The sequence below is a fragment of the Castor canadensis genome, chromosome 16 (genome assembly GCF_047511655.1).
Source record: "Castor canadensis chromosome 16, mCasCan1.hap1v2, whole genome shotgun sequence".
Taxonomy (NCBI): domain Eukaryota; kingdom Metazoa; phylum Chordata; class Mammalia; order Rodentia; family Castoridae; genus Castor; species Castor canadensis.
In genome coordinates, this window is record NC_133401.1 from 76,224,046 (window position 1) to 76,367,749 (window position 143,704).

The following is a 143,704-nucleotide window of genomic DNA, read 5'->3' on the forward strand; positions in this document are numbered from 1 at the left end:
GGGGTTTTTTGTTTGTTGTTATTTTTGAGTTTGACTGTGGCTTGAACTTGAACTTTGTAATTCCAAAGCAAGTGCTCTACCACTTGAGCCACACCTCCAGTCCATTTTACTCTGGTTATTTTGGAGCTGGGGTCTCACAAACTATTTGCCCAGACTGGCCTTGAACCACAGTCCCCTGATCTCAGCCTCCAAAGTCTAGCCTGTTTTTGTTTTTTTGTTTTTTTGAGAACTATTTACTTGCTGATCAATGGATCTGGAGAAAGGACTGAATGGAAGCTTGGAAATGTCTCCTTCCTCCAAGGCCTTTGGGTGACTGGGCGCCTAAGCAGTGCTGCCTCTGACTCTGGTGACAAAGTCTGGTCCCACATTGAAATCGAGAGCCTTATGCTTGGAACAAAGCAGGCTTTGAGCAAGTGAGACGTGAAGGGGGACAGCTCCCTCCAGCTCCCTCCAGCTCCCTCCAGCTCCCTCCAGCATGGAGGTCAGGCAGCTTCAAGAAGTGGGACATAGTCCCAAAGGAAAAGGAGAACTTCCAGGTGCACAGGAACCAGGAGCATGGAGTCTTGTGGCTACTTTTAACATAACTTGCAGGAAGCAGTCACTATGGAGGTAGTATAAGAAAAGGAACCCACCCACCGGGGCTCCCAGGACCTGAAGTTTGGCAGATGAGGACTACAAGACAGGAAATATTGGTTATTCAATTCACATGACCTAATTGGCCTCTCTGCCTACGGGAGCTAGAGAGTCACTTCTGCAGGAAGTGTGAACGCAGAACCTGACTCTTTAATACGAAGTGCCAGCTGTTGGTACCAAGAGCTGCTGCTGCGGTTCTCAAATTCAGTGAGTAAAAGCATCACTGCAGGCGCTCATTAAAAATATAGACTCAGGCCAGGCATGGTAGTACACACCTGTAATACCAGCTACTTAGGAGGCAGAGATCAGGACAGCGGAAGTTCAAAGCCTGCCTGGGCAAATAGTTCTTGAAACCTATCTTGAAAATACTCAACACAAAAAAGGACTGGCAGAGTGGTTCAAGTGGTACAGTGCCTGCTTTGCAAATACTAGCACCTGCTTACAAGCGTTAATACCACCAAAAAAAAAATGCAGAAGTTGGGGTTTTTTGGCAAAAAGTTATGGAGGCCCCATCCGAACAAACGGATGTGGTAGCATGCTCTGTAATTCCAGCTAATTGGGAGGTGTAGATAGGAGGAGCACAGCGTGAGGCTAGCTCCTAGACAAAAAGATAAAGGATGGTGCTGAGAGCATGGCTCAGGTGATAAAGTGCATGCCCAGCAAGAAGCAGGACCTTGAGTTAAAAACTCCAGTACCATTAAAAAATAAAAACACAGACCCAGTCACCACTCACTTCCTGCCCCTTCCAGCAGGTGGAAAGGAAGAAGAGTCAGTACTCTGCATTCTTAGGAAATGTCGCAGCCCATCATGGCTTCTCTGGTTGCCCCATCTAGATGACTTACAATGCCATCTGTCTTCAGGGACCCACTTTGCCAAGTGCTAAATTGAAAGAGCCACTCCCTCTCTGTCCCCAGGCTCAATCATGCAACTGCCTCTGTCGTAAGGCTCTGAGAGCCTCCAGTGGCTTCAGATCTCATCTGATGCCCTGTGTCCCAGTGGCAAAGAAGGCGAGGCCTCCTCGGGCCACTCTTGCCACCCAGCATCCCTCCTGCAGACACTGGGAAACAGTTCCTTAGACCCTGCAGTGTCTGCCACCACCCCTGGCCACTCCCCCTGGGCAGGTGCTTGGAGTGGGACAAGCTGGACACTGAGGCAGACAAGAGCGCCACCTGCCGTCCAGCGCGACTGCACGACACGAAGCTAAAGAAATCACTTTTGCAATACCACTTCTGATCCTCTGCAGCCCCTCCACCCTGGGCTGGCTTTGGTGTTTCAGCTGCAACCGAATATTCCGGAAAGTTTAAATTCAAGGTGCTTAACTTGGGATCTGTGTGTGCATTCAAGGAATCTGGGAACCTCCGAAAATGTGCAGGCTGTGTGTGCCATTTTCCTGAGTCTAACAACGTCACTGTCTGTGGACCACGTGCAAGACAAAGCACAAACCATTGCCGGTAAGTGCTGACCAAGCAGACATGTCACTTCTCGTGGGCCTTTACTGTGTGTGGCAGTCTGAAGAATGACCTTCCACGTATGTCCACATTCTGTTTTCTGAAACCCGTGAATGTCGCCTTATATCCCGGAGAGATGTTGGCAGATTTAGTCAACTTCAAGGTCCTGAGATGGGGAGGTTATCCTGGATTATCCCTGTGAGCCTGATATCACAAGGGTCTTTATAAGAAGGGCACACAAGGCATCAGATAGATGGCAATGTGACAATAGAAGCAGATGGACAGAGAGAGAGAGATTGATGGGAGCGAGGAGGTCATGAGCAAGGTATGGCCTCAGTGTCTGGAAGCCAGCAAGGGCAGGGAACTTTCTCCCAGGACTCTGGACAGAATGCCAGCACCTTGAGTCTGGCCCACTGAAACGGACCGCAGACTGCTGACGTCCAGAATGGCAAGAGCAGATGTGTGTTGTTTACACCTCTACATTTGCAGTGATTCGTCACAGCTTCAGGACACCCTGTACATCTTATCAGCATCAGACCCAGTGCTTTATGAGGCTTGGAGTCCCTTCAGGAGGACACTCAAGGGTACAGAAAGGCAACCAACACTAGGAAGTAGATAAGCTACACTTCCTCCCCTGAACCGCAGAGAAGTCCCTCTCCTGAGTCTCAGGACTGTTTCCACAAACCCTTCCCCGACAGTCCAAATTATAAACTCACTGTGCCCCACCTTTGGAGATATTTTGATGGTAAAATCCAAAAGTCTCCAGATTAAGAGACAGGCAAAGCCCAGGATGGTGGCTCATGCCTGTAATCCCAGCTATTTGGGAGGCAGAGGCAAGAGGATTGCAAGATAGAGGCCAGCTCAGGGAAAGTTAGTGAGACCTCATCTCCAAAGCTAAATACGAACAAAAGGGCTGGGGATGTGACTCAAGTAGAGGAAAAGAAACAGATGACATTGCACATGTGGCAGAATATGCAGTTAGACCATTTGGGGCCCCCAGGCAGGGGTGAGTCAGGAGCAATAGCTAAGGAGATGTCTATCTGCACAGGTTTAGAAAGACAGCACAGAGGGCCAGGGAGGGCATTCCAGGAGGGAGAGACACAAAAGCCCACCCTAGCTGGTTGGCGATGGTACACAAGGAAAAAGGTGTGTAGGGTGCCTGGGCTCTGAAGGCCTCTGGAAGCAAAGGAAGGGATTTTTTTTTTCTTTTTTGTGGGACTGGGGTTTGAACTCAGAGCCTTACACTTACTAGGCAGGTACTCTACCACGTGAGTCACTCCACCAGCCTTTTTTTTGTGATGGGTTTTTTGAGATAGGATCTCATGAACTCTTTGCCCTGGCTGGCTTTGAGCCTCGATCTTCCTGATCTCTGCCTCCTGAGTAGCTAGGATTACAGGTGAGAGCCACCAGCGCTCAGCTAAGAGATTTTTTTTTAACTGTTTCAATGAATGCTGGCAAAAGAGAATAAGAGGACATGGATGTCTGTGGCATCACTGTCTGTAGGAAGGACAAGTGGAATGGATGTAACTGTCCATCAAGAGAAAAATACCAGGCTGAGATATAGTTCAGTGGTGGAGTGTTTTTCTAGCATGTGGGAGGCCCCCGGTTCAATCCCCAGCACCACTAAAGAAAAGAAACAAAAAAGAGAAAAATACCTCAAATGGAGTATGTGCTATCCATGTTTTGAAAATGCTCTGCAGAGATGTCCGAGTGGCTCAAGTGGTAGAGCACCTGCCTAACAAGCATGAAGTCCTGAGTTCAAACCCCAGTACCACAAAAAAAAAGTGAAAAGAGAAAGAGGAGGTCACTCCCTGTGTACTGATGTGGGAAAATCTTTAAAATGTAGTGAATATTACCAAAAAGGCAGATTACCTAACCATAGGTAGATTTCATTCCATTTACATACTTTTGTTTTGGTGGGACTGGGGTTTGAACTCAGGGCATCATGCTTGCAAAGTAGGTGCTCAACCGCTTAAGCCACACCTCCAATTCTGGTTATTTTGGAGACTGGGTCTTCAGAACTATTTGCCCAGATTGGCCTGGGACTGAGAGGCCTCAGATCGCAGCCTCCCAAGTAGCTAGGATTGCAGACATGGGCCACAGGTGCCTGGCATTTATATTCATTTTATTTATGCATATACATTTGCATATGCGATTCCCAGCAGAAAATGGAATAAAACTGCAGGGAAGAAGACAGGAAGAGAAGATTTCTCGTTTTATGACATCTTTAAGTGTACAGTGCAGTAGTGTTAAATATATTCACCTTGTGCAAATTCCAGAACTTTTCCACCTTGCAAAACTACAACTTTTTCTTTACCTGTTAAACAACTCCCCACTCCTCCTCCCTACTGCCCCTAACAACCACCTTTCTACTTTCTGTTTCTATGAGTTTGACGGCTGCAGATCCTTAAGTGGAATCCTATGGTATTTATCTTTTTGTGACTGGCAAATGTATGTAGCATAATCTTCTCAAGGTTCATCCATTTTTTGATGTTGATTAAAATTTCTTTCCTTTTGGGATGGGACGTACCTTAGAGGTAGAACACTCTCACAACATCAGGACTCTGGCCTCGACCTTAGCACTGCAAAAAAAAAAAAAAAATGTCCTTCCTGGGCCAGGTATAGTGTCTCATGCCTGTAATCCCAACTAATCAGAAGGTAGAAATAGTACGATTGTGGTCTGAGGCTGATCCACACAAAAAGAAGGTATCTTTTGTTAAATATAGACTAACCATGTAACCCAGCAATTTCACTCCCAGCTACATATTGAAAACAGGTACTCAAACAAAAACTTGCACACAGATGTCATAGCAGCAATTGTCATAAGAGCCAAAAGGTAGAAAATCAAAGGCTCATCAGCTTGTGGGTGGATAAACAAAACGTAGGCTACCCGTGCAATGGAGCGGTATTCAGCCTTAAAACAGAAGGAAGTACCAATGCATGCATTCTACAACATTGATGATTATTGTTTTGAGATAGGGTCTTGACATGTAGCCCAGGCTGGCCTTGAACTCCTGAGCCTCCTGCCTTAGCCTCCCAAGTTTGCAAGTATGCACCACCATCCCCAGCTGATGGAGAGGAATCTTGAAGAAAAAAGCCAAACACAAAAAGCCACATATTGCAGGATTCCATTTATATAAAACATCCAGAGCAAATCAGAAGAGACTAGTGATTGCTAGAACTAGGGAGAGGGAAATGGGCAGTCACTGCTTAAAGGGTAGAAGGTTTCCTTTTGGGGTGATGAAAATATACTGTGACTTCGAATAGTGGTACTGTACACCATGAATGTACTGTGTCACTAACAGTAAGTGTGTTTAAGGGGAGGGGTTTGTATGTGGTGGGACTGGGGTTTGAACTCAGGGCCTCAGCCTTGTAAAGCTGGCATTCTACTGCTTGAGCCACACCTCCAGTCCATTTTGCTCTGTTTATTTTGGACATGAGCTGTTTGCCCAAGCTGGCCTTGAACTGAGATCCTCCTGATCTCAGGCTATCAAGTAGCTAAGATTACAGGCACCCTGCTTAATAGTGAGTTTTATGTTGTGATTGTGTGTTTTTACTATAATAAAAAAAATTTAGTCTCGGGGCATGGCTCAAGTGGTAGAGTGCTTGTCTAGCAAGCATGAAGCCCTAGTTCCCTCATCTATGCAAGAAGGAAGTTAATGGCGGGGTGCAGTGGCTCATCCCTGTAATCCCAGGTACTCAGGAGGCAGAGATCAGGAGGATGGAAGTTTGAAGCCAGCCCTGGCAAAATAGTATGTGAAACTATCTCAAAAAAATACCCTCACAATAAAAGACTGGTGGAGCGGCTCAAAGTGTAGGCCCTGAGTTCAAACCCTAGTACTGCAACAAAAAAAAAAAGAAGAAAAGAAAAAGAAAGAAGTTGACCCATTGTGCCCTTGCAGGCCTAACTTTTAAGACACCAGAACTACTCAGGTAATAAACATTGTGCTCCACCTACCTACAGGATGATCTTAAGTAGAATAACAAATGGACAGTAATAATATTCAGCCACAAATGAGAAAGCTCCTCTTTTTTTCAGTCTCTTATACTCCTTCTGGTTACATCGAGTTCAGAGTGAAAGTCTCACTTCAGTGCTTGTGGAAGCAGGTACATGGTGCACTGGTCACTTACTTGAGTCTGACAAGACAGAATACCCACAGGAAGTGGATTTATTACTTACAGGTAGGCTACAAAGGATAACCAAAGTCTAGGATTTGCAAGGAGCCAGTCCCCCAAAGCCCAGGAAACTGTCCAGGGCACATAGAGACCTTCCGTGACCAGGGACTTGGACGTGACTCCATCACAGAAGCCCTCCAAGGGAAAGGGACAGACAGGGAAGTGAATGCCCAGGCAGTCCTAGAGCCTCCCAGATCCCACCTCATCCTTCAGGGACTCTTCTAGAAACAGGCCTTCGTGACTTCTGCTCACATTGCTGGTTCCCAGGCATCCTCCCAAGAGGATGCTACTGGCAGAGTCAGATTCTGTGAGAAGCAAGTGTGGTCAAGTTGACCTAATTGTCCAGGAGGACTGACTCCTTCTAATTATATTCCAGGACCTCCCCCCACCAAAAAAAACCAGAATTACCGAGAACCCCATTAAAAGCCAAGATCTAAAGGGCTAACGACAAAAGCAACTCACTGTACTTCAGCCCTTGGCAAAACCTCCCTAAGTGAGAAAATAGAAATTTGAGGGTGTTGCTAATGCTTTTCAAACTAGTCCCTTGAAAGCCCCAAATTTTCAGTTTAGACCGTAGGTTTAGTAGCAAGCAAGTGCTCCCTGGGGTGAGGGGCTGGGGGAGGCAGAGGATCTGTGAGAGATGCTAAAACATCTCTGGCCTAAATGGGAGGAAAAGTTCCCTGGTTTCATTTCTATTAATATTCCTCTGAGAGTGGTACTGAAGCTGCAAGTTAATCTTATTCTTAAATTTCAAAAAGTGTGTCATTTTAACAAAGATGATGAGGATAAAAAGAATTTCAATGGGAAGGGATGCTAAAGCCGGGAGCCAGTGGCTCACGTCTATAATCCCAGTTATTTAAGAGGCTGAAATCAGGAGGCTCGAGGTTTAAGACCAGCCCAGGTAAATAGTTCATGAGATCCCATCTCCAAAACAACCAGAGCAAAATGGACTGAGGTGTGGCTCAAGCAGTAGAGAACCTGCTTTGTAAGCACAAAGCCCTGAGTTCAAACCCCAGTCCTGCCAAAACAAAGAGGAAGGGATGATAAAATTTGACATGGCCAATATACTTCCAGGGACCCAGTCAGCCCTGAGTCATGCCTGCTTTGTCAGCATTAGTGTCATAAGTGCTCCCCAAACCATAGTGCTAAAGGTGACATCAAAGCAAGATGGGTAGAGAAATGGCACCACCCTTTGATGTGGACATAGGCCAAATGTACCCTTGGGAACCCCATGCCATCTTCACCATTTGTAATGGTTTAGAGAAGTGCCCCCCAAAGACCTACATGCTAAAGGTTTGGTCCCAGCCTATAGCGCTATTGGCAGGTGACAGAACCTTTAATGGGTAGGGGCTAGTGGAAGGAAGTTAAGTCATTGGGGGAGTGTCCTTGAAGCAGAAGGGGATAATACTCTCTCTTTCTCTTTCTTTCCTTCTTTCTTTCTTTCTCTTTCTTCCTTCCTTCCTTCCTTCTTTCCTTCCTTCCTTTCTCTCTTTCTCTCTCTCTCTCTCTCTCTCTCTCTCTCTCTCTCTCTTTTCCATCCACCATGAGTGAGCAACTTTCCCTACAATGCACTCCTTCCGTAATGTTCTGCCTCATCATAGGCCCCAAAGCCACAGGGCCACTAATCATGGACTGAAATCTCCAAAACTGTGAGCCAAAAATACACCTTTCCTGTTTTTAAGTTGATTATTTCAGGTGTTTTGCTGCGGTAACTACAGCTGACTATCACACTGTCTGGCTGCTCTGAGGCTTATGGCTTTACACAGGCCTGAATGACCCACCCAGCTTGGATGGTAGGAGGTCCACAGAGTGACCACTGGGTTAGGGCCTTTGGGAGGTAATTAAGATTGGATGAGGTCCTCGCAGCCCCCCTCCCTCAACCTCTCCATCACTTCTCATCCCACGTTCTTCCTGTAAAGTCAGCACTGCTGGTGGAAATAATTTCTCAGGGGCTTACAAAAGTAATCTGAGGAATAAGTGAGAAGTCTTAGTCCCTGAATTTATAAAAACCTCCTTACTGCTGCATGTCTCTGGCTGTTGGCCACTAATTATTAGGTGTTTGGTCTCTGTCAGCATTTCCATAAATGGTTCCTTTCTGGGGACATGATAAGCATTTAATCAAAGCTGGACATGACGCCTGTGCACCAGAGCTAAAGCTAGGCAGGACTTGATGGGATCGTGAGTCTGTGTATGTAAAGCTGAGAGTCCACGTGGCAGAAACAGTGCTGGACTCAGAGTCACCCAGACGGTAATGACACTGTGCCTTTTACAGCACCAAGTGCTCTAGAACGTCCTCCCTCTCCTCCCATCTTCACAAGCAGATCTTGAATGGTGCTCTTGCTAAGAGGAGCCCACAGCCCAGAGAGGGTGAGCGGCCCAGCGAGGAAGAGCTCCATGCCAGGGAGGGAGTGTGGCTGCACGTGACAGAATGCAAATAACAGGGCTTTCAACAAGCCGTGTAGCTCATATTCTCTCTCCTTTCTCTCTCTCCCCCCACCTCTCTCATGTAAGAAGTGTAAAGGCAGTCAGTCCAGCATCAGCCTGGTAAGCTGTCTGGGTTTTGTTGCTATATGAAAGTTCCTGAGTCTAGGTGACTGATAAAGAATAGAGGTTTATTTAGCTCCTGGTTCTGGCAGCTGAGAAGTCCAAGTGCACAGTGCCATCATCTGGTGAGGGCTTCTTGCTGCACCATAACCTGCTGGAGGGCACCACATGGGGAAACAAAGCGAGCACGATACTTTAGGTCTTGCTTCCTCTTCATCTAAAGTCACTACTGCCTCCCAAAGGCCTCCCCTCCAAAGGCCATTGTCCCAGGATTTGAGGATTAAATTTGATGTGTGAGTCAGCTGTCCAGTGGTGTGACAATTTGAGGATTTGGTGTCCAACACAACAATTTTGGGGGGACACGTTCAAAACAAAGCAATGGCAAAAGCCATACTGCCAGGAGAGGTTCATGACCTTTCTAGTGTTTGCCTGTTCCTTCCTGAAAGTGTGGCCAGGTGTCCCTGTTGCAGGAGGAAGAGGGAAGGGCAAGAGCAGAAGGCACAAGGCTCCCTTGTACAGAGATTTCCAGAAGTCTCCCCTGTCTTCTTCCACTGTCATGTGGCCACTGTGTTCCACAAATGGAGATTGTGTCACTAATGCCGTGTAAATGTATTATTACATTTGTCTTCATTTAGCCCTGTAGGGAAGGTATTATCAACCCCTGGGGTTCTAATTTAATCCCAACCATCATATAGCTAAGGAGTCTTAGATAAATCCCATTCCCTCTCCGCCCTCTTTCTCTTCTATTTTATAAGGGATTGGAGTAGATAAGGAGTTCTTGCCTGTGTCAGTGGCTCACACCTATAATCCTAGTTATTTGGGAGGCTGAGATCGTGAAGATCAAGGTTCTAGGCCAGCTCAGGCAAATAGTTCTCAGGGCCCCACCCCAAAATAACCACAGCAAAATGAACACGGACTGGAGCTGTGACTCAAGCAGTAGAGTGCCTGCTTTGCAAGTGCGGAGTCCTGAGTTCAAACCCCAGTCCCACCAAAAAAATGTAATAAATAAATAAATAAAAAGTCACAGATCAACTGCAGTCATTTTCTCTACGATCCCTAGACACAGGGCCAATTGAACAGAGGATGTAAAGTTAAGAAAACTGGCTTATTTCTTCATCATCTGGGCCTTTGAAGTATCTGTGAATACTTATTAAAACTTTCTTCATCTAAGAAGTCTGCTGAGGGGGGCATAACTGGTGTTTTAAATATCAAAGTAGCTGGGTATATAGCTCAGTGGTAGAATGCTTGCCTAGCATGTGTAAGGGTCTGGGTTCAATCCCCAGCACTGAAAAAAAAATTAAAATTCTACAAATATCTTCTATGCTAAACTAGATTTAAGGGAAGACCTCAAATTGTGCTAGTGGTGCTCTCAGATGCTTTCACTGTCTTGTACTCAAAGACACGGGGTACTATGAAATGGCTTGATGGCTTGCTTGGACAATAAGCTGGTGTTTTGATCAGTTTCCCCAAATGAGTCATAGGCTCCGAGATGTTTGTATTGGGGTGGGGAAATATTTGGTTTCCACAATGCAAGTTGCCCTTTGTCCTGGCTTCAAGAGAATTCCAGATTTTAATGCTACAGTTTGGGTCTGAAATGTCCCCCAAAGGCCCTTGTGCTAAAGGTGGAACCTGTAAGAGGTGAGGTGAGGCCTAGTGGAAGGAAGTTAGGTCATCAGGGTGGGCCCGAATAGAGGGTGTGGGTGCCCTGGCCCCTTCTGGTCCATGTGTTTGCTTCCCAGCTGCCATGAGATAAACAGCTTTCTCCAGCACACACTCCCGTTATGCTAGCCTTCTCACTACGGTCCCCAAAGCAACAGGGCCAACCAGCCAGGGACAGGAGCCTCTAAAGCTGTGAATCAAAACAAGTCTTTCCTTTTGTAAAATTGATTACCTCAGGTACCTATAGTAGTAACAGGAAGCCAAAGTCTGAGCCATATAAATGAAAAAGTTCTTTGCCTCTAAATCAACAAATGGGCCAGGCACAGTGGCTCACGCTCGTAATCTTCACTACTTGAGAGACTGAGATTAGGAGGATCACAGTCCAAGGACAACCCAGCAAGTAACTCCCATGATCCCATCTTCAAAATCACTGGAGCAAAAGGGACTGGAGGTGTGGTTCAAGTGGAAGCGCGCCTGCTTTCCAAGTACAAAGTCATGAGTTCAAACCCCAGTCCCATCAAGAAAAATAAAAAGACATGCAAGAGATAAATAAAATAATTGAAAATAAAAATTTAAAGTGCCGTGATTCCTGTTATAGAGTGCTGTGAAAGAGACTACTGGAGTCAGGAAAGGGGTAAGTCAAGGCCCAGAAAGGGGCCATCCAAGCAAAGACCTCAGTCCCAGAGTGAGCTCCTGTGAGGAAACATGTAGATTTCTCAGCTCCCCAAATATCCACTCCCTCTGCCAGTCTCTTCTGGAGTGAAGAGGTCTCCCTCCCCTTCACAGGGAGCTGGCAGGATTCAGCGAGCGGGTGACAGGTGAACTTGGCACTGCCCTTGGCATCCAGGTGGCACTGAGCAAGTGTCCCCTTCTTCCTCTGATTCCTGTCTTTTTTGCCACCTACTGGGCCAAATTTGGTACCTGCCTGGACTTAGGATGGTTTGTACACCATGAAAACAATGCACTGTGTTTAAACAATTACTATCATAAGCAATAAAACAAAATAACATTAAATAAAATAAGGAGAAGGACGAGATATATTTCATCATTAAGAATAAATTGTTTGGTCCAGCTGATGAGTTCCAGGGGAACAAATGTGTTAGCTCAGTTTTCCCATTTGTCGGTGAGACTCTGAATTCCCTCTCTCAGCCAAATGACCATGGTTGAGAGCAAAGGGTAGCTGGGCAGGTGAGAGTGGGATGAAGGTACCTTCTGGATGAATGCCTGCAAGCATCTCAGTCCCCATCTTATGCAGAACCTTACTCCATCCATCACTTGCAATAAAAGCCTCCCCTTTAACCAAGCTGCAGCCATTTGCCTGACACTAAAAAAAATTCAGGGTTTTCCTGCCAGATATATATGTCTCTATATTTTATTAGATATAAATTACCTCCAAAGCCACTTCTTTTTGCAGCGAAGGTTACTGTATCTGTCCAGCCTCTTTGTCCGTTAGAAGAATGTGGATCTTGTGGTTAGACTTGGCTTTAAGTTCCCACTCTGTTCTGCTAGCTGTGTGACCTTAGGGAAAGCTTTTAACCTCTCTGATTTTCAGTCTTCTCATTTGTAATAATAATCCTTACCAATTGAATCCATTTTTGTTGTCAGTACTGGGGTTTGAATTCAGGGTTTTGCTCTAGCCAGACAAGTGCACTACCAAGTGAACCACATTTCCAACTCTTTCTGCTTTAGGTTTTTCCCTTCTTGGTTTTTTTTTAATTATTACTATTTTATTTTTTGCAATACTGGGGCTTGAACTCAGGGCCTACACCTTGAGCCACTCTGCCAATCCTTTTTGTGATGAATTTTTTCAAGGTAGGGTTTTACAAACTATTTGCCTGTGTTGGCTTCAAACCACAATCCTCCTGATCTCTGCCTCCTGAGTAGCTAGGATTACAGATGTGAGCCACCAGTGCCAGGCTTCCTTCTTGTTTTGGTTGTTGTTTTTAGATAGAGTCTACTGCTTTTGCCTGGAGCTGGCCTCAGACTGTGATCTTCCTACCTCTGCCTCCTGAGTAGCTGGGATTACAGGTGTGATTAACCACAGCCTGAAATTTTATCCATTTATACAACAAATATTTGAGTTTGTATTGTGTACTGCCACTGTGAAAATCTAGAAATCATGAAATTTCACAGCAAATCAAGCAGACAAGTCATCTATCCTTGTGGATCTTATAATCTAGTAAAGAAAACTGTAATAACCCAGTAAATAAACACTCAGGACTGTTCCAGATGGTGATAAATTGTATGAAGGCAAGGCGAGGGTAGGGGGGAGTGATGAAATAAAGTGAGCTCCTTATGTGGCCTTGAGCGAAGACCAAGAAAGAGAACAAAGGCTGGGGGTGTGCCTGCTTAGTAAACTCAAGGCCCTGACTACCACCACCACAAAAAGGGAGAAGGGGAGGAGAATGAGCTGTTAAATGGCTTCAGGCAAAAGGAACACAGGCACAAAGGACTGAATGAACTTGTGGAAAGTGTCCTGCCATTTTAGGAACAGAGACGAGCATAGTTTCTGTGAGGAAAGTGGTACCATGCGAGGTCAGAAAGGGAGGTGGAACACCTGGCATCATGGCTCATGCCTGTAATCCTAGCTACTTGGGAGGTTGAGATTAAGAGGATGACAGTTCAAGGCCAGCCTGGGCAAATAGCCTCTAAGACCCTATCTCCAAAATAACCAGAACAAAATGAACTGGAGGTGTGGCTCAAGTCATAGAGCACCTGCTTGAAGTCCTGAGTTCAAACTCCACTCCCACCAAAAAGGGGGGAGCGGGGAAGGTGGAGGTCACATCACACAGGACATGGCAAGGAATTTTAGGATTTACTCTTATCAGGATGGTAAGTCAGTAAAAAAATGGTTAAGAATTGTACATGGTTTATGTTTTTAAAGATCAGAGGTGAAAGAACAATAAGAAACAAGTGTAGGCCTGGGGGCTGGAGGTGAGGCTCAAGTGGTAGAGTGCCTGCCTAGCAAGCACAAGGCCCTGAGTTCAAACTCCAGTGCTATAGAAAAAGAAAAACAGAAAGAAAAAAGAAAGAAGTATAGGAGTAGGGAGGCCAAGGTCATCGCAAGGATGACCTACAATTCCCAAAGTAAGGACCATCGCCCCTGTCTTATAAGGTCTCTATGAATGCTAGTTAGCTCGTGTGGAAGAGCTAAGTCTATCCTGTCCAAGACAGCAGCCAAGAGTCACAGGTGGCTATGGAACATTTGAGACATGCCTAGAGCAACCAGGGACTTAAATTTCTCAATTTACTTAATTTTAATCTAAAAGCTAACATTTAATTCGGTTATTGGGAAGTATAGTTGAAAATTCTTGGATATAGGAGTCTATAAATTTTATAAAATATGAACACAGATTCAAATATTTTTATAAAAGTTCTATGTCCAAATTGAGATGTACTATAACAGCAAACTATACACACAACCTCAAAAACTTACTATGAAAAAGAGAAAATGACTTGCTAATGATTTTTCTGTTGATTACATGTCCATTTAAAAACTAGAACTGAAAATTTTAATATTTATTAATTCATTCAAGATGACAATACTCCCATTAATGTTAATGTAATTTGTTAAATAAATAATAAATGTATTTCCAAAAAAAACAAATACAGTAAGAAGAGTGGTATTGTTTTAAATTTTTGCAACTCTCTGGCTTAATAGCTCAGTGGTAGAGCCCTTGCCTGGTAGGGGTGGGAGTGGGGGAAGAAAGACCACAACTGGTGAAATCTCTCATCTCCTTTTGTATTCAATCTGTTGTCTTATCACATGGCACGTATTCATGAGAAAATGAGTCGAAAAAGGCAAATAACATTATTTTGAAAACTACTGATCATGCTGTGAAGGACACTTTGAAAACCACTGGAGAGAAAACTTTATTTTTGGACAAGGTTTATGTTTCCAAATCTTCTATACTCGAGCACGAGACAGGCCAGAGTGAAAAAAACGAACAGTGTTAAAGCAACAAGGACAGACTTTCTCCTTTTTTCTTTTGTGCTAAGAGTTTTGCCGTACTTCAAGATGGCTACCGTCTCTCACATTTTTGGTCCGTACAATGACGTCACGCAGCGACTTAGAGCCTTTCCTCCCTGAGGCTGCCATTACATTTCCCAGAATGACTTGCCAACATCGACGCCATTGGTCGGTGGCGACGGAAGTGCACCTGACTGAACGGAAGTAGAAGGTCTCAGAGGCTCGGAAGGAGGAGAACCGCGGAGCTGCGGGGCTGTGAGTAGTCGGGTGGGTTTGGTGGCTTGGGGGTGAGGTACGTGGTTGGGCCATGATCCACTGGAAAGCGCTGGGTGACATTTCCCTAATGCTGGGAACCCAAGCTTCTTTCTGCGTTCTTTTTCTGACCTGGGAGCGGGGAGAAATAGGACATTCCTGTGAAGGCGAGGTCTCCATATTGCTGTATGGCTGTTTTAACTTTTCTTGGAACGAGCTAGGGTGAATTCGGACTTTGTCGCGACACCAGAGTCACTGGCGTGATTTTGCAGCGACCAGAGGGGCGGGACTGCTGACGGTCTGACTCAGCTTCTAGAGTCGTCGTTGTTAATTGGCTGCACGCTAGAATGTCCTGGGACACTTAAAAACCACAGCTGCCCTGCCTGGCGCGACTCCAGACCAGTAAACCAGCATCTGGACAGGGTCTGCATGGCAGTGTATTCTAAACCATCCTAGGTGGTGTTACACGGCCGAGAGTGAGACCCAGCCTTCTGATTCTGACCCCACGAGGATCCCGATTAGGACCACTAGCCCCGTGGGCTTCATCACTTGATTTCGGCTAAGTTGACCCCGATTTTGCACAAAAGGCCGAGAAGCGGTGATGATGAGCCCGAGTGTTTTTTTGACACAGATTCCATTTTGAGCTCCACAGAAACTCACTCTTGGGCTTCCTGCGCCGGTGCTTGCAAAACCGGACTGTCCTTTTTTGTTGGCAGTTTGGCTATTCATCCTTAATAGAGGTTAGAACCGTTTCCTTTCTCTTGCCACTATTTTAGCTTCTGCCTGTCTTTTGCTACCCCTGCAAAACGCGAAAAGTGGAACGTGGAGTAGTCATACGAAAATCAAGCTCTTGTTCGGAACTAGGGGGTGTGGGGGAGTGGGGACATAGCTCAAGTGATAGAGCACTTGGAGGCCCTGGGTTCGGTCCCCAGCCTCCCACCCCCACCCGCGCAATCGGCATTATAAGGAGTTCTGGTGACAGATTTGACTGGGAAAACATATTCGTTAAAATGACGTTTGAATTCCTGTGAAAGGAAGTTGGGCTGTGTTTTGGACTTTGATGCAGAAACTGATTTAAACAGAATTTTTTTTTTCAATATTAGCACCATTGCATAACCGATGCTTTTCTCTTTCTCATATGTGTAGCCTCACCCCCCATCACTGAATTCAGCATGGGGGAGAAGTCAGAGAACTGTAAGGTTCCAGAGGATATGTTCAATGGTTTGAAGGTTACAGAGCCTCAGGAAACAGAGCATAGGAAACCTCAAGTTCCTGATCCCAGAGATCAGCATTCCCAGAGCAAGCTGCCCAAGGAGGATGAGGCCCCGCCCCAGGAGGACCAGGGAGAAGAGGAGTGTTTTCATGACTGCAGTGCCTCATTTGAGGAGGAGGAGCCAGGAGTGCATAAGGTTGAGAACAAAGCTGGTGATGATGCAAATACCTCTGAGCTAGATGAAGAATACCTAATGGAACTGGAAAAAAACATGCCCGATGAAGAGAAACAGGTAAGTATCTACTTGTTGTACACAGTCTGTCTCTCAGGCTGCTTTTAAAAATTAATAAATGTAAGCCAGGATATGGTGCTGTGCACCTACAATCCTAGCACATGGTGGGAGGCTGAAGCTGAGTTCAAGGCCTGCACAGTGAGACTCTCTCTCAAAACACAAAAATACAAGGCTGGTGGAGTGGCTCAAGTGGTAGAGCGCCTGCCTAGCAAGTGTGAGGTCCTGAGTTCAAACCCCAGTACCGACAAAAGAACCAAACAAAAAAGACTAAATGTGATTGAGTCTGTATAATAGACTCCTTCATCTGTGTAAAGAATAACCTGCCCCTTTGTGTCCTTATTACTTCAGTGGTGGTGAATCTGAGATAAATCAGTGTCATGACAGGGAAGCATAAAGCAGGTCTGCTTAGCAAAGAAATTTCCACTGTTTTCTGCGAACTTGGAGTTCTTCATTTATCTTGAGTTTCTTTTTTTATTTTTTGGTAGGACTGGTGATTGAACTCAGGGCTTCTCACTTGCAAAGTGGGCACTCTTGAGCTGCCGCTCCAATCCATTTTGCACTGGTTATTACAGTCTCACGAACTATTTGCCCAGACTGGCCTCGAACCATGATCCTCCTGATCTCAGCCTTCCGAGTAGCTAGGATTACAGGTGTAACCACTGAGCCCGGCTTCTTTATCTTATACTTCATAAATCTGTAACATGTTTTCTAATATATATAACTCTTAGCTTTTTTCCTTACCTTTTTCCAGGGTTGACTGCTGAAATTTCTGTAATGAACATTTTTTATAAGACTGTTTAGAATTATGGTATACTTCCTATTTGTTAATCCCTTGCTAGCAAAATAAGACTGCCCAAATATCTTAGTAGCATTTTGGTTACACAGGACAGTGACTGGGTCTCAACATTGCATATGATATTAGCTGTCATTTGTTGAGCACCTACTGTGCCAGCAACTAAGCTGAAACATTACTTGTTTTATTTAATCCTCACAACAGGTCTTTGAGATGTATAGTGTTACCATTCCCCAAGAGGAAGCAGAGCTTAGAGTGATAAAGTAGCTTGCCCACGATTACACACCTAATAAATGGCAGAATTGACTCTCAAACGCCTATCTGCTTGATTTTGAATCCTAACTATAGCATAGCATTTAACAACAAAAGCATCATCTTCCTTCAAAGCATATATGTATACCAGCCAAATGTATACTGTCCTGCTTCTTTGCCCCTGGGCTATATCTTTAACTAAGTAAAACTTCTCTTTTGGAAGTCTGTGTGTCTTCCATATATCCTTCTTTCTAGCACACAAGCAAGGTAGTTTAAAGGATCACCATAATATCTGAGCTTATCTGCAAAGAACTCAAGTGAGATTGTGGTTTATACCACTGAAGAGCTCACTCAGCACATAGGTTGGTATAGAATGGCAAAGGGATGAGATAATAAATGCAGGGAAACAATGGGGGTGGGATGAGGAGAAAAATCTTTATCTCTCCCTGGGCACTTTTCCTTATCAATAATTGGTTTTAATGTGAATGTGTTAGCTTTTGTACTAATGTATGCTGTTTGAAGAGAAGGACTAATGGGCAAAAATGAGCCAGTTTCATAAACTACCTCAACAAATGTGTCTCAGAACATTAAATCACTGCCACTCCACAGCATTACAGAATGATTTCACAGAAGACCAGTTTGGAGTTCCGTTTTTGTGTTACTAGCACAGAGTTTTTAGAAGCATTGACTAAATGTCTGTGTTAAAGAGTTAGCAGTGCTGTTCTCATGCCTAAATGTATGTTGCCTGATATTGTAGTGAGGCTGTAGTGATCTAGGCTTGGAAGCTGAGTGGCTTGGCTCAAAACAGCTCATGTTTTGCTCCTCGCCTTCATTTCTACCACCCAGGGAACCATTGTTCTCATTCTTATCCCAGAGGTTTTTTTTTTTTTTTTTTTTTCTTGTTCCAGATTTTCAACCCAGGGCCTTGTGTATGCTAGGCAAGTACTTTACCACTGAGTTATACCCCCAGCCCTCTATTAGCTATTTTGATGCTAGTTAGATAAATATCCTTATAAAATTATCACAATTAACCTGCAAAACAGATGAAGAAATGTTTTCACTGCATATATGGTTTGGTTTTTATGGGTCATTGGGAACAGGAGAATGTTACACTTGACTTTACATAAGTTCAATTAAAAAAAATCTTTAATGGCAAAAATATGTGAAATGACTTTCAGCCTCACAAATGATTAAAAAGTGCAAGTTAAAACATTATGTCTCATCTCTCAGAACATCAGTCTGATGTTGAAGATGACATAGAAGCTCATGCACTAATTAATATTGGGAAATTAAATTGCTACATCATTTCTATGACCTACAGGTACAATTTTTTTTCTCCAGTGCTGTGGATCAAACCCAGGGCCTTGTGCAATGCTAGGAAAGCACTCTACCACTAAGCTGTATCCCAAGCCCCTGATAAAATTTTTTCTTTAAACTAGGGATGTTAGTAATGGCAGTGTTGGCTACATCTGGCTTTTGAGCACTTGCAGTTTAGCTGTCATAGCTAAGAAACTGTTTATTTTATGTTTATATTTAAATAATGTAGCTGGTGGATACCGTATTGGAGAGCACAGCTTTAAACTGCTGGTTCTTTTCTAGACATTTATCTTCAGTCATTAGCGATATGCACAAATCATATGTAGGTACAAAGATGTGTTGCAGCATCATTTGTAATTTTGAAAGACTAGAAAATATTGAACAGAGGATATTTGTGGTATAATAAGGGTATTTGGTCTTGATCTCTAGTTCCTGTATCCACACCCCTTAAAGCCCTTGGAATTTCCTAAGCGTGGTATCTTTTGTTATTCATAATGAGACAAACACACTTTTTCTTTTTCCTATGCTAGGGCTGGAACCCAGGATTTTATGCATGCTTGGCAAATGCTGTACCTCTGAGTTACATCCCCAGCCCCCATAAGCCTTTTGTTCTGGGGCGGGGAGGGGGCACTGGGGTTTGAACTCTACACTACAAAGCAGGCATTCTCCTACTTGAGCTACACCTCCAGTTCATTTTGCTCTGGTCAGATGGGAGTCTCACAAACTACCTCCCTGGGTTGGCTTAGAACCTTGATCCTCCTGATCTCACTGATCTCAGTCTCCTAAATTGCTAGGATTACAGACTTGAGCCACTGGCACCTAGCTCCCCAGCAGCCCTTTTTTGATAACTCCTGAGTTTATGCTAATTAGGTGCTTTAGGAGTCACCAAGAGATTAGAGGGTTAGAACTTTGAGCCTTATTTACCCAACTCCAGAGGAGGGAGGCATGGAGATTAAGCACTATAAAACTCTTGAAGGAGAGGTTTGGTGAGTTTGCACACTGCTGAGCACATGAGGTACTAGGTGCTCAGGGTGAGTTTCTCCCATACCTTTCTATATGCATTTCTTTGCCTGACTGTTTAACTGGGTCCTTTGTAATATTGCCAAACACTAAGCAGGGGTGGTAGGAACTGGTCGTCAAAAGCATGGGTTACAACCTGAGACTTGAACTTGTGCGTTTGGTGTCTCGAGGGGGCTGGCCTAATGGGACTGAGTCCTTTACCCATGGGATCTGATACTGCCTTCAGGTCGATAGTGTCAGAATTGAAGTAGAGGGCGCACAGTTGGTGGCCACTAGAGAATTGCTTGATGTGGGAAAAACCTCAGGTTTGGTGTCAGAAGTGTCATGGGTATATGTAGTAGGATAAGGAACAGAGTGTTTTTGCCAGAATATTATTGTTTAAATTTTGTCATATTTTTACAGTGCAATGTAGTCATTAAAAAGAAAGATAAATCTTAAGTATTCATTTGGAAAGAGACCAGTAATGTAATGTTAAGTAAGTTAAACAGGTTATACAATCATGGTAACTTCTAAGTTAAAAATTTACATGACAGTATGTTTAAATATAAGTTTTAAAGCATATACACCAAATTATAAGCAGTAAGCTTTAAAAGGTGTGATTATTAGCATTTTCATTTATATTTCACATGACTTTGTAATACTGGCTTTTTTACACAAGCATATACTAAACGTATAACACTAACAAAGCTATACAATTTTGAGTATATGGATAAGTAAAAATGGATTCTTTACAAATAAGCATATGTTCTACCAAAACACATGAAGCTTGACCTTTGAGAATTTATAGCATCTGTGTTTTTCAAGTTGAACATCCCTAATCTGAAACTCCACAATGCTCCAAAATTCAAAACTTTTTGTTTTGTTTTTGTTTTTGAGACAAGGTCTCACTGTAGCTGGCCTTAAACTCAATGTATAGCCCAGTTGGCCTCAAACTCTCAATTTTTCTGCTTCTGCCTCCTAGTACTGGGATTATAGATATGTGCCACCATGCCTGGCAAAAAAATTTTTTTAAATAATTGTACAAAGGGTTACATTGTGATTTGTCCATACCTGAATATAATGTGCTTTGATCAAATTCACCCCTCTATTACTCTTTATTATCCTTTCCCACCACATTTATATAGTTTTTAATGAGTCTCATTGTTATTTTCATCCATGCATATAAAGTACTTCAGTCACATTCATCCCCCTCATTTGAGGACCACTTGTCATGGGGCTTACACACAGTCTTCTCCATTAAATAGCTATTGAATGACTAATAATATCTTTCCCTTGAAGACCAGTCATTGGCCTTAAAAGTAACAAGTATTTTTTTCTGCTCATTTATTCAAGAGGTTTTTTCAGCTCTTCCACATGCCAGGCCTTGTTTGAGGTCCCGAGGGATGTGTGGTACACAAGACAGAAAGGGATTCAGTTCTCTAATAGGGGTATTCTAGTTGGAATGTTAAGGTGAAGTGATGAAGTAGTGGGGATTGGGAGGATGGTGCTGTGACCTGAATGTTTGGGTCCCTCCAAAGTTGATCTTCAAGGGCTGAGGCCATACCTCAAGTACTAGAGCACTTATCTTGCATTCACAAGGTCCTGGGTTTAATCCCCAGTTCTGAAGTCAATCAAAAAAGAATTGATCTTCAGTGTAAGGATTAAGGGATAGATGGGGCCTTCCATGCATGAAATATTAAGAGGAAGTGATTAGGTCATGAGGATACCACCCTGATAAGTGGGATTGGTGTCCTTCCTTATCAAAGGGCTTGAGGGAGTCCATTGGGCCCTTCCACTCCCCTTGTTGCATGTAAAAATCAATGTGTTCATCCCTTCCTCCATGAGAGAAGGCATCTTACAAGCAGAGAACAAGCTCTTACCAGACACAGAACCTGCTAACACCTTGATCTTGGACTTCACAGTCTTTAGAACTGTGAGAAATAAACTTCTTTTATTTATAAATGACTCAGTCTATAACATTTTGTTATAGCAGCCAAATGTAGAAGACTATTTAGATTAGCTGCTCAGGAAGCCCTTTGGGAGGTGACATCACAAAAGAGACTTAGAGGAAAAAGGAGTCAAATACATGATGCTTTGAGAGACTTTTTCCAGATGAAGGGAACATTTGCTAGTATAAAGATCCTAAGATAACAGCAGGCTTGCTGTGTTCTTGACAGCCCAAGGGATGGAAGGCCAGTGGCTGGAGCATAGTGATTTAAGGGTGATGCAGGAAGCAAAAATCTGATTCTAGAACGCTTTGCAAGCCAGGGTAAGGAATTTGAAGTTTATTCCAAGTGTAGTGGGAAACAGGTGGGTAATTTTAGAGCCAAGGAAGGGACAGGTGTTTGCATTTTAATAAGAGTATTTTGTCTGATGTTGACTTTATGGGGCTGGGAGAGTCTTGCTGTGTTGCCCAGGTTGGCCTTGAACTCCTGGACTCAAGCATTCTCTTGCCTCAGTCCCCACAGTAGCTGGGACTTACAGGCATGTGCCACCATGCCTAGTTTAATAAGAGTATTCTGTTGTTTCTGCAGGAAATGAAGGGCTGAAGGAGGGGCATGGGTGAAACATTTGAAACCAGTTAGGACCTGATGCTGTAGCCTAGATAAAGAAATTATGGTTCTGAAAATATGTAAGTGATTTCAGGGTATATTTTGGAGGAAGAGTTGACATATTGGTGTATTAAATTGGAGGGATGGAGTAAAAATTTGGCCAGGCATTGATGACTGGCCCCTGTAGTCCTAGCCACTTAGGAGGCAGAGATCAAGAGGATCGCAGTTCAAAGCCAGCCCCGAGCAAATAGTTCTCAAGACCCTATCTAGAAAAAGAATAAGAGCTGGTAGAGTGGCTCAGGCAGTTAGAGTGCCTGCCTAGCAAGCATAAGGCCATGAGTTCAAAACCCAGTAGTGCCAAAAAAAAGGGGGGGGTGACAATTCCTTGGTTTCAGCAGTTGGATGGGTGGTGTAGGCCTTTACTAATATGAAAATGAGGGGCTCTGATCATTTTAATTCTTGCCTGGAAACACAAAAGTGTTTTTGCTTTTTGTCTTTTTTACCGTGCTGAGGACTGAAACAAGGACCCCATGCATGCTAGATAAATACTCTACCCCTGAGTTACCGAGTTACACCCACAGCCTCAGAGTTTTTTTGCCAGCCAAAAGGCAGATTTTGCCTTTCCAATGGTGTGCTCTGTCATCAGTTTTTGCACATATGTACACCCTTATATCCAGTTTTTTGTGGTATCCAAGTATCTGTTGCTGAGTAAATGTGTACTCAGAATACATGGTAGCTGAGATTTTTTTTTTTTTTGGAGATAGGATCATGCTGTGATCCTCCTATCTGAGCCTCCCAAGTGCTGAGATTACAGGTGTACATCACCCACAGCCCCCTGGTACTTTCATTACGCTACAAAAGCTTAAAGGACTTTCTTTCCTTTAGAGCTGTTTTCTCTTTTAACTAGGAACCATGGTATTTCAGTTCTTAATCTCTGAAGTGATTCCATATCACTTAATCATTTTTGTTGTTTTGGGGCTTTTTGGTTGGTTTTGTTTGAAGAGTGTTTTAGTTTTGTTTGGGTTTTTTTGTTATTTAAGGTTTTTGCTTTTGCTTATTTATTTGAGACACTGTCTTGCTATATGGCTCTAAGTGGCCTCAAACTCACTGTGTGGCCCAGGGTGGCCTCAAACTTGTGATTCTTCTGCCTCAACCTCCTAAGTGCTGGGATTACGAGTATGCACCACCATGCCTGGCTACTTAATTTTTTTATTTCATGTTTTTGCCACTTTCATAAACTTATCAATCTTGTGACTCTGGGCATGTCTTGATTTCTTCCAGAATGAATGTATTTGGTAACTTCTTCCACAGTGGCTTCATCTGTGTTACTCTTATGAGTGAGTCCCCACCCCCGTTTCATTGTTTCCCTTCTTTTAAATTGCTGTGGGCATCCTTTTGAACTGAGATTGCCATTAAATTAACTTCTTACTGGGTGCCAGTGGTTCACGCCTGTAATCCTAGGCGTAATCAGGAGGATCTTGGTTGAAGGCCAGCCCTGGCAAATAGTTTGATGGTCCCTACCTCGAAAATACCCAACACAAAAAAAGGGCTGACAGAGTGGCACAAGTGGTGGAACACCTGCCAAGCAAGCATGACTAGGTTGTCTAGCAACCCTGACTGCAAACCACAGTACCACCAAAAAAAAAAAAAAAACCATGAACTGATGGGTTCAATGAATGCTACCAGGCTTCCAGCAAATACTGGAATTTAAGAACTGGATTTCTGACCCAGAACTTAAGCCAAGGGAATAGGCTTGCTTGCTCTCAAACACTTGGGAGTTGGTGGAATGTGTCACATTGTTTGTTGGTAGACAAGTTAAAGTAACATTGTGCATTTCCTGTGTTTACTAAGGAAGATGACTTTGGTGAGTCGGTGGTTCTCAAGCTTTATGATACCTAAGATCACAGAAAACTTAGTAACAGCAGCCATCTGCTTTGTTAACAAGCATCTTCAGGTAATTTTGATAGTGGAAAAATTGCAACCAGAGTTGCTTGGGAGACAGAGCCACATAGGCACAGATGACTAAACTTCCCAACCAGCAGACTGATGAAATCAGCATTAGGAGAATGGTTTACTAGAGGTTTTCTTTTACCCACATCTTTGCTCACAGGCTAAAAAGAGCTACTGAACAGAATTTAAGCAGTACTGAAATGGGTTTGCTTTTGAGTTTTAGAAAATAGAATTTGCTGAGTGAAAAAACAAGGAAGCCTTTTTAAGATTAGTTACTCATATATCAGTCTTTTTCCTCAGAAGGGTAAGACCTAATGAAAGTTAGGCTCTAGCTATGTCTTAGAGTAAAAGCTCCTACTCCTGAATATTTAGGGGGCCTGTAAAAATGACTTGTGGGGAGACAAGCATGTCTATGTGTGAAGCAAGTGATCTCTGATTTCAAAGATAACAAAACTGGAAGCTTTTTCAGAATAATTTGTAGACTGGGATCCCTACCTTTTTACTACTTGTATTCCAAGTATAATTTTCACATCCCACCCAGATAGAACTAAAGCAGAAAGTGTTGTGGCACGCGCCTCTTTCTAGCACTGGAACCAGTATGTAATGTTTTGTTACTCTCCCTTTTACCAAAATGTGAATGATCCCTGGCTAGTGAGCTTTTCTGGAAGTTTATGCCGTTTTATTTTGCAGCAATTACTTCATAAAGCTGCAGGGGGAAGCAGAGGACTGTTGATAGATTGACAGTTCGGAAACTAATTTACGGACTTGAGGCTCTTGGTTTCCCCATTTGTCTGTTAAACACATGCTCACTGCAGGAAGAGATGTTTTTTTAAAATGTATTTAATGCAAGTTTTTATTTATCCATAAGGAAGGTATATAAAGTATGAGCTCTGGGTTTTCATAATGCAAGTTTATGTTGCATTCACTGACCTAAAGTGAAAGAAATATTCTTGTCAGCTACTGCATTGCGGGGGTCTCTGTGGGAGAGTGGTTGTTTCTTGATTAAGATAGGAGTAGAAGAGCTTTCTCACATTTTTGCCAGGCTACAAGCAAATTTAAAATCAGTTAAAGTTCTCCAGCATGAACGTGTGTGCGAGTGTGTATGTTTTCCATTAAATAAAATCAAGCTGTTCCTAATATTTTAACAAAGCAATTCTTAGCATAATGTCTGGCATATAGCAAGTACTCTGCATCTTAGCTGTTTTATAGACTGTACCAATGTGCCAGCATGCTTACCAGGTCTCTATTCCGGGTGATGAGTTTCACAGCCATGGAATCTAATCAAATAGGATTACCCTGTTAGGAAGTATGGATTTACAAGGTAAGATTATAGTCAAGTCATAATCTTACCTTGCTTTAATAAGTCATAATCCTATTTGCTTTACAGGAAGTCTTCACTTAGCAATATTATGTCATTTTTATCTAACCAATATTACAAGGTAATCCATCTGTATACAACTACAATGCATAATTTTTAAATCCTTGGTTCTCTAATTTTACTCTTCAGAAAGGACACTTGTAATATTCCCACTCCCTGTTCACCTTTTCAAATAAATCAGAGTTAACCCACATACACCACAGATTCAGGGTAATTCTGGAAGCTAAGTCAGTCGTTCGCTAGACAGTTATTAGTACACACAGTAAATTAAGAAAAATGATTTTCTTAAAAAATATGGTCTCCCTGTGAAGAAATTCATAGCTCAGCTATGCTTATGTCTTTATTTCCGGCAGTTTTTATCTTCCACCAGCAGACTGTACCCAGCATGTGAAGGTGTGCCCGTGTACACGTGGGCCAGTACGTGGCAAAGTGCTGCTCACTGTGTGCCACACCACACACATTGAATAACTGTTAGTATGAAGGGAGGAACTTCAAATCTTACTGGAGACATTGAAGGATGTAAATTATTCCTGAGGTGGGAGAGTTCCATTTTAACTTTATTTGCAATAATTTTAGACTTGAAAGTAGCAAAACTTGCACAGATTCCAGTTTCCCCTAATGTCGATGTCTTATAACCATGGTGCAGTTATTAAAATCAGGAAATAAACATTGCCGAATGCTACAAACTTCAGAGCTAGCTTTCTTCAGGCTTTCTTTGTTTTCTGTTGCAGGATCCACTGTGGCATCTCACATTGTGTTTCATTTTCATGCCTCCCTAGTCTCCTTCAGTTGGTGGCATTTCTCAGTCTTTCCTTGTTGTTCATTTCCTTAGAGGGGCACGTAGTTACTTTGTGGAATGTTTGTGGTTGTGTGTGTGTAAGTTATTCAAGGGGCAAGAATTCCCAGAAGTAATATGCTCTGTGCCATGCATCCTGTCAGGAGGTTGATGCTATGTCTTAAGCTGGTGCCAGTCACCTTGCCTACTTGGTTAAGGTGGCACCTGCCCTCTCTCTTAAGTAATTCATGTCCTGGGGAGATGTGTCCAGAGTCACTTAGATTAGCTCCCTAACCACCTTGCTGGTGTTGATTTGTTGCTGTTGGTGGTCTGTTTTGTGCTCCCTGGCATCCTAGTTTAATTTTTTATTTTTTGTATATGAGATATAATTGTGGTTCTCATAGGCAGTTGTACAAAAAGATAAACTCCAAGAAGCATCACTACTCCACTGTCTTCCCTCACCCTTGTTCTTTCTTCCCTTCCCACTGCCTTCTTCAAGCAACCAGTCTCTTGTTTCTCTCCTGTTCTTCCTGCTCATTTGTACAAATGAGCACATATGTAGATACTTCCTTAAATTCCTTTCTTTTTTATTTAAAATATAGCATATTTCAGATACTTTACTGTACTTCACATTTTTCACTTTAACAGTATGTCCTGGAAATAACAGCATCAGCTCTTAGAGAGGTTCTGCTTTCTTTTCCTCAGCTGTATAGTACTTTTATATGGAGGTAGCATCATTAATTCAACCACTCCTATGCATGAAAGTTCAGATTTAGCCAGTAATTTGCAATTATAAGCACTACTGCCCTGAATAACCTTGCATGTGTATTTTCATATTGTTGGAGATACAGCTTCAGGGTAGATATCTAGAGAGATGATGTTGCTGGATCAAAAGGTAAGTGCGCATGTGATTTTTCCTGGCTGTTGTCACCCCCTCCATCAGGGTCGTGACATCTTGCATCCCATTAGCAGCATATGAGGAGACCTACTTCCCCGCGGCCTCACCAAGAGTATGTGTTGTCATAGCTTTTAATTTTGCCAATCTGATAGAGAAATAGTGTCTCAGTGTCATTTTAATTTGCATTTATTTAATAGTCATGAGTTCAAACATTTTTTCAAATAATTGAGGACCATTTTTGTATCTTTTTGTATGTGGTACAGGCTGGCCTTGAACTCTGGATCTTCCTGCCTCACCTTCCCAAGTACTGGGAGTACAAGCCTCTGCCACCACTTCTGGCTTCCATTTTTATGTCATTATGAATTGTTCCCCACTTTTTGTGGACTTTGCTATTTGTCCCTCAGTTTTTTTTCTTGGCAGTACTCGTGTTTGACTCAGGGCCTGCACTTGCTAAGCAAGCTCTGTACCACTTGTCCCCCTCAATTTTTAACAGTTTTTTGCTTTGTTTTGATTTTTCAGATTTTAGGGATTTTGAAGTGTGCAACTCTGAGTCCCATTCACATCACTGTACAACTGTCACCCTTTCCACCTCCAGAACTGTCCCTTTCCAAATCAAAATTCCATGTCCATTGGACAGTTGCTCCCCATTTTTTCTTCCATGTAGCCTCAGTTTCATCATCCTGCTTGCTTTCTATCAGTTGGACTTGCAGACTCCTCCTAAGTAGAATTATCACTATGTCCATTTGTGTCTGGTTTATTTCAGTGCATAGTGAAGACATGTAAGGGTAGCATGGTTTCAAGGTTTGTCCGTGTTGTAGATCTATGAGAGTTTCGTTCCTCTTAAAGGTTGAATAATATGTCATTGTTTATGTACACCGTATTTTGTTTATCCATTCATCCCTATCCGTGGACACGTGGGTTACTTCTGCCTTCCGGCAAATGGAATTTACACTGTAATAACATGGATATACATCTGTACATCCTGTCCAGTGTCACTTATCTTTTGACTTTGTTTATAATGAAATGTTTTATAGTCTGAATAATTGTTTTTTATTTTTCTATAGTCAGATTTATTAATCATATTGCCTCTGAATTTGTGTCATAGTTAGAAAACCATTCTCTGTACTCAAAATTAAAGAGGAATCCACCTATGTTTCCTTCTAGCACCTGTATCCTTGCACTTTTTACACTTGGATACCCAGCCATTTGGACTTTATTCTCATGCTGTGACCTATGGCTCTAATTTTCTCCTTCCATGGCTACTGTGAGTCAGCACCATTTTTAAAAGTCCAGCTTTGTCTCAATGATCTAGCTAAAATGTATATATATATAATAGCAAGATGAAATTTTTATCCTTTTCAAATGCTGGCCTTCTGATTATTAGATTGTCATTTAAAACTTAATTTACAGTGACATAATTTATAAAAACAAATAACTTTATTTAGATGTAGATTGGATCACCATTCAGAGATTTGAGTGGAGATAGAATTTTTAAATAACTGAGGAGTTGCTTAGTTTAAAAAGTATAGAAGCATGCTGCTAAGTTTTTTTTTTAACCCAATTTGTAAAAGCGAGAAATAGTTTGTTTTATTTTGAGACTGGGTCTCACTGTATAGATTGGCCTCAGACTCCTGATCCTCTTCCCTCAGATCCTCTTGCCTCAGCCTTCTGAATGCTGGGATTACAGGCATGTACCAAAATACCTGGCTTAAAGAGTAATTTTATATTTTTTTATTTTGGTTGGGACTGAGGTTTGAACTCAGGACTTCATGCTTACAAAGCAGGCTCTCTACTCTCTACTGCCTGAACCACACCTCCAGTCTATTTTGTTGTGGTTATTTTGGAAATGGAGTCTCATGAGCTATTTGCCTGGGGCTGGCCTTGAACTGTGATCTCTCAGCCTCTCAAGTAGGTAAGATCGACAGGCCATGAGCCACTGGCAAGAAAAGATTTTAAACTCCTGCAAATTGAATTTGTCCATCTGCAAATATGTAGAAGGGGTATCTGTTCTGCTAATTGGTTTTGCTAATTCAGTGCCCTAATTCTTGATTGCAAGGGAATTAGAATTGCTTTTTCTTTAGGACTAAGAAGCGTGTAAGCTCTGTGCTCAGTCTCTGTGTCCTTATTTAATTTCTACTTACTACAAGCAATTCCTTATTTCCACATCTGTGATAGAAAATATGGTCTGTGGTTAAGAGGATGAACTTTAAAATGTCAGCTCTGTCGTAGCTCCTTTATTTATTTACCTTGGTGCTTCTAAGTGGATAATAATACCTGTTTCTTAAAGTTGTAAATATTAAGAAACAAGCACATAAAAACAGCTAGAAACTATGAATATAGCGATTAAGTCAAATTAAATGTGAGCACAGACCATAAACTACTTCAGGGTCCAGAGCTTCTAAATATTTTGGAAGCCATTTTTAGGTACATATTTCCCTCAGCATTACAACATCCAAAGGAAAGATTACAAGCACATGTGGATTCCACAGTGTTTCAGAAGTGTGGCGATTTCAGTCAATTGACCAGCCCCTTCAAGTTAATTTGTAAGTCAAAACTGAGGGTGTGGGGACACCTGGGAAGCTTCTGGTTGTTTTTTTTTTTTTTTTAGGGTTTGATGAACATTTTTTATTTATTTATTTTTTTTGTTCTTTTTTTTTTTTTTTTTATTCATATGTGCACATAAGGCTTGGGTCATTTCTCCCCCCTGTCCCCACCCCCTCCCTTACCACCCACTTCACCCCCTCCCTTTCCCCCCCACCCCCTCAATACCCAGCAGAAACTGTTTTGCCCTTATCTGTAATTTTGTTGAAGAGAGAGTATAAGCAATAATAGGAAGGAACAAGTGTTTTTGCTGGGTGAGATAAGGATAGCTATTAATGTGAGTTGACTCACATTAATTTCCTGTCTTAACCACCTGGTCTGTGGTTAAGAGGATGAACTTTAAAATGTCAGCTCTGTCGTAGCTCCTTTATTTATTTACCTTGGTGCTTCTAAGTGGATAATAATACCTGTTTCTTAAAGTTGTAAATATTAAGAAACAAGCACATAAAAACAGCTAGAAACTATGAATATAGCGATTAAGTCAAATTAAATGTGAGCACAGACCATGTCTGTGTGTGTTACCTTCTAGGTTAATTCTTTTTGATCTAACCTTTTCTCTAGTTCCTGGTCCCCTTTTCCTGTTGGCCTCAGTTGCTTTTAAGGTATCTGCTTTAGTTTCTCTGTGTGCTCTCGCTTTTATCACGTGCTCAAAGTCCAATCCCCTTGTGTTTGCCCTTGATCTAATGTCTACATATGAGGGAGAACATACGATTTTTGGTCTTTTGGGCCAGGCTAACCTCACTCAGAATGATGTTCTCCAGTTCCATCCATTTACCAGTGAATGATAACATTTCGTTCTTCTTCATGGCTGCATAAAATTCCATTGTGTATAAATACCACATTTTCTTGATCCATTCATCAGTGGTGGGGCATCTTGGCTGTTTCCATAACTTGGCTATTGTGAATAGTGCTGCAATAAACATGGGTGTGCAGGTGCCTCTGGAGTAACCTGTGTCACAGTCTTTTGGGTATATCCCCAAGAGTGGTATTGCTGGATCAAGTGGTAGATCAATGTTTAGCTTTTTAAGTAGCCTCCAAATTTTTTGCCAGAGTGGTTGTACAGGTTTACATTCCCACCAACAGTGTAAGAGGGTTCCTTTTTCCCCCACATCCTCGCCAACACCTGTTGTTAGTGGTGTTGCTAATGATGGCTATTCTAACAGGGGTAAGGTGGAATCTTAATTTGCATTTCCTTTATTGCTAGAGATGGTGAGCATTTTTTCATGTGTTTTTTGGCCATTTGAATTTCTTCTTTTGAGAAAGTTCTGTTTAGTTCACTTGCCTATTTCTTTATTGGTTCATTAGTTTTGGGAGAATTTAGTTTTTTAAGTTCCCTATATATTCTGGTTATCAGTCCTTTGTCTGATGTGTAGCTGGCAAATATTTTCTCCCACTCCGTGGGTGTTCCTTCAGTGTAGAGACCGTTTCTTTTGATGAACAGAAACTTTTTAGTTTTCTGAGGTCCCATTTATCTCTGCTATCTCTTAGTTGCTGTGCTGCTGGGGTTTCATTGAGAAAGCTTCTGAGGTTCTAGCAGTGATCGCTTTCACCTAGAATCTGAGAAGTAAGTGAAATATATTTTGCCACAGTATGTTGAGCTGTGCATTCGCTTCCTGTGTGTTTCTTCATATATGTGTGAAGAATATAGGATTGTTTGTTTCTCCTTCAAATGCTGTCAATTTTTCCTGTATGTATTTTATGACTCTTCTGTTTGGTACATGTATATTTATAACTGTTATATTTTCCTGATTTGTTGACCCTTTTACCATTAGAAGTATCTTTTTGTCTCCAGTAATATATTTGGTCATAAAACCTGTCTTGCTGGCTGGCAGAGTGGCTCAAGCAGTAAGAGCACCCACCTTTAGCAAGCGTGAGACCCTGAGTTCAAACCTCAGTATCACAAAAAAAAATTAAAAAATAGAAATCTGTTTTGCTTGATAATGTTTTAGCCCCTCCTCTAAGATTATTATTTGCACACTATACTCTTTTTCCCATCCTTTTACTTTCAACCTACTTGTGGTTTTGAGTCTTACAGACAGACAGCATGTGTAGTTGAATCTTACTGCTTAAATCTACTCTGAAAATATCTGCTGTTTGATTGAGGTCTTTAGTCCATTCACATTTAATGTTTTCTGGTATGGTTGGATTCACATCAGCTATTTTGTATTCTTGTTTCTCTTTTACTATCTTCTTCTGTGTTTTATTTAGTTGAAACTAAACATTTTAGTGGCAACTCTGGATTATGTCTGTCTTTTCCTCCCTTGTGCCCAGTTATTTTTATTGTTGCTATTTTTTAATATTTTACCTGGACTAAAACTATGCTGTCCATTTTCCCTCTGTTAAGTGGCCCCACTGGTGGCTTTGCTTGGTTGTGTTTTTTTATTCTTAAGCCTGGCTTTCTTGGGGTTGCTGAGCCAGTAACTGGTCAGAGTTGATGTTCACCTCAAACCAATAAGATTTCCACCACTGTCAGTGGATTTGTTATGGACCTTCTTGTTACTGCTTTATGTGTGCACAGGCTTCTGTAGGACAAGGATCAGTGTGCAGGTTTGACCCTCTCATGGAGAACATGTCAAGGCTCTTGCTGGCTCACACCAGGATGGCAACCTCAGACTACTAACACCCCTGGCCTTCCCCATCTTCTTGCCACTTGCCTTGCTTCTTAGGACTGGCAACACCACTGGGCATGGATTATTCCTCCTCCTACCCCAAATCAAGTCAGCCTTCTCTAGCAGTGCAGTTGATAGTTATTTATAGCATGCCTTGCTCTGTTAGAATTACCATGCTCAGTGATGAGGGGAGGAATGAAATGGTCCCCAGCATGTACAACACAGATCCATAGTTCTTTCCTTTGGATTACTGCTTTTTCATGAATAAGTAGTAATCCCTTTGTTGTAAGCCTTTAGTCAATTTCCAGGGTACTAAAATGGTTGGTTTTTATGATTTTGCCCAGTTTTTTTCTTTTTGGTGACACTGGAATTTGAATTCATGGCCTCATGTTTGCAAAGAAGGCACTCTACTGCTTGAGTCATACCTCCAGTCTGTTTTGGTCTGGTTTTTTTGGAGATGGGGATTATTTCAATGTTTGCCTGGCTGGTCTCGAACCTTGATCCTCCCAATCTACTCCCTAACTAGCTAGGATTATAGGTGTGAGATGCTGGCTTCTGGCTCTTTTTCTTTTTAAAGATGTAATTCCTGATTTTCTTTACTGAGAGGGCCTAAAAGCAGTGATACCCTAGTCACAGAATTTGCTTTCTTTTTTTTTCTTTTGTGGTGCTGAGATTTGAACTTGGCCTTGCACTTGATAGGCACGTGCTCTCCCACTTGAGCCATGCCTCCAGCTCCAGATCTTGGTTTCTAAATACCGTTTCCTACTAAATGGATCTAAGCTTCCTTGAGGAAATGGCCAATCCCAAGTGTAGGGCAGGCAAAGTACAAAATACTTTACCTGGAATATTACATAAACTATAGAAATCCATTTTTAGAAAGACAGACCCAAGTAAAAGGCCCATGGAGACCCTTGTAGGTTGTGGACAGGGATGCTCTGGCAGGAAATCCTGGGGAACCTAATATGATCCAAAAGGGCCCCATGTGGAGGGATAGGAGTGGGACAGAAAGGGGCCTTCACAAGGTCTCTTTTTGCCCAGTTCAGGGACCTCCACAGCATCCTCCAACTTGTGAATTCATTTATACATTCAGTAACATTCAAGAGCTAGAGATGTGCCCCAAGTGGTAAGAGCTCCTAATAACAAGCATGAACCCCCGAGTTCAAACCTCAGTACCACAAAACAAAAAGAGTAGATTTCTGCGTCTTGGGTTTTCTAATCTGTGAAAGGCCCTCCATGCCCACCCCTCAGCCTTGTCTTAGAAAAACAAATTACCCAAAGTCTGTGATGGTGAATGTAAGTAGAGAAGCACTATCCTCGTGTAAGTTGTGTTCAGTTCTGAACAAGAAGCTGAAAAGTTTGCAGTTTTAACTGTTGGAATAAACTCTATTCGTCAAGGGCATTGTTTCTGGAGTTTTCTTGGTGTTCCTGAGATGATTTACAATGCAGTGTAATATTTCTTTCCTCCTCAGTTTCATGAAGACGAGTACCAAGTAAAGAGCCTTGTAAAATTTTCATTGGTTCCTATTTCTATGGAAACATAATTGAAGAGCAAATGTTTCACTGAGAGCTCTCTGGAGCATACTAAGAGGCATTGTGGAGGCATGCAAGAGGGCTTCTAGCCACATTAGAAGCTTCTGTTCACAGCACAGAACCTAGAAACATTTGTGCCTGCTAGTGCTTCAGAATATCAGTGCTACCAGCTAGTGTGTATGGGAAGGCTCCTGATAGTCAGCATGCCACGACCTAGCCTGTGCATTAAGTCTGGCCTTGGGATTCAGCCACATTACACAGTGTGCGTGCTGTCCTTTGGGGAAAGTATGTGCAGGCAGTAGAATAAACCCCAGTCTTTGTTCTGGGATCAAATCAGTCTCGGCACAGCTGGGAGATAGTTCAGCTTTTTCCTCAGTGCTATTTTTAGCTGTTTCCAAGGAGATGTTTAACGTGACATTGATAATTGCATTAATCCTTGGTTTGTACAATCTGGGGAGCAGGAGGCAGCAGCTCTTTTCTAGTATCTCCTGCTTACTATGTTATTGGGCTGTGATTTGTCAGCCAAAGCACCACACTAAGGCAACTTCCTTGGAATAATTGACCTCAGGAATAGTCCAGAGCCCTTGTCTTTGGTAGGTCAACTTTTAGTCCTTCTATAACAAAGAAATGGTGAACCTTTCTTGGGCTGGCTGCTCAAGCTGACTCTTACCAGTAATTCCTTCTGGGGTGTGCTTTGGGTCTTCTCTTTTCCCATTAGGAACTTCTCTTTCTTTCTTTTTTTGACAGTACTACGCACGCACGCACACACACCACCCCACCCCACCCCACACCACACCACCCCAAGAGCCAGATCTGGCAGTCTGAGTGATTCATCTGAGCTCATAGAACATTCCTGATGAGTTGGCTCTGAAGCACAGAAGGAGCTTGAGATTACAGTTAAAGCAGAGGAAATTGCAAGTTCTTAAGTGATGAATATAAGCTTTATAACTTGATGAATTATCCTACTGAGGAATCTGTTTTAAAATAACTGCTAATCGCATTTCTTAGGGGTTTTCTTGGTTCTTCAGCGTCTAACTCCCTTCCTTTTTGGAGGAACCCTCTTGTGTTATAATCTTACTGAAAGGCAGTAGCCCAGGTCCCTAGCGTCATTTCCTAACAACCAAGCCATGTGACCTGCATGTGGCTTGTTGGATGCTTCTGACTAAGACCTTGAATCTAGATCAAGTGGGGTAAAGAAAAAGGAATGATTAGAATTTATTTGCTACCATTACAGCCCTGTCCTGGCCAGATCTTTGACTTAAAAAATAATTGTGCTTTCTGCTTTTTTGACTTAACAGAGCTGCCTTGAGTCTTCCCTGTCTTCTAAGCTTTTAAAGCAGCCCTGCCTCAGTTGTTATATCTTACCTTTTTTTTGTTGGGGGGCATGGGGGCGGGAGGCAATACTGGGAATTTGAACTTGGCCTCAGCCACTTTCTTGGAAGGCCACTCTACCGCTTGAGCCACTCCACCAGCCCTTTTTGTGTTAGTTATTTTGGAGATAGGGTCTTGTAAACTATTTGAAGCGAGATCCTCCTGAGGTCTGCCTGCTGAGTAGCTAGGATTACAGGCACCCAGATTTGTTTTTTTGTTTTTTTGGGGGTTTTTTTCCTTCTTCTTCTCCTTCCTTCTTCCTTCTTCCTTCTTCCTTCTTCCGGTGGTACTGAAATTGAACCCAGAGCCTTACACATGCTAGACAAGCGTTCTGCCATCAAGCTATAGCTCCATCTCCTCTTGTGTTCTATTTTAAAGTGAATTATTGTACTGTTGCATGTTCACCATATAGTAGCTACCATAAAAATTAGGTTTCTGGCCAGGATCAGTGGCTCACCCCTGAATCCTAGCTATTCACAAGGTGGATCAGGAGGATCTCAGTTTGAGGACAGTACCAGCAAACAATAAACAAGACTTTATCTCAACCAACAAAACCTGGACATGGTAGTGTAGTTCTGTCATTCCAGCTACACAGGAAGCATAAGTAAGACGATCTCAGACTAGATCAGTCAGAGCATAAACATAAAAATACAAAAAAATACTAAAATGCTTGAAAAATAACTAAAGCAAAAAGGGCTGAGGGGTGTGGCTCAAGTGGTAAAACACTGCCTAGCAAGAGTGAGGCCCTGAGTACTGGGATACCCTGGTGTCATAAACAGCATATTAATAGATGTTCTCCAGAGAACTAATATCTTACTTTGGTTCCAAATCTTGAGCGTATCCATTATTTAGGCTTCAAGCCTCTCTCTGCACAGAGTAGCCTGCCAACTATATTCCTTCCCTTTGAAGTTTTTCTTTGATCAGAAGCTTCAGGAATGAAAGAAGAAATTTTGGGGGTATTCTGCTTACATTTAACAAAAGCATTGTCCAAAGGTGGGAGGCAGGCCCGCAGATGCTTCTGCCAGTTGGCTTGTGCCAGCCTCGTCATTAAAATGCTTCTGGAGGGTGCTCGCTTCAGCAACACATACACTGAAAAACTGGAGCCATACTGAAGTAGATGGCCCTGCACAAGGATGGCTCAGATTTGTGGAGGCACCCTGGAGGAAAGCACACGTCGTCTTTGCTTTGCTCTGCCTGTGTGTCTCACGTGTGTTTGGCCATCTGTGGGAATTTCTGTCTTGTTAGAAGAAGCCAAGAAAAGAGAAACTGACTTACCTAGGTTTCTTCAACTTTCTCATGTTAGCCTCTAAGAGTATACCACCCTGCAGATGTGGCTGGACCCCCATTGCACTCTTCCTGCATACTGTGTTTCCTTCATGACACAAACTACAATTGTCACCAAATAAGTCTCAAATTACTTATTTTTACAGTAAAATAATAGTTTGTTCTTATTGAGTCCTTGTTTGTCGGTCACTGTATTGGAAATTTTGCATATATTGTCACATTAACCCATTACATTGAACAGAAACTGTTAAGGCTTCATTTTTTAGATGAAGAAACTAGAGCACAGAAAGATTCTGAAACTTGTCATGCAGCTAGTAAGTAGTGGAGCCTGAACTAGAATTTACTCTGGTATGCAAACCAGGGGGAAGATTGTTTAGTTTCATATTTGAGTGCATTGAAATTAACTGTTCCTTGAGTTACCATTCCAAGCAAAAGATAGAAACAGAGCAAAGGACACGCCAAAAAAACATAGGCTTTGTTGTACACAAATACAGTTGGCAAGGGCTGGAAGTGTGGCCCAACAAGTAACGTACAAGTGCAAAGCCCTGAGTTCCAACCTCCAGTACTGTCCCCCTCCCCCCATCAAAAAAAGAATACAGTTGGCAAGTTGGTTGTGGTGGCCCATGCCTGTGGTTCCAGCAATCTGGACGCTAAGCAGAAGGATTGTGAGTTCCAGGCCAGCCTGGGCTACATAACAAGAACCCCCATCTCAATAACAACAAAAAGAACTATTGACGATTAGCCAGATACTCATGGTTTTTTTTTTTTTTTCCTCTATCACTGTGAGAATTTTGGGAAAACTGACCCAGTTCTCAAACATTAACCTGATGCCTGTAAAATAGACTAGTGTGTAAAGAAAAACTAACGTTTTTGTTCACTTACAATGTGTAATTCTTGGATCTCTTTCAGAAAAGAAGAGAAGAGAGCACTAGACTAAAGGAGGAGGGAAACGAACAGTTTAAGAAAGGAGGTAAGACATTAGCTATAATGTCTGGTCATCTTGACTCCTCATTCTGTGTTAAGAGTCTGTGAAGACTTGCCAGAGAACATTTGGAAACAGCAAATAGAGCTGCTCATCCACGGAACACTGTTGCTTCCCAGCACCTGCAGTGTGGGGTTTTTACCAGCTCCAGATCATTCTCAGCTAAGAGTGACCAGATACCAGGTATCTCTCTTGGCACAGGCATAGTTTTTCTTTTCTGTAATCTTATCTATTAATCCAGAAATCAGGGGTAAAACTCTTCAGCTGTTGCTTTGGAAAACACCAACCTTAATGCCTTGCTGAAGAGAGAAAGAGAGAGAGAAGTCAGAGCTGGGAATTGAACCTAGGGCTGTATACATGCTAGACAAGCATTCTACCCCAACCCTAGAAATGTTTTCATTAGCCCAAGTCTTAGTGTCTTTCATCTGTACAGTTCCTTAACCCCTTTGAAAACGCCTTTCCAAATTGCTAACCCAAATGAAAAATGAATAGGGCATACCTGAGCACTGAGGGCTCTTTGCTGACAGCATATTCAGCCGTCAGTTCACTGAGCAGGTGCTTTTGTTTAAAGAGAGAGGAAAGGGGGAACCGATCTGTACTGCTCCAGACTTAATACACTAGGACCGTCTTTGTGTTTGAGACCTTCATCCTATTAATGGGCAGCTGTGCATTTGACAGCTATGGGAGGGATATGTAGTATCAGAAGAATTGACTTTCACAACCCAATCATTCTTCACCATATCATCCTCAGATTATGTAGAAGCTGAGAATTCTTACAGTCAAGCTCTTCAGATGTGTCCAGCCTGCTTCCAGAAAGACAGGTCTGTTCTGTTTTCAAACAGAGCTGCTGCAAGGATGAAACAGGTATGAGTCTTTGAGCTTTGCTTCAGAAGCACATGGCCTTGCAGTGTTTAATGGGGTAGTTGCTCTCCAGAAACTAGCAGAGGGCTTTAAAAGTATTGTTTCTTTTTTCCTACCTGTAAATTTCCCTGATAAAAAGGGCATAGAAAGGCCAGAAAAACTTGAGTTGGACTACCTCAAGTTTTAACATTCCTCATTAAAGTAGCAGAGGGATTGTTTTAAATTTAATAGCAAATCCTTTCCTTCTGGAAGAATATAGAATAGGTTTATGTTGGCCAGGCGCCAGTGGCTCACATCTGTGAATCCTAGCTACTTGGGAGGCTGAGATCAGGAGGACTGCAGTTCAAGGCCAACGCAAGCAAATAGTTTTCAAGACCCCATCTCCAAAATAACCAGGGCAAAATGGACTTCAGGTGTGGCTCAAGTGGTAAAGCACCTGCTTTGCAAGTGCAAAGCCCTACATTCAAACCCTAATCCCTCCAAAATAAAAATAAAAAGTAGCTGAGTGAATACTTGGAAGGAAGCTACCCTGTAAATGAGGGTAGGTCAGTGAAGAGGAAGCTAAGTGCTGGTGTCCTAGCACAGTTGCTCCTGCCAGCCTCTGGCATAGGGAGCACTGCTTAACACTCTGGGCTTAGGGATGCTTATTTGCTAAGACTGATTTTTCTGTGGAAAGTATGAACACTGGGAGAAGTGTCCAACAGTTGGAATGAAAGGTGTCCATAATTGCAACATAGGCGTCAGGGAACACCTGTACTTCTGAGGGGTTGGGAACCTGGTTTAAAAGGGTGAGTGTGGAGGAGGTGGGAGTGCAAATACATTTATTTTATGTCATGTCAGTACTAGTGCTGCTAACTTACCTGATTTTCGTCGTTAGTCAGCATAGTGTGGCTAGATTGAAATGGTGAAATTTAAGAAAAGAAGCAGCACTGCTCGTCTTAGCTATGGCTACTTCCATCCAAAGTGCAATGGCTGGTTACTTAGCATCCATTCAACCATGAGCTGGACAAAGATTAGGTGAAGCGGTTTTTCCTTGGTTTGTTCAGATCACTTTTCTACTGTCACTCTGTCTTTGATGCTGTGTGAAGTTCACTAGTGCTTCTACCAAAGTCAGTGTGGGTGATCAGGCTTCTTGCATCTAAAGGCCCCAAGGGTTTGTGCTTGAATGCTTGAATGTGCAGAAAGGCTTTTTTGTTTTGTTTTTTGTTTAAGAAAAACCTCTGCAATTTGTATATTGTTGATTTGGATTTGGTCTCCAAGGTGAAGTACTGTGGGAATGTTTCATGTAGTATGGGTAAAGAAACAATTTTACAGATATAAAGCAAACATTTTGTATTTGGAAAATAAAACAATTTAAGCTTAGTTTACTTAAAGCAGTATTCATGGGGGCTGGGAGTCGTGGCACACGCTTGTAATCCCAGCACTGAGAAGGCAGAGGTAAGATTATGAGTTAGAAGCCAGCCTGGGCTACACAATGACTCCTTGTCTCAGAAATCTAAAAACAAACGATAACAACAAAATTTATTAGTGATCTTCTCGGTGATTAGATCCACATCTAGCCGTTTTATTCGTAAGAAAATTCTGAAGCATTTGCTTCTGCATCTTACCACGTTTCCTAACTGGGCACTGTCGTTGTGAAATGGTTCAGTCTCGGAGGACGTACATAATACCCATTTGGCTTGTGGAATTTGGGGTACTTAATTTCTACGATTGCCTCGGTATATTTTTAGGTTTGGGCTAGCGTAGTAGACCAGTTCTTGAGTTAGGAAAATGTTTAGTCTTGTTGGTCTTTCTGTCTGTGCATCTGAGGAGAACTCAAAAGAGCATTGCCCTGTCTCCTGTACAGAGGATAACCTCGTCAGTGCTGTTTGCTTTGTTTCATTCTTCCTAAGTTGCATGCTTAATACTTGAAGAAGACTTTAAAATTAGAGACTTGAAAGCTTTCAGGATTAGTACTCTGATGCAATTGAAGGATTGTATTGCAAAGTTTTCAAAGAAGTGGTCAGTTAACTGCTTTAAGAAGTTATAGAGAATTTCTGAAAGGCAGGTTTGTAGGTTCAGCATCTGACTTTGCCAACCTCCACACTTCATATCTGAGGAGGGAAAACGCAGACCGGAGTTAGGTCAGAGTGTCAGCTCTAGATCTAGCTAGCCACACCAGTGCAGAAAGAATATGCTGTTGAAAAAATGTAAAATGGGCTTTAACTTCTTAAAAACAACTTAGAGATCCTGGGCATTGCTTGGCGTATGTAGCACATTTGTCTGTCCTTGTGCACTACATACATTTTATAGACAAATAGTGCAAAATAAGTTTGGATTTCTTTCACACATGCACTTTGTAGGACTGCCACTCTGAGCAGCAGACAGACTTAGGTCCCCTGAGATGTTAGTACATTCTGATCCTCAGAGGGAGCTGCAGGAAAATGCCATAATTCCTGCAACTTAAAAACAGCTCTGTGGCCAAAAGCAGGCCACCACAATGGGATACACAAAGGTTCAAAAGGCTTATTCCTGTGTCAATAAGTGTGAAATTGTATGTCTTCAGTTTATGGAAATCTGACAGTTTGGAGAAATACTTACATAAAGTTACACAGGTTTTTGTTGTTGTTATTGTTTGTTGAGGGGGTGGGGTGTTGAACTCAGGGCCTTTTGCGCAGGGCATACACACATACACAGACACACACGCACGCACGCACACACACACACACCCCCAAGCTGGTCTGGAACTGTAGTCCCCTCCCAAGCATATGGGATTACAGGCATGAGCCGCCACACCTGGCCAGATTTCTTTAGTATAGGACTTCTTAGAACTTTTAATGTATCACTTCTCAGTCTTTTAGCTAAGATGAAATTTAGAACTTTTGATATATGAATATTGGTAGAGAACTAGTGTTTCCCAGATGACCCTAGAACCTTTTTGGGTTTTGTTTACTGTGGTAAAATATGCATAATATAAAATTGATCATAGTAACTGTTTTAAGGAACATAATTCAGTGGCATTGAATATTTCAACCAGCTGGGCGCTGGTGGCTTAAACCTGTAATCCTAGCTGCTCAGGAAGGAGATCAGGAGGATCTCGGTTCAAATCCAACCCCAGGCAAATAGTTCACGAGATCCTATCTCAAAAATACCCAACATAAAAATGGGCTGGTGCAGTGGCTCAAGTATAGTATAGCAAGTGTGAGGCCCTGAATTCAAACCCCAGTACCACCAAAAACAAAAACAAAACTTTAGTACTTCAGCTATTCTAGTTCCAAAACTTTTCCATGCCCTAAAAGGATACCTCATGCTTAATAAGCAGGCACTCACCATCCTAGAATTGTTCTGGTTGTTTCTGGCAGTACCAGGGTTTGAACTCAGCATTTACTACCACAATAAAACATGTATTTGAACCAGCTTATTTCTGTAACATTGTAGAAAACTTGTAATTTAGGAAAAATAGACGTTTTTAGCAGAGTGTGTGTCACGGAACATTAGCCTAGCCCACTCACGTTGTAGCTGAGAGCCCAAACACTAGAGAAGTGAAGTTAGCATGGTCAGTGTTAAGCAGCCGGTCAGCGCCAGAGCTGCGACACAAGCCAGAGCTTCTGACAGCCAGACTTCAACTATGCCATGCCCCTAGATTCAGCAAGTGAAATTAGGTGCATACCTTATTTGATAAGTTGTTTGTGTTCTTGTTTCATCATTAGGTAACTAAGGTTTACAACTGACTACATGACAAGCCACACTGTGTGTCTGTGGAGTGACCATCTGTGTACTTTCTGGAAGTACCTTAAGCATGGTAATATAGCAACTAGCCAAAGAGGAGGGAATGCCATATGTCAGTCACTGTCCAGTTTATTGATCACAATGTTTTCTCAGTGTCAGCATTTTTATATAATATATCTTACAAATGTAACAGGTCAAGTAAAACAATTTAGGGAAGAAGTTACTTGATCATTTGCTACCAGAAGCCTTTCAGGTCAGAGTCATCTCCACATTAATTTTCAGTTCTTGAAAGTGATGTGTATTTTCATGTGATTACCTTGAAAAGCATTCTGTATCTCCACAAATAGTTACTAATGATCAAATCATGTCAAACAGATCCTCAAGCCACTGAGATAAAATACATTGATGTTGTGCTTCCTTTTAGGACAAGAAGGAGATGGCCATTGGTGACTGCAGCAGAGGTACAGTTTCTTTTGTCTTCTAGTTTAGGCGGTGCCGGGGCTGTTGGTTAGGTGTGCACTTGTATGTGTGTGCCCTTCCTCTGGGGCTCTTAGAGAAGCTCTGTGATCGAGCATTTTCAGAGATGATTTAGAGTGAGTGTGCTTTCCAGTGCATAGTTGAGCTAGTACGTGGACAAAAAGTCAAAGCCTCCTTGGCAGGCAAACTCACGAACTCACATGGAACAGAATTTGCTTCCCATAGTCTCCAAATCCCTTTTCCTTTGAAAACCCTAGATACTATTAGGGCATTTCTATCTGGGTTTTTGGGGAAGGGACGCAGTCGTGGGGAGGGACAGTTTCTGTTGGTGAGGTGACAATCTCCAGAGGTAATCATCCTTCCAGAGTTCCCATCTTGTGAACTACCCGTCAGCCTGTACGGTGAGTCAGGCCTGGGCAGTGTGACACCTAAGTCTCCCACATGCCCATAAATAGGATCACTGTTTTGTTTTTTTCTTTTGAATTTCCTGATAGGCTACCTTGTCTTGCCTTTCTAACCAACTCATGTGTAGAACACACATAACCACTTCTCCTTGCATCTTCTTAGTCTCAGCAGTTTTTGTAGCTAATATTTTTTTTCAATTTTTCTTCACACTACACTTCTAAAACATCATAGAATTGGAAAGAACCTATGTGCTATCTAGCTCCCCTTTCAGACTAAGCACATGCCCCTCTTTGTTTTTATTTTGATGGTAATTAAGTTGGCACTCTCACTCCCTCTATTCTTGGTGTTTCTTTTTAGTTTCTAAATGAAACTGTCACTGCATTACAGTTTAGCAAACTACTTCTGCTCTGTTATCTTCTTGAAATAGAACTAATTCTTGCTGTCTAGTTTGCTTGAAAGAAGAAATTTAACCTATTTCCTCTGTGTGAGACGTGTGGATTTGAAGTGTCAGTTAGGAACAACTGCTGACTTTTGGAGCTCCTTTCAAAGCTGTGACCAAACGGTGAGAAAATGCTTTAAAAGCTTGACTAGCAGAGTACACAGTAAGGAACAGTTAATTTTTCCTGCTATATCCCTCAGCGTAGGAGTCTTGCCAAGAAACTGAGAGGAAGCGGGGAAGTAAGTGTTTTCCAGATTTCTTTGGGATTTTCTTAAACTGTTACTCATGCACCTAGGCATAGCCATTGTGGATATCTGCATTGTACCTACAGGCAAAGTATCTCAGTATATACATGCCCACTGTGAATTCATACACCTTAGCAAAGTATAGCAGCTTACTTCTGAGGTCACTGGAGCTCCTTTCTACTAGCCATGTGAAACAATACCTAAAGGACTCACCTGGGGGCTTATGTTCACTGTTCTTTTTCTTGGTAGGACTAGGGTTTGAACTCAGGGCTTAGCACTTGCAAAGCCAGTGCTCTGCCACTGGAGCCACACCTCCAGTCTGTTTCACTCTGGTTATTTTGCAGATGGGGTCTCATGAGACAGCCTTGGACCTCTATCCTCCCAATTTCAGCCTCTCAATTAACTAGTATTACAGGTATGAACCACTGGTGCCCGACTAAATTCACTCTCTTTGTGTGGGATTTTATAAAGTAATCATGGGGGCTAGAGGCATGGCTCAAGTGGTAGAGTACCTGCCTAGCAAGCTCAAGGCCCTGAGTTTAAACCCTCATAACCACAATAAGCAAATAAATAAGAAATCAACATGTACAAAGAACCGTGGGAAAAGTCTCCCTTCTTCCACATAACTAAGTCTTCCCCTAGTTGTAGAGGAGGTTGCAATATTTGGCCTGAAATGTAAATTAGGGCATTAATTTTTTTTTTTTTAAAGATGTAGTAGAGGTCATTGCAGAGTCTTTCCTGTGAACTAGGTATATTATAAGAAGTTGTGATGTGCCAGATTAAGAGGAGGTTGGCAGACAGCCTATAAAGTTGCAATGCTAAAAGATTTGGGTCCTTTCTGAAAATCTTGTCTTGAACCCTTCCACCTGCTGTAGCATTTCTCTGATCATCTTCATTGGAAAAACAGACTGTCCTACTGTCTCCACTTTGCCTCCCATTCTCTCCTCACCCCATTTCCTTTAGGCCTAGGATTCTTCCATGCAGAATCTTGTAAAGGTCATCAACAGTTTAATCTTGCTGGATTCAGTGATCGATTGTTTATGCCAGAAAGCGAGGACCTTCCAGCATCTTCCAGAAGCCTTTAATACAGTTCATCATTGCTTCCTCCTTTACAATTTTTTTCTCCTGTAATTGCAGCATTTGAGAGCTGAGGCAGGAAGATTTCAAGTTCAAGGCCAGCTTGGGCTGCAACCCCAAGACCCTGTCTCGGCCCTCAAGTGTTTTCTCTTTAATTCAGTGACACCATGCTCTCTTTCCCTTGCTTTTTTAGCTGTTCTTCTTGTCTGCCTGCTTGTTTGATATCTTCACCATTTTGAAAGTTCCTAGATCTTAGTCCAGCAGGAGGCCTTCTATTTTTGATTCTATATTTTCTTCCTGTGTGATCTTATCCAGTTAGGAATTAGCTCAGTATAGCCATTACACAATGTATATTTCAAAACATCATGATGTGTACCATAAATATATACAATTTTGATTTGTTAATTTTAAAATAAATTTAAAATGATTAAAATATATGAATTGATTATTGAACTCAAATTAAAGCAACAACATAAATCAAAGGAAAGAAAAGGAATGTATTAATAAAGATAACCAAATTAATAGCTTAAAAGGTATAAAACTTGTAAGTACTACATGCTACAGTTTATGTCTTCAATTCTGACCTCTTCTCCATGGTATACAGTTCTGAATCCCCTTGCAAAGTCGTCGACTCTTGGCATTTCTGACTTAATGCCCGGTGCCACTCACCCCAAGACTTGGAGTCACTTTTCCATTCTAATAACTGCCACTGCCATCCATTCACTCATGTAAGCTAAAGCCTTTGCAGTCATCCCTGATTGTAATCTTTCTTTCATTCCGTGTGTCTCATTATCAAATTAAAAACATATACTTAATCTGACTGCCTCTTTTGAGCTCCACTCTCACCAACTTAAACCAAGCCACACATGTCTCATTCCAACCACAGCAGTAACCGCCATCCATCTTGCCTCCCACTCTACAGCCAGAGCAGTTCCTTTAAAAATATAAATCACATTATGGTGATTGAAACCCTTCCAGTGACTGCTCATCACTTGTAGGAGAAAGTCCCGACTCCCTACCCTGCTCCAGAAAGCTCTCCATGTGCTTGCTGTCCTTGCCTGTCCTGTGTGTCTTCATCTTATCTCTTCAGCCCCCATGCTGGCCTCAACATACCAAGGTTATCCTTGCCTTAGCGCCTTTGCTCCCGTTGGTCCTTCTGCCTGATACACTCCTCCTACCCTTTCAGGTGATGGGCCTCCATCAACCTACCCCTTCACATACCCCTTCAGAGTGGTTTTCTGACTACTCTGAAGTTGGCTCTTCACTTACATTTGCATTACCTTGTTTGTCTTTAACTATAGCACTGACTATGAGTCATTTACCTGCACAGCTGCCTTCTCTCTCTTTACTGGAATAGCAGAAAGCTTCATGAGACAGGGGCTTTCTCTTGTTTACTGTGACAGCTCCAGCCCTGAAATATACAATTAGATATATAGATTAGATGCTAAATAAATGTGTTCTGGAAATGTGAATGAATGAAAAATAGAGGAATATAATGTGAAGAGAAGAAAAATTTAGAGACAGGACATTACTTTCTAACAGAAAAAGAAACAATTCAGAAAGGAGTGGGAGAAATGCAGCATACTTGAACCAAAACACAGCAATAGATTATTAAGACAATGGTGAATAAAGGAAAAGTTTTCCTTTGTTTTGGTTTTTTGCTATGCTAGGGATTGAACCCAAGGCCTTGTAGGTGCTAGGCAAGTGCTCTACCTCTGAGCTACACCTGCAGCCCAAGGAAAAGGTATTGTGCACCAGTGACCTTAAAGGTATTGGAGCAGTGGAGATTTAGCTGGATATGTAACCTCAGTCGTTGAGCCTAGAAAAAAAAAGGAGAGTCTGTCACCAGACTTTTTCTTTCAGTTCCCCTTCAGATCTCTCAGTCATTTGTCCTGCACTCACTCTGTGTTCCGACCCTCCTGGACTGGGTGAAGGACAAGTGAGCAAATACCAGGAGTTGGAGTGTAGATCAAGGTTCAGCAAACTAAAGCCATAAGCCAGATCTAGCCTGTCATGTGTTTTTATACAGACCACAATCTAAGAATGATTTTTATATTTTTAAATGTTTGGAAATTAAGTCAAAGAAAAATATTTCATGATACATGAAACTTACATAAAATGGATCTCAGCACCTGCACTTGTTTACACCTCGCCTGCTCCTTCTTCATGGTATAGTGGCATGCTTGAGTCGTTGGGTCAGAGGGGATCTGTCTGGCCCAGAAAGCCCAAAATCTTTAGCATCTTGTTCTTTAAGGAAAGTTTGCCCACCTGTGTACTGACTTTGACAAGTGACTCTCTGTTTCACATCCTTGGACGGTGGCTAGTGAACTGGATATAGCCAAAGATACATGGCCCTTTTTCTTTGTGATAACAGTTATTTCTTCTCTTTTTACAGCAATTCAGTTAAACCCCAGCTACATCAGGGCAATATTGAGAAGAGCAGAGTTGTATGAGAAAACAGACAAACTAGACGAAGCCCTGGAAGATTATAAATCTATATTAGAAAAAGATCCATCAGTATATCAAGCAAGAGAAGCTTGTATGGTAAAACCTAACTTTTTTGTTCATCTGGCTGTCCCTCTGTGTGTGTATGTGTATGTGTGTGTCTTAATTGCTTCACACCAAGGTACCAGTCACGTGGGATGAGGGCCCACCCATAGGACTCATTTTACCTTGATTACCTTTTTTATTTTTTCCCAAGTACTGGGGAATTGAACTCCAGACCTCAGGCTTGCTAAGCAAGTGCTCTGTCCCTTGAGCCATGCCCCTCAGCCCTTTTCGCTTTTAGTTAATTTTCAGATAGAGTCTTGTACTTTCGCCCAGAACTAGTCTTATATTGTGACCCTCCTTCCACCTCTGTCTCTTGTATAGGTGGGATTACAGGCACGTGTCACTCTACCTAGCCAAAACCTAAAGTTTTAAAATTATTTTTCTTCTATTCTTTTTGTTTGAAATAATGCTTTGGGACACAACTAAATTTCATTTCTATACCTATCAAAATATATGGGAGATAGAGCTTTGAAGTGGTGGTCTCATACCCAGTGTGACCGTGCGTCATTTAATCTCTATTCTAAAAGTGATAGGAGTTGACCAAAAATGCATTTCATTGTTGCACTAGGGAACTCTCGTCCACCCTAATTTTATAGGTTAGTTCAAAGTGACCCTTATTATGACAGGTGATAAACTTGTGGTTTTCCTTTTTTGGACAGTACCAGAGTTTAAACTCGGAGCCTTGCTCTTGCTAAGCAGGCATTCTACTACATGAGCCACGGCCCCCCAAGCCCTTAGACTTGTGGCTTTTCTATCCATCTTTTTCCTTATTCAGTACATGCTGAGTCTCCATTCTGTCATTCCATTTCCAATTGAATAGACCCTAAACTAACCTCCTTTTCATTCTCAAAATGGCAGCTATTCTTGTCCTTGGCACTGACAATCCTCTGTTTCTAAACCGCATAACTATTTTATCTGAATTTTAAATTAGCTAAATATATTGATTCTCTCCTCCACCGCCACCACTGTTTTGTTTTTCTGGTTTCTTAGGGGTTTTTTTGGTGGTACTGGGGTTTGAACTCAGGGCCATGAGCTTGCTAGTCATGCACCCTACTATGTGAGCCATGCCTCTCAGCCCTGATTTTTGTTTTTGTCAACACTGATTATCTCTAATTCATAGAGCAACATATACTCTAAAGTATGTTCTGTAGAGTTGGGTATTTATTATGCATTATAATCAAAAAAATAGATGTTTCAGTTAAGTGAGAAATGCTGGCTTTAAACTATTTTCTCTGCCAGACTTCAGAGAGCTATTATGCTGGATCTTGAATCCCCAGGATACAGCGGGAAGTTGCAGACTAGCAGGCAGGGAAGGGAAGGCTAAGATACATTTTATTTAAACCAAATTCTTAGAATCGAGGCTACTTGCCAATGCTTACAGTTGGGAAGAATTTACTGTCTAAAAACATAGGTCTGACTCCTGTTGAAAACTGGGAGCTGCAGACATTCTTAACTCCTGCATGCTTGCTCTCAGCGGGAGCTCTCCAGCTCCCCACCACTTTTTCCCTAATGCCCTGTACCACCTCCTTGTTCATCTAGATTTCTTCCTGGCCCCTCAGGGCATTTGAACCCTGCTGTACAGGGTTTCCCTTATTTCCACAGAGTAATCCTTGGAGATGTTAACTTACCTCCCTGCATTGATGTCTGAGGTGATTTTTTTTCACACTTGAGGTAAATTCTTTGCATAATAAATATTTTATTTATATAGAAAAGAAGTAGTGGGAGATAAGCTGGTTCAGATAATTAAAATATATAAGCAGTTTGTAACTATTTCAGTCTAACTTTATCAGACTTTTTAACTGTCTCTGAATGGCGATGAGGTTAACTTAAATGTAACATTTAAGCTAAATTCTTGGTGGCACTTTTCCTTGCCGAGTTAGTTTTAATGTAGAAATAATTTATTTTGTTCAATTTCTATGAATGAGTATTTACTGAAATCCCAGAATGCTTGGGACCAGTTACAGAGTAAAAGTGGCCAGTAGAGACTCTCATTTAGATCAGAGGTCCTCAAGCAGGATCACTTCAGTTCCCAGGGTCACTTGGCATTGTCTGCAGGCGTTTCAGTGTCATGATGAGGAGAGTGCTGCAGGCCAGAAGGGTAGGAGCCAGGGTTGCTGCCCCTCACTATGAGGAATTGTCCAGTTCAAAATGTCAGTGCCGAGAGCGAGCAGCCCAAGCTAGGTGACGACTTGCAAATTACAGTGGGCAAGGAAAGAACTTAAAGTCAGAAGATACAAATGAGAAATATGAATATCACCCTAAACCTATCCCTTAAACATGCCGCTCTCAGCCTTCGCTGCACATCCTCTCAAACTCTTCTGCATGCGCTCATTCACCAGATTTTGGTTGAAGTTTCCTTTAGTGTAGGCACTCTGTTAGGATCAAAGAATGTAACAGTGACCAAAACAGACACTCACAAACATGAATGCTTGCTTTCTTTCTTTATTTGATGGATCACATTGTAACTTCTTAATTTGATCTAATTTCTACATAAGGCTTTTAAATGTTTCCTACTTTCAAAATAAAGGCAAAAGATTTTTTACCAACTTGTTTCTCCTTTTCCCTCAGAGATTACCTAAGCAGATTGAAGAGCGCAATGAAAGACTAAAAGAAGAAATGTTAGGTAAGTTTGCCTCCCTCACTTTAATTCTCCTGACAACAAACAGCTAGGAAGCTGGCGGCAGGGCTGGGCCTCAGTATTTTTATTCCCTAGAGAAAACATCAGTCAACAGAAGCTTTGAGACCCTTGCTCTGCAGTAGGCAGCAACACCAGGGGCTGATGACTTCTTAACCGTTTTTACTCCAGAAACAGCAACTTCTTCAGAAACCAAATTTCCATTTTGGTTTTCTTGGAAATTTTTCTTGCCATCAAGAATGAAATGGAATTCATTACCCAACCTGAAATGCCACCAATCTCTGTTTCCAATTATAATTTCTTAAAAACAATTGAGTTTCTTCATCAAGTAGTCACCCCTTAAAGTTTCAGTTCTTTTAGGATATAGTCATTACCACCAGTAATGTCAGCATCAAGGGAATATTTGCCTTGAAAATGATGCTGAGAATCCCTTGAGTGTTTGAGAAGACATGAGAGGACAGGAACATGGAGGAAATAATGAGGGGGGAAAGGCTGGGGATGAGGTAGGGCAAGTGGATTCATTTGACTCTTTTTTTCTTTTGATGGAACTGGGGTTTGAATTCGGGGCTTGCAAAACAGGCACTTTATCGCTTGAGCCACACTTCCAGTACTCCAATTGGATTTTTTAATGAATAGAATTATATTTGTTTGCCCCTGCCTAGTCTGTCATTTGAAAATGTCATCTCCAAAGCAGGAGAAGCTGTTATCTGGTGGCACTGTCCTTGAAAATCAGAGATGGTGATGATAGCTTCAGGAGGAGCTTTGAGCAGAGGGCAGCAGCCCAAGTGTTTGCTTTTACCCATCTTTCTTCTGGGATGATTGTCTTGCAGCCTTACTCACCAAGGAATATTAGGTTTGAAAGGTGATGGCCAGTGGTGTGATGGCTGGGAACAGACGCCCAGGAGGCTGGTGTTACTGGTGATTGATGCCCAGTTACTCACTGTTGCTGAATTCTAGTGACTTATACATTGGTAGGTTTTGTTGTGGTGTTTTTGGTTTATTTTTTTTTCCATTTTAGTTTGTTTTTTCTTTTTTTTTTTTTTTTTTTTTTTTTTTTTTTTTGGTGGGGGGGACAGATAGACGGGCACAGGTTCATGCTATGTAGCCCAGGGTGGCATCAAATTTGCCATCCTCCTGCTTCAGCCTCCCATGTGCTAGGATTACAGGTGTGCACTGCCATGCCCAGCTCACATTGTTTAGTTTTTGTAGTGAAAGTGATAGTAAGGTTTATTGGGAAGAGAGGAATATACTTCCAGTAGACTGAAAATGGGTCACCTCTAGAGAGAGAATGAGAATGACCTGAGTTTTTGTTCTGGTTTCCTCTTTTTGGCAGTACTGGGGCTTGAACTTGGGACCTTGTGCTGGCTAAGCAGGCGCTCTACTCCATGAGCTATCATATTATTTTTAAACAGTAGAACCTCATTTCTCTGATGTTTTTTGGCAGTGCTAGGGATAGAACCCAGCACTTCACACTTGCTAGGCAAACATCTATCACTGAACTACACCCCCACGTCTTCCTCCTTTTTAAAACAAAAAAAATCTTGTATGAAACCTCAATATAGGAAAAAGTGGCGTTCTATTTGTATGAGTTTATAAATTCAAATGTACAGTGATTCTCTATTATCCAAGGTTTTGCTTTCTTCAGTTTCAATTACCCAGGTCCAAAATATTAAATGGAAAATTCCAGAAATAAAGACTCCATTCACATATCTATCTATAATTTCTTGTATTATAAATTTTAATTTACAATATTAAAATTTTTACTTACATAGATACATAAATAGTAGGTGATCAGACAGTTGAGAATCCTATCAGCTCAGCTGTAGGATGCCAAGGACAGATTTCTAGCGCTACTGCCCTTCTGTTCGCAGGGGCTGATGACACAGCCATTCTTGGCAGCTACACTGAGAGGGCAAGGCGATGATGCTAACATACATCTCTGGACAAGCTTTGATTACAAATATAAGGAGTGTGGAGTAGAGACAGTGGCCGTCAATATTAGCAAATTGTTTTATCCTGTATACTGGCCAGCCAACGAATCTTCCAAGTGGAATTGTGAAAACTCTCATTGTACGTGTTGGTGGTTCTTCATCTGTCATCTCAGATCTAACACTAGAGATAGGTGTTTACAGTTCACAGTTCAGGTTTTTTTGGTGGGTTTTTTTGGTTTTGGGGAAGGCAGTGGGACTAGGGTTTAAACTCAGGGCTTCACAAAGCAGGCCCTCTGCCACTTGAGCCAGACCTCCAAGTCATTTTGCTATGAATTTGTTTAGGAGATGGGGCCTCTCCAACTGTTTGCCCAGGCTGGTCTCAAACTGTGATCCTTCTGATGTTAGCCTTCCAAGTAGCTAGGATTAAAGGCATGACCCCCTGGCACCCTGCTGTTTTTTTTTAAAATATCAGGATTCTCATCAAGATTCCAGTCTCTAGCTGGGGGTGTGGCTCAAGTAGTAGAGCCCAATTCCCTGAGCTTAAACCCCAGTACCACCACCAAAAAAAAAAAAAAAAGATTCCAGACACCAGATGCAAAAACAAGTTATCTTTTGGGGCTGATTCTCAAAATATGGTACCCATACTCTGGTTTCTCTTCAAATCGTATAAATCTTTCGCCTTTTCAAAATATGGTACCCAGACAGCATCCTTACCTGAGAACTGGTTTTAAAAAAAAAAAAAAATGCACAGTTGGTTACTGAGTCAGAAATTAGGGGTGGGACCCAGCAATCTAACTTTTGACAGCCCTCACACATTCTAAGGCATCAAGGTTAACAGACCATTTGATTTGGGAATGTGACTGCCAAGTAATGGTGCAAGGTGTGGAGGTGGGTTGAAAGGCCAGAGTAGGGTGTGGCTGTACCAGCATGAGGCCAGGAGGGGATTCCACCAGGCTCAGAGACCCCACTGAGCAGAAGCAGGTCAGTTACTAAGTTCATCTTCCCTTTGTGCAGTTGCTGCAGCTAACAAAAACCAGAAAGCAGACATTTCACAGTGTGCTCTTCTACTTCACCTGACTTCCCACCTCAGACAGCTCTCTACATGAAGCCACTCCTGCCAAGTGGCTTTTCTGTGTGTATTTGGACAAGGTGCAGCTGGAGGAATAGAGCCAGCTCAGTGCAGATGACCACTGTGCTCTGAGTGTGCAGGGGATGTCTTGATAGCATGGAGGCTTGTATGCCTGCTGTCCAGTGAGATGCTGCTCTTCTTGCCTTTTCATCTTTTTCTTGTTTTTTTTTTTCTTTTTTTTTTGGTGGGGGGGTGTCTAGCAGGGTCTCACACATGTTTGACAAGCTCTCTACCACTGAGCTATATCCTCAGCCTTCTTCTTGTCTTAGCCAAGAGCTGCCAGGTGTGTGTCCCCACTTTTAAAGACCTGGAGCAGCTACATAAAACTCATTTCTTCCCCTAAGAAAACCACTTGCCCCAGTAATCCCACCTTCCTTTCACGACAACTGCTGCTGCTTTCTGTGGCTGCCAGTGTGTGACGCCAGTGTGACACACACATGATTGTTCACACTCTAGCTCAGATTTCCACTTGTGCCGTCACCACCTCCCACCTTGAATCGTGCTTCTGGTCTTCTGATTCCTGGAGTTCTCATTTGTGCAGTCCTGGCCACTAACAACCTACTGCAGGCACATTCATGAACCGAATTAGGAATTCATCTTGGGGGTGGGGAGGTAACTCAGGGACAGGGTGTTTACCTAGCATACTTGAGGCCCTGGAGTTTCATCCTCAGCACCTCAGAAAAGAAAAGGAAAATGCCATCTTGTATGAGTGCCACACTTAAGCACTGCACATTGAGATTGAAATAACTCATCCATAGTCATTATAAGTATTCAACACATTCTTCTGGTTACAGCAGTGCCTTGTAAGCTTCTCTGCTCTGCACTTAGGGGTCCTCCAATCAGCTCCCTCGCCGAGGATCTAAAGATAACTGGTTAGCATTTCCCTCTTAACATTGCTGAAGCCATGTGTGTGGAGAGAGACTCAGCCTTTCATTTTTCCAGATTTCTCTTCAAGCTGCCTTGCCTGTGGTCCTCGTTACAGACTGTATGCTTGAATACTTTGTACTCTGGCCGTGTGAGTCTCTAAAAGAATTGTTGTCACTGCCTTTGTTCCCACGGTAGGAAATACCAGATTTCCAGTGCCCTGGTTTTTTTTGTTTGTTTGTTTTCTTGGGGTTTTTTCCTCATTTCCTAGTTGCTACTCCATAGATTTCTCTTTTCAAGAGAGTACCTCCTGCTGAGTGCTGTTGCTTACGCCTGTAATCCCACCTATTTGGGACACAGAGATTGGGTGAATCATGGTTGAAGGCTGGCCTGAGCAAAAGTCCACAAGATCCCAACTCAACCAATGGCTCAAGCAGTGAGCCACCTGTCATCCCAATTATGCACGGAAGCACAGATAGCAGGATCAAGGTCCAGGCTGGCCCGCACATAAAGTGAGTCCCTGTCTCAAAAATAACTGGCACAAAAAGGGCTGGCAGAGTGGCTCAAGTGCCTGCCTACCACTTGCACCTAGCAAATGCAGGACCCTCAGTTGAAACGACAATACTGCCAAAAGAAGGGAGAGTTCCTGTTTCTTTGATGGATGATACCTCCAAGGCTATGTGAATCTCAACTTCCACCCTAGAGCTAGTAACAGCACTTGAATTGAGTGGTTTTTCTCCTCTGTGCTATGCCTTCTCTTGATTTCCCTTTCGTTCAGAGGAAAAGCAAGAGTAGCTGCATAGCTGCCTTCCTGTCTCCTAAGAGAAAATGCAGACTTATGATTCAATTTTAGGTGATTTTTTTTTTTTTTCCTAAACAGAAGAGAAAGCAACAAAGGAGCTATCTCACTGTACCCAAACCCCAGAGATTTTTTTGGCGGGGAGGGGGGGTGAGTACTGGGGAACCCCAGTGATCTTAAAGAAGATGAAAACAAATGGTGTTGGTGATCCTGGTGAACTGCTTTGTGCACAACACAGAGAAACTAGGCATAATGGGTCAGTTGGATTATTGTGGTACTGATGAGAAGGGGATCCAGGGCAAGCACTGACCTCTAGTCTCGAACAGTCTTGCCTGAATGTGAGCGGACTTGGACTTTTCTCTGCCATGAGATCTAGCCCAGTAGGCACAATCCTAACAGCTAGGGACATGCTGACATGTTCAGGCTGAATGAAAGTGCAAGATTGACACACATGGAAACAAGGACCCTAACTGATTACTGTCCTAGGGGAGGCAAAGGTATGACAGCGCTTCTGCAAAGGATCCTATTTGGAGCACAAGGAGAGTGCTTTAGTCTCTGAGCAACTACCCTGACTGCAGCGCAGGTGTATGACTGTTTAAGAGTATAATCGCCACTGAAGGCTGCTGCTTCTCTGCCATCATCACAAACAGTTGAGACACCAGAAACTTCTCAGTTCAAGTCCAGCTCCCATAAAGGTGGGACAAGATTCCTGTCCTCCTCTGCTTCCCACATAAGCTGGGTGACATCTTCCTCTAAATGCGTCTCATAGCCATTAGCAGCTCAGTGACATGTGGACTTGCTTCTGCATGTGCTGTGTCTTCCCCATCAGGTTCTGTTTGCTTTGCTGTGTAGACAGTGTCACGAATATCTTTGCATCCCCACCACCCACAGCAAGGAGCACATACATGCACTGAGCATGTGTTAGGTGAATTAATTCACGGCAGGACTTCTCAGGTCTCCTCTGTGGGTACCTCTGGTAGGTATCTGCTACCTGCCAGGTATGCAAGCTGAGTTTCCCACTTCGTGTTTGGTTCTGGAAGTGACCGTGAATGTACAAAGGCAGCCATGTTGGAACAGAAGGAGAAGAATAAGAGTGCATGTGTTCAGTAGGGCCCTCTGAAAACACAGCCCAAGACAGGAGCAGAAGTGCAGAGATTTACTGAGAGGGACACCTGTGTGGGAAATGGGACAGGGGTGGAGGAGGCTGGCAGCGCTGACAGACCCGTGTGGGGGAGGGAGTCTTCCACCGCAGTTTCAGCAGTCACTGGGGAGCTAGAGGTGTACCCATCAAAGGAGTCCCTGGTACAACCCTACTGGGCCTCAGCAGCCTGAGGGAGAGGTGACCTTGGCTTGAATGTGTGGATGGATTAGGCGTGCAACCACTCTGTCCCTCCATTTGCAGAAGCACATTCCGTGGCTGCCATGCCACAGAACCAGCCAAGCTGAGCTTAGAGGGTCCTTATACACCCAGTTGGACAAAGTGAAGACCTGGGAGAAAAAAAAATCCTCCCTGTGTCTGCAGTTTGAATTCTTGTGCTCTGCTTGGAACACAGTCAAGAGTTTTCCTGCACTCAAGAAAACTCTGAAGCCATTGCTGCCTGGGGGCACTGCACCTTGGAGTGTGTGGAACATTGTCCTTCAGGAGAGCTACTGCTCTCTCAGTGCTCTGCAGGGGCGCCCTCAGTCTTTTACCTGTCTCCCACTGGACGGTGGGCCTCTCAGAAGCCAGGGACTACTTTCACTCTTAGATACTGGCCTCACATAGGAGATGGCACATAAGATCTCCACTTACACTTTGTCTTGGTTTACTGAGGCTGAAGGGGGGCTTGTGGCAATCTCTCCATCTGGGGAGCAGTCTGTGGCCACACATCACAAAAGGGCCCCTGACCAACTTCTGCAAGTTGGAGCTACCCCTCCCTGGAGGCCAGTTCTCACGTCACTTGCTCCATGTCTCAAGAGCCAACAGTTGTCCGGGTACCATTTACTGGGTTTCTTTAAGTGTTTCCTACCTGTTCTCTTTCCAACCCCGAGAGATGGCCAAAGTGCTCGGCCCGTTGCCAATTCAGGTTGTCTTTGGGTGTTGTGATCCCCACCCAGGCACCCAAGGCTCAGCCAGTGCTTCTCCCAAAGCAGCACTGAGCATGTGTACCCAGGTTTGTATTTAGGAAGTCTGCTGGAGAATGATCTTTCTGGGTTCTGGGAGCTTTCCTCAAGAATGGGTCAGCTTTTCTCTGAATGTGGCATGTTTCTGTGTACTACATCTTAAGACTGAGATTAGTCAGACACAGTTGGCTCATGCCTGTAATCCTAGCTACTCAGGAGGCAGAGATCAGGAGGATCAGAGTTTGAAGCCAGCCCCAGGCAAATAGTTCGTGAGACCCTATCTCAAAAAAAAAAAAACTCATCACAAAAAAGGGCTGGCAGAGTAGCTCAAGTGGTAGAGCGCCTGCCTAGCAAATGTGAGGACCTGAGTTCAGACCACAGTACCACCAAAACAAAGCCCACCATGAGTTATTAGGAAGGCCTTTAAAATGTAAAGGCCGCGTGTCCTAGTTCTTTATCTAGGCTTTACTCTGTAGGAGTTCAGGGTGACAAAAGCTGCTAACAAGTAAATGTGGGAAGGAGCCTGCACCTCTGAGGTTAGAGGTGTCACTTCCGGTCTGACCCCATTCTCATCTCCGTTGGAACCAACCCTGCAAAAAAAAAAAAGGGTTTAGAAAGGGTTGGAATTTTTTGTTCACCCGTCACTCCTAGTTTTAAATATTCTGTTCCCAGATCCTTACAAATCTCTGAAATGCCCTGGGAATTCTTCTTGACATCCACACTCCATGGGCCTCTTGTATTTTGAAAGAATCTTGAATTTTGAAAGAATCCCGGGTTATCCACCATGTGTCTTCATTTTGACTTTAGGGCATGAGATGAAGTGAAGAGTAAGTAAAGCTTGATGGGAAGAGGACACAGGGCCACTGAGGTTGATTGACTGTATGAATGATCAACCTCATTTCCCAAGAAATTCTAGGTGTGGTACAGAGCCTAAGGGTTTGCTGAGAAGAGCAGCAGGCTCTTTAATTTGAATCCAGGCACAGGAGAAATTTGCTGAGTTGAATTAAATTTAGCGAGTATCCACTGCTGTCTTACAGAGAGCCGGCCTGTTGGAGGGAGTGCTGCCCTCACTGCCAGGCAGGCCAGGTTAGGCCCACCACCTCTCCCCAGTGGGAGCAGCACTAATCCCAGAAGCCTGTGTCCATTGGGAGTTTCTGCCCACCTCACAGGAGGCTTTGGTCTCCGCAGAGGAGACCAGAGGACTCCCACCTGCCAGGGCACCGAAGGGACAGCCCTGTGAGAGGGGCAGGGGCTGAAGTGTTCACAGAAGCTTTCACTTATTAAAGCAGGCATTTTTAACTTCAGAGAGATACCACTTATGTTTTGGAAGGCAAGATCACTTGGTGTCTCCCTACTTCTCTTTGTTCCTGTATTCATTTGAGGTTTTGCTTTTACGTTGCAGGTAAACTAAAGGATCTTGGGAACTTGGTTCTCCGACCTTTTGGGCTCTCCACAGAAAATTTCCAGATCAAACAGGATTCCTCTACTGGCTCCTACTCCATCAATTTTGTTCAAAATCCAAATAATAATAGATAACAAAGATAACAGTAGTCATACAAGCTGACTGGGAGGTTGTGTGCTGCTTGCTGTTTGCAAGGGGCAAAGCCCTGCAGCGTTTATTTTCAAAAGCATCTTACCTAAGAGAAAGGCTACCAGTAGAGCCTTGTGCCGCCTTCCCGCTCTCGTTTTATGGTGAGGCTGAAATGTACTTCCCAATGTATGAGCCTAATTTGATTTCCATTTTAAGGTGGTGTTTGTGCAGCTGTTATCCCTGGTTCTGGCTGTCCCTTGTCCAGGAGGAAGCCTGCTTGTCAAGGCTGACCTCCTGGAGCCGCCCAGTGTCCTAACCCTAGCCAGCAGAAGCCGCTCCCTAACCAAGCAAGCCTGTCATGGGAGATGACCAGTGTGATGACCAGGGTCCCCTCCTGCAGCCCCTCCCTGCTTACACATGCTCAGAGGCTGCTGTGCAGGGTCTCCAGCACTCCCCGACTTCCTCTGTGGTAATAAAAGCTTTCCGTGACAGTCTGGGCTGTGTGGTGAATTTTGTCCCTATAACAACAGATGAAGCAGACTTCTGTGGCTTTGAGAGGCAGTATTGGTTTCAAGCAGGGTCACAGATTCTGAATTCCACAAATCTGCCTAAAGTTTTAGTTGAAGAAATTACCATTCTACTGTGTACTAGAATTCAGAAATTCACCTCACAAGCCATCTTGGGCCCCTTCAGGTTTGTGTAATTGTGAAAACAGTGGTATTGAGCAAGCGTTTTTTGGTTTGGTTTGGTTTTGGTGGTACTGGGTTTTGAACTCTTAGCTCAGGTGTACTAGGCAGGCGCTCTGCCACTTAAGTCACACCCCCAGGCCAGGCTAGCTAAGCACCAGTCTTAATTTCAATTTAAAATAGCTTCATTCAGATTTCGAGGAGACAGCTTTCATGGCTAGTCACCTGTGGGTACTGTGGAAAGCTTTCTGTCCTGGTGTGTCATGGGCAGTGACGTGCAAGGCTCATGTTTGGAAGGAGCTGCATGTATCTCCCAGTGAAGGCCACACCCCTCTCCATCTGACCCTGAAAGTCCCTTCTGGGGAGGGGTGATGTGCAGTGACAGACAGTTCCAGGCTGAAATGAAACTCCTGTGGGATTTACCAGGACAAGGGGAGAGGGAGAGTGTGTCATCAGTTTTGCCCAGCTGTCTTCTTTTAGGCGGTGAGTTCAGACAGGGTCTTGCTCTGGGCCCAGGCTCACTTCAAACTCAAGATTTTCTTGCCTCAGCCCCCTGAGTGCTGGGATTATAGGCTTACCCCACAACACCTGGCTACTTTGCTATCTTTATGTTAAATCTGGCATCCAGTTTTCCCAAAAAAGGTGTGTGTGAAAAGGAACAGAAAGCTTGTCTGAAAGCTATCTGGTGTAAGGTGCTTCTTACACAGAACACCTGATAAAATGCACCTTATGCTTGTACCCAGCCTTACACCATGGCAGTTCTGAAACTTCTTAATCTTAGGACCCTGTCACACTCTTCAAAAAATGTAAGGACCAGAGCGTAGCTCGGTGGAAGAGTGTGCGTGCCCAGCTAGCACGCAAAACGTCCTAGGCTCCATCCTCTGCACAGAAAGAAAAAAATGTACAGAGTAGTTCCCATTTTATGGAGTCCATCTACTAATACCATATTAGGAACTCAAACCAAAGTTTTTAAAAATAATAATCCCTAGCCAACTGTGGAGATGAATCCCAGCACTTACGAGGCTGAGACAGGACAGTCACAAGATTGAGACCAACCTGGGCTATATAGGACTTTTCTCGAAATGGTAATACTAATCCTTTAAAATAACACATTTCATGTTAATATGAGTAATCTATGCAAAATGCCTTCCAAAGCAAAGACACATTTGAGTGAGAAGAGTGGTGACATTTTATATATTTGCAGATCTCTTCAGTGTGTGGCTTGATAGTAGCTGGCAAGGTTCTCGTCTGCTTCCCACTCTGTCTTATCACAGGTTGTGTCTTGGAAATTCTACCTTGTATTTGTGACAGGATCAGAGAAGAAAGCAAGTAACCCCTTATATTGAAAATCGTTTTGACCTCATGGGCGGGGCCTGACCTGAGGAGCCTTGGGCCACACTTTGAGAACTGCTCTGTCATTGGGACTTTGAAGCTCCATGAAGAGACTTCTGCAGACTAGCTGTGCCCCCAGAGAACAGGAAGTAGCCTCACCGTCTTTGCAGGGTGTAGAGGTTTGCTTCTCAAGCAGCCCCCTCTCCTCTCTCCTCTTTGGCCACCACATTGAAATGTCACACTGCATGCTGCCACTGGGCAGGCCACGCCTTGTGTCTGGAAAGGCCAGGGAGGGAGCTCAGCTGCTCAGAACTTTGCTGAAACCAAAGAAGTTCAGCTAGTGCTGTTACTTCCCTGCCTCCAAAATAGAAGAGCAGAGATTCAAACCTTTTGAAAATGCTTGAGCAGAGAAAGATCCTGAACGGGTACAAAAGGAGGAAGTGTATACAGGAGGAAGGTGGCTTCTGTTTGCCTACTGCTGCTAATGTGTGACTTTAAAGTTCTGAGGTGCCTTCTCCCCTTCCCCCACCCTGCCAAAAAGGTACAGCAGAATTCCCTCCTTTTCTTAGTGCTGGGGATGGAACTCTGGGCCTTACAGTTGCTATACCACTGAGCTGTACCCCAAATCCCCAGAATCCACTTTTAAGGAAGTCGCACTGACTTTTTTTTTCTTTTTTCTTTTTGCTGTTTGGGGTTTGAACTCAGGGCCTACACCTTGGACCTCTCCACGAGCCCTTTTTTTGTGATGAGTTTTATCGAGATAGGGTCTCACAAACTATTTGCCCTGGCTGGCTTTGAGCCTCGATTCTCCTGATCTCTGCCTCCTGAGTAGCTAGGATTACAGGCGTGAGCCACTGGCGCCCACCTGACATTTTATATATTCTTATTCCAACAATATTACACAAAATTTTCAATCTCCTTTTATTCTTTTGGGGGGCAGGGAGTCTGTATTGGGGCCTGAACTCAGGGCCTCACGCTTGCTGGGCAGGAGCTCTACCACTTGAGCCATTCTGCCAGCCCTATTTTTGTGTTGGGTATTTTCGAAATAGGGCCTCAGGAACTATTTGCATTGGGTTGGCTTCGAACTATGATCCTCCTGATCTCTGCCTCCTGAGTAGCTAGGATTACAGGCGTGGGCCACCGGCTGCTGGCTCAATCTCCTTTTAGCAGAAGTGCTTGGAGACCCTGAGACACTTTCTTTGAAATACTGTGATCTGGGGCCGGGGGTCCGGCTCAGTGGAGTGCTTGCCTAGCATATGTGAGGCCCTGCATCTGATCTCCAACACTGGGCAACAAATTAAAATACTAGATGTGGATTCCATCTGCCTCGTGAGGCCAGTGATGTTCTTAGCACCAGCACCTACTGTTCTACTTGGCATTAAATGACATTGCACAGAGGTGCTCTCAGTGTGGACGGCCATCACTGTCCACGTGGACCCTGTATTTAGTGCCTGTTTTTTAAAATGTCTGAAACATTTCTGTACATTTTAAGACCCACAGCTTAGTTGTGGGCCTGGTGACTCAAGTAAACTTTGCAGCAGTGATCTTACCAGGTAACTGCAATTCTGGCAAATTCAGTGGGCTCAGCTCAGGTTTCTGCAGAGTGAACCCAGTAACTACACATGAAGCTCAAATGATTTTGTAATAGGGTCGCACGAAGCACTTTACACGTGGCGCACCTTACAGTCACACAGACGCTGAGCTGTTGACTTGAGCTGTTTGTCCCCTAGTTTGAAGTTTTCATTTTTGCATCTTGGAGATTGGCGAGGACTTGAGACTCGGAAGTCTCCAACTTGTCCTCTAGTTTCAGCTTCCTTCCCTTCTCCAGAGCACGTTCTGTCCAGTTTCATGTCCTCCTGTATCTGTACCCACGCTACATGGTGACTGACTTCCACACAAGCCACTTTTCCTTTGGCTGGAGCTCCTGCAGAAAGCTTAGCCAAGGAACGAGGACCGTGGCCGCAGACCCCTGCTCTGTGGTTTCCGTGCGGAGAGTGCGCTGTGGATCCAGTTCGTTTTACACATCCAGTTCGCTGTGGATCCAGTTCGTTTTACACATCCAGTTCGCTGTAGATTCATCCGCTCTTAAAATTCCAACCTCTTTTCTGTACTTTCCACTTGCTTCCTTTCCATCACAAGCACTTCAGCCTGTTTGGTTACTTGTTTCTGCAGTTTTTTAGCCTTTTGCTCCTTGCCCCACTCCTTCCCCAAATGCTCTTTCCCTATACAACTGTGCGTATAAGAACATTAGCTGGCAGAGCGGCTCAAGTCATAGAGCGCCTGCGTAACAAGTGTGAAGCCCCTGAGTTCGAACCCTAGTACCACCAAAACAAAAACAACAAAAAAACAAGCTGGATACCGGTGGTTCACGCCTATAATCTCAACTACTTGGGAGGCTGAGATTGGGAAGATCGTGGATTGAGGCCATTCTTGGCAAATAGTTTGTGAGATCCCATCTCCAAAATAACCAGAGCAAAATGGACTGGAGGTGTGGCTCAAGCAGAGAGCACCTGATTTGCAAGCGCAGTCCTGAGTTCAAACTCCAGTCCCACCAAAAAACAGAACCTTACACCATCTGCAGATGTGGAGGCTGGCAAGTGTCTGGCCTGCGTAGGTAATGACCTTCAAACGTCACTGCACTGGGCCTGCATGTGAGCTTCAGCGAGGTGGCATGAACGTTTTGTCTTTGCAAAAATGGTGAATCACGGTTTCTCCATTTGGTGTAGTTGAAGGTGGGGGTACTGCTGGGCACGGAGGTGACGGCCGCTCTTTTGAGTCCCTGAGCTGGCCTCCAAAACTGTTGGTAAGGAGCAGTTCAGTGTTCAAGCTAGCATCCAAGGTGACTTAGAAAAAGCAGACGTGCCTTTTAGAGGCATTTACTGTCTGAATAGACTGGGGGACGAGCTGGCCGCAGGTGCTAAGTGGAAACCTGATGGAAAGATGGACTGAGGCAGAAGTTGTCCGATCCCAGGAGTTAAGCAGGCCTGCAAACCCTGCCTTCTAGAAGCAGTTCAGCAAGACCTGAATCGTGAGAGGGGAAGGCTTTGATAGGAGCCCAAAGAGGCGGGCTGTTCGGGCAGCTCTGCGAGTCAATGACGGCCTTACTCTCCTCAAGAAAGAGCTTTAAACAGAACAATCCAGAGTACAAATCTGACACCACACAGGACGGGAAGAAATGACAAGTAGCCTCTGAAGCAGCTCCTGTCCCTTTCCTGTTATCTGTGCTTTCTTCTAGACCTGCTGGAGCTCAGGCAAGCTGTTCCAAATCAGATTCCTTGGGAGCCAAGACCTTATCACTTCCCCTCTTTACCCCGCCTCTCCTCTCCCTACTGTGGACCCTCCCTTTTCTTTTTTCTCCACCTCATGACCATGCTGGCTCCCCCGCTGCCCTCTCTTAGGCAGGGAGCTGTTTCTCTGATACTCCTACAGCCTGTGCATCCGGTGTGTGCCTCACACACGCACACACATTTGTGAACCTCCCAAGTCATTCCACTTAGATGTTTGTGATCTTTTCAGCCTGCCACCTCTGCACTCAATCGTAACAGGCTTAATCCTTCTGTCACTTGGGTCTCCTTTAAAAAATGAAAAATGTGCATGTTCCACCAGAAGTGTCTGGAAAGCTTGTCCGTTCACTGAACTGCACAATCACAAGCTGAGCAGGGAAGGTGAGCATTCCAGTCACTTCTTCCTGTGGGCTGTAGACCTGTCCTGAGTCCACAGCTTGTTATGATCTTAAGAATAAAGAATGAGCCAGGGGCCAGTGGCTCACACCTGTAATCCTAGCTACTCAGGAGGCAGAGATCAGGAGGATCACAGTTCAAAGCCAGCCCAAATAGTTCAGGAGACCCTATCTTGAAAAAACCCATCACAAAGGGCTGGCAGAGGGGCTCAAGGTGTGGGCCCTGAGTTCAAACCCCAGTACCACAGGGAGGGAGTGAGGAAGGAAGGAAGGCTGGCGGAATGACTCAAGTGGTAGAGTACCTGCCTAACAAACATGAGGCACTGAGTTCAAACCCCAGTACCACCAAAAAAAAAAAAAAAAAAAAGAAAGAAAGAAAGAATGTATTATTTGGGACCAGGAGGTAGGGCTAAACTAACCAGAGCATCAGAACAGCTACATAAAACCCTTCAAGGCCCAATCAGAGAAACAAACTTTGGACTGTTATGAAAATTAGTTAGGATATCCTGTATTGAAATTTCAAACCATCAAAAATTCCAACCTTCCTGGCCACGGGCTAGTAATTACTAAAGCTAGGGATGGGCACACAGTTTTTGTTCTTTTAGTACTAGCTTGCCTTTATAATTCTTTGAGATAGCCAATAATTTTTAAAAAATAGAATTTTCAAGTTGCCAACCCTCTGAAGACTACAAGGGAGGAATGAGCTGCTTCATGGAAAAGTTCAACCAGCCAGAATTAGAAATTCAACACCCTCTCTTCTTTTCCTCGCCCTTCAGAGGAAACTGGAAGCTCATGTGTTCCTTGAAGGCACAGCAGGGCCACTGTCTCACTGCCATGGAAGCCCACAGCCGGCAGCCTGTGGTAGTGATTCAGTCCCTGCCAGTTGTCCTTCCTCGGTCCCAGCTGGAAAATACGGCCTAACAACAATGGGATCTGCCAACAGGCACTTGGGCTCCTTGGCCATTCGGCTGTCATGACAGCTGTGGAGGGAGACCTTTAGTTCCAAAGGTGAAGAGCTGGATCTGAAAATACTGGAACCCCATTTTCCCTGTGTGGGGTGCTATATTCCAGACTGATACATCAGATATCTCACCTGTGTTCACACAGGACAGCTGCTGGGTGCTACCTGAGCACACAGGCATGCAGCTTCCAGTCAATCAAGGCCCGCCCAGGCAAACAGTTCAGAGACTCCATCTCCAAAATAACCTAGAGCAAAATGGACTGAAGACATGGCTAAGTGGTAGAACACCTGCTTTGCAGGCATGAAGCCACATTCACACCCCAGTCTCACCAAAAAGAAAAAAAAGAGAAATCCACAAACTTGAAACTCCAAGCAACTGACAATAGTCAAGGAGGCCAGAGATGGGAAGAGAAGAGCGAAGTGAAAATGGTACTCGACCCAGGCACTGGTGGCTCACGCCTTTAATCCTAGCAACTCAGGCAGAGATCAGGAGGATCGTGCTTCTAAGCGAATAGTTCTCCAGACCCTAGCTTGAAAAAAAAAAAAACACCACACAAAAGGGCTGGTGGCTTGGCTCAAGTGGTGGAGTGCCTGCCTAGCAAGCAGCTGAGGCCTTGAGTTCAAACCCCAGAACCACCAAAAGAAATAAAGAATGGTACTCAGACACTGAAAGATGTAGGCTTTGGTAACCACATGTGACACACAAAGCCGTTTTGTTGGGGTGATTTGCCCCAAAGTAATATGCCATTGGCAGTTTTCTCTCATAAACTTCACTGGGAGAGGAAAGGTCTGACGGCTCTCTCAGGCATTGAAACGCTTTTACTCGATTCCACCTTTGTGGAACTAGCATCAGAGGCCAGGAGACACTGCTCCACCAAAGAGAGTCCTGCCTCATTTTCTACAGGCGTTGCACTTCAGCCCCGTCTTCTGCGACTGCTGCTGACTGAAGGCCCTGGTGTGTTTTCCATTATGACATGTCACGCAGACGCTACAGTTTGCCTTATTTGGAAATCGTGTGACTTCGAGCTGCTTACAGGACCTGTAGGTGCTAGCTGCTGATCTTCAACAGTACTCAGAAAGTGCAAAACCTGCTAATGTCTCCCCAGTACTCTGAACCTTGGCTAGGAATGAAGATTCAATTCCTAGCCGTGGCTAGCTTGAACATTCAATTTCTACTTCCAGTTTTGGCCAGTGATTTTGTGGTCAGGAAGGCCACTGGTGGACTAGAATCCACGTCTCCTGCTCCCTAGACTATGGCAGGCTACCTGTATAAAAGCATCTTCTCTTTAGTGTCGCCAACTCACTGCACTTGACATTAGACCACTACTTTGCTACAAACTACAAGGAAGACGATGGAAGGACTGACCCTAGAACTACTCTCAACTCTAATCGGCCTCGCCGCAGTGTCTCGTCAGCTCTTTCTTCCTCTGGCAAGTGTTCCTGAATTGAAATCTCCAGCTTTGACAACTTCTTGATAGCAAGGCAAAGGAGTTACTGCATGAGCAGACTGGCAGAACACACAGCATGCTTCAGCACTTAAAAGTATGCTTTATTTAAAGCACTGAGAAAAGAATCGGGTTTTTTTGAAAGGAAAAACGAGGCATTGCGTATAAAAGCAAGAACACGGCTTACTTTCAGCTGAAGTGTTTGAATGACAAGGAAGAAGTTCTTGTGGCCTGTGCATGATTCCAAGTCATGAAGCTGAAATTACCCTTCCTCATCTGGAGACCAGCATCAACAGTAGCTAAGTGGCGCCCATGAGAGATCAGTGGCTCCCTGGATCTTGCAAGAGATGGACAACTTGATCAGGAATGGTCGGTCTCATGCAGGCTTCCCAGAAAAGCTGCAGATGGATGTCTACCTTCCCTGGTTCCCTCCAGTTCCATTTTCATTAATGAGAAACTTGAGAAAAAGAGGAGCCACATCTCAGTGGCCTGCTTTTTATGCCCATTTAGATAAACTGAAATCGGAGAATGTTTGAGATCAAAGACTCCAGACATACTCTGGAATAACAGGCAGCCTTCTAAAGGATTGCTTTACTGAAATGGAAAAAGAAAGAAAAAAGGTACACTGACCTAACTCTCTGGGAAAGTTGTAAAATATCTCAATTGTCTGGTAAGTTTTCCTAGGCTAGTTTTTTTTTTCCTGCCCACTAAGTGTTTCTGGTTCTCAAGTCAACCGCTTGAGCTCCTAGAGGACAGGGTACAGGGCTTTTTTTTTTCTTTTTTTTTTTTTTAAAGCAACAACTTATCCATAAGGGAAGGAGTCCTTAAAGTTAAAACAAAACAAACCTACCAGTGCATGTTTAAGTGCTCAAACTCTAAAGGGTGTGTTGCTTCCATCTGAAAAGCAGCAGGGCACTGGTGGCTCACGCCCGTAATCCTAGCTACTCAGGAGGCAGAGATCAGGAGGACTGAGGTTCAAAGCCAGCCCGGGCAAATGGTTCGAGAGACCCTATCTCAAAAAAACCTTCATAAAGATAGGGCTGGTGGAGTGGCTCGAGGTGTAAGCCCCGAGTTCAAGCCCCAGTACCGTAAAAGAAAGAAAGAAAGAAAAGCAGCCGGCTTATGTACAGAACTCACCCTTCCTCTACTCTTAGGCATAAAGAGGCCCCATGAAGCCTCCTAGTGACTAGAAACCTATATGCTCTTAGGAAACACTGCTACTCAAAAAAGCTTCCTAAAGCACAGTAGTGACTACATTTTAATAGTCAAAAAATAATATTTAAAAACTCCTGAAAAACAAAAAACTAACCCTTACAAAGTAAAACAGTTTTTAAATTACTAACTTTTAAAAAAATCAAAGACTTTATTGGATAAGTGTTACACAATATTCTTCACCATTTAGCTCTGAGAATACTTACGTGAGACAGTTGCCATTCAAGTCCACAAGGTGAAACAGGCTTGTGAAGATGTGAAATACAGACCAAAAGTGGCAGGAAGCAAAGCTTAAATATTAAGCAACTAAAGCAGAGTGAAGTCGCAGCATGGTAGATCTTAAAGAACCACCAAGTTCCATTTTTAGAAAAATGGAAATCTGCTTTATAACAAAACCCCTTTGAGAATTTGTCATGAGAGAAAATGTTTACACTAAACCCTGATCCCTCCCAACTCTTTCGCCTTATTACTTCTTGGTCATTTCCATCACTCTCCAAACAAAGAGCCCTAAAGCTTAAAGACCTCCATCATACAACCCGTGTGTAATCCCACCATGGCTTGGGAGTTCTTGGTTCCTGAAGCCTGAACAACGCTGCTGGTGTTGGGTGTGGAAAGATGACGGCTGGCCCAGCCGGACCCCATGGGCCACCTGCACAAGGCACCGCGGCAGTGTGTCACCCCGCAGCTCCCTGCTGCTACAGTTCCTGAGCAGGCTTTGTCCAGTGTGACAAAACACATGACTTCATGATACAGAGTTCTCCATTATTTTATGGTACAGTTAGGATTAAGCTCACCAGACTTAAGTCTGCCTGCCTTTTCTTCTTGAGTTATAAAACAATTCACAGTGGTGAATATTGAATGTCCTAAACCTGTCACCCAGAACCTTTTGTCAATCCTGAGCAGAGGGCTATTGGGAAATTTCTAAACCTATATAGTAAGATCATGGAAAGTCTGAATACTTGAGCCAAGTGCTCAGTTATCTGTTGTGTTCCTCAAATGAATAGTGTGGTTATCTGTTTTTTGGCATTTTTTGTAATAAGTAATATGGTATTATCTTTCTGGTTTAAAAAATAAATCAGCATTGCCACTAAAAAATTTCAGTATTATTAAAAGTTCGGCACCATCAAATATAAAATGCCTTAAAAATGTAGTTCTAACAGGTCCATCTGGTTTCTCATGTTTTCTCCATTCATTTAAAAAAAAAAAAAGAAACATTAAGGTTTTTCATAGAATGTATTTAGCAAAGATAAGAAGAAAATTATCATCTCTGTGAAGAATTCATGTCCCATGCACAGAAAGTTCTGGCTGTCTTTATGGATCTCTCCTGCCACTTGTCCCCAGGGCCGAGTCCTGCCTGACACCTAGGAAAATGTCTTGCACTGAGGAGGAGGGGCTCTCTGTGGAGAGGTCACCTCACAATTCAGGTGTGTCACCTTTTCTGAACAAATCAGTAAGGATGGAGACAATAATAAGTTTTTTCCAGCTCAGTAGAATTAAGAACTAGCTCTTGGAGTGTATGTTTTCATTCCAAGATCAAAACATGAAAAGACTGTAGTTATGAAAATGTGCACAAAATGTTAAATACTAGTGGCAAATAAATACATCTTAATATGTTCTAACAAGCAAACACATTGTTCAAGATAATACAGCCCTGCTCTATTAAGAAATGATCCAAATTGGTTTGTGCAGTGGGACGGGGCACTGTGCCATCCCTTCAGCATGACACAGGGTATCTTTCCTGTTGTTCTGATGGCACCTTGAAGGACATGGGCCTTGGCCTGTGTGACTATTGCTGCTTCATAGGACAGCCATTTAGAAATACCTCTGCTGTTATCTGAACTGTTAACATAAACCCTGGAAAAAGCACAAAGTTTAAGTATGAAAAATAATCCCACGTCTCTGCAAAGAACTTCACATTCAAAAGAAGTCACTGTCAGTGATTCTTCACACGGACACTCAAGGGAGTTCCGTACCCACACTTCTCCCCTCGACCTCTGCACATTATTGCAACAGTTTCTGTTTTATAAAATACCCCTAATGCCTTTTCTTCCATTTAACATGATTTGCAAGTGCCCCTTTGCAGACTGTTGGTTTTAATCACTGCCTTAACATTTACTTCTTAGTGCAGCATTTAAAATCACCAATTTCCTTCAGTTCTGACGCTCTGTTGCTCTGTCCTGTGGTACAGGTCCGTGAAACCAGCAGCCTGCTAATGTCTTTGTGCTGAAATATAGTAAAGAAAAGGAAGAGAACGTAGTTAAGTTCGGAATACTTACGAGAAAAAGAAGTCCTTGTTGTTTACATTAAGCCCTACACGGGTTGTGGGATCGCACCTGATTCTCTCTTTGAAATCAGTTCAACGTGACCAGTGGTTTTTGTTTGTTTTTAAGAAAGTAACTTATAGCTCCTCTAAACCAGCAGAAGCATTTGGTTGTTTTTGAAGTATTTTTGGCCAAATCTCAACATCAGTAAAATGGCTATCAGGCTCACAAATCTGCACTTGAGTTTTGTTCTTGCTTTTAACACTTGCTCATGACTATTTGCCTAATAACAGGGGAATGGTAGCTTTGTTCTGCACGTTGCCAATTCACAGTCACAGTAAGTCGGGGCAGCTGGTGTGGAGCACTAGGAAACTCCAGCCTTCCTCCAGCACCAGCCAGACTACCTCACCATATCAAAGTCAGCTGCACACCACACTGACGACAGGTGCACAGAACAAAAAGGAGCCATTCCAGAGGTAGACAAAGCACAGGAGAAGGCATCGGGGCGCCATCTTGACTCTAGAAGACAGCTTTGCACTCTGGTTAGACCAACCATAGACAAAGAAACACCCAAAGCAGGACAGCAGCACAGTTTACAGAGAGCCCAGCTGATGAAAAGTACTGCCAAGCAGCATGACCAAAATGCCAACCGCCTTCTCGCACCTCAAAGCAGTGGGAACCCCTCTGAAACCCCGGTAATGCCTCTCAACGTGGGAGCCTAAGTACCAATAAAAGTTTAAATTCCAAAAGAAGTGATCCCTGGAGAGAAAGATGAGTTTTTGGTCAAATGAATTTTTAAACCAAAGATATGGTACTTTAGTGGAATAAAAACAGACAAAACAAACAACACAAAAGAGCAGAAAGAAAAACTATCCCATCCTTCCCAACACTTAACTTTCAAACACTTTAACTCAGCTACCTTTCCCGTGATTTGACAGACTCCTGATTGTACATTAAATTCCCAGTGTTGCCACACTTCACTCACTCACTGGATCAAGGCCCATAAAGTCAACTCCACAGGGCATCCTATCACATTTCCTTTCACACAATGCAGAATGACTTCTAGCCAGAAATACTGCACACGTGAAGTATTTTTCTTCGCCTCTGAAGAAAAATTCAGCCGACAAAAGATTGGGCTGGGGTGTGGCTCAAGCAGTAGAGCGCCTGCCTAGCAAGCACAGGCCCTGAATTTAAACCCCTGTGCCATCAAAAAAAAAAAAAAAAAAGAGGAAGAGAAAAACAAGGTTTTATTTTCTAAAACTAAGATATTCAGCAGCTAATATGATTGTTAACACTTTATAGACTTAGACTCATATGTAACTTTGGAAATAAATGTTTCCGTTTCATAAAGGAGACAAGAAGAGCCAATGCCATGCACCGTTCCATCAATTTCTTTCTACCTGTGACTCTCAAAAGCTGACTTTACTCAAGTTCAGCTGAAGACCAGAGCAGGAAAGACAAGAATTCCTATGAGAGGTGTAGAAAACCAAAAAACTTATTCCCTGAGAGATCACGTAGCTACCCCCCAACACACAGGTAAGAGTTCAAAATCCAGTCACCATCTCTGATGCAAAGTAAACCGCTCTGACCCAGCTTGCAAATTACAGCTCACATGCAACCACAGAAGGCTCTTAAATTCAAAGGACTATCACAGCAAGGAAAATCCCTGACCCTTTTCTACCATGGGAGACTTCAAAATGAGTCTTCTTAGGCATTATCCCAGCAGCTAATTAAAAAATGTACTTAAAAAGATTAGGTTACAGGGCTGCAAGGGGCTCAAGTGGTAGAGCACCGGCTTAGCAAGTGTGAGGCCCTGAGTTCAAATCCCAGTACCACCAAAAAAAGGAAAAGATGTAGGTTACAACCACATCTCAGTAGTATACCTTCCCACCCTTCAGCGTCTGACTTGCCTTATGTAAATGACAGTGGTTTTGAGATTAATATGTTATATACTAATATGCTTTGGTATATCAACATTTCATAATATGTTAATATATTTGATGTATACAGTAAGTAATGACTATGTGAGAAGTTACAGTGATGATATGAGTGACTGAGAGAAGAGCTGGTTGCGATTTGACAAAGTTCTGTAACATGGTGCTCAACTTTCACCGCCTTAAGAGAAACTGCTCTCAACACAGGGAAACTCACAGAAGGCTCTACTTTAGCACAGCAGGTAGTATCAACTCAAAGTCATTCTCACTCATTAAAACCTACCACCTACATGAAGTATACCCAGCTACCAAGGTCAATGAAGCTATAAAGAAATCCTGACTCCTTGACGTCTAGCCTAGTCTATGTGAGGAGTGGTCAGGTGGCATGGCGCCCTCTTCGCTACAGGCAGGGCTTAAACAGACAGACCTGCCCGTTTCACTGTTAACTTCAATGCTCCCAGTCTGAATCCACAGTGGTCTGTCAGACACTGTAAGGGAGCAGCAGGATTCGTCACTGTCTGATGTAATAGCTGCCATTTGTTGAGACCTATGGTAGAAAAAATCAAGTTAACAAAAATAGAGCAGTCAGTTGAGTTCTTTTTAATCCATTTTACCAAAAAAAAAAAAAAAATTAAAAATCAGACCAAAATGCGGTTCAATTTTCTCAATGAATTTGTTCTGGATAACTTGCTAGCTTCACAGAATGCAAGGGAGTTGGGAGCCATGCAGACACACAGGCCAAGGCCAGGAGAGGCCACTCTCCAGCCCAAGTCCCATCAGCAGCAGAAGGCCACCAAGCAAGCCAAGATGACCCTCCAAAAAACTTACAAAGGAAAGGGGAACTGTGAACTTATACCTATGTCCCTGACCAAAAAAAAGTTTACTACCTAACATGAGCCTCGTGTTGGCGTGAGACCCCGTGGTAACCCAGAACATGTTTTAGCATTCTTGAGCTCAGCGGGCCTGTTTGCAGATGACAGAAAATCTCTGGAAGCCCTTTCTACCGTGATCCTGATGACCACCTGCACACGCCACTCAGGACCTGAGCTGTTTACTGAGAGGTAGTAACTGGTGGAAATAATAATTGACAAGGTAAGTTTTCTCACTTCCGCTTTCAGAACAGACTTCAAATACTGAAGGGCTGCCATCTTCAGCCTTAGTTTTAAGCCTATTTGTTTGTCTGCTTTCTCTTCTAGTTTTAAGTATAAGTAAGAAACAGTTCACATATCCTATCAGTATAATCAACTCTGGCATCAGTGATTTAGAGTAATCAGCCTTTATAAAATTCTAAATTAGAAACAGTAGCATATAATAGAAATGCAACTTTTCTAACATTGAAAAACCTGATATATAAACTTGGTTACTCCTGAGTCCTAATTCAGAGGTAAAACCTTTTCAAAATGAGGTTTAACAATGAGGTTATTGATTTGGAAAATGTATCTATATTATGAACTCTAGCCCAACAGCAAACACACTAGAAAAAAAGGAATCTGAAGGTACTCCAGTTGATCTTTTAAAACTCACCCTTACTAAGAAAACTTGTTGGGTTTCAACAATCATGAAAGAATCTGCCGAGGATTCAGAAGACGCATGAAAGAATGACCTCACCTTTTCTCACCTGCCACCCCTGAAATGCCACCTAAGACATGAACACGCCAGTCCCCAAAGCCTGGCTTGTGAGTCTTGGGTTACTAAGACAAGCTTGCTTTCAGGGCCTCAGAGTTTTCTTCAGACTCTTACTCCAGTACAGGATACTCCCCTGAAGAGCCAGGGAGCCCCAGCTGCCCTCCACACAGTGCTGTCACTGGAAGTTACCTTTTTGTCCTTAAGAGAAAGCTGAAGTGCCACGCTGCCCCTGGGAGGCAGTAGACATCAGGAGCAAGTCAGAAAAGGGTGAGCACACAATCTCCCCCATAGCACGAATGAAAGAAATGCAGGTGGCCGTGCCCAGGCCCAAAGCCCAGAATGAAAAGCTGAAGATGCAGATCACACACCTCTAGTATTTCACTAAACACTCAGTACCAACTGTCTTAAGACGGAATGATGCAGGAAGGAAATGTAGGGTTGGCACCTCGTTTTATAGCAGAAAGTCTGGCTTACTAGCCTTAGTGCTATTTTTCTAACCAGTTATTTTCCAAGTTTTAGACAAACTGCACAGTCTTCCCAGCACACCAGGACTCACACCAACATCTGCCACTCCCGGCCAGATTCCTCACCCAAACTAAACTGGGGGGAATATCATAGGCTTGTAATCAACAGCTTTTAAAACTGAACCAGGGGTAAAAATGACTGCCCTCTGGAAAATATGACCATGACACACAGATCAAGGCCTTGGAAAGTCAGGTATTTCCCTTCTAGAAGAGAAACAATTTCCAACTCGATCATACCAGGAGCAATAAGAAAAAAAAAGTTCAATGTTCTCTTTTTACCCCTTGCATGAATAAAATATCAAAGCATCAATAAAGCACCAGAGCCCCAGAGGAACACAGACTAAAAAGATGACAAGTGTGTATGTAGCCTTTGTGAGCAGTCCTGACAGCCCCCTCCCAGCCCCCGCAGCTGCACTGAACCCCCAGCAGGGACTTTTCCTCAATGCCTTGAAAAGGATTTGGCCAATGCAGGGCACAAGGCGGGGTCAGAACCGGTCTGAGGCAATTACTCCTCCTGTAACAGTACTCATAGCCTGTGCTTCCAGCAGAACAGAAATGACAGTGCAGTAATGTCACAGAAAGAGATGGGGCAAGAGCTGAAGTGTTAATGCAAGTTAAATCCCAATCACTGCCATTCCCAGGACCTCCAACCAGATACCCTCTGCCAATACCAGTTAAAACCTGCCAGTCCATCTGGGCAATGATAGCTCACACGTGCAATCCTCGCTACTTGGGAGGCTGAGATTGGGAGGACCACAGTTCAAGGCCAGTCTAGGCAAACAGTTCCCAAGACCCCATCGTTAAAATAACCAGAGCAAAATGGCTGGAGGTGTGGCTCAAGTGGTAGAACGCCTGCTTTGCAAGCATGAAGCCCTGACTTTAAAGCCTAGTCCCACCAAAAAAAAAAAAAAAAAAGTGAGTCCATGCTACTTGTAGGTACCTGTGGATAACCACACATGATTACTGATTACTGAGACCCAAATGCACTTTCATATATGCCGAGTGTATGTTGCAAAAGCTAGCACCAAAGGCTACCAGGATCAATTCTGTCATATATACAGAGTGGTGATGGAAGCAGCAAGTGTTACGTAGGTCTTGTGCCAGGCACTCTGCTTTATATATTTAAGATCTCATAATTATCTTAAGAGGTGGCACCATTAGTCTCTTCATTTCACAGATAGTGACAGTGAGGGGATCTGCCTAAGACCACACTGTCCATAGCAGTAGATCCAGGTGGGACTTCAATCTATGGACTCTGGCTCTACACCTGTACTTGCAACCCTGTGCCTAAAAAGCGAGAGAGAATGCTTCTGTGCTCAACTCAAAAACCAAGGACTGGAGGTGTGGCTCAAGCAAGCGTAAAGCCCGGGGTTCAAACCCCAGTCCCACCAAAAACAAAAACTCCCATGAGCCTGCGCCAAGTGCTACCAACGATCAAGCACTACGGACGTAAAGCCGCTGGCGCTCCCACTCACCTGCACGCGCCTAAGACTCCATTTATTTTACACTCATCTGACTCACTCATTTCTAGATAAACACCCAGACAAGCAAGACTTCCACTGTTCTTCACCTGAGGGGAAAAACAATACTCCTTCTGGGGTTTTCAGTAGCTCTGTGTTTGATTTTTGGTTTTGTTTCTGTTTTGAGATAGTTTCTCACTATGTAGCCCAGGCTGGCCTCGAACTCTCCATCCTCCTGTCTCAGCCTCCCAAATGCTGGGATTACAGATCAGACATATCTATCCACACTGGGCCTCTTCAGTAGCTTTTAAGTGAACTTTAGGGCCAGACAGAACTAAGCAAGGGACACCAACAGTCACAAAATACATAGTTAAGAAAGAAAAGAGAAAAAAAACAAAAACAAAAACAAGAAACCTTTGTTAAAACTTGCCATGCATTACACTTACAAGTTTTGTTTTATTTTGTTTTTCACTTTCAGGAAAAGGAAGAGTGAGGTCATATAAGCCTAACTCTTCAGGCCCAGTGTGGTAGTACATACCTGTAATTCCAGCAGCAGAGGATGGTGAATTTGATGCTAACAAAAAGCCCAATACCAGCTACGCAGAATTTGGCTTTCCTTTTAGATACTGACAGCAGTATGAAACTACAATGAGTGCTAATCATGGTTTCTGATTGAGACTTAGATTTCTAAGGCTATCAATATAAGGAGATAACTGTCACATTCTTATGGCAACATGAGACCTTTCTTTTCATTATTTCGGGGGGGGGGGGGGGGGAGGTGCTGGGGATCGAACCAGGGCCTTACAAGTGCTCTTTCACTAGGCTACATCCCCAGCCCTATGAGCCTTTTCAAAATAACCAGGAAATTGAAAAAAAAAATTAATTCATGTTTAATCCACGTTTTAAAACTGGTCTGGAGCCAGACCTGGTCGTGCATGACTAGAATCCCAGCTATTCACAGCCTAAGGCAGGAAGATTGTGAGTTCAAGGACAACCTGAACAACACAGCAAAACCCTGCATTTAAAAAAAAAGAAAAAGAAATAAAGTCTAGTCTGTTTGTAACAACAAAGTTTTATGAAACGTTTTACAAAAAAAAAAGCTGTGTTCAGGCTAGGCGCTGGTGACTCACACCTATAATCCTGGCTATTCAGGAGGTAGAGATCAGGAAGATCGAGGTTTGAAGCCAGCCCAGGCAAATAGTTCACGAGACCCTATCTTGACAAAAAACCTTCACAAGAAAGGACTGGTGGAGAGGCTCAAGGTGTGGGCCCTGAGTTCAAACCCCAGAACTACAAAAAAAAAAATTTAATTTAATTTAAAAAAAGTTTCCGTAATTAGAGTTTTCAAGAATTAAAGCCATGAAAATTTGACTTACTCCATCCCAAAACAGGTATAGAAGCCTGATGCAAAAATTCAGTATTGCCTAGCCAAGAGTGGCACCAAAGATGACCTCAGAACTTCATTAGTTATCGCGTTATGTCAAGGCATACTTGTTTGCATTAACTGCACTGACACAGCAAGGGGGCAGTGAGTGATTCAAAGAAAACCATACATTATGAAAATGTGACAGAAAGTGTGATGATATGTAAATAACTTGCGTTTGGCAAATAATTTCATCACTAAGAAACTTTAAGTGGTTTTGTATTTGTAAAATTGTCCTCTAAATTACTAGAAGGGGATAATTTTAACTAAAACTTACTCTTAATAGGTGCATGCAGTCACACTAATTTACCTAAGATTTTTACCAAGGGGCAGTGCTAGTCCTTAACCGTGGAGGCACCGCGAGCAGTGTGGACACCAGCACCTCTCTGTGCAGGACTGCAGGTGACTAGCAAGGAAGCTGGAGGGCAGGCACTACCAGAAGCCGGGTCCAACCACAGACACTCACTGCTGTCACTTACTTTCTAAATACCTTCTAGAATACACCACAAAATAAAAGATTCTATCAAAAAACAGATTACAGATGGCCCGTGGTGATTGTTGCACAACACACATTATTCAATGCTATAATCCTAAAACTGGTTTGAAGACCGTAAATTTTGGCTTATGTCTATTTAAGCACTATTTTTATATTTCACATTTGAACCTTGGTGTTCTATTAATATGACAAAGGATAAATTATTTCTACCTAGTGCCACAAGGAAAGTAAAGGGGGAAAGGATCTTGTCTGGATGATGGATGGGTGCTGGCTGGGGATGTGGCTTAGTGGCAAGCATGAGGTCCTGGGTTTGAGCCCCAGCACCATGCAAAGACAGTGAAAATAAAATGTTAAGTCTCTTATTTGAGTAAAGATTAAACAGAGCCATTTCTCTTCTGGTCTATTTTTCTGTTCAATGATCATGGTTCTTCCAAAACCCATATATGGTTTATGCCACAAATGCCCCTTTGCCAAAGCACCTGGCTACATTACAGCAATGTCCAGCTTTAAAGTCACGATGACAATAAAAGTTGCCCTGATCATCACGCAAAGCCTTAGGGTTGCATGTTAGGAGACGACTGAATCTTGCTAAGCCTTGTATTTCAAAATCTCAAAGTTACCTAAATAAACAAGCTCATCAGTCTAAAAGACACTCAGAAAATCTTCGAAGGTATCTCCTTTGTAATCCCTCCACCACACTTGAATTGCTTTCAACCTGTTACATTTAAATAATTTTTAAAAAGTAGTTTCTGTTTGCAGGAAAGAATATGTCCTATTCAAGTGAAACATCTTTATTGTGTGTTTATTAAAATCAAAAAGCATTGACTGAATTCCCCAGAAAAAAATTCTACACCCTTCTGTAGAAACTGGTTATTAGTCAGTGTAAGGAAGCTGTCAGACTACTGACTTCCAATCTGTTAGGCTTTTTAAATTCCACAGTAACTAACACCTTTCAAACTGGACTTCTTAGAAACCCACAAAGTTTTGCTCTTGAAGTTTCAAGTTTCCCAAAGTGTCAAATTGGAATTATACAAAATTTAAAAGACACAAAAAGTTTGAAAGCACCTTAAATTTTGGGAGCCAACCTTGCCTCTGCAGGCAATCAGGTATATTTTCTGCTAAAGTATGAAACTAAAACTTTGGAAAATAAGGAATTAAATATTAGGGACAAATGGACTATGTAGAATAATAGAATAACAAGAAAAGTTACTAGCCCCAAAAGCAGTGACATCTGAACTGAAGAGAGGCCAACTATAATGACCTAAATGTAAGAACTTAAAAAAAAAAAAAAAAAAAAGCATGTAATCAAACACTAAGGCTAAAAATGAAAAAAGTAAACCTACACAGGACTGGGAGGAGGGGAGCATCAAACTTCGAGCACACAGGACCTCTATGCAACAACTCACTCCAAGAATATACCAATTCACCTCCCGGTATTTTAAATTTGTACCTATTCACACTTAATGTATTCCCTGACAGGCAAATAGGTAACTAAAGGTTTGGTTTGGTTTTTCACCTTTTCTAAACACTATTACAAAGAATAATTTTCTACCACCTTGAAATTTTTCAAAGCTTTTTGAGAAACACACACAAATAATTTGGATTTAGTCAATTTTATTTACAGCTTTTTTGGGTTTTTTTTTTGTTTTTTTTTTTTTTTTTACATTTCAGAGCATTACACAATTACATTTTCTCATTTTCTGACCTGCAAACAGATACCTTAAACGGAAATTTTTTTTAAAAATTATCAAATTTGGTACATCCAAAATGTAACAATTACACATATGACATGAATTCACACAGTGTAATTTACTAGGACGTATCCTAAGAATTTAGGAACAGCCAGTCAGGAGAAATCTGACCAAATTCAGCAGTCACTATTTACAAATCCAAAACACAGCCTGTCTAAACTCCCAAACCAGAAACTTTTAAGGTTTGTTTATATTCCCATTGGATGAAAGAGCGTGCCAGCTCAATCCTGTCCGGTCTTGAGTGTTAATCCCAAATGCTCGGTTTGTCAAACACCCATGTTTCGAACTTTTACACCGCTGTGCACGCAGAGAGGCTGTGTTCACTAATAGTAAAAACAAGTAGTCATTAAATATCCACTGCTCCCCCAGCTCACCAGCCCTTACTAAAATCCCAAATAGGTAACCCGTGTCACATAGTGACAGGTAATATTATATATATATATAATATATATATGTATGAGTGTGAGTGCGTGTGTGTGCGTGTGTACAGTAATAGGTACAAATGGCAATGGGCAGTCCCTGCGAAAATTCAGTTTCAGTGGTGGCTATGGCTTCTATGCCTTGGGATGGTTTTAGATTTCGAAACTGAAAATACTGCTAAAATCTCACTTCCTTCTGACAAAATTTCATGGCATGTTCAGTTTAAGCTTCTCAGTCTAAAAATGGCTATTCGTAAGTATAAAAAGCCTCCTTGGCACTCAGTTCCTTACTGAGTGCAATTTCTCTCCCATGTGGCCAAACTACTTCGTGGGAATGACTCCTAACCCCGTGGAGCATCTGTGGCGCCTTCCAGAGGCTCTCGCCTACCTCACTCACTGCCCGAGCTCACGTCTCAAACTGTGTCAACAGCGCCCGCACCTCAGGGGTCAGCTGCTTGGCGGCCTTAGCGGCCTCCGTGACGGCCTTGCGGTACAGGCCCTTTCTCTTCTTATTAAAGCGTGCCTGGAAGTTTTCTAAAAAGGGGCAGAGCTGCGAGAGAGCAAGGAAGGATGTTGTTGGGGACCCGAACCATGAAATGCGGGCCTCCTGTCGCACTAAAAGGCCGTTATCTTTCCGGCTCACAGTTATCGTGAGAATACGGGCTGGCCACCAAGGGAAGCCATATATCTTGGCCCAAACAATGTCCCCTACACATATGGTCCTGCCATCTGGTGTGATGCACTTAGAGACGTTTTTGGAAAAGATTTTCATTTTCAAGGAATTACTGAGCCTTTTCTCTTCCTTTGAGGAGGTGGAGGAGGCGGAGGGTGCGTGCAGACTGCCTGGAGGGAAACCAAGGCTTTCGGCAGAGCTACACTCAGAGTTGGAGGATTTCAAGTCATCCGTGCTGTCAATGCTACACACGGAAGCACTGCACGAGTCGGATTTCTTTTGACTTAGGCTCATGTAAACAGAGAGACTGCTTTTGCTGCCCTTTTTGCCCAGCGTCTGTGCTTGCACCTGCTCAGCAGGCACAGGCCCGTGGCCCGTGTCCTGGGCCTCAGCGCTGGCCTCTTCGGGGCCTGCCGAGGGGCTCGGATTTTCTGAAGGGGCCTCACCTGCGGAGCGGGTGGAGGTGCAGCGCGACTGCGGCTTGGGCGCCAGCTTGCCGCTCCGGATTTTCTCGAGTCCCGTCTTGAGAGAGGAGTCATTTTCCTCGTTCCTGTACCGCTGCGGTTTTAAGCGGACCCGGGGCGGCAGGGCCCCGGAGCTGGGGCTCTGGTAGCGCCGCGTCAGGTGCGCCTTGGGGTGCGCGGCTCTGGAAGAGGCGCTGTCGCTCTGCTTCTTCTGCGCCTTGTCCCTGGCCATCTTCAGCACCTCGCGGGCCTTGGCCTGCTCCATGTTCTTGGTCTGCAGCACCTTCTTAGCGCTCAGCTGAGCCTTGGAGGACGTCGCCTGGGCCACCTTCACCACCCTGCCTCGGCCGTGCGCCATGCTGGAGACCTTCACCACGGCGCTTCTCTTCTGGCTTTCGTGGTGGCTTTTCCCATCCACTTTGGGGTCAGTTTTCAGCTTTTTGTTCACAGTAGCGATGCTCTCGTTCCTGCGCTTCCTATCGTCATACTTAGAAGAGTCACTCGCACTACCTTTGCGAATTTCCTTTTTCTCAGCAACAACACTGTTTTTACACTTGTCGCACAGGACTTGCCTGGGTCGAAGCTTAATGGCATTCATTATCGAAGTGGGTTCTTCCCTGTACATTTTTCGCTTGGGTCGCTTAATTTTCCGAGGAGGGGGCTGAGGTATTGATTGGTTATATGTGTCCCTGATAAACAAAGGCGGGGGATAAGGTGCTCCTTCGTGGAAGAGGGGTGGCGGCTTGGCAGTCCACAGGCTTTCAGCCAGGCTCAGCTCAGGAGGGGGCACAGGAGAGGGGTCCTGGGGAACGGCGCCGCTCACTTCGCGCTTCACTTGTGGCCCTTGCTGGAATGTGTTACTTTGGAGCTGCGTGGCTTCCGGTTTCTCCTTATATTCCCTCTTGGGAAATACTGTCACAGGGATCCCATGGGGCCCAAACCTGCGAAAGAAAAGGAAGAAAGGAAGCTGGTAAGGTACTATCTGACACGCAACGTCTTAAATGTAAACAAGACATAATCTACATGACCTCTCCTAAAAGTTACTTCATATTAAAACAAGTACACAAAAGTTTACTGACTACTTCTCCCCACCAAATCTCAAAAACCACCATTTCCTTTGGACCTACATATTATGTAAAAATAGAAATGCTCCAAATGGCTACCCTAATCAACACCAGAATACCTTGGCTTTACTTAAAATATACATTTCCAGTCTTGAGTCAAAAAGGATGTTCTAGGCAGTGCCAGTGGCTCACACCTGCAATCCTAGCTACTCAGGAGGCAGAGATCAGGAAAAAAATAGTTCCTGAAACCCTATCTCAAAAAATCCTTCACAAAAATAGGGCTGGTGGAGTGGCTCATGGTGAAGGCCCTGAGTTCAAGCCCCAGTACGGCAAAAAAAAAAAAAAAAAGCTTAATGTTTAATGCCCCATGTACTACATTCACTGAACTATACAAAACATTTTCAGTAAACACAAACATCAAAAATATATGTATTAATTATCTTCCTCTGGTTATAGTAGCTTTTAAAAGCCAAACATGGTGGAGCACAACTGTAATCCCAGCACTCAGGAGGCTGAGGCAAGAATACCCCATGTTTGAGGCCAGCCTGGGCTACACAGCAAACTACTGTCTCAAAAAGAAAGAAAAGCAATTCAGCTTTATCTTCAGCTTTAACTATCCAAGAATCTTAAGACAATAATAATATTTAATAATAATAAATCAACTTTATTGGTTAATCTCTAAAGAAAAAACTAACCCTTTATTCTTATATACTAACTCCTAAAAGGCCCTCTAAAAATCACAAAAACAAAACAAAAAAATCACAAAAACTCCCAGAACTCAGATACTCAAATTACTTCCAAAGTAGACAGAGGTAGAGAGAGCTGTGACTTTCCAAGTTTTTAAACCATATACTAACTTAAGAAATATTTTCAAATTACACCCCAAAACATTTATATATGTATATATCCACGCATCATCACAAATACACACACAAGCAAGTTTCACAAACCACTCAAGTCTTTATTACATGATACATAAGGATGGATGTTTTTCTCTTCCTACTCTGGTCTAGTTCATTTTTTAATGCTAGTCAGACTCATTAAACTGATTTAAAACTCCTTTATGGATCCAGATCCGAGATTACAAAGCAATAGTATGGAATACAAATCTTCACAATTCTCAGGCTCTAATAAAACAAATGTCAAGAAATGTGCATCTCTGCCAGGCACCAGTGGCTCACGCCTGTAATCCCGGCTACTCATGAGGCAGGGTTCAGGAAGATTGTGGCTCGAAGCAAGCCCAGGCAAATAATTTGCGAGACCCTTCTCAAAAAACCCTTCACAAAAAAGGGTTGGTGAAGTGACTCATGGTGTAGGCCCTGAGTTCAATCAGTACCAGAAAAATAAATAAATAAAATAAAATAAGCAAACTTGCTTCTCATGCAGCTCTAGAAAACCTGCCTCGTAGAATGCCAGACCCTTATACTAAACTTGCTGCACCCATTTGCCTTCATAAAAAGGCAGCTCATTAAAGCATGTATGTTAGCATGTTAACTTTACCCCGTTTAAGTCTAACAGTATTCTAACCCCAGTTCTATATGGCAAAGGTGCTTAGGGCCCAAGGACCGCTTCAGGTCAGTTAGTGAGACCCTCAAACTCCACCACACGCTTCATGCCACGTCTATTTTTGTGGAGAGCACATCTCTGATGCTCTCTCTAAAACGTTCCCTGCTCACAGAAGGTTCACGATGCCTTTCTTGAGATTAAGTGCCTGAACTGCTGGGTGCCAGTGCCGCACGCCTGCAATCCTAGCTATTCAGAAGGCAGAATTGAGGTTCGAAGCCAGGCCAGGCAAACAGTTCAAGAGACCCAATCTTGAAAAACCCTTCACAAAAATAGGGCTGGTGGAGTGGCTCAAGGTGACGGCCCTGAGTTCAAGCCCCAGTACCAAAAAAAAAAAAAAAGTATTTGAACTTTAGTAAAGCCAACACATACCAAGTATCTGGTTTTAACACCTGATCATTTTCTTCCAAAATTCTTTGGAAGACACTTGGCTACCACAAATCAACAAGTTACAGTGAACACAAACCATAAAGGAAAGCGTTTTTGTTTTGTTTTGTTTTGTAATCTACAGAAGAAGTTTGGGACTGGGCTCATCCAAAAAGGAAGGTTCTCTCCCGCAGAGTGTGCAGGAAGTTTTGATTCTAGCATAGCTTCAGTTAATTACCTGCTTCCTAACTGCAAGTCACTTTGAGCATTTAACCTTGCATGTGTGTGAAGGGGGTTCTCAAGATGACAGGACCTGGGGAGCCATGTAAGTACGGTGACTAATGGGACGAGAGACCTCTGCTGCAGAAACAATCATGTTTTCGCTTCACAAGCCCTCATCTGCACCATTACACATTCAGATCTTTCCACAGCTCAAAGAACAAAAATGTGCCTCCTCCTACGAGGAATAACTAAACCATTTTCTTTTTTGATATGTATCCCAACACGGCCTTGAACTCTCAATCCTACCTCTGGCTCCCAAGTGCTGGGATTACCAACCTGCATGTGTACCACCGCCCCCTGCTGATCTTAGCGTATGAAGTTTCACAGCTCTTTTTTTCTCTTTTTTAATTGTATCATATACATTGTTTGGGCCACCTCCCTCCCAACCCCCCCCCCGTGCTATCTCTTAACTGTATCCTCTAAATTCCAATTTTTGTACGTGTAACATCAGTAACACACCTTCACACCGAAAGGATGCAGGTATCCCTTGATTAAAGGGTGACCATTAGCCATTTTTCTTAACTAGAAGTTATTTCATTTAAGTAACTTTATAATTATCCCATTACTTTAAAGGTGGCATCACCATGCAACCTGTTATGTTTGCCCTAGGCAGTTCAGCAAGAACATTAATATTTCACGTCTGGATTGTTTTTGTTTTTCTTGGCCTTTCCCTCATAAGCATATAAAACACTCAAGCATTAAATGTCTTGTTTTGTTCTGCAGTGCTGGGAATGAAGCTAGAATTTGTGCACAAGCACTGTTGTCACTGAGCTGTATCCTCAATCCCAAAGTGTTAACGTACAGAAGCACTTCACCGTATAATGACAGAAATTGTAGGCTACAAAAAGGAAAAAGAAAAGGGAGAAGAAAGTCAAATGAACAACTGTGGCTGGTGAATGACTGGCAAATCAAACATTTTTAAGTAAGAATAAAAACATCCTCAAAGAGCCAGGCCCCAGTGGCTCATGCCTGTAATCCTAGCTACTCAGGAGGCAGAGATCAGGAGAACTAACACAGTTTGAAAAAATATCTAACATAAAAAAGGAGTGGCAGTGACTCAAATGGTAGAGAACAGGTCTAGCAAAGGTGACACCCTGACTCAAGGGGTAGAGCACCTACCTAGCAAGCGTGAAGCCCTGAGTTTTCAGCAAAAAAAAAAAAAAAATCTTCAAAGGCTAAATCCCTAAAGAGGAAGAGGGGGGTCACAGGTCCTCACTTTATCTCAGCAACCATGCCACCAGCCTCACAAGGACAATACTGACTACCTACAGAGAGGTTGAACTGATGGGGACACTGGTTGTGGAAACCATTTCAAGGAGCACACTATGACTGAAATAAAATCAAGTTTTTAAGAACAGTAAGAAAACACTTGTAGCATTTGACTCTGTCTCATGTGCTATATATATGGATGGAGATGTAAAACATATTTGTCACTGTGCTCAAAAGTTTAACTCACCCATGAAACTGTATCCTTTAGCAAGACTATAAAGTAGCAATAAAGACTGAAGGTGTGGCTCAAGCAGTAGAGTGCCCAAGCACTAAGCCCTGAGTTCAAACCTCAGTACTACAAAAAAAAAAACAAGCTTATGACCTGTACAGTGCTAACTTGAGGGCTGTGAATGCTCACAGCACCTGGAGTGTTCGGAAGGAGACTCCTTGGCCCTGCCCTAATGCTGAATCACACATTCTCCTCCCGTGAACCCGCCCCCTGAGTTTTCAGCAAACACCGTTGCTGAGCTTTTTCTAAGACATCTATGTCCCGTATCACCAAAGAGTGACCTCGGCAGAAGAAATGTATAAGAGGACAAGTGAAAGGCTGACTGGCATCCCTTGCTGAGCATTTTCTGAAAGAACTTCTTGAGGGAATTTAAGTATGATACATTTGGTACGTTTTAAGAACACCTGTAAATACTCCAATGTACCGCCACCCAGCACAATGATAATAATAATAAAAGAACTTCTTACAAATATTCCAAGAAGTGAGTAATAAGATGCAAAGATCTCAGCTGGCAGAGTGACTCAAGTGGTAGAGCACCTGCCTAGCAAGCATGAGACCCTGAGTTCAAACCCCAGTACCACCAAAAAAAAGAGAGGTGCAAAGATCTCCTTTCCCTCCCCTACTGCACCGTCTTTGTGCAGCGTGACACTGACATTTGTACCCATCCTAACCCTTACCCATTTTCAGTCTTCTTTAACCAGTACAGAAAAATTCTGGCTGGGGATATAGTTCAGTGGTGGAGCATGTACTTACCCTGTGCAAGGCACTGGGGATTCAATCACTAGCACCAAAAAAAAAAAAAAATTAAAGCAACCTCTCTGTATTATCTTTGCAACTTTCTGGGTCTAGAATTACTTAGAGTTTTTTGCCAGGCACCAGTGGCTCATGCCTGTAATCCTCAAAATTCAAAGCCAGCCCCAGCTAACAGTTCATGAGACCCTATCTCAAAAAAACCCATCACAAAAAAGGGCTGGTGGAGTGGCTCAAGGTGAAGGCCCTGAGTTCAAGACCCAATACCGCAAAAAAAAAAAAAAATTCTACTTAATGTGTCTGAATTTTATTGATGAATAAAAATTCAGAATGAATTTTCAAGTGAATTATTCAATCAATAATTGAATTATTCAAATGAATAAGCCTTTACTTACTACTGATAAGCTTTATAAAGTTATAGTATTTGCTCAAGATTTCCATTATTACCAATCAATCCTATAATTAAATATGCATCACTTCTTCTTTTACCAACAACTACACACTTTAGGCCAGACATATTTATAATTCTCACTTCTTATTTTGAAAGGTATTTTTGTTTGTTTGGTGTTTTTTGTTGGGACTGAGGTTTGAACTCAAGGCTTCTTTCTTGCAAAGCAGGTGCTTACAAAGCAGATGCTCTACTGCTTGAAAAAGACCTCCAGTCCATTTTGCTCTGGTTGTTTGGAGATGGGGTCTTGAGAACGATTTGCCCAGGCTGGCCTTGAATCAAGATCCTCCCAAGCTCAGCCAAGTAGCTAATATTACAGAGTGAGTATTACAGGCCAGTTTCTGGGGCTTTTTTAATGCTTATGATAAAGTGCATCAGCAAGAACTTTACCTGAACTTGCAGCAACTCAATCAACTAACTCATCTCTGATCTAGGGTTGTATTTTTCTTCCTGGTTACAACAGTTTAACAATGTCTACCTAATTCTCATTTTCTTTTCTCCAATTATAAGGAGACTCCTTATAAAATATTAGACATTAAAAATAAATAGCAAAGTTTACAATCTTTGAACAAAGAGAACACCTAGAGAAGTAAATGCTCAGAAAAAAATTCACAAGTTTGTTGAAATAGGTTGAAGTGCTCTGGCTAGACCAAACTTCCCTCAAAACTAACAATCAACAGAAGACAAAATGAAACCCTGTCGTACAGTAGAAAAAATTATATGCAATTAACCAGTTGAAAAGTAATATCCAGATTTTATTTCAAGCAGATGTTGTCAGAAATACTCTCTCCTTACAAATAGCAACAGGTTTAGTCATAAGAAGGAAAGCTGTGCCGCAAGCTTATTTTGGTTCACATTTTATGTCTTTGTAAAAATGGTTATTCTGTCAAAATTTAACCTCAGGATAAATGAAATTAATTCAATAGCAGTTAAAAACAATCACCAAAAAACTGCATATCTTATTCCTTTAAAAATTAAAAATAGAATTACTCTGTGACCCAGGAATGCAAGTTCTGGGTATATATCCAGAGAACTAAAAGTAGATCTCACAGAAGTATTTACTCATCTATAATCATCCCAGGATTACTCATAAGGCCAAAAGGCAGAAGCAACCAAGTATCCAGGGCAAATGACTGGATAAACAGAACATGTGTCACTATACTACAGTATTTTCAGCCTAAAAAAGGAAATCATACCAGGTGCTGGTGGCTCACACCTCTAATCCTGACTACTCAGGAGGCAGAGATCAGGAGGCTCGAGGTTCAAATCCAGCCCTGGCAAATTGTTCTCAAGACCCTATCTTGAAAATATCCATCACAAAAATGGGCAGGTGGAGTGGCTCAAGCAGCAGGCTCTGAGTTCAAGCCCCAGTACCACCAAAAAACAGGAAATCATGCCACAAACTACAACACAGATGCTGAGGACAGCATGTTCCTATCAGGTAGGTTAAGCACCTAACCCTGTATTCATGTCACCTTCTACAGTTTCAGTGACCCATACAGCATATTGCTAAAACTGTTCTATTTTATTAGTTATTAGTGTAAAAATTTGTAACTAAAACCTAACCATAATATACTAGTTATAATTTCAATCATTAGTAACCTTGAAATTCTAGAGAAACCTAGAATTAGAATTCTAGAGAATTAGGTTTCTCTAGAATTTCATAGCTGTGAATTATCACATACCAGCATTCCACAGATTAGAAAATTTTATGAACACATCATCTCATCGCCTCATGGTCTCTACTCTCCCACAGAACAGTATCTCTCAATGTGGCAGAAAGAGCATTTATTTTAACACTAATATCTTTTTGTATGTGTGTGTGGTACTAGGGTTTGAACTCAGGGCCTCACGCTTGCTGGGCAGGAGATCTACTACTTGAGCCACTCTGTCAGCCCTATTTATGTGTAGGGTATTTTCGAAATAGGGCCTGAGGAATTATTTGCCCGAGATTCTCCTGATCTCTGCCTCCTAAGTAGCTAGGATTATAGACGTGAGCCACCAGCTCACAGCTTAACACTAGTATCTTTGAGCTCTGTAAAAATAAGAGGCCATGTAATATTTTAGTATTGTGTCTCTTTTTAGATTTATGACTATGTAGTTGAGTATCTATTACCTAATTTTGTATAACTTTGAGGTTGCAGGTTGAGGGGACAGGGAATAAAGGAGAAAGATGGGGGGGAGAATCTAACTAAGATACATTGTAGACACTTTTGTAAATGTCACAATGCACACCTAGTATAACAATAATATGCTAAAAAAAAAAAGTAGCAAGTTACCAAGAAGACTTTGAAACCCATTTTAAGCAGATTTAATCAGTACTGAAATAAGGCCTGTGAGAATACTGACTTCATTTAATTAGAAGTGACAGAGCACATGGTTAGTATTTGTCAGACCCTAGGTTTGATCCCAGCACCCCAAAAATTTATACTACTTAATTAGAATAAAATCTGTAAGCTTATGGGCTTTTAAATTTGAGATGGGTCTCACTATGTAGCTTAGGCTGGCCTTGAACTGGAATATTCCTGCCTCAATCTTCTAAGTGCAAGGATTACAGACAGAAACCACTATGACGTGCTTAAATTTTATGATTTTTTTTTTGGCAGTGCTTTGATTTGAACTCAGGGCCTCATGCTTGCTAGGCAGGCACTCTACCACCTGAGCCACGCCGCCAGCCCAAATGTTTTTAAATATTAAATAGCAATACTGGGAGCCAGCGGCTCACACCTATAATTCTAGCTAGTCAGGAGGCAGAGATCAAAAGGATCGAAGTTTGAAGCCAGCCCAGGCAAACAGTCTGAGACCCTATCTCAAAAAAGCCCTTCACAAGGAAAAAAAAAGGTGGGGGGGAGTCTAGGTCTGGTGGAGTGGCTCAAGGTGTAGGCCCTGAGTTCAAACCCTAGTGCCACAAAAAAAAAAAAAAAAAGACCAAGTGTCAAGACAACTAGCCAAATAAAATAATGATGATTATATTTAATGGTGATTACTCTGAAAACATATCTACTACTAGGCTAATAATATAAAAGTAGTCTTATTTACCATACATTTTTTTCCAAATTATGTGAACTTGAAAACCCTTAGGGCCACAGCCTAAAAAAACAAGTAAAATAATGACTAGTAGAGTGGCTCGAGGCCCGAGTTCCAACCCCAGTACCATCAAAAGAAGAAAAAAAACAGTTTAGCTGGGCACTGGTGGCTCATGCCTGTAATCCCATCTACAGGTCTTTGCAAAACATTTTAAAGATGCAATTTATGCTGTAGGCCACAGTGCCATAGAATTTGGGTAAAGTGGATATTCAAGCAAACCCATGTTGACTACAGAACGATTGTCACAGCCATCGTCCTCTGCCACTTAGTACCTACTTCATAAAAGTAATAATACTAACTAAGAGCACTTACCACATGCAAAGCACTATAAATATATACTTAGATACATTCATTCACTCTTCACAGGGAATGGACTAGTGAAGTATAATTACTAGACCTATTTTATTTACCATTATTGGCTTGTGGTGCTAAGGATTGAATTCAAGGCCCCCTGCACACTAAGCATGCAATCTACCACTGAGCTACACCCCCAGTTTGTTTGTTTGTTTTAAAGAAATGAGATTGTACTATGTTGCCCAGGCTGGCCTCAAACTCCTGGGCTCAAGTAATCCTCTAGCCTCAGCCTCCTGAGTAGCTGGGTCTACAGGGCATGTCACCAAGCCCAGCAACCTGTCCTCATTTGACAGCTGAGGAAATTAAAGTAGAGAGCATCAATAGCCTTCCCAAGATCACACAGCTAGTAAGCAGAGAAGCAGGATACGAATGCAGACACTCAGCCAAAACTGCTTCCTAGCTGCATCCCTTTTTCTCAATGCTCCTCAGCGTCTGTCCTCACCTCCACATTCCCACTGAGGGTGTAAGGACACTAGCAAGTCCACTTGCTCCTTCTGAATCCTATGGAGGTAGACAGGCTTCAGAATTTAAAATTTTCAAGGTTTCAAAATAAGCACCATTGGCTGGTGACTCACACCTATAATCCTAGCTACTCAGGAGGCAGAGATCAAGAGAATGAAGGTTTGAAGCCAGCCCCAGGTAAACAGTTCTAGTTCACCAGACCCTATCTCAAAAAAAGTCATCACAAGAAAAGGGCTGGCAGAGTAGCTCAAGCAGTAAGAGCACCTGCCTAGCAAGTGTGAGGCCCTAAGTTCAAACCCCAGTGCTGCCAAAAAAAAAGTTTAAAAAAGATATAATACCATCATTTTGGAACACGTTAGATTTTGCTAAAAATAAACTAACAGAAAGTTCAGTTTCCAGAGTCATCTTGATTTTGGAACTGTTGATTAAGCGCATGTAATTCATATGGAGCCTAGTACACAGTAAGTAGTAAAATGTGCAGTTGCTACTATTATATTCAAACGTAGGGCTAGAGATGTGGCTCAAGTAGAAGAGAAACTGCCTAACAAGTGCAAGGCCCTGAGTTCAAGCCCCAGTACCACCACCACCACCACCAAAAAAAAGAGTAGAGGCACTCGATTTTTATTAATTGCACATGGTAAGACAGTATTTTTAAAGAAATGAAAAAAAGTTCCAAGTCTTAGAAGCATGATCTGCAGGGTGCTCCCAAGGGTGAGCTGGATAGAAAAGATGACCTTCACAGCACTAAAAACAAAATGTGCTGGAAGTGAGTGGTACACAGCTATAATCCCAGCACTGAGGAGGCTGAGGCAGGAGAGGTATAAGTTTGAGGGCAGGGTTGGGCTACATAGTGAGACCCTGTCTCAAAAAAGCAAACAAAATTTAAAAAGCGCCAATTATGAAACAAAGATACCAAGACAAATCTTTTAAAATTCACTATCAGGGAAGGGGCTGCAGAAAAACTTAATTATTTTTGTTTGTTTGTTTTGATGGTACTGGGGTTTGAACTCAGGGCCTCACACTTGCTAGGCAGGTGCTCTTACCAGTTGAGTCACTCCACCAGCCCTTATCTGTGTTGGGTATTTTCAACGTAGGGTCTCATGAGATATTTGACCAGGCTGGCCTAAAACCACAATTCTCCTGATCTCTGCTTCCTGAGTAGCTAGGATTACAGGAGTGACCTACTGGTGCCCAGCTCAGAAAAACTTCTTGAGTACATCTCTTTGACCATAAAAATGTACTGAACCATTTTAAAAGGTTTATTCTGTCCTCTTTTGTAAAGTCACAGAGGGAGTTCAAACATCAGTACTTAAGATTTTTAAGCTCCCAATGATGTGCCTTCAAACCATTCTCTAGCAGATGATCTGGATAGGAAAAAAAAAAGGCTAGGGTCGTAGCTCATCAGTAGTATGTGTTTTTAGCAGGCATGAGGCCCTAGGACCAATGCTCATCACAAAAGAATACAAACATCTGTACAGAATTCAAACTACTTAACTCCCTAATAGTAAATACCTTTTAAAACAACCATCCAGGGCTGAGGCATGGCTCAGGTAGTAGAATGCTTGTCAAGCAAGCATAAGGTCCTAAGTTCAAAACCCACTACTGCCAAAATAAAAAAACAAAGCAAAACAAAATAAAATAACCACCCAATCAGCCAGGAGCAGTGGCTCACACTTGTAATCCTAGGTATGCAGGAGGCAGAGATCAGGAAGCTCATTGTTCAAGGCCAACCCAGGCAAAAAATTAGTGAGACTCCTCCCCTCAACAAATAAACCAACAGTAATGGTACCTGCCTATAATCCCAGCTACTCAAGAGGCACAGATAACAGTCTGAGGTGGGATCCAGGCAAAAAACATGTGACCCTATAAGGAAAAATAACCAAAGCAAAAAAGGTAGAGCATCTGTGTAGCAAGTGGGAGGTCCTGTGTTCAAGCCCCAGTACACCAAAAACAAACAAACAGAACAACCACCCAAGAAAATGGTAAGTTACAATGGAGCAAAATATTCTTAAGATCATCAGACAAGGGGATGTGAGTGGCTCAACCAGTAACAGCGCCTGCCCAGCAAGTGTGAAGCCTGAGCTCAAACCCCAGTGCTGCCAAAAAAAACCCATCAGATCATGATTGTACTTTTGTACATCACTTGTTGCATTTTTGCATTTTGCACTGGTTAAACATTTTTCCCATGAAAATGAGTTCTGATATGAAAGGACCTTCTTAAAACTACTAACATAATACTCCTCAAACACTCAGACAGAATCCCCTTGGTCCAGCTAAAGACACCAATAAGGAGTATTGTTTATTGTTTCCATTACGATTTCTACGTCTTTTCAATATTTCATTTATATTACGTCCCCTGGGACCTGCCACACACAGGTGTATTTCTCAGCAGATGGACTTTATCCAAATTATCCACCAAAAATAGAGTATGTAACAACTAACAGTAGTTTAGTCTTTAAAGCCTTTTCAAATTCAGTTACTCCGTACGTACTGAACACTGATCTCTGCTGACAACTATTGTGAGCACCACACCAACAAAGGCAAAACAGGGTGTAAAGACCCAGGACCAAGGTGGGCACCAGTGACAAGAGGCAAGTTCAAAGCCAGCCTGGGCCAACAGTTCATGAAGCCCTATCTTGAAAACACCACCTAATACAAAAAAGGGCTGGAGGACTGGCTCAAGTGGTAGAGCACCAAGAGTGAGGCCCTGAGTTCAAACCCTAGTACCACCAAGGAAAAAAAAAAAGAAAAAAACAGCCATGCACCAGTGGCTCACGCCTGTAATCCTAGCTCCTAGCTACTCAGGAGGCAGAGATCAGGAGGATCACAGTTCAAAGCCAGCCCGGGCAAACAGTTCAAGAGACCCTATCGCTAAAAACCCTTCACAAAAATTGGGCTGGTGGAGTGGCTCAAGGTGAAGGCCCTGAGTTCAAGTCCCAGTACTAAAAAAAAAAAAAAACACTTATTGGCTGGGGGATGACTCAGGAGGTGGAATGCCTGCCTAACAAGTGACAGGCCCTGAGTTCAAGCCCCAGCATCACACACACACACACACACACACAAAGGAAAAAGAAAGAAAAAGACAAACCACTTGCATGCTTACCAGTTCTATAAGAATCTGGACCTGAGAATTCAACTTTTTGGACAGAAGTGTGGCTCAAGAGGTAGAGCATCTGCTTTACAAGTGTGAAGCCCTGAGTTCAAACCCCAGTCCCACCAAAATATTTAAATTAATTAATAAGTTAAACTTTTTTTTGGCTGGGGCAAAAGAAAAAAAAAACTCAGGGCCTTTAAAAAGTACAAAGTCTTATTTACAACTAAATATCGCCTTATTTACATGCAAAAGGCTGAAAGTTAGCCTCATTAGAAACTCCAAGTCCAATAAAACATGCCTGGCATGGTTTGTATATAAAGTATCTCATTAGTATATAAAATCTACTTAGAGCTTGGAGTGGTGGTGCATGCCTGTAATTCCACCGCTCTAGAAGCAGAGACAGAAGGATCACAAGTTTCGGGCCAGCCTGTCTCAAAACAAAACCAAATTTTTTTTGAGACAGTGTCTTGCTATGTAGCCCAGGTTGTCCTAGAACTCACCATGTAGGCCAAGCTAACCTCAAACTCACTTGTGAGCCGCTGCCTCAGCCTCCCCAGTGCTGGAACTGCAGATATGTGCCACAATACCCAGCTTAAAAAAATATTTTGAATACCAGAATTCTTTGTTATCAGATTCAAGGTAAGTTTTTAATGCCCATCAACTAGTCACTTCCCCCACCTAAAACAAGAAATCCTATTAGAGCAGCATGCAAAGGAAGATGCCAGTCAGTACAGCACAGTACAGTAGTGGACATTCAAAGTTGTCTGGATCAGAGATGGGCACTTGCCTCTTTGCTATTTGTGTTTTTTTGGGGGAACTGGGGTTTGAACTCAGGGCTTCACGCTCACAAAGCCTCTTTGCTGTTTTACTGCAGGAGCCCTTTATTAACACCTTGCAATATCATAAAAAAAAAAAAAAGTTAAGTGTTTAAAACATGTACAACTCATCACAGGGTTCAAGAACACTACCTGAGGGCTAAGTTCTCAACCTGGATGCTTTAGTTAAACTACTGGTACACTACTCACTGCTTCACCAGAATGGCTGTATATTTTTCCCACCAAAAGTAGGGCTATTGCACCATACCTTCATGGTCTCTGCAAAGAAAAGAAATCATTGTTTTGGTTTATATTTCCTTTAAAAACAAGTAAATTTTCTACCAACTGTTGTTAAGAACCTAGACAGTGGAATCTGAAATTTTCTAAAGAAATCACCTAAATTCTTTTTAATGCAAGCAGCACCCCCACATACACACAAGTCAGGATGGCATTTGCACAAAGGTCACTCCTGAAATACAACTAGCTAGACTCTAACATGCATGACCCAAAAGAAAAAACACAAAGCATTTAAACACAAATGTCTTCTTCATAATTCCTTCATCCATAATTCAGATCAGCTCAAATAATGGATTATGAAAGAACTTTCAGGGTTTCAAAGTAGCTTTATAACTATTTTTAAGATGAAAATAATGGATGAATTAATCCCTCTGTGTAGAAAGAAACTGTTGATCACAAAATAATGTCCCTTCAGGTATGAGTTGAGAAATTTCCTTTCCAGAAGTTTCTGCCCCTCCTAGACAATTTTGACTGGTTCAGTATTTTTATGCCTGGGTCAGGGTGGGGCATTGCTCAAGTTGGTAGAGCACCTGCCTAGCAAGCCTGAGGCTCAAATTCAATCCCGGTACCAAAAAAAATTATGCCCAGACTTACTAAAGTTCAAGAGGTATTATTGAGGGTTAGGTCTAAGTTTGCAGGCAGATAAGAGATCCATGATCAAGGGAACCAAAAGAGGCCTTGAGAGGACTAAGAGCACTTCCCCTTCCTTCAGTGTCCTGTTGAGGCTGAACTCTTGTAAAACATAAATAGCAATCAGAGAAAAAAAAAAACCCAGAATGGAGAAAATTCAATGAAACAAAGTCCACCACTTAACAAATAAATTGCACAGGAATAAAAGTAATGATAGGAGTACAGATGAAGACAACTAAGAAAATTAACCCCTTGTGGTTATAAACTTTACTTGGACTCTTAATTTGAACAAAACTTGACAGTCTTGAGATGTTAACTTTGAGAACTGGGGGCATGACTCAAGTGTTAGTATTTGTGTAGCAAGCCAGTGTCCCTCAGTGCAATCCCCAGTACCACAAAAAAAAGAAAAAAAAGAAACACTGGAGATACCAATTTTGAGCCAGTCTAACATTTAAACACTGACAGGAAGTTTGATGCTATGAAGGAATTGTTGCACCCAGAGGTAGTGGCTCACGCCTGTAATCCTAATAACTCAGGAGGCAGAGATTAGGAGGATCAAGGTTCAAAGACAGCAGGCAAGTAGTTTGTGAGACCCTATCTTGAAAATATCCAACATAAAAAAGGGCTAGTGGACACTGCTGGAATGACTCAAGTGGTAGAGCACCTGCCTAGCAAGCATGAGGCCCTGAGTTCAAACCCCAGTGTTGCCCAAAAAAACCAAAAAGGAATTGTTGCTATTATTTAAGGTGTGATAATGGTAGTGTGGTTATGGTTTTTTAGGTCTATCTTTAAAAATCTATACTGAAATATTTATGCATATGCTTGGAATTACTTCAAAATAAGCCAGTGGAGGCTGTTAGGTGATTTAACACATTTGGCTAAACTGAGATAAATGTTAAAGTTGGGTGATGCATACATGTAGATACATTTCCCATTAATAATGGGGGGATGAGGGAGGGGGCGGAGCGGGTGATAAGTGAGGGGGTGGGGGCAGGGGGGAGAAATTACCCAAGCCTTGTATTCACATATGAATAATAAAACAATAAAAAAATAAATAAATAAAAATAAAAATAAAAAAAAACATGAGCTGGGCACTGGTGGCTCATGCCTATAATCCTAGCTACTCGGCAGGCTAAGATTGGGAGGAGTAAGGTTCAAGGCCAGCCCAGGCAAACAGTGCATGAGATTCCATCTCCAAAATAACCACAGCAAAATGGACTGGAGGTGTGGCTCAAGCAGTAGAGCACCTACTTTGCAAGCATGAAGCCCTGAGTTCAAACCCCAGTCGCATCAAAAATAAATAAGTAAATAAAAATACCAACTGAATTTATAGCTAATTGCTTAGTCTCATCTGTTAGTATCAGACTACTGTCATTAGACATTGCTAATGAGCTCAGCAGTGGGCTGGGTACAAAACAGCAGTGAGGACCTGGAATAAACTAGAGACTGCATGGTTCACTTAAAGGCATCCAGGTTCAAATGAACGCTGTGCTAAACAAAATCTGCTTTTAACTGCATGCTCAAATGCCCTCCTTCTAAGGTGACCATGTCACTTACTGCCAAAGCAAGATTCCTACAAGAATGGAGAAAGTAACAATCAAACCAGGATGTCACAAGCCACTTTGTCACTCTACTCACTATACATATATAGTCATGTGTTGCTTACCAATAGACACATTCCAAAACGTGTCACTTTTGAGAACATTACAGTATATATCTGAACAAACTAAGGCACCTATGATTTCACTAGGTGACATAATCTCAAGAGACTGCCATCAAAAATATGGTTCAAGATCAGGCACTGGTGGCTTGCACCTGTAATCCTAGCTAGTCAGAAGGCAAAGATCAGGAGGATCATGGTTTAAAGTCAGCTCCAGGCAAACAGATCCTATCTCAAAAATACTCAACACAAAAAAAGGCTGGTGGAGTGGCTCAAGTGGTAAAAGCACCTGCCTAGGAAGTGTGATACCCTGAGTTTAAACCCCAGAGTTGTCAAAATAAATAAATAAATAAATAAATAAATAAATAAAATAGTGGTCTGAAAATGTGGTGTATCCTTTCTGAAAGGTCTTTATGCAGCACATGACTGTGAATAAACTGAGGCATAAAGTTTGTTTGCTTGTGTGTACTTACTTGAACTAGCAAAAGTCAACAAATTAGCCTCAGAAAGACTAGAGCGGGGCTGGAGGTGTAACTCAGCAGAGAGGACATGTTAAACATGCTGAGACCCTGGGTTCCATCACCAGCACCAAAAAAAAAAATGAGTAAATCAAATCAATAACTAGCCCTTCTGAAGACTAAAGAAAGGCACACGTACATCAACTCAGTGTCCCTAATGTTTTTCCTTCCCAATTATTTCACTGAACAGGGAGGAGCCAGAGCTTCAGAGCTTACTATGGTTTGTCTTCCAGTATGGAAGCTAAGGCAATAAGGAATCTTCAGAGCAGTGTGGCTATTAACTAAGAAATCTGCTTGACTCCAAGACCCAAGACAGCCACTGAAATGGAGAGAAGCACTAAATATGAGAAATGTAAAACTCTTTACTTTCTGCCCAAAAGAAAACGCGCTAGCCCAACTAACTTAATATGAGAATAGAAAAAGCAGAGAAGCCAATCAACCTAAGTTTGAATCCTTATCTTGCCACTTACAAGCTACTAGCCAAGTTAAATGAACCTCAATTTCCTCCTGTATGAATGAAAACTACCACCAGAGTTAAAGACTAAAACATGTGGGACAATGTCTAGCACAAAACATGCATTCAGTAGAAGGCCTTGTTATTTCTACTTAGAGGAGTAAGTCAGTGGCCAATTCAAAGAGGGGACACATTATTTTTAAAGCACCTGATGAATACAGTGCAGTCACAGCCTTGTGCACTCTAGAAGTATCTCCTGGGGCTGAAGGTACAGCTGAGATAGATGCTGCCTCTCTGCAGTCCCAGCTACTCAGGAGGCTGAGGCAGGAGAGAGGCTAAGGATGGCTGGAGCTCAACCTGGGCAGCATAAAGAGATCTCATCTCTTTAAAAAAGAAAATACCTCCTCCAACAAAAGAAATCACTGCCCATAAGAAGCACTGCTAGCAAAACAGACCAAACTCAAAAAGCACAATTCTCTACAAAAAAAAAAAAATTTCAATGAAACACTGACAGAATGAGCACCTCAAATCAGGAAAGCACTATCCACTCAATTTCCAGAAACTACTTACCTCTTTGCACCTTTCTTTTGCAGATTTGAAATTCAGATTCTCACACAATCACTGGCCTCCTGTTCTGTTTGATTCAACAGCATACACACTACAGTGTCTCCCTGGTTATCAAACACATTACAAAGCACACTTGTCTTATTCTGCTTTCTCACTATGAAAACAGAACTGCAAAAGTACCAACCCCAAGTTACTTTTAAAAACCTTAACATTAGACAGCATACACAGCAACTGTAAAGGTTCTCTTCTTTTCCCCAAGCACCATACTTCAATGTGAATTTTAAGTGGTTTTTTTATCCCAAGGTTTTTCCAAATGGAAAAGAAGGATTCCTGTGTCTTGATGGGAGGGCAAGGAAAACTAGCAGTAAAACATACTAATAAGCCACTTTCATACAGGTGAGACACCATCAGAGTGTGTGCTGTAGCAGGAAACAGAATGGAGCCAGGAATGGGAGCCTCTGCACTTCCTATCTGCAAAAGAAAAGAATAAAAAGGTTAACTTACTCTACGCTGAAAACGGATGCTTTTCTACCTCTTTAAAGCAGCGCTCATACACATTTTAAAGCAAAAGATGAAAATGCATTGGTTAAGACCGATATATAGGCAAACTCATCCTTTTAATCAAAACATAAATTCAAACTCTTATCTACAGTATTAGACGTCATTTGATGTTCAAACCCCAGCACTGAGGGGAAGGAAAAAAAAAAAGTCACTCGAACACTTTTATGCCACACCACCTAGACATTACAAGTTTAAAAACATCCGATCTCTTCTCCAGCTACTCCGAGCTATCATTAAAACGAGCAAAACGGCTTCCTTACTGAAGTTACCTTGGGAATTTACTTGCAACAGTAACAATGAGTTAGAGCAGGGTTCATCTTACTAAATGCTCTTTTTAAGAGGTGACAGGTAACCTTCTGGGAACTCCAAAGCGCACACACACACACACACACACACACCCCTTCTCCAACCCCGCTAAACTTAAAGGTTAATTTGAGGACAAATAGACAAGTGCCGCACACGCATCTGCCACCCCCCCGCCCCCGCCGCCCTGCACCCCGTTCTCTGCAAAAACCCCTCTGCATTTTGCAATGAACCCACCCTCCCCAGGTCGCAGGAGGCCAGGGGATAGGAGGCGACATCCGCGAGCCCATCTGCACCCGAGCCCCCCAAGTGACACACCTGCCCCCCGCGGGCGCCCACCCGGGGCAGGGACCGCCCTCTCCCGGCCGCGCGCGCCACGCGCCCGCCGCGCAGGACCTGAGGGCGGTGCGAGGCGCGCAGGGGCCGCCGAGGCTCGCTCTCCCCCGGGACCCCGGCTGGGGCGGGCCGTACCTTTTGGACAGATCCATGAGGACCCCGGAGAAGAGCTTCTCCCCGAGGCGGAACGACACGACGAGCGCGTCCTCAATGATGTGGTCCAGCGTGACCCGCACCTCCGAACCCGGGATCAGTTGCGACACCGCCGAGTCCCCGCCCGCCGGCGGCACGAGCGCCGGGGCTGCGGCCGGGGGCAGCGGCGTGTCCTCGCGCTCCTCGGGAGCCGGCGGCTGCTCGGGCAGCGGTGCTGGGGAAGCGGGAAGGTCCGGCCCTGGCTGGGGCGCGGCGACCGCCGGCTCCGCCACCCCAACCGGCAGCTTGTCCTCAGCCTCCAGCTCCGGCCCCGCCGCCTCCGGGCTGCGGGCGAGCTCCCCTGGCGGCGGCGGTGGCGGCGGGAGCGGCTGCTCGTCGGCCTGAGGAGCGGACGGCTGCCCGTCGGCCTCGCCGGCTGGCACCGACGCTTCAGTGGCCGTGACCGGGAGGGGGTCAGTGCCGGCCTCACTGCCGGGAATGGGCTCCATCTCCGGCTCAGCCTCGCCGGCGCCCCCCTCCCCGGGGGACGCTGCAGTCGCCGCCGCCTCTGCAGCCACGGCCGCCATTTTCTTCCTGGCTTCTCCCTCCTCCAACTCCGGCTGCAGCAGCGGCGGCGGCGGCGGCGGCGGCGACGGCGGCGGTGGCGGCGGCGGCGGCAGCGGCGGTAGCAGCAGCACTGCTTGGTTCCCTAGGCCTTCCCCTCCCTCCTCCCGCTAACAGTTTCGTCCCGCCCTTTCCCTGATGCTCGTTATTGGCACCGCGCCATTGGCTCCGTTGTACACCCCTCCCGCACTTCTGCTATTCTATTGGTCAGCCGGCAAAGTCAGTCATGTGGTCGTCCATCCCTCCCATGCAGAGTAGGAACTTCTCATTGGCCAAGTGAGTTGTCAAATGCCGAATCTGAGAGGAGGAGTGGGGGGGTGGGCTAAAATGGGGCGGAGAAAGTCACAAAAGCCAAACTCTGTACTTATTGCCTCTTTCTATTGGCTGGAAGGGGAAATACAGTTTTATGGTTGGCTGACGCCTCTGCCCATTATCAGCCTTGTCTTTGGAGGTGGGAGAAAGGAAAGAATCACGTGTGGTATCAGTTCTTTCAAAGAGGACGGAAGGGAGGAGTAACAGGAGAATGCTGGAGGGGAACCACTTCCCAAGAATCCATGCGCAGAGATCCTTAGAATAAATGTTATTTCTAGGCGCGGACCTGCTTGGCGGCCGAATGTGGGCACGACAGGCTCCTTTGGAAAAGACAACTAAAGTTCGAAAATAATTCTCAAACGCTTTTTAAGCGCCTGGACTTGCTAGTCAGTTAGGTGCTGGGGATAGAATGATGGGCAAGACACTACCCATGCCCTCATGGAAGCCACTCCGGCATTCGCGCTGGGAGTGTTTTCCTTGACTTCTCTTCACTTTTTAGGAACAAAGGAGAAATCTCCACTTTCTAGGAACCTACCGAGTTCAGAGAAGGAAACATCTAATGGGAGTGGAGAGACACCTTGCACATTAGGTTGAACGAGCGCAGTCCTGAGATTGCTTATTTTATCCGAATTCAATGGAAAGGGTACACACCTCGTTCTTTTTCTTTTCTGCCCTCTTCTGTGTTCGGGTACAAAGACAGTTTCAGTAACCTGATGCCCCTTCTTTGTTTTTTTTAAGTCTCCGAGTTTGTAATGTCTGGGAGAATCTACTGAACCCATGTCTCAGTTTGCATCTCTGTTTTGGTTTTGTTTTTTTCTTGGCGATACTGAGGTTTGAACTCAGGACCTTGAGTAAGCTCTACCACTAGAGCCACACCTCCAAGCCCCAGTCAGACCTTTTCTTTGGACGAGATGATGAGAATGCCTGCAGGAAGGAGGGAAGATGAATTGCCAAAATTTTTTGTTGTTTTCTTTCTTTCTTTCTTTCTTTTCTGCGGTACTGGGGCTTGAACTCAGGGCCTTCACCTTGAGCCACTCCACCAGCCATATTTTTGGGAAGGGTTTTTCAAGACAGGGTCTCTCAAACTATTTTCCCGGGCTGGCTTGGAACTGTGATCCTCCTGATCTCTGCCTCCTGAGTAGCTAGGATTATGGGGCGAGCCACCGGCACCAGGCTGAACTTGCCAATGTTAAAAATGAAATGCTGAAGAATTCCACCTAACATTGTTTGAGTACCATGTACCAAGCACTATAGGAAGTCATCTCATTGAAGCCTTACAGTAAGGGAGAAGGGGGGAGAAACGACCCAAACATTGTACGCATATATAAATAAAAAAAAAATCTTCCTACCTCTACCAAAAAAAAAAAAAAAAAGTCTTACAGTAAGACAGGTGTTATTATGCCCATTTTATTTCAAAATTGAAGGCCAAGAGGCTGTGAAGGTCACTCGACTAGTAAATTACATAATTGGAATTGCAGTTTTGCATGAAAATGACAATAAGCAAATATTGGCTCATGGGAAAAGTCCAGTAGGAAATGCCAGTCAGGGACATTTCAGAATCTCACTTCAAAATAACAGAAGGAAAGGAATGTACTTAGTGTTCACTCCGTGTTGGAGATTTTCCTCATAAGAACTCATTTGAAGTCCTGTGAACTGTGTCTTCTCTCTCTTTTACAAATGAATAAACTGAGACTCCACCAGGTTAAAGAATTCATGCTTGCCTAGCATGTGAGGCCCTGGTTTGATTCCCAGCACTGAAAAACAAACAATTATCTCTTGCAGGCTACATGCCTGATGCTTGCCCTAAGAAGGTTCAAATCCTGCCCTACAGGGTTTTCATCATCGTTCACCGTGATCACTTAATTAAACATAACATAGCATCTTCAAGCCCCTGAGATCCTGAATTCCGCATTATCTACTCTCCCCCAGGGAGAAAAATTAGCTTGGGTCCTGATTGTCATTTGCAGGAATTCATTGCAAGACACGACCCTGAGGAGCTTAAATTTCATCTGTGTAGTGGCACAGCAACTCAAGAGTCGCTCCAGACCTCCTATGTTCACATCAACCGTACCATCTTCTGCTTGGCTCCCAAGGCACTCTCTCTGCTCTAACCTTATCTTTCAAGGTCTGTTCTCCACTATTCTTACAGCCTTCTAACACTGGAAAGAGCTGGTCATGAATCTTTCATCCATTTATTCATCCAGTCATTCAACAAATAAGCATGGCAGGCCTACTATGCATCAGTAACCAGGCAAGACAGGCAAAAGGAATGCCATAAAGAATTCGAGCCAGGCAATGGTGGCTCACACCTGTAATCCTAGCTACTCAGGAGGCAGATAGCAGAAAGATCACAGTTCGAAGCCAGCCTGGGTAAATAGTTCATGAGACCCTACCACGAAAAAAAAAAAAAAATCACAAAATAAGCTGGTGGAGTAGCTCAAGGTGAAGGCCCTGAGTTCAAATTCCAGCACCACAAAAAAAAAGAATACAAAAGATTTAGTAATTGCCTCCTGGGGACTTGTTTTTGTTTGTTTATTTTTTTGGTGGGACTGGAATTTAAACTAAAGGCTTCGCCCTTGCAAAGCAGAGGCTCTTCCGCTTGAGGCACACCTCCAGTCCATTTTGCTCTGGTTATTTTGGAGATGGGGTCTTACAAACTATTTCCCCAGCTGCGGTTGAACCAAGATCCTCTAGATCTCAACCTTCCAAGAAGCTAGGACTACAGGTATGAGCCACCAGTGCTGGCTGGGGCTTATTTTTTGTTTGTTTGTTTTGTTTTTGTTTTTTTAGTTGGAGAGTGAGAAAATAAGCAAACCATAAATAAAATGGTAACAGATTGTGGACAATTCCATAAGAGAAATAAACAGGGTGAAGTGATAGCTGGGAAGGGGCAGAAAGGTGTCTCCCTTAGATAAGTTGGTAGAAAAGGAGGCTTTGAGAACAGGAGATCTTATCTAAGATTCAAAAGAAAAGAAAGAGCCAGCTATTGACATTACTGGAAGAACATTTGGATCAAAACAGAACAGCAATTGCTCAAAGATCCAAGACAAAAGAGGGCTTGGCTTGCTCCAGAAGAAAACTAGTGTGATTGAAAAGGAAAGACCAAGCTGGGCTCAGGTGGCTCACTCCTGTAATCCTAGCTACTCAGGAGGCAGAGATCAGGAGGATCTCAGTTTGAAGCCACCCCTGGGCAAACAGTTTGCAAGACCCTATCTCAAAAAACCCTTCACAAACATAGGGCTGGTGGAGTGGCTCAAGGTGTAGGCCCTGAGTTCAAGCCCTAGCACTGCCAAAAAAAAAAAAAAATGGAATGATCAAGAAGATGAACAGGTGATGAGATGAGGTTAGAAAGGAAAACATTCGTGGCTCCCACTGTAATCCTAGCTCCTTGGGAGGCAGAGATCAAGAAGATCGAAATGGATGCCAACCTGGGCAAATAGTTCTCAAGACCCTATCTCAAAAATACCCAACACAAAAAGAGCTGCAGAGTAGCAGAGCACCGGCCTAGCAAACAAGAAGCCCTGAATTCAAACCCCAGTACCACCAAAAATAAATTAGAAAGGAAAACGCCATGCATGGTTGTTCCTGTTTTAATCACAGCACTTTGCAGGCTGAAGTAGGAGGATCATGAGCTGGAGGCCAGCATGGACTGTACAGTAAGACCCTGCCTCCGGATAAAAAAGAAAGGAGAGAGAGAGAAAGTGCAAGAGCTTATACCCTCAAGAACTCCAAATCTAGTGAGGAACCTCACTTTACACGAAGCTTATATCCTAGACACTTCTGCAGTCAGCCACCCCCGGTGTGAAATTGGTGTAAGGGAAACCCTTGATCATTACGCCATGGATAGCCATATGGCTTCTATGGCTAATTAGATGATTGAATGAACAGTTGGAGGACTGGATAGATGGATAGGTGATTGTCAGGGATAAGAAATTCAGTTGGGAGCCAGGCGCCGGTGGCTCACGCCTATCATCCTAGCTACTCAGGAAGCAGAGATCAGGAGGATGGTAGTTCGAAGCTAGCCTGGGGAAATAGTTTGAGAGACCCTATTGCAAAATAAATAAATAAGCAAAGGTGTAGGCCCTGAGTTCAAACTCCAGTGCCTCAAAAATAAATAAATAAATAAATAAACAGAGGTATAGGCCCTGAGTTCAAACTCCAGTGCTGCAAAAGGTAAGTTGGTATTCGTTACCTATACTGCTACTGTCTTAGTTTCTTAAACAAACATACATTTTTTTATGACCAACTGTGAGTCAGAAAACCCAGTGGCTTCACTGGGTCCTCTGTTTCAGAATATCCCACGGGCCACAATTGGGGTACCAGCAGGGGCTGTGAACTTATCTGAAAGTTCAACTAGGGAAGAGTCCAAGTGAGTATTGGGGTTTTTTTTTTTGTTGTTGTTGTTGTCATTTGTGGTACTGGAGTTTGAAGTCAGGACCTACACCTTGAGCCACTCCACCGAACCTTTTTGTGATGGGTTTTTTCGAGGTAGGGCCTTGCAAACTATTTGCCCCGACTGGCTTTGAACCAGGACCTTCCTGATCTCAGCCTCTTGAGTAGCTAGGATTACAGACGTGAGCCACCAGCACACAGCAGGATTTGATTGTATGTGTCATACCTGTCAACTTGACTGAACCACAGGAAATCCACAGTAGACATCATTTCTGAAGTATCTGTGAGGATGTTTGCAGACGAGATTAGCACAAGAATCGTAGACAACCCTCCCCAGTGTGACGTCATTCAGTAGTTCCAAGGCTGGACTAGAAAAAAAAGACAGAGGAAGAATTCACCCTTTTGCTTCCTGCCTGCCTGCTTGGGCTGGAATTTAGTAGTCTCCTCTGCACTTAGGCTGGGATTTATACCAGGGGCTGCTTTGGCTCTCAGGGCCTAGGATTTTTTTTGTTTTGTTTTGTTTTGTGGAACTAGGGTTTGCGTTTGCAAAGTAGAAGCTGTACTGCTTGAACCACACTTCCGTTTTGCCCTGGTAATTTTGGAGATAGGGCCTCAGCAAACTGTTTGCCTGAGTTGGCTTTGACCCATGATCATCCCAAGTAGCTAGGATTACAGGCGTAAGTCACTGGCACAACACACCTTTTTCTTCTCTGGTGTGTTTGTTGGATGAAAAAGAGAAGCAAGTCCCAGAATAGCGTTTCAAGGACTGTAAATGAATCCTAACAGGTGTTTCCCCTCCAGTGGAGGCATGGCCTGGGCCTTTGCTGTCTCAGTGGCACTGCCTTGGAGGTGACACTGCTTCTGCCCCTGGAAACTTCAGAGGAATTGACTCTTGGCTCCAAATCCTTATTCCTTCCAGACTCAGCTCACTCCACCCGGGTCTGTGGCTGTTGAACAGACAAGCGGATTTAGTTGTGCCCTTTTTGTTCCCTTGACCTTGGGGCACTTTACTCAGCAGAGCTCACAGTGCCTGAACCTGGCAGAGTTCTGGCGTGAAAGGCAGGAGACCCTGGAGGGCTCTTGGAGCAGCACTCATTCGTTCTGCTCCGTCACCATAGCGACTTCTCTCTGAAGCACAACCCTGTGGTTAGGGCTCTGTCCTCATTCATAACAAGGTCACCCCCCGAGTTCTCCGCCCACTGGGGGACCCAGCACTTGGCACACTGGAAGTCAGGAGGCTGAACCCTGGAGCCTTTGAACAGTGTGTGAGTCAGGGAGGGTGGTGGTCAGAACTGGGAAGGAATTTGTACCTGTCTGCCCCTGTCCCCTCTGTGTGGGCCTTGGCTAAGACTTTGCAGCACTGCCCAGGGACAGTTCTCGTTGTCCCGTGTCACCAGGGACACGCATGGCCAGTGGTCTCGGATTTTCTGTCCTCTTGGCCCTCCATGCCAAGCCCTGGGCTCATACTTCCTTGGATTGTCACTTAAGGCTACCAACGTGTGTGGCGATCAGATCGTGAGTCCTCCTGAATGGCCTAAAGTATAACTCCTGTAGACAAAGACCTCCTTTCTGGTACAGACTTGCAAGTAAATTGGTTTATTTCATCCTCAAAATCACCCTGCAAGGTGACTATTTTCACTCCCTTTTAAAGTGAGAAACCTGAGACTTGAGAGTGATTGAATAGATGGACTTGGAGTCAGAAGTGAGCGAGGGCTAACTCTACAATACCTGACTAGCCATCTGTTCTAGCTTATTTCCCCCCTCAGTGCTGGGGATCAAACTCAGGGCCTTACACATGCTAGGCAAATGCTCTACCACTGAACTACCCCAGCCAAAGTCATTCTTCAGCCTGGCCCCAATGGCTCATGTCTGTAATCCTAGCTACTCAGGAGGTAGAGATCAGGAGGATTGAGGTTCAAAGCCAGCTCTGACAAATAGTTCATGAGACCCTATCTTGAAAAACTCATCACAAAAAAAAAAGGCTGCTGTTAGTGGCTCAAGGTGTAGGCTGTGAGTTAAAGCCCCAGTCCCCCCAAAAAAATTAAAATTAAAAAGAAAAATTCTTCATTTGTCTTTTTGGTACTGGGGTTTGAACTTAGGCTAGACAGGTGCTCTACCACTTGAGCCACACCCCCAGCCCTTTTCTTGTGTTGGTTTGCTTTTGGGATTTTTTTTTTCTGGGGGTGGGGTGGTGGTGTGTTTTGATGGAACTGGAGTTTGAACTCAGGGCTTCACCCTTCCTCTACCACTTGAGTCACATCTCCAGTTCATTTCACTCTGGTTATTTTGAAAACTGTTTGCCCCGGCTGGGCTCGAATCAAAATCCTCCTGATCTCTGCCTCCTGAGTAGCTGGGATTACAGGTGTGAGCAACTGGTGCCAGGCTCTAAAGCCATTCTTTATCATTGTAAAGAATGGCTTGATAGCTCCTTAGTCTAGGCAGTGAAGTCTTCTTGAGATAGGCCCAACTGTTTCTTCACTGGGTGACTTAACTTCCCTTGGCCTCCACCTATAAAAACAACATCATAATAGGACCTACCACCTAAAGTTATCATGAAGATTAAGTTAAAAATGTATATAAATCACTTAGCATTATGCCTGGCACTTAACAGTTACTTTCTATTATTGCAGGATTTGAAAGTATTTCCTCTTAGAACCACTGATCAGAAAATTATAAAAGAATCTACATCTCGCTGCCAGACCCACCCAGAGCCCAAGGGCTTCCTTTATGTCAGGAACAGAATGATAGAAAAAAAGACATTCCAAGGTGTGTTAAGGAATTTGAAAGATCCTTTTCATAGCTTGGTTGCTCATTATCATTATTATTATTATTATTATTATTATTATTATTTAAAAGACTTGAAGCTGGGAATGGTGATTCATGCCTGTAATTCTTGCTACTCCAGAGGCAGAGATCAAGAGGATCTCAGTTCAAAGCAAATAGTTCTCAAGACCCCATCTTGAAAATACTCAACACAAACAAGGGCTGGCAGAGTGACTTAAGTGGAAGAGTGCCTGCCTAGCAAGCATGAGGCCTTAAGTTCAAACTCCAGTCCCCCCCACACATATACATGCACATACACACACACCCCAAAATATAAAGGACATATTTTCTCATAATTTGTGTCATGGATAACCACATAAGTTTTGTTAAAATCTCTGAGAATTTCCTCTCATCCTATATAAACCTGGCAGATAAATGAGATAGAGCTACAGAGTGAAACCACTGGTTGGTAAGGCCACAGGAGGTCCAGGCTCAGGCATCACTGAAAGTTCTCTGAGTTTCTTCTTCTTAATTCATGGTTTTCCCTATGAGGACACAGTCAGTGATGGAGCCAGCCTCTGTGACCCTGTCTCCCAGGTGCTCACCATCAATCCAAAGGCCACCAGGAGTGGGTATGGCTGGGCTGAGAGCTAGCATACATTCCTTAGACTGACCTAGAGAGACAACAGGAAGAACCAGTGGCCAAGTTCCAACTCTGGTTCTGCCACCAGCCAACTCAGTATCTGAGCTCAGTCCTATCTCTATGGGGCCTTGGTTTTTCCATTTGTGAAGTAAGATGTTTGCCTCTGTTGTGACAAGTGTCTCATATATCACAGCAGTTATGGTGACAGCCTCAGAATCCCTTTCCTCATATGAATATTCTCATTCACCACCAGTGGGTCAGAGGTAGCATGCAGGTTAGCTTCTGGTAGCCATCTGGCTGAACTGGATGGTTTCTAAGCATCCAGGCGACTCTGATATTCTGGGTGCATTTGAGCCACTAGGTTTGTAATCACAAGGGGTGGGGGATGGGAGTAATTAGGACATGTGGGCATTGCCAGGCACAGTTACCTAAGAGGCTGAGATTGGAAGGATGGCAGTTCGAGGCCAATCCAGGCAAATAGTTCTTTGAGACCCCATCTCCAAAATAACCAGAACAATACTGATTTGAGGTGTGGTGCAAGTGGTAGCGCACCTGCTTTGCAAACGTGAAGCCCTGAGTTCAAACCTCAGTCCACCAAAAGGGAAACAAAAACATGGACCTGGGAGTCAGTAAATCATGGGTTTGAATGCCAGTAGTGTCCCTTACTAGTTACGTGCAACCAGGATGAGTCATTTTTCTCTGAGCCTCAGTTTAGCTTTCTCTACAAACAGGATCAGAATCTCTAACATATTAGAAATTAAATTAGATCTGCTGTCATGTGTCTTTGTTTGTATAGCTGGCACTTCAAACTACCTTTGCCGAAAAAGCACTGACTCCTCACCTGGGTCCACACATTAACTAAAAGCAGGAGAAACGCTCGGCGTCTCTGCTTCCAATTCACATCTGTATCTTTTGCTGGGAGTCTCTCCTGCAATCATCTTGGGTTCCAGGAAGGACAGGACTAACTGACAGGATACCACTGAACAGCAGAGCCTGGCAGGACAGACTGCCCCCAAAAGAGGACAGTTCCCTAGAAAGATGAGACTCCACCCTGGAGCCGGACTAATCATTTCATAGGAGTCAGATCACTCCCCAGATGACAGCATAGCAACTTGTGCAGAATCCCCTGCAGATAAGATAAATGGTCAACCGGACACACGTTGCATGGGACTGCTCAGTTATGCACCCCAATTCTTCCTCTGTTTAAACTGAAAGCTCGTGTCTGCACCCCCTAAGATGGGCTGCTTCTTCCCACAGCATGTCTGTGCTACCTAATCAACTCGGCTCTTTACTTGGTGTATTGGGGGGAGTGTCCAGACCTGACATGTTGGGACTTGGGAGGTGGGCCTCTGGTCTAGGACTCTGGTTACGCTTCCCATAGCAAGAAAGTCATAGCTTGAACATAAACAGACACGCCCAGCAAACATCTGCCAAGAGCCCTGTCTTCCGCCTTGCTCTTGTCACCATCTTCCTTTCATAGAGCAGAGAAGCCTCAACATGTGGCTGATGACTTGTTCTTCCTGGAGCTGCCCACCCCCTCCCTGGATTGTCTCCGAAATTCCCTGGGACCTGCTAGCATGTCAGGGAACTCAAAGATACCCCATAGTCTTTTGGGAGAGGCAGAGCTGTAGAGAACTATAGAGATTAGTGAACACTGGTCTTCCCCCTGGCTTTCACACTTGCCTCTGCTTAAAACAGCAGGCATTGCTAGGCACCAGTGGCTCACACCTGCAATTTTAGCTACTCAGGAGGCAGAGATCAAGAGGATCAAGGTTCAAGGCCAGCCCCAGGCAAATAGTTCAGAGACCCTTTCTCAAAAATAGCCAACACAAAAAGATTGGTGGAGTGGTTCAAATGGTAGAGTACCTGCCTAGCAAGCAGCTGAGGCCCTGAGTTCAAACCCCAGTACCACCAAAAAAGAAAAACAACAACAAAAAAAGCCAATAGCAGGCACCAAACACTAGATTTGATTCTGTGGCTTTGAATAAAGCCTCCTAGGAGCAGGGCTGGGGCTGGGCTGGATTTTGTTTCTCAGTTCCAGGGGCCATTGTTTTGTTTTGGTGGTACTGAGATTTGAACTCTGGCTTCATGCTTGCCAGGCTGGCACTCTACCACTCCAGCTCTCCAGGGGCCATGTGGGAAAAGTTTGCTAATAACTTCTCTAGATCCTAAATGGCAAATTAATGACTCAAGGGTGGACACTACCCCAGCAGTGGGATGGTGCCTTGGGAAGTAGATTCCAAGACGGAACTTGACTGCAGGAAGTGAGCTAGGGATGCCTTCAGTCAACAGCTCTGGGAGGGAAGGAAGCCCAACACAGCAGAGGGTAGTGTTGGAGCTTTGAGGGTCTTAGAGAGAATGTGGAGTTGGAACATGGAGGGGGCTGAGCTGTCTGCTTTTGGGGCCCCCTCACAGACCACAACACTGACTCTGCAGCCAAGAGCAAGTCCTGGGAGAGACTCTGATGAGTGCTGTCTGCAACGCTCCAGCAGCTGGAGGGATGACAGCTCGGCCATGGAGCCTAGGGACAGCACCCCACGGGCTTCACTGGGTGCTGATGCAGGCCACTGATCAATGAGCGCATTCTTCCTCCCAGCTTGGGCAGGGCTTCAGAATTCCCTCCATTATGCTCTCAGCAGCCATTAGCAGTTCCTAACTAGGCTGGGGTGCCAGAGGAAACATATGTGTCATTTTGTTTGTTTGTTTGTTTGTTTGAAACAGTCTTGCCACTGACCCATGCTGGCCTGCAACTCTGGATTCCCCCAAGTGCTGGGATTAGAGATATGTACCACCATGCCCGGCTTCTGCTGCACTGTTGCAATGCGCAGAGAAGCCCTGCACCACAAACAAGGGCCACACCCCAAGGGTCAAGGTAGAGGAACCCTGGGTAGGGGCTGGAATGGGAGCCTGCAGGTCCTGGTTTCCAGCCTGACCATCGTGGAGAGGGGAAAGGCAGTGCGAACGTGCAGTTTGAATGTTTCCTGAAGGCCCTCATTAATTACTGCACTGTCAGTTGATTGGCTTTTTTTTTCTTTTAAGACAGGGCCTCACTATATAGCCCAAGCTGGCTTGAAACTTTGGATCCTCCTTCCTTTGCTTCCCAAGTCCTGGGATTACAGGTATACACCCCGATGCCTGGTCTTGGATCTGCACTCTTGTTTTTTTTTTTTTTTTGGTGGGACTAGGGTTTGAACTCAGGGCTTCACACTTACAAAGCAGGTGCTTGAGCCACACCTCCAGTCCATTTTGCCAGGGTTATTGGAATTGGGGGGGGGTCTCAAGAACTATTTGCCCTGACTGGCCCTGAACCAAGATCCTTCCAAGCTCAGCTTCCCAAGTAGCTAAGATTACAGATGTGAGCCATCGTGCCCACCTGGATTTGCACTTTTACAAAGTCAATGTGGTTGCCTGGTGAGAGTGGGCTGGAGGACGCCAGAAGCCTGCAGACCTCTGGGGAGGCTGTTGATGGTGGCAGCTGGGAGAGCTATGGCACAGCTGTGGGGCCAGGTGACCAACATAGTGGCACAAGGATCTGTCCCAGCGATGACGGAACAGAACAACTTGTGTAACTAGCTGCTTGATGCCTTTCTTTGCCTGCACTGCTCCAAGACCAGGGCCTCATCTCCTGTATCCTTGACTTGAATCCTCCTGTTTGAATACACTGATGGTGTGGGCTTTGGGACTGTGCTGTTGTTCACTGAGGTGGAATCCAGAGATGGCAGCAGACAAGGAGGGGAGAGTCCAATCAGAACAAACTAAAAACCCTGAGGCTCACAGGCTAATGACACAGACAGACAGACATCTCTCACATTAAGCACCGGCTACAGTCTCCAAGCCAACAACACACCTTTTTCATCTACTTCCTGGCTTTGGGCAATTAATTTTCTTTTTGTTTTTGCGGTACTGGGGTTTGAACTCAGGGCCTACACCAGTCTCGTGCAGAGCTCAGGTAGCTCCTATGTGTAAGCCTAGCTACTCAGGAGGCAGAGATCAGGAGAGCTCAGCTGGAAGCCAGCCCAGGCAGATAGTTCAGAAGACCCTATCTCAAATTAAAAAAAAAAAAAAATCACAAAAAAGGGCTGGTGGAGTTGCTCAAGGTGTAGACCCTGAGTTCAAGCCTCGATACTAAAGAGAGAGAGAGGGAGAGAGAGAGAGAGAGGGTCTGGCAAACTATTCGCCCAGGCTGGCTTTGAACTGTGATCCTCCTGACCTCTGCCTCTTGAGTAGCTAGGATTATAGGCGTGACCAACCAGCACCCAGCCAAATTAATATTTTGAGACCTGATTTCTTCACCTGTAAGATGTAGATGCTTTTACCTTCCTTCTCAACTAAATAAGGAGATAAAAAGAATGAATTCCTCTTTTAGCTATGCCCAAAAGAATTCAAGCCAGGGACCCAAGCAGACATTCGTATATCATATTCATAGTAGCTTTATTCTCAAAAGCAAAAAATGGGAAACACCCCATGTGCGTGGATGGACGAATGCATAAACAAAACGTGTTGTACACATGTAAGGAAATACTATTCAACCCTGAAAAGGAATAAAATTCTTATACATGCCACAACATGGATGAACCCTGAAAACAGCATGCTAATTGAAGCAAACCAGGCAGGGAAAAGACAAATATCTTAAGAAGAGATAAAATGGCCTAAAGTTACTTCACAGAGACAAAAATAGCATGGTGGTTTTTTGTCAGGGGCTGATTGCACAATGATGCGAATATACTTAACGTCACTGAGTTGTACACCTAACAACGGTTAAATTGGGATGGGGCTCAAATGGTAGAGCACCTGCCTGGCCAGCACACAGCCCTGAGTTCAAAGCCCAGTTAAACCCCAGTTAAAATGATAAATTTTACATTACATCATAATAAAAATGAAATTAGCTGGCACAGGTGGCTCATGCCTGTAATCCTAGCTACGTGGGAGGCTGAGATTGGAAGAATCAAAGTTCGAGGCCAGTCTAGGGAAATAGTTTGTGGGGCCCCATCTCCCAAATAACCAGAGCAAAATGGACTGGAGTTGTGGCTCAAGCAGAGAGCCAACTCCAGTACTGCCAAAAAAAAAAAAAAGAAGAAAACAAATGGGATCAGCTCACGGTGCCTCTTACTACAGCATGAGGTAATCATTATCAGTTTTGCTAGGAGTGTACTCAATGGTAGAGCACTTGCCTAGCATGCACGAGGCCCTGGTTCCATCCTTTGACACACACACGCATACACACACACAAGTTGAATCTTTCATGAAGGGTGACTGTGGGGTTTAAACTCAGGGCTTTATCACTTAAGCCAAGTCCCCATAGCTGGTCAGAATTGAATCTATCACTTTTTTTTCCTAGAATCGCTCTAATGCAGGGAAGAGCAGAAGGAAGCAAGTCGGCCACCGCTGTCTGAGATCTGGGTTGGGGGCTGCACCACAGCAGAGGCAGCATTAGAGCGACGTTCTGCTGCAGAGTGGCAGGCTAAGCCCCCATGGGCCTGAAACCCTGGCCTGTAAACATCTAGAAGGCTGCTATCACCTTAGCACCAGCTTAGCTCCCAGTGAGCTACCTGGGGGACCCCTTGCCAGACTGCCTGAGGTCCTGTCCTTTGTTTTAGCAGGGCCGGAATTTCCAGGTCCCAGGTATTTATTTGCATTTGGTATCTTAACTATTGACCTGTTCCTGCAGCTGCTAAACCACAGACCAGGCTGTCTGCAACCCACAGGGCAAACAGAAAGCTCCAGCACTTGGGCCTTAATTAGTATTTTACTCTTGTGTGGAGAGAAAAGACCCTTAAGCACCTGCCTTCAGAGGCATGGGCTGCCACATGTGTCCTCCGTCCAGGTGTGATTTTAGAGGAAGGAGCTTTGGGAACTCCTGTGTCCTAAAGCTGTCCTAAACCCATTGGTCTTACAGTGTACCAACACAAGCTGACCTGCAGAGCAATTCCAGCAAAGCCACTTCCAAGCTCAGGACCAGGACAAGTGGCTTCACCTTAGAAATCTCATCCCCAACAGTAAAATAGACAAGAATACCAACGGAGGCCAGTGGCTCACACCTGTAATCCTAGCTACTCTGGAGGCAGGGATCAATTCAGGATAGAGGTTCAAAAAGGGCTGGTGGAGTGGCTTAGATGGTAGAGCACCTGCCTAGCAAGAGTGAGGCCTTGAGTTCAAGTGCCAGTGCTGGAAAAAAAGAAAAAATAGACAAGAATACCTTTGTCTTGGGGGTCTTCCCAGAAACCAGGCCCTGGTGCAGTTTCAACAGGAAGTTCAGCTGGCAGCTGCTCTGATTGTCCACTCCACCCTCTGACATTTCTACTTAACGTAGGTTGGTCGTATGCATCCCTGTTGGTTGGTTGTTTTTTTTTTTTTTTTTGTCTTTTTTTGGTGGTACTGAGGTTTGAACCCAGGGCATCATGCTTACTAGGCAAGAACTCTACCACTTGAGCCCCTCCACCAGCTCTTTTTTGTGATGGGAATTTTCGAGATACAGTCTTGAGAACTGTTTGCCTGGGCTGGCTTCGAACCTCGACCCTCCAGAGTAGCTAGGGTTACAGAAGTGAGCACCAGCATCTGCCTCCTCTATGGCTCTTTTTTTTTTTTTTTTTTTGCTGTGCTGGGGTTTGAACTCAGGGCCTACACCTTGAACCACTCCACCAGCCCTTTTTTGTAATGGATTTTTGAACCGGGATCCTCATCTTTGCCTTTTGAGTAGCCAGGAGCCACCAGCCCTTTTTTATTTTTTGGGTACTGAGGATTGAACCCAGGGTCTTGTGTGAGCTAGGCAAACACTGAACTACATCCGCAGGCCCTCCCTGCCCGTTTTATTCCTTCCTCTCTTCCCCTTATTCCACTAAGAAACAACTTCCAGGAGCTAGGACTTTGTCTGGCACGTTTTTGGTGTTTAATAAGCATTTGTGGACTACATAGCACTGGTTCTGGAGTCACTCAGAATCTTGTTTATGCAAATCGCCACATGACTGTCCACATGGGCCATCTCAGGAAAGTGATAGAGACTATGAGAAGCCAGCAGCCTAAGAGAGAGGGGTTTAGCTGTAAGGACCAAGGAGCAAGTCATACTTCTGGGTCCTGGAAAGACAAGTAAATAAATAAAAGTTTTGTCCCATTACTGACTTTGTTAGACAAGCACCGGACCCTTGAGCCCCAGTCACAGCCCTAGTCCACTAGTATCAGTTTTGCTAGAACCCAGGGTACAAGTACCCCAAAAGAATTCCTGCAGTCCTAGGGTCAGGTGTGGAAAGAAGGTGGACGCAAGGTGGGTAAAGCAGAGAGATGGGGCAGGGACCTGGAGTTGAATTGGCTTTCCTAGAATTGACACTTGGCCAAGAAGGATGTTGATACTGGGTTCTTTGAAATCACGACATTGAACCAGCTCTATCTCTTACACCTGTGTGATCTGGACTTGGGTTTGTTTCCTCTGAGTCTCAGTTTCCTAATCTGTAAAATTGGATAGTAATGCAAGCTGCTTTATAGTTATGCCATGGTAGATGAGATCAACCCTATGGAGGTCTATACAACGCTCAGCACAGAAGAGCCACCAAATAATTTTTTTGGCTGTATTATCTAGTCATAAAGAAGAATGAGGACTGGCGGTATGGTGCAGGTAGTAGAGAGCCTGCTTTGCAAGTGCAGAGCCCTGTGTTCAAACTCCAGCCCCACAAAAAAAAAAAAAATTGAATTTAACAGTTGGAGCTACACCAGGCCCTGGTGGCTCACACCTATAATCCTAGCTACTCAGGAGGCAGAGATCATTGGATCACTCAAGGTTTGAGGCCAGCCCAAGCAAATACTTTGAGAGGCCCTGAATTCAAACTCCAGTCCCACCAAAGAAAAGAAAGAAAAAAAAAATGAAATTATGTCATTTGCAGGAAAATGGATGGGACTCAAGATTGTCACATTACTTAAAATAAGCCAGGTTCTAGCTAGGCACTGGTGGCTCACACCTGTAATCCTAGCTACTCAGGAGGCAGAAATGAGGAGAATCTTAGTTTGAAGCCAGCCCTGGCAAATAGTTCAAGAGACCCTATCTTGAAAAACCCCATCACAAAAAGGGCTGGTGGAGTGGCTCAAGGTGTGCGCCCTGAGTTCAAACCCCAGGATGGCAAAAAAAAAAAAAAGCCAGGTTCAGAAAGACAAATATGCGATGTCCTCTCTCATCTGTGGACTCCAGACCATATATGTATGGTCTGTTATACGCATATCCAAAACACAAGTGTAAGTGTGGGACTGCTGGGGCGACAAGCGGGAGGGGGGAGACAGAAAGAAAATGATGGTGGCGAATCTTTAAAGTATATTGTGTCCATGTATGAAGATGACATGACAAAACCCACCCAAACTGTTAAAAAACAGGAGAGAGGGGAAAGAAAGACCAATAAAGGGGTTGGATCCCATCAAAGAGCTATATATGCATGCATGGGAATTCCACAGTGAGATTAATATACACTAATAAATTTCTTAAAAAATAATGTTCTAAGCTGGCATGGTGTTTCACACCTATAATCCCAGCAGTCTGGAGGCAGAGACAGGAAGATGATGAGTTCAAGGCCAGCCTGGGCTACAAAGTGAGAGACTGTCTCAAAAACCAAAACCAAAGCGTAGGCCAGGAATGGTGGTGGATGCCTGTAATCCTTGCACTTGGCCCCGGTAGAGAACTAAAGGGACCTGTTGCTTGGTCCACCTCAGGATGCCCATTCTGTCCTCATGGGCAACTGAGGCTTACCATCACCGAATCACCGACCTGTGCCCTGCAGACACAGGTGTTAGATCTTACAAGCTTTTAGAAAAATTACACACACACATTTTTAGGTTGACTCAGTCTTTCTTTCTTTCTTTTTTGCAGTACTGGGGCTTGAACTCAGGGCCTATACCTTGAAATCATTCCAGCAGCACTTTTTTTTGTCATGGGTTTTTTCAAGATAGGGTCTCACGGACTATTTGCCCAGTCTGGCTCCAAACTGTGATCCTCCTAATCTTTGCCTCCTGAGTAGCTGGGATTACAGGTGTGAGCCACTGTCGCTGGGCTTTCAAACTTCCTTTTTGCTGGAACATTCTGTACAGGCCAGGGCATGTCCTGTACAGAGCCCTGGTTCAGCCCCTCTGAGCCCCTGCTGGTTCTCAGAGGTGGGGAAGAGGAAGGCCTGGCCTTCCTATTTAGGCTTTGTGACTGTGTTGCTGTTAACTTTCTCTTTTCTCTGGCATAATGACCCCAGGCTTTGGGAGTGTCTGATCAGGTCTGAGCCAGTTTGAGCAGAATGCTGCATAGCTGGAGAGGCGGGCCCAGCTCCTAGGCCTGGTAGAGATCAGAGAGGGAGAGTCCTAGTCCAGAGGAGGGCTGGGCCTTGACCTCAGTGAGCTGCTTGCTGTGCCCTGGCCTGCTTCTGGCTCTTGAGGATCCCTGGATGTCGCTACAACAGAGCCTGTGTCAGGGAGAGAGTGTAGACTGGTTGGTGTTGCTCACTGGGAAGGAGCATAAACAGGGGCCTGGTGGGCAGCTGTGACCCAGAATCTTCTAGCAGAAAGAGCAGTGAAGAGGGAGGTGGGCCTCCAAGGCGACCTTTCCTCTGGTCCTCCAGGCAGCCCGGGATTCAGGCATCAGTCGGGTATTCCTTCTTATTAGATGGGGCTCTCCAGGGCCTCAGATGGGATGAGCCCACTTTTGGGGATCTTCCAGCACCTACATGGGAGACTCTGATCCTGCAACTGTGACCGTGATTTAGCTTCTCTCATTCTGGAATTCTCTACAGAAGACATCTGGTTTTTCCCTTGCTCAGCAACCACGCTGCTCCTTCTTCAAGCAGCACCCTTGTTACCCTTTAAGAAATCACTCCTCCACTCTGGGTCCATGTGGTTTGGGGGAGGCTGACCTTGACATTCTTCTTTCCTGCCCAGCCAGTTGGCAGATCCACTCATAGGGGTTTTGCTGGAGCTACAGGGAAAAGTCAAATGGCCCAGTAATTGGCTTGATGCCTGTCCAGAGGCACTGGAGGCCATCTGGCCACAACTAGGAGAATGAAGCCATCTGAGAGAAAGCAGAGTATAGAGGGACAGAGAGGCTGACAGATGACTCATGTGTTTCAGAGAGACCAGAGTTGGCAGAGTGGCTCAAGCGATAAGGGCACCTGCCTAGCAAGCATGAGGCCCTGAGTTCAAACACCAGTACCACTGAGAGAGAGAGTGGTGCAATTGGTTAGTGCGTTTGGCTGTTAACCGAAAGATTGGTGGTTCAGGCCCACCCAGGGATGCTCCAAATCATTGCCGGGCACAGGTGGTTCACCCCTGTAATCCTAACTCCTCAGGAAACAGAGATCAGGAGGATAGCAGTTCAAAGACAGCCTGGGGAAATAGTTCAGCGAGACCCTATCTTGAAAAACCCTTCACAAAAATAGGGCTGATGGCGAGACCCTATCTTGAAAAACCCTTCACAAAAATAGGGCTGGTGGAGTGGCTCAAGGTAAAGGCCCTGAGTTCAAGCTCCAGTACCGAGAGAGAGAGAGAGAGAGAGAGAGAGAGAGAGAGAGAGAGAGAGAGAGAGAGAGGTACTTAGTACCTAACTCGGGCTTTACAGTGAAGCAGCCCAAAGTAAACTACCATGCATAATAACTATTCTGAGTAGAAGACAACTGAGTCCCTTAACATCTTTTCCTATTGTGTTTTTGGCAGCACGGGGCCTGGTGCTTGCCAGGTGCTGTACCGCTTGAATCAAGCCTCCAGCCCTTTTATACTTTTGCATCATTTTTCAGACAGGGTCTCATATTTTTGACTGGAGTCTGCGTTGTAGCTCAATCCTGCTACCTGTGACCACTCTCTTATCTATTACCACAGGTGTGTGCCACCATGCCTGGCTTCCTTGTGGAGATGGGGTCTTGTGAAATCTTTGCTGGGATTGGTCTCATATTTTGATCCTTCTAACTTCTGCTTCTTGAGTAGCTGAGCTTTTCTTCTTCTTGTTCTTTTTATTTATTTATTTATTTATTGGCAGTACTGGGGTTTGAACTCAGGGACCAGCCCTTTTTTTTAAAAGGTTTTTTGAGATAGTCTCTTATGAACTGTTTGCCCAGGATGGCTTCAAACATTGATTCTCCTGATCTCTGCCTCCTGAGTAGCTAGGATTACAAGGCATGAGCCATTGATGCTTGGATTTTTTGTTTGTTTTTGAGATTGGGTCTTGCTATGTAGCCCTAGCTGGCCTCAAACTCCAGATCCTCTGCCTCAGCCTCCAGAGTGCTGGAATAACAAGTATTAGAAACTGCTTTTTCTAACAAGTGCTGACTCCTCACTTGGGCCTGCAAAGGTCCAATGGGTAATAAAAAGTAGGACAAAACTTGTCACTGGCAGCCTATGCTCACATTTGTAATCCTAGCTACTTGGGATGCTGAGATCAGGAGGATAGCAGTTCAAAGCTAGCCTGGGTAAATAGTTCATGAGAGCAACCATTAACCAGAGCAAAATGGACAGGAGATGGGACTCAAGCAGTAGAGCACTGGCTTTGAAAGTACGAAGCTCTGAGTTCAAACCTCAGTCCCACCAATTAAAAAAAACTTGGTGTCACTGTCTTCATTCTGTATCTGCATCCTTTGCGCTGAGTCATTCTTTCCTGAAGTCATATTGCAGCCACCTTGGACTTGTCTCTTCGGCGTATTGGGGCGAGTAGGCAGGCTGCACATGTTGGAATGAAGCTGGGCCTCCACCTAGAATTCTTGGTTATACCGGAACCACAGGTGTGCAGCACCGTATCAGTGAGTGGAACCTTCTTTCCCTTCCTCTGTGTGTCTGTCTCCTCCTCTGCAGAATGAAAGTAGTAATAGTACAGATCAAATAAAGCAATACGTATTCAGTGAAAAAGTCACCTGTTCATTCATTGATTCTCTTCCATGGTCTGTTGAGCATGCTTTTCTTTGCTGATCCACCTCATGCTATGCGCTCTGTGAAGACTTTTGATCACAGAATCTTGACCTCTGCCTGACCACAGGGAAGGGGCATTTGCCCAGACAATCATGTATCCTCGTTTGGGCAACAGTCATTGGTTCCTAGGGCGGGCTGAAGCCTCAAGCATGTGGACCAGAGCCTGCCTTGAGGATCTCTCTGGCTTTATGAGCTGGGAGAACAGGAGGTGTCTGAGAGGCGTCTGTGGGAAGACACTTGTTAGAAGGAAATAGAGCCAAAATGATGACAATGACATTGTAGCATTGCTTGAAGCCACATCCACTCTTGGACTTCCAGGTCCATGGGACAATTCATTAGAGTTTTTCCAGGGTTTTTTGTTTTGTTTTGTTTCATTCTTTGGTTTTTTTTTAGACAGGGTTTTGCTATATATTCCAGACTGGTCTTGAGCCTGTGATTCTGCAGCCTTCCTCTCCCATGAGTGCTAGGATTATAGGTATGCAGCACCACAGCTGGCTAACTGAGTTGCCTTTACTACAGCCACAAGAACTTAAATCAGCCAGGCACAGGTGCCTCACGCCTGTAATCCCAGCTACTCAGAAGGCAGAGATCAGGAAGATAGAGGTTCAAAGCCAGCCTGGGCAAATAGTTCCTTGAGACCCTACCTTGCAAAAACCCTTCACAAAAAAAGGGCTGGTGAAGTGGCTCAAGGTGAGAGTTCAAGGAATGATCACAGCTGTGAGAGAATGAAGACGATCTCATCCCATTATAGTCATAACATGCAGTGTTAGGTGACACGCCCGGCTTTCAGATCCAATCACTGAAAGGTGATTGGGTCACAGGACACTGAGCTAATTAACGATGGCTTTGGGATTTGAATGCACTACTGGGAGGTGGTAGAAACTTTTGGAGGTGGGTCAGGAAGTATGGCTCAAGTGGTAGAGTGGCTGCCTAGAAAATGTGAGGCCCTGAGTTCAAACCCCAGAACCACCATAAATAAATTAATAAACAAAAATGAAAATCATGCTTATGGTTTAAAAAAAAAAGAGAAAGAGAAACTTTCAGTGGGGCACCTGGGCTCACACCTTTAATCCTAGTTATTTGGGAGATTGAATTTGGGAGGATTGAGGTTTGAAACCATCCTTGGCAAATAGTTCATGAGACCCAACCTCCAAAATAACCAGAGCAAAATGGAGTGGAAATGTGGCTCAAGTGGTAGAATGCCTGTGGTGTAGGCATGAAATCTTGAGTTCAAACCCCAATCCCATCAAGAGAGACAGAGAGAGAGAGAGCGTGACTTCAAGAATTCAAGAATTCTAGGTGGAGGCCCAGCTTCATTCCAACATGTGCAGCCTGCCTACTCGCCCCAATACGCCAAAGAGACAAGTCCAAGGTGGCTGCAACATGACTTCAGGAAAGAATGACTCAGCGCAAAGGATGCAGATACAGAATGAAGACAGTGACACCAAGTTTTCTTTAATTGGTGGGACTGAGGTTTGAACTCAGAGCTTCGTACTTTCAAAGCCAGTGCTCTACTACTTGAGTCTCATCTCCTATCCATTTTGTTCTGGTTATTGTTTTTGTGATATGGGGTTTGAACTCAGGACCTACACTTTGAGTTATTCTACCAGCCTTTTTTTTTTTTTGATGGGTTTTTTTCCAGATAGGGTCTCAAAAACTATTTACCTGGGTTGGCTTCCAACTGAGATCCTCCTGATTTCTGCCTCCTGAGTCTAGGATTACAAGGCATGAGCCACTGATGCTTGGACTTTTTGTTTGTTTGTTTTTGAGATTGGGTCTTGCTATGTAGCCCTAGCTGGCCTCAAACTCCAGATCCTCTGCCTCAGCCTCCAGAGTGCTGGAATAACAAGTATTAGAAACTGCTTTTTCTAACAAGTGCTGACTCCTCACTTGGGCCTGCAAAGGTCCAATGGGTAATAAAATGTAGGACAAAACTTGTCACTGGCAGCCTATGCTCACATTTGTAATCCTAGCTACTTGGGATGCTGAGATCAGGAGGATTGCAGTTCAAAGCCAGCCTGGGTAAATAGTTCATGAAAGCCCATCTCCAAAATAACTGTGAGTCCAAATAAATCTTTCCTCCTTTTAGTTTTATTTATTTACTTTCATGTTTATTTATTTAGAGACAGGCTCTTGCTATATAATCCAGGCTGATCGTGAACTCAATATACTCCTGCCTCTTTCCTGAGTGATGGGATTATAGACATGCACTCACCTTTTAAATTGTTCTTCTCATGCATTTGATGAAAAGTGACTAGCACCCCCACACTCCTTTCCTTCCTAGTGACGGTTTCACCCTTTTTTCTCCTGGCCCGAAGAGCAGGCTGGTAGCAGTGTGGGCTTTTTCAAGCATGGGCTGGGGGTGAGGGCTGTAAGGATAGGCAGACCAAGCTACCTAGTACCCCAGTCAGCATAGAACTTTGGGCAACCTCACTGAGGCCCCCAGACTGCTGACCAGTAAGATTTGGACCAGCTGCACAGTAAAGCAGGAATTTGTTAGAGTCAGGCTGACCTAGTTTGAATTCCATCACTACAGCTCTGTGACCTCAGATTGGTTGCTTTATCTTTCTGGGCTTCTGTTTCCTTGTCTATAAAACCAAGACAAGTCTCAGAGAGACTCCTGTCTCTCTGAGAGGAGTTTTAAGAATTAAGTGAAGAGCTGGGTGCTGGTGGCTCACTCCTATTTAAGGAGGCAGAGATCAGGAGTATCGAGGTTCAAAGCCAGCCTGGGAAAATAGTTCATGAGACTGTCTCCAAAAAACCCATCTCACGCACACACACACACACACACACACAAAAGGCTAGGGAGTGGCTTAAGGTGTAGGTCCTGAGTTCAAACCCCAGTACTGAAAAAAAAATTAAGGAAAAACTTTAATATTGATATTGTGCTTAAGTGAAATATCACTCTAAGAACTTTGCAAACTACTAGTCCAATGAATCTTCACAACACACCTGAGTGCTAGGTACTAAGATTCAGCCCACTTTACAGAAGGAGATGAGGTACAGAGAGGTTAGTAAGCACAGAAATTGAACCTAGCACGTACGGTCCATCCTGTGATAACCTGAGGAGCAGGGGAAGGGGCAACCAGGGCCCCGGATAGTGCCTTTTGTCCTTGGCCTTTGGCACAGCTGGAAGCTTCTAGGGGTAACTCTGCACAGCTGTGATCCACTGCAAGAAGCGAGCTCTCTCTGCTCTGTACCAGGAGCAGGAGCAGTCTGAATCAGCCCAGCAAATGCCTTGGGGTCGGAGAGAAATAAATGCGGTAGTTGCTAAAAACCAGGTTGCAATTTAGTGGGTGAGCTGCCCCTTAGCTCCCCATGTCCTTTTGCAAAAGGACATGTGACCTTGATATGTAACTGGGAAGCAAGCAGTTGTCATGCACTGCTCTGGAATCAGGCAGGTTCTCACAGGCGACAAAAGCAACAGAGACTGGTCAGACCGCAGGAGGGTGGGGACCACATATCATCTGTGTGGTTGCAGCCACCCCTTGCTTTGATGCAGCCTGTTCTTTCTACATCCAGCACACATACAATCTTGCACATCCGCACGAAGAGCTGTCTCGTGTGAAGAGACACATGAATTACACTTAGCAGAATTGGGGAAGACTGGTGCCAAAAGCATGCCACCAACAAGCACCCAAGAGAACAGGAGTAGCTGCATAGCCTTCTGTGACTAGGCCTGTAAAGTCACATAGTCACTCTTGCCATTCTTCATTGGTCTAATTAGGTGCAGACCTGCTCAGATCCAACAGGAGGGAACACAGACCCCAGCTCTTGAAGAATTTGGGCCCCAGATTTTAAAAGCACCACTACAGCCAGGGGCCAGTGGCTCACACCTATAATTCTAGCTACTCAGAGACAGAGATCAGGAGGATCTGGGTTTGAAGTCAGCCCTGGGCAAATAGTTCGTGAGACCATATTTTGAAAAACCTATCACAAAAAAGGGCTGGTGGAGTGGCTCAAGTGGTAAGAGAGCCTGACTAGCAAATGTGAGGCCCTGAGCTAAAACCCCAATGCCACCACCACCAACAAAAAAAAAGATAAAAAAATGCCAATACATAAATGTAGACTGAAAAAGTAAATTTCCATCTCACCCCAAACCCTCAGGACTCAATTACACCTCCTAGCAACAGCCACAACCTATTTCTTGTGTATCTTCCCAGAGAGAATACACAAACACACACACACACAGAGGCATGAGAGTTATACAAATACAAATATCCCACTATCTATTTTGGTTGTCCAAACACTGTTTCAACACAGAAACCAAATGAATTTAGATAACCTCTTCTACTATTTGCCGTTATCTCTTGCTATTTGCTAGTTGAAATAAAGAGCAGGAGTTGAAGATTCTGATAACATACTACCCTTGCTTTCTGGATCCTCACCATCTGAATTCAGAAACCAAACAGAATCTGCTAACAAAAGATGCTACACACACACGCACACACAAACCAAGTGAGTGTACACGACACACTGTTCTACACTGCGTTTTTCACTTAACAATCTCAGATATCAGCCTACTTCAGCATATATAGCTGGACCTCATCCAGGAACATTTCATTGTTCAAACACACTAATTTTTTAAATGTTTAATCAAATCACCTCCTATTTCCCAGTTAGTCTTTTTTTCCTCACCATGCTAGGAGAAGCCTAAGTCACAGAAGTGACTCTGGTTGAGAGTCCCACCTGAACTCCTACCTGACAGCTGATGTCACAGGCCAACCTTGTGAGTGAGCCATGTCAATGTTTAGACATTCACATGACTGCACCCCCAGCTGCTATGTGACTGACACCACCAGAGACCCCAGGTCAGAGCCAGCCATCTGCACTAAGTCAGCACATGGACTCAAGAAACACAGCGTTGCTTTAGGCAACTAAGTTTCAGGAGTGGGGTGTGTCTGTGTGTGCATGAGCACGTGCGTGGGAGAGCATGTGTGCGTGTGATTATTAATGGGAACATTTCTACTACCCTCAGTATTAGTTGGTTAAAATTAAGTCTCCTCCTGTGAACATACAAGGAGTGGTGCTAAATGTTAAGTGCACAGTGGTGCTAAATGTTAAGTGCACAGTATCCAATTTCCTCCTCCTGCTACTAACACATCAGAGGCTCAGACAGGTTCTTCTGTCACTCGCCCAAGGTCACACAGCTGACAGGCTCTCTCACAGATCCCAGCTCCACTTCTTACCCATCTTTGGCCTCACTTCCCCCAGTGGGGAGGGGGGTGATTGCAGTGGGTGAGCAGTGGAAAAGCCAAAGCCTCCTGAGGACTGGGCAGGCACAGGAAGTGGTCACAAGGACTCTGGAGGGTCTCAGTGGAGCTCCAGGAAGGCCAGCCCAGAAACTTATTTATTTAGGTCTTCATGCTTGTAAAGCATGTGCCCTTCCACTAGAGCCATGCTTTCTGTCTGTTCTGCTCTGGTTATTTTGGTGATGGGGGTCTCACAAAACCGTTTGCCCAGTCTGGCTTCCTCGAACCAAGATCTTGCTCATCTGAGCCTCCCAAGTAGCAAGTAGCTAGGATTACGGGTGTGAGCTACCTGCACCTGGCTTTTATTTATTTATTATTAATTAATAATATGCTAGAGATTAAACCTCAGCCTGCAAATGCTCTGCTACTTGAGTTATACTCCCAGTCCTTTGTTTTTGATAATTTTGCCTGGGCTGGCTCTTGACATATTTTTTTTTTTTTTTAGTGGTACTGGAGTTTGAACTCAGGGCCTCATGCTTGCTAGGCAGGCGCTCCACCACTTTAGCCATGCTGCCAGCTCATGGGCTGGCTCTTAAGAGCTGTCCTCAAAGTCTTTATTCTTCTGACTCTGCCTCCTGAGTAGCTAGGATTACAGGCATGAGCCAGTGGCACCTGCTTTTTCTTTCTTTCTTTTTTTTTTAAACTGTGCAGACTGAAAAACAAAACAAAAACAAAAGCCAAAACTGCTGATTTGCCTTTCTGGACTAAATCTCTAAGGAATCCTGCTCAGACACCTTTTCTTTCAGCAGAGCCTCCCTGGAGAGCAGCACAAATTCCACTCCCAAGAGGCTGAGATGGGAGAAAGAGAGGAAGGAGGAGGCCATGCCGGGCCTCTCCCCTGCTGGTGAGCAGGGGGTAGGAGAGCCAGGGCGGCAGGGCTGCTGAGTCTGCGCAGATCGGCCCACAACCTGCCTGCTCAGAGCTGTCAGCCTGCTCCCTGGGGCTTCGGGAGCTGGCAGGGCACCGGGGGAGACTGAATTTCCGTTGCAATGGGAAACCACCCCCGCCCACACCAGCCATTTTCTCCCTTTCTCCTCCCTCCCTGCTTTTCCAATGGAAATCCTGTGCCTCCCTCCTCAGCTACGGGGGGATCCGTCCAGACCTGGACTGGCCTGTCTCTGGGCCTCCCCTCCTTCCATCCCTCCCTTCCTCACAGTGGCTGGATTCCCTCCAGAGCAGGCAGTCCTTTCCGCCTTCAGCCAGTCGTCTTTCTCAGAGACCCAGCCTGGCAGAGCCCAGCTGGGTGATTGACAGGCTAAGTTGCTGGGCCTGGCAGGCGGGTGGCAGCCAGCCAGAGATGAGCTCTCACAAGATAGCAGAGCTGCCCAGGGTGCCATCCTCCCTGCCCCCTCTGCTCCCCATGTCTGGGCTGGTCACACACACTACAGTTCTGGGCAGAACAGATAACCACAAGGATCCCTGGGTACAGGGCCTGATATCCAGTGGGTCCTCCCTCCTGTTCTCACTCCAGAACAGAGACCCCAGGAGATAAGAGTGAGCTGCTTACGGCTGGGAATCGGCCTGTCAGACACACTGCTCAGGTGTTTATACTGTGCCTCACTCGGGGACTCATGCAGCATGAGGGCTGGCTCTGGGGCTCCATTCCCCAGCAGTCTACCTGCTGCTATAGACTGTGAGGGCAGACTGATTTCAGTCCAGGCTGCATCCCCTCCTAGCTGTTCCCTTCACTTGCCTAAGCTGCAGCTTGTCTCTCAAGTTTGCCCCTTGCAAAACTCAGCCAGGTAACACAGGTAAAGTGCTTAGGGCAGGGCCTGGCATTTAAGAGACATCAACGGTAACAGAGGGCCTATGGTGGACCACAGAGGAGGTTCCTGATAGGCAGTTTATCCCCGAGAGAGGGAAGAGCGGCTATCATAAACACAGGACTGATGGACAAACGAAAAAAACTGCCAGGCAAAGGTAGGGCAGTGTAGGATGGATACCCTTCAAGGAAGTGACACTGGAGTTGAGTTCAGATGGGGAGGAGCCGGGTGAAGATCTGGGGAAACAGCATTTTGGGCAAGGTTGGCACCCGGAGGCTGGGGTATGCATGAACCAAAAAAAGGGAGCAAGAGAGAAAGAACTAGAGACCCCTGTGGCTACAGGCAGGAGGGAAGTGGAGTTCAGCATAGGGACACAGATGAGCCAGGATAAAGATGCTATTTTAAGCACGGTGGGAAGTGACTGTGCTTCAGTTTTTGTTTTCTGTTTCAGTCTGCACAGTTTTACGAAGAATGAATTGCCAATATTTCGCCCAGGGGAGGGGTATGGTGAGGGAAGTGAGAAGAAACAGTGGGAGGCCTAGGGGAGGGGAAAACGGTTTCCCTCTCCCTTCTAGCTTCCTCACTGGGCCGTGTACTAAATTGACATGATGCAGGTTAACAGGTGAAACCCACATTTATTTACGTACTCAAGGAAGGACCAGATAGTCACTTACATAGCATCCTGAAAGGAGTAGGGGCTTGGGGCTTAAGGAGGGGGTATTTGCTGCAAGTTATGGAGACACGGGAGGAAATGGGTGGTGAATAAAGGCATATTTTTATATAGATAAAACCTCCCAGGTGAAGTCTGGCAGCAGCCTGGAGATGAATAGGCGGTCATCTGTCTGGGCACGGTGTCATTTCAACCTCCAGTCTCCTGCATGATCTTCTGTGAATGATAAGATTCCCAGGGAGGAGCCAGGTGCTGGTGGCTCATGCCTGTAATCCTAGCTACTTGGCCTAATTTTTTTTTTCATAGTTCTGGGTCTTGAATTCAGGGCCTCACCCTTGCTAGGCAAGCGCTTTACCACTTGAACTACACCGTTACCCCAATCCTAGCTACTTGGGAGGCTGAGAGCAGGAGGATCTCAGTTCAAGGCCAGCTAGGTCAAATAGTTTTTGATATTCCATTTCCAAAAATTACCAGAGTGAAACGGACTGGAGGTGCAGTTCAAGCAATAGAACGCCTGCTTTGCAAGTATGAAGCCATAAATTCAAATCCATCCCACCCAAATAAATAACTAAGATACCCAGGGAAGGATTCGTGATAATTGAGTTCCTTTTAGAGGATCCTATTATTTTATTATTAATATTTTGGTTTTTTTTTTTTGGAGATACTGGGGTTTGAACTCAGGGCCTCATGCTTGCTAGGCCGGCCCTCTACCACTTGAGACACTCCACCAGCCCTTCATACATTTATATATATTTATTTCCTTTTTTGTAGGATCAAATTCAGAGCCTATGACACATACTAGGCAAGCTCTCCACCACTGAGCTACACCCCCAGCCTGTATTTCTATATTACAAATATTGAACTGGACATATTGACTTGGGAGGGTTTAGAATCATTAGGCAGTTGAGGAACACTCTGCCTGTACCCCCTGCCTCCAGATGCCCTTGGTTCAGAGAACCCATGTACCAAAATGTTATATTTCAGGGTGGTCGCTTAGGTGGCAGCAATGGCAGACTCAGAGTGGCTTGAGCAGAGGGGGTGACAGGTCTTTTCCTGGATGCCCATGAGAAGGGAAATCGAATTCAAGATGTTGAGGACAATTCCTAGGATTCTCACTTGAGCCTCCTGGTGACTGATGACACTCTTCAAGGACATCGGGCAGACTGAAGAGACGAGGTCTGGCAGCTTCTATGGATAGGAGTCTCTTGGTTTGTGCGGGGAGAAAGAATAAAGGGTCCAGCTGTGCATGGTTGGTCGCACACACTTGTAATGCTAGCACTTGGGACACAGTGGAAGGATATGGAGTTTGAGGCCAGCCTAGGCTATGTGGCAAGACCCTGTCTCACCAAACCAACCAAACAAAGAGCAGAGAGTTAGGTACTTAAAAGAGGTGATCTCTGCCCCAGGAGACAGAGAAGTGAGCAGGCAATGTCCATCCAATGTGACAGGGGCTGTGGTGGGGACAGAAAGGAGGCTGAGTACGCCAAGGGAGGGCACCTACCTGAACACAGGAAGAGGACTGATTTACAGAGCCCAGGTGCGGGACTCCAGCCATTCTGTGCAGCCTCTCTCTAGTCTTTCCATTCTCCAAAGAAGCCGTGTCTTTCCTATCTCTGAGCTGTGCACGTACTGTTTGTTGCCTCTTCCAGGAAGGTCCCCGTCCCACCTTCTATCTCAGCCCTGCTTCTGTGCCTCCTTTGTTCATCCTAACATAAGTGATCTTTTTAAAAATGGAATTGTTTAATTCACTGTCTTCTCCTATAAAAATCTACAAGTTCCCTGGGAACAGGGACCAAATAGGTCTTAGTCACTCCTGGATCTGAAGCCTGGCACAAGATTAATGCTGAATGAGTTGAATAATAGCTGGGGGCTGGTGGCTCACGCCTGTAATCCTAGCTATTCAGGAGGCAGAGGTCAGGAGGATTATGGTTTGAAGCCAGCCCGGGCAAATGGTTTGGGGGACCCTCTCTCAAAAGGAACTCAAAGTGAAGGCCCCGAGTTCAAACCTCAGTACCACACACACAAAATAAAAGAGTGAACAAGTGAACAAATGAAAGCAAGGCCAAAAAACTAAATGGACTTAGGTCAGGGGTACAGGAAGTGAGACTACCCCAGGCCTAGAGAATGGCTTGGCACAGTGCAGGAGGTAAGAAAACAGGGCATAGTCAGAGAGCCACTTTTGACTCACAATAGCCAAACTGCCATGTCTTCACAGCCCTACCTGCCTGATGTTACAAAAAAGAAAAGCGAGGCCCAGAGAGGGTGATGTATATATGCCAGTTCACACAGCGAGTCAGTGGCAAAGCTGGGACGGAGCCTTCCCACCCTGACTTTTTCTATCCATCTACCCCTTCTCCCTCTAGTCCCCTGCCTTTCGAGATGTCTGAAACCAGCAGATTGGAACCAGCAGGAAATCCCCATATGCCTGGTAAGGGTGAAAGCATTGGGTTGCAGAGAGGGCAGATGGATGACCAATTAGTGAGCTAGCGCTAGAGGTTTCATTAGCCTCTGATAAACTCATTAGCCTCCAGAGAGGAGTTGCTATGACAATGCCAGGGGGTGTGAGGAAGGATAAGGCCCAGACAGGACTCAGAATCTCCCTCTGGAACTTGAGCGAGCCTGTTGAACTAACCCATTGTACAGGGGTAAAAGCTGAGCAGTGGAGAAAGGGATTTGTCTCTGAGTCACGCATGGAGAACCCAGTGTTCCTACCCTTCACACTACATTGTGGGACAGAAGGAGGCGGTAGGAATTACAGCCACTGTGCCAACAGCTTTTCTAACATTCTTTCATTTGTTCTCATAAAACTCCTGGGAGGTAGATAACATCACCCCAATTTACAGGACAAAATTGCCATCCTGCTGGGCAACAGAAACAGATGTCACCATTTGATAAATTCTTTCTGCTAAGCCTTCCACACAGGGCATGTTTTTTGTTGTTACAACCCTCCCCTTTTTTTGGGTGGTACTGGGTTTGAACTTTTTTGGTGGTAGTGGGGTTTGAACTCAGGGCCTCAACTCTTGCTAGGCAGGTGCTCTACCACTCGGATCACTCCACCAGCCCTGTTTTTTTGAAATAGGGTCTTGCAAACTATTTGCTCAATCTGGCTTCGAACCACAATCCTCCTGGCCTCTTGAGTAGTTGGTATTACAGGTGTGAGCCACCAGCGCCCAGCTTGGGGACTGGGTTTTTGAACTCAGGGCTTCACACTTGCAAAGCAGACGCTTTACTACTTGAGCCACACCTCCAGTTCCTTTTGCTCTGGTTATTTTGGCGATAGGATCTTGCAAACTATTTGCCCAGGCTGGCCTTGAACCATGATCCTCCCGATCTCATCCTCCCAAGTAGCCAGGATTATAGGTGTGGAGCCACTGGTGCCCAGAAAGGAGACTTGGTTTCTGACTGGGATGACAAAGGGTGGAGTGGGGGCTAGAGAGAAGTGTGGGAAAGAAAGACAAGTTCCATCTGGATCTGTTGAGTGTGAGGTACCTGAAGAGCTCTCAAGGACTCAGTCCAGAGAGCAGCCTGGATTTCAGGGGGGCTGTCTAAAGGTTCTGCAGAGAACCGGCTCCTCACACCTTCCTTCCCCATGCCTCACTTTTCTCATCTGCATAGTGGGTAATAACTTAACTACCCCTAGAGCTGTGAAGATGAAATAGAGGTGGAAAACTTACATTATAATTGATGTATAAGTACTTAATAAAGTAACAGGCACATGAGAAATGCTAAATAAAAGCCAGTAGATTGCATAGAGCAGATGGTTCTTGCTGAGAGCCATGGCTCACGCCTGTAATCCTAGCTACTCAAGAGGCAGAGATCAGGAAGATTGCAACTTGAAGCCAGCCCTGGGCAAATTCATGAGACCCAATCTTGAAAATATCCATCACAAAAAAAGGGTTGGTGAAGTGGCTCAAGGTGAAGGCCCTGAGTTCAAGTTCTAGTACTGCAAAATAAAATATAAAAAGAATACATGGTTCTTTTGGCTGTGGCTGATGGAAGCTATTTAGGAAGAAAGAGTTGGTCTAAAATTCTGAGGAATTTTCCCTTCTTCTTGGGCTAGGGAGGTAAGGGTGTATAAGTAGAAAGATAGCAAAGCCAGGGCTACCTGGTCCATGTCCAGCTAGGCACACACATACATACGCACACATACCTGGGAAGTAACACCTTTGCTAGATGTTGAATAACTATAAACTTTGGATGACAGAGGGGACTTTTTGTACATTCTAGAGGACTTCCATTCTGTAGGAGTGAGGTTTTGGAATATGTTTTAGGAGAGAAATGGTCAAGGCCTTTCTTTTTCTCTCTTCAAAAGTCCTTTATAAATTTTTAGTGGTGCTGGGGAGGGAACCCAGGGCCTTGCACATGCTAGGCAAGTGCTTTGCCGTTGAGTTACCACTTCCCATTCCCCCACCCCCACCTGAGAAAGTAGTTTTGAATCTAGGGAATAGAGGAGGGTACTCAAGACAGGATTCACACCTGAATGCATTCTTTCATCCATCCATCCATGCAAATAGCACAGTGGTTCTCAGCCAAGGGCACTTTTGCCCTCCAGTCAATGTCTGGAGACATTTTTGGGTATCTCAAATGGAGTGGGAGGGTGCAAACCTCATCTGGGTAGAGACCAGAGGTACTGCTAAACATCCCACAATGCACAAGACAGGTTCCACAGCAAAGGACTTTCCAGTCCCAATGTCAACAGTGAGGAGGTGGAGAAACCCTGATCTCCACCTGTTACCAACAAGCTGGCTCAGGTCCTTTTTTCCATCAGGTAGAAATCCTCAGTAGGTGAGGAGATGTTCTTCTAGCTGTTTGGTTGTCGTCCCCCCTCTGCCCCCACCCCCCCGCCCCGTGGGCTCTTGCTGACAGACTCAGAGTTAGAGCTCCCAGCTCTAAGAACTAGACTTATGCATCCTGGCTCTAGAAATCAGAGACTCACACACAGCTCTAGAAGCTCAGGTTGCAGGCTTTTTGCTCTGGGCTTTGGTTGTCAGTGGCCCAGGACTGAAATGTTCAGTGCAGCGGCAGCAATGGCCAAAGTCAGTGGCAGCAAAGTGTTAACACTCCCGTGCCTTGAACACAGGGACCCTTGGCCTTTAAGGCTTGGCAGCTCCCTGGACCTCTCTCAGCAACCAGGACCTCATCCTTCATCTTCAGCCCTCCCAGCCTCTACCTCTAGCCCTCCACTATCCTTCCTTGTCTCTGCCCTCCAGTCACTCACTGGAACTCTTCAGCCACCTTCTCACTGTTTATTGTCACTGATGCCATTTCCTCTTCATGTCACCAGCTCAGCCTGTCTTACCCATGGCAAGGATCACAGCAGGCAAAAAAACCCCCATCATTTTGAAGAAGTCTTTTAATGGACCAACTGTTGCAACACCAGGGGGCAGCACAGGAGGGGGTCTCCCAAATGATCTGAAAAGTGAGCTGAAGCTGGTTGTGGTGGCACCGCCTGCAATCTCAACACTCAGGAGGTTGAGGCAGGAGGATCTTGAGTTCAAGACCAGCCTGAGCTGCATAGTGACACTTAGTGTAAAATAAATAAAATCATAAAGCCAACAAGTGTGTGTGTGTGTGTGTGTGTGTGTGTGTGTTGTAGGTGTGACATTACAAGCAAGTGAAGGATTTTATTTGCACCAGTCACAGAACAGCTTCTAGTTCCGTTACACCAGCTTCCTGCTGAGTTCCTGAGGAGGAGGTGCGCTCCTTCCCACCTCGAGTGAGAACAGCTGCAGGGTCATGGAAGGTTCACCGGCTGTCTTGCCTGCCTTCCAAGGTCTGTACAGGTTGTCAGGAGTGGTCATGACTGGCACAAGGCCTTCTGGATAGGAGTTTTGGCAGTGGTCCTTGAATCTCAGAGTGACTGTAAAGCATCCAAAAAGCCAGCTGCCATGACAGCAGTCCAGCAGCTTGCCAGAGAAGGGGCTGACCATTTTCCATTCCAAACAGTAGAGTACTTGCCAAGTAAGTGCAAGGTCCTCAGTTCAAATCCCAGAACCACCAAACAACAACAACAAAAAACACACAAGAAAGAAAATAGGCAAAGCCATTCTTTCCCCCAAATGCCATTCTCTGTTTTAAATTCCTCTTCCCCTTTTTCATCTGACAAAGACTCCAATTTGACCAGGAGGTGGGACTCACTCCAGGCTGCCAGGAATAAGGGAAGGGTCTGTCAGCTGCCATTCAAAAAACTAAACAGCTTTCTCGCAGAAGTTTGGTTCATTCACAGAAAAAAGCATTCTAGGTTGTTTACAATAAAGACTTAAAGAAAACCCAACACAAAAACCAACATTTTCATCCTGTGCTCAGTGGCAGTCAACAATGCTTAGCAGTGCTTCACCCCTGCCCCAGTGCCCTGGGGAGAGTCGGTCCCTGTGTCTGCTTACCACAGGGAGAAGACACAGTCAATACCAGGTAGGGGAGTGGCAGAGACATTGGGTGATGATAAGTGTTGTCAGGAGAAAAAAAGGAAGCTGGGGGCAGGGGAAGGGCCTTGACGTTTAAGCTGCAAAGAGCTGGAGGGGTATGGTACTGCCCTGAAAGGCTGTGGGGAACTTGGTGTCATTTATTCTGAAAATACTCCAAGGGACCAGGAACCTAGACGCTATTCTAGGTTCTGAGCATGTAGCAGAGGCATCACAAATGTCCTGTCCTCAAGGACTGGACCATCTCTCACCCTTGAGGTTTTGTGACAGTGAGGGAAAGTACTGCCCCTGGGCACTGAGAAAGTGACCTTGACCTTTCCAGGTAGACGAAACCAGCAGTGCAATGGCCCGGGAGCAGGAGCAATGTTCCCTTGTGGACACCAGAAGTGGACACAGGGTCCTGAGGGAGAGGGCCTGGTATATTTTGGAGCAGGAAGGGGAAGGGAATGTCCAGGCTGGAGGAGGCAGACTGTAAGGGTGGTGGTGGAAGAAGGGGGAGTCTTTGTTAGAGCTGGGCGGATGCTGGGTGCTGTAGGAAACGGGTTTGTAGGGGTGAAAATCTAACCACTCCACCAATGGCTACCTTCCAGTACTGTTCTCAGCACTCTCTTAAAAATATTTGCAGTTATTTTTATTACTTCCCCAGGCTGCAGAGCGGCAGCCTTATCTGGGAGGATGAGAAGCCATGGTGAAGATGGAGTGGGAAGCCATGGACCCCAGGGCTGTCCTCCAGCTCCTCCTCCCGGGTGCTGATCAGCCAGAAGCTTGAGTTTCTCCACACACAGGCAGATTAAATGCTGCTGTACAGCTCCAGGAGCTGGGTTTGTCTGCTTTACAAAAAAAGAAGTTAAAAAAAAAAATCCTTTGCAAATCCCTCTGCCCAGGTAACTGGCTGGCTGAGTGCAGGACTGCCCTTGGACTAAGGCAGAAGAATGGAGGGCTTTGCTTCAAAGTCAAAGTCAAAGTCACAGCCAATGCCCAGCGCAGCACCAAGCAGAAAGCATGAAAGGCAGAGGCCAAGCCATAGGCACCTCCCTTTTTTCTCCGGGTGAAGTCACAACAGAACCGAAGGGGCTCCTGGGCCCTAGGCACAGCCCTCCTGGCTACACACTGTGACTCCCCACTAAGAGGGAAGCTGTGCCCAGACCTGGCTGATAGCCAAGTGCTGGGTGGCCTCGGGCAGGTTGCCTCCAGTCATTTGGCCTCAGATTTTCTTATCCAAATAGAGAGAGCTGTTCTGCCATGCACTTCCTTCCTTCTCTGTACCTGAATCACTTCCCTTCCCCCAGCTGTAGGGTGGCCCCTGGGTTATCTGGAGAGTATTTCTCCTGTGAACTTTCTTAGAGAGGGAAGTGTTGCTGAGAAACTGAGGTTCGCAGCAGAGATCTCGATCTGCATACTTGTGTGTGGGGGGGGGGACTGGGATTTGAACTCAGGTCTTCACATTTGCAAATCAGGTGCTCTACCACCTGAGCCAAGCCTCCAGTCCATTTCACTCTGGTTATTTTGGAGATGGAGGTCTTGCAAATTATTTCCCCAGGCTGGCCTCAAACCTTGATCCTCCTGGAATCTGCCTCCCAAGTAGCTAGGTTTACAGGTGTAAACCACCAGAGCTGGCTTGCATACTTTTTCTCTAAAGGGCTTTGCAGGCCACAGTCTCTTGTCACAACTACACAACTCTGCCATTGTAACAAAAGCTGCCATGGGTAATGCAAATGAATGAGGAGGGAGTATTCCCATGAAACTCTGTAGATAGCAGCTGCAATCTCAATTTCTTATAATTCTCATGTATCAAGAAATTGTATTCTGGCTGAGTGTGGTGGTGCATGTCTGTAATCCCAGCTACTCAGGAAGTAGAGATGGGGAAGCTCACAGTTCAAGGCCTACCACAGGCAAAGAGTTAGTGAGACTCCCATCTTCCAGCAATGATCTCATCCAGGCTGCTCTAAGTATAAAAAGGACTGGGGTATAGTTCAGAGCTATAGAGCACCTGCCTAGCAAGCAAAAGGCCCTGAGTTCAAACCCCAATACAGTCACCTTGCCCCCAAAGAAGCTTGATTTTTCTTTTGATTTTTTTCCAGCCACTGAAAACCTTAAGAAGTACTCCTAGCCAGCAGGCTGTGCTAAGACACTAAGACAGGGACGAGCTTCGTGACATGGATTGGGTTTTGTGATGGGCTTTGTGACACAGACTGTGGCTGCTTGCGGGGGCTTTGCTCACCTGTAAGCAGCTGACTGACCACAGGGCACAGTTGTGGGGATGAAGGGAGAGAACATCGGACCACTGTGTGATGCTATTTTGTTTCCTCGTGTTGCTGAGATGTGTTCCCAGCAGGAGATGGGGACTTGTGGGTTAGGATGGATTCCACACTCCCCCCATATTCTGGCCACTTATGGTGAGATGGGCACACTTTGTTTTTTCCAGTACTGGTGTTTGAACTCAGGCCCTACTTCTTGACTCACCCACTAGCCCTTTTTTATGGTGGGTTTTTTGAGATAGGGTCTCAGGAACTATTTGCCTGGTCTGGCTTTGAACCAAGATCCTGAGGAGCTAGGATTATAGGTATGAGCCACCAGGGACCAGCTAAAATTCATTTCTTCTTCTTCTTTTTTTTTTTTTTTTTTTTCTGGTACCAGGGTTTGAACTCAAGCCCTACTCCTTGAGCCACTCCACCAGCCCTTTTTTGTGATGGGTTTTTTTCAGGGTAGGATCTCATGAGCTGTTTGCCCTGGCTGGCTTCGAACTGCAATGCTCTGATCTCTGCCTCCTGAGTCGCTGGGATTACAGGTGTGCACCACCGGTGCCTGACTAGATGGCTACTCTTAATCGTCTCATATAAATGAGATTAAAAAATGGCGGTCTTGCTTTATGGGTTAGAAGACTGGGAGATCAGAAGCTTGATGCAGAATCATCTGATAAACATTGGCCTTAATGTGTGCCTGACACTGTGCCAGAGAGCAGGGCAGCCACACGGACATAAGCCCAGTCCTAGGCTGAGGAACTATGACAACATTCACAAACAGGAAGGTCAGACAAGACACAAGTGCCCAGGTTTTGCTAAAAGGCCACCTGGGTTCAAAGAATAGCTGAGGATAATGCCAGCATGGTTCCTGAATCCTGTAAGAAATCCTTTCTGGGTATGGTGGCTACTCAGGAGACGGAGACTGACAGATCAGCTCATGCAAAAAGTTGATGAGACCCCCATTTCAATCAATAAACAAGGTTGGTGGAAGGTTGGTGGAATGGCTCAAGTGGTAGAGCACCTGCCTAGCAAGTGTGTAAGCCCTGAGTTCGACCCCAGTACCACCAAAAAAAAAAAAAAAGTAAATAAATAAAGTCTCCTCAATCAATAGACAACATGGTGGCCAGTGCCTGTCATCTTTGGAATCCATAGGTAGGAGGATTATAGTCAGAGGCCAAAACACCAGAGCCTACCTAAAAAATAACCTAAGAAGGTAAAAAAGGCTGTGGTGTGGTTCAAGCAGTAGAACACCTGCTTGGCAATCACAAGGCCCCGAGTTCAAACTCCAGTAACAGTGCAGGATGGTACACATTTAGGAAGGCACAAATGATGTTGGTGTGTCCTCCTCCTCTTCCTCAGAGGCAGCCACTGCAGGTGTTCCTGGCACTGTCCTCTTCCTGGCACCCACTGGAGGAAGACCTGCTGCTTGTAGGCTTGGGGAGCCCGTGGGAAGGAAGGACTGACCTGGCAGCAAGGACAAAGGCAACAGAGAGGGTGAAGGCAGAGGGAACCTGGCCCAAGACAATTCACTCCATGGTGGAGGAGAGGACAGACAGTGCCTGCTGTCCCTTGTCACAAGAGCCCTTGCTGGTCTTCCTGGTCAAGCCTTGAGGAAGAGCGAGGAAGAGCCTGAACACTCGGGATAAGTGTCACACTCCAGGGGACAATCTAGAGAAGAGACAAGCCCAATCAGGCCCCTCTGCCAGTTCCAGCCCTAAATAACTTTTCCCTTTGTGTTTCAGTTGTGGGATTTGAACTTAGCACCTACACCTTGAGCCACTCCACCAGCCCTTTTGTGTAATGGACTTTTTTGAAATAGGGTCTTGCAAACTATTTGTCAGGCTGACTTTGAATCTCGAGCATCCTTATCTCTGCCTCCTGAGTAGCTAGAATTACAGGCATGAGCCACTGGTGCCCGGCTGGCTACCTTTTTTTATGCTGGGGATTGAACCCAGGGCCTTGTGCTCACTAGACAAGAGCTCTGCCCTGAGCTACACAGAACTTCCCTAAGAGAAGCGAGAAGGCTGTCAAAGCCTCAACCAGAGCCTCTGTCTCTGCTCAAACCTGCAGGAGTAGGTTAGGATGAGGAGCAGGAGAGCCCCAAAGGGAGTCTTTTCCCGGGGGAAAGCAGCTCTGGGTTGGTGGAGGCTTTCTGGAGAGACAATTGTACATTTGAGCCTCAGGTTCATTGTTTTTGTTTGTTTGCTGTACTGAGGTTTGAACTCAGGACCCTATGCTTATTAGGCAGGTGTTCTACCACTTAAGCTACTCACCAGCCCTTTTTTTGTGTTGGGTATTTTTTTTTTTTTAGTCCTGGGCTGGCCTCAAACCATGATCCTCCTGATCTCTGCCTTCTGAGTAGCTAGGATGAGCCACTGGTGCCCGGTGGCAGTTTCATTTTTGAGTCACCACTAAACTGCCAGGAATGGGGAGGGCCAAGACAACTAGTGAAATTCCATTTCCTAACTCGCCTTAGCACAGGGACAGCAGGTGCTGCATTCTTAAAGCCACACCCTCTTCCTGCTGCAGGCACCTTCTCTGCTAAGCACACCCTAAGTCACTTAGAGGAAGCAGGTCTGCCTTACCTACTTGCCCCACAAGGGAACCCATGAGTGGTGTCCCCTAGACTTTTGCAGTGCACAACCTGGATAACTGGCTCTGCATAGGAGGCTCTGGAGGAGGGGGAGGAAGGCCAGGCAGGGCTGGGAAGTGTGGATTTCATCTCTGTTCTGTTTCAGCTTATACACTTCTCTTTTATCTCTTGTGCACATTACACTTCCCAGGAAGATGTCACTTGAAACAGTGTGTCCCATTGCCAAATGACACACGCTGTGAAAACGCTTTCAGAGGAAGGGGCCAGTTTAACCACAGGCTCTACAGTGTGACTTCCAGCTCTGCTCTCGCTGCCTGTGTGACCTAGCATGGGATCACTGCCCATGTCACAGTGCAGATGAAACAGACAAGGCAGGGACCCCACAGCCACACAGTATCCTCCTGAAAAACGGTCACATGCACCAGTGGGATGTAAAGAAGACGACACAGAGCCCAGGGCAGGGTCTCTCAGCCTCACATTCTGTGTCCCAGCCACTTCCTCCCCGGTTATGACAACAAAAATGTTTCCAGAAATTGGCAAATGTCCCAAGGACACAAAATCACCTCCTGTTGAGACACATGGCCTGGGGAGAAACGCCACAGTGAGCCCGGAGGGTAGCAGTGTGGCAGAGCCATAAGGAATGTGGAGGACAGCAGAACGGTCCTCCTCCTCCTCCTCGGAAACTTGCTGTCAGCTCCTAGGCTTTGTCCCTGGAGGCCACTTGTTCCTGTGGGAGGCTTCCTCCTGATAAGGCTGCAGCAAACTCTCTCTCTCTCTCTCTCTCTCTCTCTCTCTCTCTCTCCCTCTCTCTCTCTCTCTCTCTCTCTCTCTCTCTCTCTCTCTCTCTCTCTCTCTCTCTCTCGTCTCTTACACACACATAGGGAGGGAGGGAGAGAGAGAGAAAGAGAAGGGAGAAGGGGGAGAGGCTGGAGGGGGAAGGGAGACAGAGAAGGAAGGAAGAAGGGAGGAAGAACAGTGGAGTAAGGGTTGCAGATGGAGGGAGAGAGAAAAGGGCTGTAAGGGACAGAACATACCCAGGGTCTAGACCTGGAGGCCTGGGGACCCCTCCAGCCGTGAAATCTTGGGTCCTTTCTCCGTCCCCTAAGTGACCTGGAAGATGAGCAGTGGTATCCCTGCCCAGGCTGGGAGGGGTGGGGAGTGGGAAGGGGAAGGCGCCAGCCTGGTGTGTGTCCCCTTCCCCTCACAGACAGTCCCCAGAAGTCCTGTCCACCGTGCCCCCAAAAGCCTTCCACACCTGACTCCTGCCCACCCGGCTCAGGCCCCTCTCCGCACTCCTGCTAGCCTTTATTCTCCACAAAGCAGATGGAAGGATCTATTAAAAATGCAAATCAGGTCACGCATTGCCATGCTCAGAGCTGTTAGAGGGCCGCCTCTGTCCTCAGTGTCAAATCCAAAGTCCCGACCGCAGCCTTTTTGCTCCCATGGCATCCTGCTCCTGCTCTGCTCCCAGCTCTCCCCATTCTTTCTTTTGCTACGAAGCTCCAGCCACAGGTCCTCCGTCCTCAGTGCCTTCCGTGGGCTGAGCTTTCCTCCCAGCTTCTGTGCAAGCTGAACCTTTGCCTGAAGTTGGTCTGCTGGTCTCAGTCCCCAGTCCTCAGCCTTATTCTCTCTCTCTCTCCCTCCTTCCCCCATCTCTCTGGTGGTACTAAGGTTTAAACTCAGTCCTCACCTTGCTAGGCTTGAGCTGTACCTCCAGGCTCCTCCCCTCTCTTTTTGAATATAATGTAGACTTTTTTTTAAGTGCTGGAGATTGAACTTGGGTAGTGCTCAGCCACTGAGCTGCACCCAGACCCCACTGTAGTCTTCATAGCAATTTTTTTCTTTTCTTTTTGAAACAGGATCTTGCTATGTAGCCCAGGCTGGACTTGACCCACAATATAGACACAGCTGGCCTCAAACTCATGATTTTCATGCCTCAGCCTGGGATTACAGATGTGTACCACCACACCTGGCTTCTTCATAGCATTTGAGCATATGAATTATCTTCTCTTTGTGTGCCTCCCCTTACATGAAATCTAAATTGTCAGAGATCAGGGACCTAGCCTGTCTCTTGTGTATCCCCTTGTATACCCCAGGGCCCATAGTTTGACACCCAGTGGGAGTTCAGCCAGTATTTATCTTTTTTTTTTTTTTTTTGGTAGCACTGGGGTTTGAACTCAGGGCCTCAGGCTTACTAGGCAGGTGCTCTACCACTTGAGTCACTCCAGTCCTTCAGCTGGTATTTACTGAATGGACAGATGAGCAGATGGTTCCGTGGTCTCCAGAGTCTCTTTCCACACTTAGGCTCCACATCTCACGAGGACTTTGTCCCCTCTGGCTCCAAGGTGCTTGCAGGCCCAGAGGTGATGAGACAGTGGTGATGACAGTTGGGGAGCAGCAGATACTGACCTGCGCACCCCAGGATGGTGGAAAGAAGTACTTTGAGGCAAATGAGAGGATGTCTTAGGTCAAGGACACTTGGGGAGTGGTGATACCAATGACAGACTTGTCACAGCTTCCGCAGCCCTCTTCCTTCCAGCTGTCTCTGTGGCTTTCTTTGTGGCAGTCTCATTGTTACTATTACTAGGCTGGCTTCCCTCAGAGGAAGAACATTCTTTGGGGGCGTGGCTGATTTGCCACTCCCAGAGATGACAGTGGCCAGGGAGACAGCCCCTTGTTCCTCACCTGCCCTTCCTGTGCCTCCTAGGCCCAGCCAGGAGGAACCTGCCACCAGAGGGCGCTCCAGGTCACAGCACCTGGCCGGGAGGCAGCCTGGACTGGGCTCAGCCAGGCTCATTGTCTTTCTTGCTGAGGTCTCTCATGCTCTCTCGCTGCTGTCTTCCTTGCTGGTCCTCATCTCTCCCTCACCCCCCATCTCGCTGCCATCTCTCTCTCCTTTCTTACTCACAGTCCTTCCCCTTCATCTGCATCCCACCCTGTGGTCACAGGCAGGCACACAAACAGGCTCACAGCTTAACCTGCATCCCCAAACCAGCCTGGAAGCCGTGACACCTTCTGGGAGGATTGCAAAGAAGAGACAGGTCTTCCTGCAAGAGGTGGAGAGAGACGTGGTCTTCCCCATGTGGGGGGCTCCACCTCCCCACCACCCGCCCCCAGCCTGCTGCTCCCTGACTGAGCACACACAACACCTGACTTCCCAGGGTGGGGAGGTGCTGCCTTATCTCAGTGAAGGACAAGCTGTGGCTCCAGTTCAAAGTGAAATACAGTGTTAAACTTGGGTTCAAATAATGATTCTGCTGCTTGATAGATGGATGTCCTTGGACAGGGTTCCTAACCTCTCTGAGCTCTGGCTGCAGGGCTGCAAAAGTACCCACCTTTATTACAGGAGATAGTGCATGCCATTAGTTCAAGGCCACCTGTTGATCAGAGGTGGCACACCTGGGTCCAGACGCTGTCCTTGAACCCTCAGCTCTTCCTGCTGTTGGGCACAGGCCATAGGGAATAGAGACTGCCATCTCTGGTTGGGTCCTTATTTGGGGGAGAGGTCTGTGTTAACCTGCTGGTGACACAGGAATGTCCCCAGGTGCCTCATCTGTGATTTTTGGTTTTTTTTTTCCTGCCATGGCTTCTCTTGGGATGGCTCCACCATTCCTTCTGGCCAGACCACTCCTGATCCCACTTCCAACCCAACCCTGGATTGGAGAAAGGGGAGAAGTGGTCTAAAGGGTTGTTGGGGAGGAACGGGTGGGCACGGCCGTCGTGGAGCACACTGTCAGGACCTAGAAGTCCTTTTCCATCCAGCTCTTCTACTTCAGTGGACTGAATCCTACAGACGAAATCTTACATCTATGAAACAAGACCATGCATGACAAAACTATAGTTTTCATTATCAGAAATAATTGGAAGCCAGACGTGGTATGCCTATAATCCCAGCGCTGAGGAGGTGAGGCAGAAGCATCATGAGTTCAAGACTAGCCTAGGGCTACATAGGGAGACTTTGTCTCAAAAAAACAGAACAAAACAACAATAAAATTGAAACCAACTTTCACATTCCTTCAGGAGGTGAGTGGTAGAGTCAGCGAATGAGAGAATCATAGAACAAAACACATTACAGTAGAGTTATAGAATGAAATAGGGAGCAGCTGCAAAAAAGAGACAGTCTGAGTGTGGTGGATTACGCCTGTAATCCTGAACTACTCAGGAGACAGAGATCAGGAGGATCACGGTTCAAAGCCAGTCCTGGCAAATAGTTAGACCTCATTTGAAAACATGTACAAAAAAAGGCTGGTAGAGTGGCTCAAGAGATAGAGTGCCTGGCTAGCAAGCATGAAGCCCTGAGTTCA

At 44.5% G+C, this 143,704-nt stretch overlaps 2 protein-coding genes across 7 annotated transcripts; one reads left to right on the top strand and one right to left on the bottom strand.

Annotated features, from left to right (window-relative positions):
- The first annotated feature begins 14,580 nt into the window (after positions 1-14,580).
- Positions 14,581-58,726, top strand: Ttc1 (tetratricopeptide repeat domain 1). 3 transcript variants are annotated; one of them, XM_020175557.2, is made up of 8 exons: positions 14,581-14,685; positions 15,829-16,187; positions 37,406-37,466; positions 38,230-38,342; positions 42,472-42,508; positions 47,086-47,234; positions 49,809-49,863; positions 58,104-58,726. In XM_020175557.2, the coding sequence occupies exons 2-8, from the start codon at positions 15,855-15,857 to the stop codon at positions 58,235-58,237; spliced, it is 882 nt and encodes a 293-aa protein (XP_020031146.1). In that variant the 5' UTR covers positions 14,581-14,685; positions 15,829-15,854; the 3' UTR covers positions 58,238-58,726. The 3 variants fall into 3 exon arrangements, with proteins under 3 accessions (XP_020031146.1, XP_073913776.1, XP_020031147.1); XM_074057675.1 differs by having other exon boundaries at positions 50,706-58,191; XM_020175558.2 differs by having other exon boundaries at positions 14,635-14,697.
- Positions 58,431-100,479, bottom strand: Pwwp2a (PWWP domain containing 2A). Of its 4 annotated transcripts, XM_020175562.2 has the most exons (4): positions 99,823-100,477; positions 80,561-81,519; positions 72,170-72,289; positions 58,431-69,770 (listed from the first exon to the last, which is right to left on the bottom strand). In XM_020175562.2, the coding sequence occupies exons 1-4, from the start codon at positions 100,404-100,406 to the stop codon at positions 69,757-69,759; spliced, it is 1,677 nt and encodes a 558-aa protein (XP_020031151.2). In that variant the 5' UTR covers positions 100,407-100,477; the 3' UTR covers positions 58,431-69,756. The 4 variants fall into 4 exon arrangements, with proteins under 4 accessions (XP_020031151.2, XP_073913775.1, XP_020031153.2 ...); XM_074057674.1 differs by lacking the exon at positions 72,170-72,289 and having other exon boundaries at positions 79,830-81,519; positions 99,823-100,479; XM_020175564.2 differs by lacking the exon at positions 72,170-72,289 and having other exon boundaries at positions 99,823-100,476.
- Between the last annotated feature and the right edge of the window lie 43,225 nt (positions 100,480-143,704).

Bases quoted from the DNA above. Each gene is read 5' to 3' on its own strand.
- Ttc1 (XM_020175557.2), top strand. From the start codon at position 15,855: ATGGGGGAGAAGTCAGAGAACTGTAAGGTTCCAGAGGATATGTTCAAT. The intron at 37,467-38,229 runs GTAAGACATTAG...TATCATCCTCAG, and splicing joins CGAACAGTTTAAGAAAGGAG to ATTATGTAGAAGCTGAGAAT. The intron at 38,343-42,471 runs GTATGAGTCTTT...GCTTCCTTTTAG, and splicing joins CTGCTGCAAGGATGAAACAG to GACAAGAAGGAGATGGCCAT.
- Pwwp2a (XM_074057674.1), bottom strand. From the start codon at position 100,406: ATGGCGGCCGTGGCTGCAGAGGCGGCGGCGACTGCAGCGTCCCCCGGG. The intron at 81,520-99,822 runs GTACGGCCCGCC...TTTCTTTCGCAG, and splicing joins CTCATGGATCTGTCCAAAAG to GTTTGGGCCCCATGGGATCC.